The sequence below is a fragment of the Falco peregrinus genome, chromosome W, assembly GCF_023634155.1.
Source record: "Falco peregrinus isolate bFalPer1 chromosome W, bFalPer1.pri, whole genome shotgun sequence".
Classification (NCBI taxonomy): Eukaryota; Metazoa; Chordata; class Aves; order Falconiformes; family Falconidae; genus Falco; species Falco peregrinus.
Genome location: NC_073743.1, coordinates 12,730,016 through 12,874,194, shown reverse-complemented (window position 1 = coordinate 12,874,194; position 144,179 = coordinate 12,730,016). Strand labels below are relative to the sequence as shown.

At 40.7% G+C, this 144,179-nt stretch overlaps 1 protein-coding gene across 1 annotated transcript; it reads left to right on the top strand.

The window, feature by feature from the left end:
• Positions 1-26,309: 26,309 nt before the first annotated feature.
• On the top strand, positions 26,310-140,934 carry LOC129783124 (zinc finger SWIM domain-containing protein 6-like). Its single transcript, XM_055792872.1, is given in 16 exon segments — positions 26,310-26,454; positions 26,456-26,508; positions 26,510-26,847; positions 82,700-83,056; positions 96,032-96,180; positions 96,702-96,852; positions 116,514-116,693; positions 118,252-118,428; positions 118,706-118,852; positions 121,780-121,926; positions 124,108-124,368; positions 127,543-127,678; positions 131,624-131,781; positions 132,288-132,451; positions 136,210-136,291; positions 138,401-140,934. Coding segments are annotated over 16 exon segments (3,498 nt in total). The 5' UTR covers positions 26,310-26,319; the 3' UTR covers positions 139,264-140,934.
• The last annotated feature ends 3,245 nt before the right edge of the window (positions 140,935-144,179 follow it).

Sequence of the window (144,179 nt, the reverse complement as noted above, 5' to 3'; positions counted from 1 at the left end):
TCTGTGCAAATGTTTTTCAGTTCTGGCATCAAATAATAGTTAGCTAACCCTATTCAAATCAAGAGAAATCAGGAGCATTTCAAATAACTTAGGAAGTTATCGCAGATGGAGTGACATACCACTCGTAAGACAGAAGCAGCAACATACTTTATTGATATAAACCAGCAATCTAAAAAAATTAAATGGTAAACGCGACAGTGGTTTATCAAGATTCAATGGCAAGGTACACAGAGGACAGGGTCAGACAAAACTGTCAGGGAGACCCTCCCATTGAGTCATGAGGTTCAGAAAGGACCCCCTTGCGTTCTAAACTCTTTCTCAGTGCGAAAGGAGCAGTGTTGGTTCCATCTTAATCATATGGGATGTGAGATCCAACCTGTCTTTGCCTTTGCTGGACAGCTTGTGTAAATTCACACTACCCTAAGCATTTCTGCTCATGCTCTTCTTTCCCAGTGTGCTTGTTTCTCCTTGGTGCCCACCCTACTGCAGGGCCAGGGGTGGGTTATGTTGCAGTCGGCACTTTTTCCTCTACACTACATTTAGCTTTCTCATGTTTGTTGGGCAAGGCCCTTGACTAGTGCTTGGACTTTTCCCGCTTCTTTCTGTTAAAACTGAATGGATTCTTTAAATATTAATGCTGTGCTTTGGGTTTCCCAAGTTCTAAAAGGGACACTAAAATGTTGTTAAACTTGCCTTGCTGCTATTCCTAAACAATCTGCTGTGTCCTATCTCTGTCTGGTTTGAATAACAAGTGCAAACTGGTTTCACTTGCAGGTTCTCACTGATGAACACAGCATTATTCTTCTTTCCAGAACAGCAGTATTTTTTTAATCATTACAATTGTTAGATTTGCCTCATCTTCCTTCTTTCACCCTTTCTAACATTAAAAATAGCAATAAACCTGAAATGCATCAATGAAGCAGTCTGTTCCTATGTTGTCTCATTGGAGAACTGTGACACTGTTTAGTCCTTGATATCAAAAGTAAGGAAAAACACTAATTGATTTGATGCTTTAAATGATCTCCTGTTTTTAATAAATATTTTTCTCCATTCACTTATACAAGACAATTTTGATTTTTTTCATGTCTGTCACAGGTACTGTAACATCATTTTCCACACTTTTACATATTTACTGGGCCTTAAGGCTATTGCTTTATTAACATGACAGATACTGATGGAATAGAAATGTGGAACTTGTGCATGGTATAAAACCAGAAGTGGTAAACAAAACTGGCATAGAGATATTGTAGATTTATTTAATGATTTTTTGTTTTGATTCTGATAACATCTTGTAGAAATCAGGACTAATGCAGTTCTCATGAAATTTTCCACAAATTATCTTGAGGCAAGTATGGAGTAATTGGGTCTTGAAAACATGTACAGCAGAAAATATTTTAGACAAATACAGTCTGCATTACTGAGGAAGTTATAACATGTAAATACTTAAAGTGCATCTTTGAAATGTAATAATACATAAATTCTTAGTCTAAGTATTATCAGCACAAGGATTTATTGGAGTGGGTGGAAACATTTTTGGGGATAGGGAGCTTGTTTCTTTTTCTCTTTGATTTGTTAAAGTGAAATATACCACTAAAAATGTGATGGGAAGCTGGTCTCTGTCTTGGAGAATTCCAGAAAATCCTCAGCTTTGTCAATGGCCTGTCAATATTTTTGTCCTATTGAGTCTGGCTGGAAAACAACTTTGCCTAAATACATACCACTCCTGTGAAGAAAGTGGTGCATTATTTAGCCCTAAACGAATTAGACTATACTAAGCAGATTGGCAAGTGAGGAGACCATTAAAAGATGAAAAGGCTCAGCTGACCTGGCTGTGTCCCCTCCCAATTTCTTATGGGAGCCGAGTGGAAGACACTCACGTTTTGTTTTTATCAAAAGTAATCCAATCCTCTCCTAACCTTCATTTTAGGAGGCTAAACAAGCCAACTTAAGGAAATGTCTTTGATTTGCCACTTCTTCTCTGAGAGTAGTTTCTGTATGTCCCTGGGACACTCAGTGTCTGGAAGGCTTGTGTCCCCAAAGCACCCCAGCCTGCCTACTATCTCAAGTTCCTCCTGTGGTTCAGATACATCTGAGATGATCTGGAAAGCTTGTTCCAGTGAACATGATAGCTTTGTGGGAGACATCTGTGCTGCTTCAGACTAAACTAGATAAGCAGCAGCTGGAAAACAAAACCTGTTTTGGAAGTGTTAGGTGCGTTGGTGACAATGTAAAATAAAAATCAGAGAAGGATAATGTTCATTTATACTTAAATCGTGGCTGCATGCCTCCGCATGTCCCTGTGAATTTTAGGTTTACTTCAACTGAACGCTAAGTTTTTGAAAACTGGATTTATGTATGGTCATTGATAATTGCTCATATAAGCATTTGCCAGCAACTGCTAAAAGATATGCACTCTGCTTTTTGCTTTACTTATCTACGCTCAGGTTTTTAGACCTCTCAAGACAGCCAGGTCCTACATCCAGATATCTTTAGCAAAAATCATGTCTCACAGAAAAAAATATTTTTCCCCCTTCCTGAAATTTTGTCTTTCAGTTCAGTGGGGATGTGTATTGGGTTTATGTAGCAAGGTTCTGGTACTAGGGGGGGTACAGGGGTGGCTTCTGTGAGAAGATGCCAGAAGCTGCCCCCATGTCCAACAGAGCCAGTGCCAGCCAGGTCCAAGATGGACCTGCCGCTGGCCAAGGCTGAGCCAATCAGCAATGGTGGTAAAGCCTCTGTGATAATATATTTAAGAAGGAGGAAAAACTGCTGCACAATGGTAGCTGGAAGAGAGGAGTGAGACTACATGAGAGAAACAACTCTGGGGACACCAAGGCCAGTGAAAAAGGAGGGGGAGGAGGTGCTTTCAGGTGCTGTAGCAGAGATTCTCCTGCATCCCATGGAGGTCCACAGTGGAGGAGATATCTACCTGCAGCCCTTGGAGGACCCCATGTGAGAGCAGGTGGATGTACCCTGAAGGAATCTGTGACCCTGTGGAAAGACCGCACTGGACCCTGTGGGGGACCCACACTGGAGATCTGTTCCTGAAGGACTGCACCCATGGAAGGGACCCGTGCTGGAGCAGTTCATGAAGATCTGGAGCTCATGGGAAGTACTCATATTGGAGAAGTCTGTCTCCTGTGGGTGGGACCCCATTCTGGAGCAGGGGAAGAGTGTGAAGGAGGAAGGAGCAGCAGAAACAATGTGTTATGAGCTGACTGCAACTCTCATTCCCCCTCCCCCTGTGCCGCTTGAGGGGAGGAGGTAGAGAATTTGGGAGTGAAGTTGAGCCCAGAAAAAAGGGAGGGATGGGGGGAAGATTTGTTTTTTTTTCTCATTGTTGTACTCTGATTTGATAGGTAATAAATTAATTTCCCCAAGTTGAGTCTGTTTTGCCCATGACAGTAATTACTGAGTGATCTCTCCCTGTCCTTATCTTGACCCACGAGCCTTTTGCTATATTTTCTCTCCCCTGTCCAGTTGAGGAGGGGGAGTGATAGAGCAGCTTGGTGGGCACCTGGTGGCCAGCCAAGGTCAAGCCACCACTGGATGTTACCAGCTGGTGGTAGTACATTACATTTCTGTCACTACCACTGACTGCTCACAGGCTGTCGCCTTCTACCAGAGTCCCAGGGTATCATATCCTGAAATTTTAATTGTTTTTTTTTTAATGAAAGTGGATTTATAAATATGTTTAATAATATATTTTAATTCAGTTTGAAACCATGTGATTTTTTAATTATAGCTTTATTATCACAGGTTTATTAAAATAATTCTTAGCAAAATTTTCTTCCAAGGTACAGAACACTGAATTAAAAGAAAAGTAATTCTAAATCATGTGCTAAGATACCCTGTAGTGGTTAAATTTATCAGTAAGCACTGAATCTAATGAGTCCAGTTGCAGAGCTACCCAATTAATGTATCCTTGTTATGGTGGAGTTAGTCTGAAATAAATGCATACTACCAAGAAGGAACTACCTATTTAATCAGCTCTGTTAAGACACTAGGCTTTTTAACCTGTTACTACCTAAAGCTGCTACATAATGACTAAAATATATCTGTCAGTAAAGACAGGAACTTGATATCAAAGACTGAGACATTTGTTTTACTACAGGTAATTTCTCTTAAAAAATTACAAGGTAAATTTTCTTTGGTATTGATTTATCCTTACTATTTTTTTAAAAACAAAAAGGATGGAACAAAAGCTTGAATGAGTGACTGACAAACTAACACTGAAGATATCTTATTAATTTAATGTTGTTTAATGTGTTGAATAGCAAATCAGCTTGGAAACCAGAGTGAGAGAAACAGAAAATTTTAAAATGCTGTAAGCTTTAAATAAAACATAAAAACATTTTGTGTGTATGTGTGTGGGGAGAGTACCATTACAGATAAGTCAGTGTTTGATATGTAGCATATAAATACAGGAAGTTTGCAGAAGGTGCCATAATACCTGTCAATTATCAGCAGGCAAAAAATGCAGATAACATACATAATTCATCAGTATACTTCCCTTTGTTGTTGACTGATTTAGCTCCATAACATAACTGCTTATTCAAAACCAGGTGTTTAAATTCAAATTACCTCTTCAAAATGTGTTCAGTTATTATACTGTTCAGATGTATACATATGCATTGCTAAATGTTAGCAAGGAAGACTACAACTACGCAAATTTATACGTGCATACAAATTTGTTGTATTATGAGGAAGAAAAGAGGTGTTAGTAATATCAGTCAGTGCTTATATTCTTGTATGAGAGAATGTTAGCCAATTCTGACTTTTAAATAGTAAACATTTAACAATTAAAATTATGTGAATGTCCTTAATACATTTGTTATTTATTCTGCTAGTCTCACACAAATTTTTTTAATAATTGCAAATATACTTTAAAATTAATTTTAAAAATAGTGTAGAGGTAAATTCAGCTTGATTTCTCCTACCATAGCTTTTAAATGTGCCTGCTTGGAGTCAGATGGATATTAATAAAAAGCCATCTATCTAGATGAGGACTAGCATTAAGTGTGGAACAGATATTGTGTGGAGGGTTTTCATGCTTTTTTCTGAATAGGAGTGTCCTAGATTTAAAAAACCTAATAGAAATACAGAGGTTCTGGAAATGATTAATATCCATTGCTTGCATATGAAGAGAGAAAACAGTTCAGTGTTTGGAGGGTGACAGATCTGAGATACAATAGAAATTTGTGTACAGTATAAAAAACATAAAGTAGAAATAAATGAACTGCTTTAATTTACTATTTCAGAATACAAGAAGGAAAGGACACGTGAAAATAAAAGGATAACAAAAAGAAAACTCATCAAAGGAAATGCTTTCTACATAAAAGAAAGCTTTTCGCAGTTGGAGTTCACTCCCACAAGGTGAGTGGGAGCAAAAAGCTCTTTTGCATAAGTAGGATTTCTAAAAGGTTTGAACTTTTATAAGTGATGAGTGCATTCACACCCATATATAAAGGAAGCTGTGAATGTTCTCATTGTGTATGAAGGTCCATGTTACCAAAGCGGCTACTGTCCGATGAATGCATTTCCCTTATGAGGAGGTTGTTTGCATTTGCCTGTTCTGGGTCTGATTCTGGGTAGGTAGATGTATTATGCACTACATCCTGTGTAAATGCTTACTAAATAAGCATAAAAACCTTCCACAAAAATATTTTTTATTCAGAAAATTATTTTCTTGAAATATCAAATTCTCAATGAAACTTTGCTTCTTATTATAAGGTAGCTTTCATATCATGCCCTCTCCTTAAGTGTAGTAACATTTTGGGTCATACAGTATACAATATTGATGACAGCAGGACCTTAGGATGAGGAAGGCATTGGGTTGCTTGTTCTGCTGGATACACAGCAATAGGCCTGGACAGAGATATTACAGCTGCTATGGTCTTGTGAACCTAGGTTTGTTCTCTCTTTTTCTCTTCACTTACATGGCAGTGTCCAGCTCTTGCTTCCTGATGTTCATATGCCATTCAGGCTGATAGGATGTACACATTTTTTAAAAATGGCATTTCTACTTAAAGGAGAGAAGAAACAATCAATTTTCAGACCCTTTGAGTGTGAAACCTTTCACCAAAACAGTAGTGTGGTGACGCAAGTCGAGGCAGACTGAAAAACACTATGTCTGCATGGCTGGGTTTGGACAAAATGGCCTTTACTGTTTATAAAAATTGCTTATATATCTTAGATAGTACATGTGTCAGACACTGATAGGCTTTCTGTGTTCTTCTTCTTCCTTGCTATTTGCTGTTGCTGTAGGTGCCCGTATGCTGGGGTTCTAAGTTCTGGTTCTTCACACCCTGTTTACATACCTGACAATTTGTGGCTGTCTTAAAGGTACACGACTAAGTCTTTGAAGTCAACTAACTTGTCTGCAGACCTGCTGCAGACCCCAACTATATAAGGGCGGGTTTTAGACTAATAAAGGGTCTTCTGGTCGGATTCAGGAGTCTGTGTCTTCATCTCCTCAAATGGTGAACCCGATGGAGGAGTTCTGAGACCTTGGAAGGATAAGGATGGAACTAGGCAAAAGGTGACAGCTTGTGAAGAGGGCTGAGTTCCGGAGGAGACGTCTTGGCTGATCGATCATCCTGCCGGCTGGACCAGGTGGACAACCCAGACCCCCGGGGCTAAGGAAACTAAGAAAACAACGCCTGTACACATCGAGACAGGTGAGCAGCCAAGAAACTTTAGAAACTTCAAGAAATTTTAAGAAGCTTTAAAAATGGTTTCAAATATGTCTGCAGAAGAAAAAGGTATATTAAGAATGTTTCAGCATATTTTGCAAAAAATAGGAGTTGTATATGAAAAAAGTAATCTGGGACTGTTGCTGGCCTGGTTAAAGAGCCAAGGCACCCCAGCAACCTCTACACAAATATTTGATGTTAAAATGTGGGAGTCAGCAGAAGAGCAAATTTGGGAAAAGACATCTCGAGGAGACTTGAATGCTAGCCAAATTATGACTACTTGGAGATTAGACTTTGAAAGAGATGCGTGCAGGAATTGCTAAGGAGGCTTGGTCGGAGACTGAGAAGGGGCAGGAAGCTAATGTAACAACAAAACAAGATGCTGCTCAGCAGATGGAGCCGAATGAGAGCAAGGCTGAAACTGAGCATGTTATTGATGAACTAGAAGGAACAGAGTCGGAGGATTTGGATGAGGACGGACAAGGTGAAATTTTGTTAAATTTACGATTGGAGGATTTGTGGTTAAAAAAGGAACAGTCAAAAGTTAGGAAGAAGCGAGTGGTGCCACAGAGTGGCAATAAGGGAAGCAGTAGCGATGATGAAAATGACATCGGGAGACAGATTAAAGAAAGGTGGAGGAGAGTGCACTTGGAAAATATGAAAGAGGGAGTGCACGCATTTCCCGTGATATTACAAGAGATACCCAGGCCAATATCAGGTGTTTCACTGGGAAATGATTAAGGAACTACGGAAAACCATAATGCAAAATGGACTATATTCTCCTTTTACACAAACTTTATTAGAGAACGTGATGACGTCACAATTAATAACACTATATGATTCTATACAATTAGCAACATTGATTTTAACACTGACACAAAGGCTGTTCTGGAAGGACAGGTTTGCTGAGCTTTGTGAAATAGCCACAGTTAACAACTTTAGGCCAGATGCTGACCCCCTCTGGAGAGTTGGAACTTCACACTTGCTTGGAACAGGTCCCTTTGCCGCTCCTGAGATTCAAGCATGGATGGCTCTGGACATTTTGCGGGAATCCACAAGGCTGGCACTGCGAGCATTTGCAATGCTGCCAGAGTCAGGGAAGCAATTAGAGTCATTTACTTCTATTAAACAAGGAATTAATGAGCCCTACATGCAGTTTATCGATAGGCTGAGAGGCTATAGAGAAACAAATTGAGCACCTGGAAGCCTGGGAATCATTGCTATTGCGGTTGGCATTGGAAAATGTTAATCTGGATTGTTAAAAGATTTTAATAGACTTACCACGCAATACAACTTTAGTGGATGTGGTGGTGGTAGCAAACCGTGTAGGCTCATTAACAGACCATGAGCAAAGAATGACAGGAGCATTTACTGTGGCACTTCAAACCATGGCAGCTTGGAAAAAATGCTACAGCTGCGGACAGCCAGGTCACCTTAGCTTTCAGTGCACTAAGGGTAGAACTGGTGGTAGTGGTAAAACGAGGTGGACACCCAGGATATGCCCACGGTGTCGAAAGGGGAGACATTTTGTAAATCAATGCTGTTCACATTTTGACAAGAAGGGTAGGCCTCTGCAGCCTTTGCAGGAAAACTTGATGCGCAGCACAGGGCAGGGCCACGCCAAGACACAAATGCCCCTGAATGTGACAGGCAACATGAACAGCCTAGGCGGCACTCAGGGTGTTTGGACCAACTCATCACAAAAATTCGAGGGAGTGCTGGAATGGATGTAATTACCATAGAAGCATAACTCTGATAGACTCAAGGGTGTGTACGGTTGCGGTGAATGTGCGTGGACCTTTGGGCCATGGACTTAATGCTTTGTTATTAGGACAATTAGTGTAATGCTCCAAGGAGTATTTGTGTTGCCTGGTGTCATTGATGCGGATTTTGAGGGTCAAATCAAGGCTATGGTATGGACACCAAGCCCACAGGTGTCGATAGATAAAGGGACACGATTGGCACAGCTAATTCTTTGTCTCTCTCAACAAGGCATCTTCAATGCGCTGTACTACACCAACTACGTACAATGAGTCTGATACTATGTTTACAGGTGTGTTGTTCCAGCTTCCCAAAGCCCAACACACTGCTTTCAGTTCTAAGGTTTGAAGGTTGTCCCCTGGTTCACCGGTGATCACTTGTTTCTGCCACTGATTATCGGATTGCCAAACACACGCACCCTTCTTCATGTTTCGTCCTGCATCTGTAAACACCGTTGGCCCTTCATCTGGTCTTTTTGAGCATAGCAGTCTCGCAATCCACTGGTAATGCTCTAACGTCTTCCAGAGAGGTCCTTTTGGCCGGTTGGTGTGTACAACACTTGTATAGCCCATCAAGGCTCCCTGTATGGCTGTTGAATGTCTCAGGAGCCACTCATAATCATCACCACGGACTGGAATACTGATATCTGCTGGTTCAGTCCCATCAATTTCAACAATCCTGTCTCTTCCTTTTCTCACCAAGGCCGCTACTGCTTCAGGACGACTTAAAATACGATGTCTGGGTTGCAATGGCAAAAACAACCACTCTAAAACGATCGCCGTATTTTCCCCCTTTTTCTTTTGCCATTGCAAAATAAGGGCAAAAGGTGAAGTGGCAGTATGACAAATCAAAAAAGATAACGGATGATTTGCCATTCGGCGACCACGCCAGCCAGTCTGAATCTTGCGGGACACAACTTCTAGGGCAGCCTGCTGTTCTGGTGAACAAATTCGAGGGCTCTTGGCCTCTCTGCCGTGCAACCAGGATCGGAACGGTTGGAAATCATCGCTAGTGAGGCCAACTATATTACGAACCCACTGTAGATTTCCTAATAGCCTTTGAGCATCATGCAGATTAGTTATTTGTGTAGTAAGAGTTACCTTCTGGGGTGGATTTGAGCATCCGAGATAAGCCAGCCCAGATATTTCCATGGGGCCGAACGTTGAACCTTCTCAGGCGCCACAACCAAACCACATGATAGAAGGTTGTCAACAAGCCATTTAATTTGATCATCTGAAATCCCTTGTTCAGCGGACAATAAAATATCGTCCATATAATGATGGATCAGGACGTGAGGCCAACGTTGTTGTACTGGAACAAGTGCCAAATCTACAAAAGTCCGATACATCGTAGGGGAGTTCTTCATTCCTTGTGGTAAAACAACCCATTCATACCGTTTGTCCAGAGCTGCACGATTTATTAATGGCAGAGTGAATGCAAACCTTTGCGTGTCATCAGGATGTAAGGGAATCATGAAGAAACAGTCTTTCAAGTCTATCACAACAATTTGCCAGTACTGAGGGATCATCGTAGGAGTTTGAAGACCAGGTTGTAACGCTCCCATTGCTAACATCTGATCATTAACTTTCCGTAAATCATGTAAGAATCGCCTTTCCCAGTTTCCTTTTGTATCACAAAAATAGGAGTATTCCAAGGACTTGTAGAAGGTCGAATATGACCTACTCTCATTTGTTCCTGCACCAATTATTCAGTAATGCGCAGCTGTTCTTCTGTTATCGGCCACTGGTCTACCCAAATTGGATTTTCTGTTAACCATGTGATCTTCAGTATGGGTGGCTGCCGATCAGTGGCCGTGGTGCAGAATGTTGGTCAGTTGTCATAACTAGTCCCAATTGTGACAAAACGTCCCGTCTAATCAACCCTGATAATGTATGTGGGAGTTGTATTACATATGGCCAAACTACAATAGCTTGGCTGTCTTCAAACTGCAATGTAATCAAGTCTTTACTCTATTTTGGGACTTTTGCACCTCATACGTCTATCACTTGGGTGATCGGAGCTTCCAGTTCCCAACTCTGGGGCCATAGATGTTGATTAATGATGGTGACATCTGCCCCGGAGTCTAATAGAGGTTCCAGAGTAATTTGTTGACTGCCTTTCTTCAATTGAATCTTCTGATATGGTCTTTGATTGAGGTCTAATGTGAAACACACCTCAGGTCCGGTAAATCCAAAATCGTCTTCTCCTCTTATCTTAGATGTCTAGCCTTGTTGTCTGAGTTGCTTATAATATTGTCGATGCATAACAAAGCTTTCATAGGGAAGTATTTGAGGAATTTTACTTCCTTTTGGAATAGTAACAGGTGGTTGTAATGCATAGGCCATAACTTGTACATGTCCCGTAAAATCTGCATCAATTACTCCAGGTAAAACAATTACTCCTTGCCTTCCTGTCAAAGATCTCCCCAATAAAAGTCCTCCAATTGGAGAATTCATATTACACAAAGGTCCTTTTACTTCAGTTGGAATTAAAATCACTTCTTTATTATACAAAGTTACTTCTACTGTGGTTGCCACGTCCACCCTGAGGCTCCCCCAGGTGGCTGGGACATGCTGGTATAAGAAACCACATTTCTCATCTGTGTTGTTGGATCCTGTACTTGTGTCTTCGTGCGTAGACCCGTCGCGCTGTGCTGCATGTTTCCCAACCTGTTATGTCGACAAGCAGCAGTAGCATGTGAATCTGAATTACATGTGTGACACCAAACAGTCTTTGAACAAGTATGCTTCATGTGTCCAGATTCACCACATTGATAACAAATACCAAATCCTGATTTACCAGTGTTCCCCCTTCGATGTCCACCTATATGATTTGTTAAGGCTGCTGCAATTATATGCCCTTGCTCCTTCATCGCAGCAGTAAAGGCAGCCGCTTGGTTATTTTGTTCAGCTCGAGTAGCTCTAATCATTTCTTCTATGGGACTTCCTTGGGGTAATGTTGCTAAGATCGCCCTTGTTCTTGGATTAGCCCCTTCAAAGGCGAGGGTGAGGAACAAATGTTCCTGCAGGTCCACAGGTAAATCAGAATTGTCCTTTAATGCTGTAGACAAACGGTCTACAAATTGTCCATAGGGCTCCGTTGTGACCTGACGAATAGTGGTATAGGAAGCAGGTTTCTTCTTGTCTGGCACAGACAAAAGGGCTCAATGCACTAAAATTTGAGCAAGTTGATGCATTTGTGTAGGATGCTGCAACTGAACCTGCGTAGCAGAGTAAAGTCCCTGCCCAGTTAACATATCTGCCCGTAGACCATAAAGTGGATCTCCTATATCTGGATCTTGATGTCTATTTGCTTCCTCTACAGCTAGTCTCTTCCACTCCCTCTCAAACATTAGATATTGAGAAGGAGTCAATAACAGGGAAGCATGTCCAGCACAATCAGCAGGTGAAAGAACGTCTTCTGTGAAAATAAACTGGATGATCTGTCGTGTAGCCTCTGAACGCAGGCCATGAGTAGTAACCATTTGCTTTGCTTGTTGCAATATTTTCCAATCATGTGGCTCCCATTGTGCACCAAGGTTATTAACCAGTACTGGACAAGCTAATGAGCTGGTCACCTGCCAATCACCCTCCAAAATAGCATCACGAATAACACCAGACCAACGCTGTAGAATTGGATCTTTTCTCGAATTCAGCATCGGTGGGGTAGTTGGGCTAACTGGAGGAACTACAGGGATTGAAGTAGTAGGCAGGTTCTTTTCAACTCACTTTTCCAGGTTTCTTAATTTATCTATTACCTCCTGTAAGGATTTCTCTGTATCGTTATCACACGTTTTCTCCCCGCTTTCTTCCTCAAATTCGTCCGATGATGTTTCAGGAAAAGGAGGATACGATGTCGGATGGTGCTTTTGCCTGCCCTGATGAGACCTACGAGCTGTCACCACCCTCCGATTTGGTCTTGCTCCAACCACGGCTCCGATTGGTGCAGCATGACTCGCTGCCCCGCCCTCCTAGGGAGGCTCAGCATCCTCTTCTGGTTTCGGCTCAGTTACAGCAGGCTCCCGAGGAGGAACTTCCAGTTTGTCCACTGTCTTATCTAAAAGCTCATGCACTGTTGAACATGCAGGGGCAGACATACCCTTCATAGGATGAGTATGCCCAACTCCGAAAAGTGTAGCCAAGAGAGAAGGCTAAGGTGAATCACCCTTCTGCTCTATTGTCTGTTCTACCACATCTCTCCCCAATGCTTCTATAGCTGCTGCCGCTACTTTTTTTCCGCCTTCATAGTTTCCAGAGTGTTAACTATCGACCGCCACGTAGCTCCTAACGCTTTAGATTCTTTTCCTTCTTTACCTCCCTCGATCGTAGTATCCCAGAGGCAATATCCCACTTCTCTCCATTCCACAATACTAAACAATAACGCGGGCTCGGGGATCTTATTCTTTTTTCATGCCCAGGGAACTAAGGTCTCCACTTCCGTTTCTTTAACGCCCTCCGCTCTCTTAAGGAGGATGCCAGTTAACAGTTTAATTGCCGTGTCTAATTCCATCGCGGTCTTCTCAGAGCTCTCCCCTCTCACAGAAAGGATATCAGCGGAGAAGCCCCACCACACTCGTCACGGTCTTCCTTAGTGCCCCCCCCTCTCACAGAGAGGAATTTAGCGGAGAGCCCTGCCGCAATTTACTCTACGCGGTCTTACCACCGGCAAGGGTGCGATCCGCAGCTCTACACCGAACTCTGGACTCCGCTTTTCGCCTTCCAGGTTCCACCCGCCTCCGACCTCCAGTTCCCTAATCGGACAACTTCCTTTCGGGTCCAATGCACGGAGACTTCCGCATTTAAGCGAACAGCATTTAAGCTAAACCGCATTTAAGCAACTAAATGGGTCCCTGTTCAGGTGCCCGACAAAGATGGTCCCCTGTGGAGAGTCGGCCAAGTCACGACAATGACACTAATATGGCTACATGCCGTGCTCACTTTATTAAACAAACAGGTTATATTTATAACTTAAACCAACTGCTCACCCGACTTTACACACAGGTGATTCGATAAAAGTCTCTGGGCCACGTGGGGGTCTGTGTCGCTGATCGGTGAGCATGCTGCAGGTGCCTGATCAGAGTGTGCCGATGAGAGTGTGCTGATTTCGCGGTTTCCAGGACTTGCTCTGCACCTGGCTTCTTGTTTGTGCATAGCTTGTTTTCCTTCTCCCACTGCTTGTTCCCAGAACAATTTAAAGCTGCTCTGCAGCTTCAACTAACAGGCCTGGGTTGTCCAACCCAGACAATGGTAACATATGTCCTCGGTCCTTTAAAAATCCCTCTACAAAATAAACCCACATTCAATGGGAAAAATGAAACTTAGACCAATCCCCAAGTACTCTTAAAGTGGTTTCTCTTCATTTATGCTTCTTGAAATCATAGAATCATAGAATAGTTTGGGTTGGAAGGGACCTTTTAAGGTCATCTAGTCCGCCCCCCCTGCAATGAGCAGGGATATCTTCAACTAGATCAGGACAACCCCTACTCTCTCAGCCTGTCTTCATAGGGGAGGTGCTCCAGCCCTCTGATCATTTTTATGGCCCTCCTCTGGACCTGCTCCAACAGGTCCATGTCTTTCCTGTGCTGAGGGCTCCAGAGCTGGACACAGTACTCCAGGTGGGGTCTCATGAGAGCAGAGGGGCAGAATCACTTCCTTCTACCTGTTGGCCAGACTTCTTTTGATGCAGTCCTGGAAGCAATTGGCTTTCTGGGCTGTGAGTGCATATTGCTGGCTCACATCCAGTTTTTCATCCACCAGTACCCACAAGTCCTTCTCAGCAGGACTGCTCTCAATCCCTTCATCCCCCAGCCTGTATTGATAACCAGGGATTGCCCTGACCCAGATGCAGGACCTTGCACTTGACCTTGGACTTACTGAACCTCATGAGGATTACATGGGCCCACTTCTTGAGCTTGTCCAGGTCCCTGTGGATGGCATCCCATCTCTAAGGCGTGTCAACCACACCACTCAGCTTCGTGTCATCTTCAAACTTGCTGAGGGTGCACTCAATCCCACTGTCTATATCATTGATGAAGATATTAAACAGTACTGGTCTCAATACAGACCCCCGAGGGACACCACTCAGTACTGATCTCCATCTGGACATTGAGCCATTGACCACTACCCTCTGGATGCGATGATCCAACCAATTCCTCATCCACTGAACAGTCTACCCATCAAATCCATCTCTCTCCAATTTAGAGAGAATGATGTGGGGGACTGCATCTGTCATGGTTTAACCCTAGCTGGCAATTAAGCCCCACACAGCCACTTGCTCACTCTCCCCACAGTGGGATGGGGGAGACAATTGGAAGAGTAAAAGTAAGAAAACTCATGGGTTGAGATAAAGACAGTTTAATAGGTAAAGCAAAAGCTGTGCATGCAAACAAAGCAAAACAAGGCATTCATTCACCACTTCCCATGGGCAGACAGGTGTCCAGCCATCTCCAGGAAAGCAGGGCTTCACCATGCATAACGATTACTTTGGAAGACAAATGCCATCACTCTGAACATCCCTCCCTTCCTTCTGCTTCCCTCAACTTTATATACTCAGCATGACGTTCCATGGGATGGAATATCTCTTTGGCTAGGTCGGGTCAGCTGTCCTGGCTCTGCTCCCTCCCAGCTTCTTGTGCACCTCCTCACTGGCAGAGCATGGGAAATTGAAGCCAACAACAGCAGGCAATTCCCTCAGGACTCTGGGATGCATCTTGTCAGGTCCCATAGACTTATATATGGTCAGGTCCCTCGTGGTCACAAACCTGATCTTCTCCGATGGTGGGAGGGACTTTGCTCCCCCAGTCCCTGCCTTGCAGTCCATCCCTTCAAGATGTGTGGGAAGAGAGAATGCCAGTGAAGACTGAGGTCAAAAAGTTGTTGACTACCTCTGCCTTCTCCTTGTCCATTGTTACCAGTTTGCTAGTCTTGCTTATCAGGGGGGTATGCTTTCTTTGACCTTCCTTTTCTGGTTGACATACCTGTAGAAGCCCTTATTATTATTCTTTGTGCCCCTTGCCAAGTTCAGCTCCAGCCATGCCTTGGCCTTCCTTACCCCATCCCTCTTCCCCTTTTGAGAAAGGCGAATCCCATCTGATGCCAGCAAGCCTGGTGCTGTGTAGGCCATCCCATTATAAAAAACAAAACAAAATTGTGGCAGTGAAAACAGCCATAGAGCCATGTATTAATAGACTGGGTCTGTCTGTTTCTTCCAATGTTGCTTCCTACAACTGGAAAGATATAGGGAAAAAATAACCTGTGCTCCAGATTCCCTTACCAACTGCCCCAAGGCCCTGAAGTCTCTTTTGATCACCCTTGGATCGTGTTGTGGCTTCATTGCCACCCACATGGAAGAGCAATAATGGGTAATAGTCTGAGGGCCTTACCAATCTTGGAAGTTTTCTAGTTAAGTCCTTAACCCAGGCCCCAAAGAGGCAGTAGACTTCCCTAAGAGGAAGATCTGTCTGGCATACTGGACCCTCTTTCCCTCAGAAAAAGTCACCTACAACTATAACCCATCTTTTCTTCCTCATGGAGGTGGTCATGATATGGGGGATAGGCCTTTCTGACCTTAGCAACATGTCTGGTGTAGAAGGAGCATCGTCCACATCATCCATTGACTGGCCTTCCACATCCAGAGCCTCATACCTGTTGTACAGAGGCACCTGGGAAGGTGAGGTGGGCAAGGAGGGGGTTTACCTGCCACCTCGAGCATGGACTTGTCTCCATTCACTCCTTTCCTTCAAGCTATTGCCACCTTCAGCCTGGCGGGGGGAGGATAGAGGATCCCCTTATCTTGTGGTTTTTTTTCTGATGGCTGTTTCTATCTCAGGGAGGGCAGAGCATGGTTCCACCAGTCTTTCTCAGACTTATCAGAGTAAACAGATTGCAGTTTCATTTCCAAATTGCCAGTACAGTGGACACCATCCTTTTCAAGAAATGCTCAAAGTTATCAAACAATTTTTCACTCCTAGGACCATCACTGCAAACAAGGCAAGAGATTCTGAGCAAAGGGAAAAAGTTGCCTTCTTCCCCTTAGGAGATGTGGTATCTGCAACTAATGAGTATCAGATGGAGGTTGTCACCACAGCATCAATTATTGGGATAGGAAACTGCAACTTTTGTAAGGGCCAGAGCTATTTTAGGAGGATTTTCCTGATGCTAGAATCAGTCCAGGGTGGATCCAATTTCCCTGGCAGTAACTGCCATTTAGAGGGTAGAGTTGGCAAGGGACTGGATTTATAAACTCATCCTTCAAATCTTACTTGCATTAGTTCTGTCCTTCTCAGTTCTTCCACTCCTAACTCATATCCTAGTGATTTCTTATTTTCCTTTTAAAGAAGAGGCCTTTAGCTTTCCTGGAGAACTTCAAAAGCAGCCATTCAACTGTAGCCAATGAACTTTTGTTTTAAAAAATCAAAATCAAAGCCTTTATGTTTGCAGAGATAAATTGAAAGGTCAGAGTAGTGTGCAAACTGACTCAGTACTGGTTGTCCAAGTGTGCATACATAGAGCTTTGGTGCCTGTGCTGCTGCCCTGAGCACGGTGAAAACTGGACAGCATCTGCCAGGTTTTGCTGCTGCTGCTCAGAAGCACTGAAATCACAGAAGAACAAGGTGATTTTTGTGCTGGCTGTAACAAAGCTCTGAGAAGCACATATTAAAAGTACTAACTGGGAAGCAGTTCTGACTTAGGGTACTAAAGAGGTTCTTCCTTCTTCTCAGATTGAGAACACAGTAACATAGCATTAGATCTTCACTGCAACTAGATGAATTCAGAGGCTCCACTGAAACCTGTCCCTGCCCAGAGGCTCCATTTTTTGGAACAGCTTAAAAAATAAAAAATGTATTTTACATGAACATGCCAGAATAGTTTTCTCTCCCTCCTGCTCATGGATCACAACATCTGCAGGATGACTGATGGTGACATCTGCCTAAGCCCACAGTCAGCCTGACACAGTGTCTCCTAGAGCATTTGAACCACACCACACGGTGCCTTTATCTATTCCTTCTGAAGGACCCCAATACAGCCCAGCAGAGGACAGTGTCTAGCAAGAAGATAGCTATCCCATGAGTCCTGTCTAATTTATTGACGCAAAGAAGCATGGATATGTTATAAAGTATCAAGGGGTCCCTTTTCAGTAGTAAAACTGCCAACTTCTTGCAGCTCTTAATATCCCCTTGGAAGAAGCTCAAAGCACTAACTTTCCGGAAATATAAGAGTATATTGTGCCACTATTATTCTAAGTGGAGAAGTGCAGCAGAGGCATATCTCTCAGCTCATTTTAATCCCTGGAGCACAGAAGAGGAAAAAGAAGCATCTTCTCCCTTTCTATTCAGAACAATTTCAAAAGTTAGATGTTGTTTCGTGACAGACCAGTAGAAAAAAACAATTAAATCCCTGCTCTAAGAAAGGGATTCCAACAAAACCTTTGAAGCTACTGAAGTAGAAGGAAGTACTGGGTTCTCTGAAAAAAATTTACTGCAGAGCTCTAACTATAGCTTATCTCTATCTTCTGAATTTGATTACAAGGCTTACCTTGAGATATTATCTCTGGCACAATTTCCAAGACTGCAGGACAGGAAGAATAGGAAAAAGGAAGATAAGTGGATGGAATGTTTATGGGGCATTAGTTGGGACAGAGCAGTACAGTTTTACTGTAACTAAGTTTTATTTAGTTAAACCCAACCCACAAAAATACCATCACCTTTAAATGGCACTTTGCTTAAGGATGGAGTTATGGAGTTGACACCAAATACTGCTATACACATACAAATAGAAGATGAAATTGGGGGAAGGGGGAGAAATAAAAAATTAAAAACAACTCCCCAAAATGTTATACCCTCACACTGGGTCTTCATTAATTATTCCTCAGTGCATAGAGTGCATAGTCCTCTGACAGATGGCACAGCATCAATAGGATGTCTAAATTATACAGAATCCCTTACATTTAGAACACTACCTTATAAGTTTGTCTTTGATATAACCCAAGAAAGGAGTAGTCTGCAAATCCTGACTGCATGTTTCAGTCCCAGCAAAGTTAGAGGCAGGCTTGCAATATTGTTTGAATACTTGTCAATTAAGAATTTAAGGACCAGTAGGAATCAAAGTTTAAATGAACTGTTAAGAAAACAATCTTTAAGTCCAGCTCAGTTTCCCCAGCTTGCTAAATGAAATCACTGGTGATTAACTTAGAGGAAGCATACATTGTACCCAAGTATTTTAAAAGAACACCAGTCTTTTTAAACAGGAATGATTTAAGTGTTGTTTAGCTATCTCTGCCTTTTCTCTGCCTCCATATTTTCTGCAGGTCATCAGTTACAATTTATAAAGGCAGAGAAGTTCACAGAAGACTAGCAAATATCCAAAGCAATTGCTGGCCAGTTAGCTTTACTTTCCTCTTCCTTGCACTACTGTCTTGGCTGCACTGGTGGAGACAAGAATGCACCAGAACAAGAAGGTATCCTACAGATGCACACCACATCTCTACTGCATAGGCAGGAACTTCAGTTTTTGGAGTATTTAAGCTGTTCCCTTGTAAGTACAGCTCCCTCACCATCACAAATGAATTTGGACTCAAACTTCTTGAAATGGGAGGAAGAGGGTTGTTGTTTTGGGGTTTTTTTGGTTGGGTTTGCTGGTTTGCTTTTTTCCTTTGAAACCATTCTACCAGCACTTAACATCCTGGAAAAAAACACTTCTGAGAATTTTTAGTATATGATGTTTCTATTTCTTTGCCATAGGTGAAAATCTGGGTAAGCAATGCCTTTTGTTCCTTTTATTAGTGGATTGAGGTTTGTATGTCTCTCTTCACACAGAGTTTCTGCCCAAGAATTATTATATCACCTTCTGCTTGCCATGGCAAAGTAACTATTTGGACTAATGCAAGGAAATCTAGACTAAAATGCAGTTTAAAGGGAGGAAGCCAGTTGTCATGGTTTAACCCTGGCTGGTAATTAAGTACCATGCAGCTGCTCACTCACTCCCCCCTCACCCAGAGGGATGGGGAGAAGAGTTGGAAAGGAATGTAAAATTTGAGGGTTGAGATAAGAACAATATAATAATTGAAACAGAATAGAAATGAAAGAACAATAACGAGTACAACAGTTATAATGAAAAGAGGGAGAGAAAGAGTAACATCCAGAGGGAAAGGAAGAAAGAAACACATGGTACACAATGCAACTGCTCACTGACCAATACTCAGCCAGTCTCCGAGCAATAATCTACCCACCCTGGCCAACCCCCCAGGTATATATACCAAGCATGACATCCCATGGTATGGAATACCCCTTTGGCTAGTTTGGGTCAGCTGACCTGGCTGCACCCCCTCCCAATTCCTTGTGCCCCTCCAGCCTTCTCTCTGGCAAGGCCTGAGGAACTGAAAAGTCCTTGACTGAGTATAAACATTACCTAGCAGCAACTGAAACCATCAGTGCCTTATCAACATTTTTCTCACATCAAAGCCAAAACACAGCACCTTAGTAGCTCCTAAGAAGATAATTAACTCCATTCTGGCTGAAATCAGGACACCAATGAAGATAAAAAAGGAGAATTGTTAGTGTAGGATGCTTATCCATAAGAAGGCTGTTCAATGATGTTTTCATTTAGACCACCAGTCTACCTCACTTTCTGTACATTATATGTGCTGAGGTGTTCCTATACATGATGGTAGATCAATTGATGGCATTTTATAACCGATTAACTTCTGAAACTGGCCTATCACATTTTTGGCAGAGGACTTCTGACTAGAAGAGGATAAAGCTTTGAGTAATCTTTTTTAATTATTTTTATTACACAGCTACTTTACCACAATTAAGAGTATGTTCTTGCAGTAAAGAAAAAATACCTAGAAGAAAGTTATTTTAAAACCTGAAGTTTTCATCAAATTTTATTTTGATATTTAAAAAAAATATAAAGCTTTTCTAAACTTTAAAGGATATGAGAGTAATAACACTAGTTTTACTTTGAGTGTTCATGAATCCTGCAACTCAGATCTATAGAAGGGATGTTAAATCTAGTTTCCTCTCAGAGACAGGATTTTCCACTTTTGACTTTTTGCAAATGGTAAGCGAATAAGTTAAAACTTCAAAGAAAGGTGAGATATTCTTGTTCCTGTATTCCAAGACTTTGAAATTCTAAATATTCTAAATCAGTTCAACATGTTTAATTTTAAGAAGTCACTTTCACAGTATCATTTTACTTGCAACAGTGATGTTTTTATCCCTAGTAACTTAGTAGTGAGCTAAATTGTCCCAACAGATATCCCAACACAAGGCTCCTTATATGGAAGAAAGAATTAATTCCCAGGGTCTATTTTCAATAAATGTAAATTGAATGTGCTCATTCCTTGAGGAAATACAGAGCAGCATTAATTCACACAGCTCTGGGACTGGCACACACAACGTCCTCCCCTTCAGTCCATCCAAGAATTACTTGATACATCAAGTATCAAGCCACAAAAAGGCAGAGGACACAGAAATTAATGTCAAGAGGATTTAGGTCAAATTAGGATGCTTGCATCTTTTCATTATTGTATAATACTGTTAACACACACATAGTATTTTAAGTAAATTTTCCTAAATGCTTTTAGATTCTAGCCTCTGACTCCAGTTTTGGAATCATCATGGAATTTAATTAGAATGAAAAGCTGCACTTTGAAAGGGCTCATTCAGTGCTGCTGGTTTATTTTCACTTTAATAGAGAGACTCTAAAGAGTTAGAAATATTTAACCTAGAGTATTTGATTTAAAAGGCAAATGTTCCATTTTAAACTCCTTAAATTAAAAATAGTTTCTGAACATAATGAATGAAACTATTTAAGAAACCATTGTAAAACCAAAGACACATTATTTTCTTCATTGGCCAATCTTAAGACAATAATTTCATCGACACTCATTGCTATTATCCATTTTTCCTGTATTTGAATTTCCAGTGTCACTACACTGCAAAGTGTAGTGATATTCACTACTTTTACCTACAGCAGTGTTTTTCAAGCTTTCAAATGATCAAATACATTTTGAATCCATAAAATCTGTAGCTTTCTTATAAGAACTGAAGTGTTTAGTTGTCTTAAAAAGCTTAAAGAAACAGGTTAAAAAGGACTTGTTTTAGCATTTTAAATTCAGCTGTTTCAGTAGACCCATCACTCATTTTTTATTTATTTTAGTGCCATCAGCTCGAGTAATTTTTCTTTTGTTTTTTTCTTAAAGCTCTAGCCCCGAAAGCCTTCTAGCCTCCCTCACTGAATTTCTTCATCTCTGACCCCCTACTCTCCCAGCGCTTCAAAACATGTTATGTGGCACATGAATCTGGACTCTTGTTTATCTTAAATGCCATATCTTCTCTTTAATGGCTGTTGTTCTTCTCATCTTTCCAGATAAGTTTTAACCACCAGGGTGACTAGTGATGGCCAGCATTAGGTTGTCTACAACCCATTTTTCTACATTTAGACCATTGTTTGCTTCTGTTCTGGTTTCAACTGTGATAGAGTTAGTTTCCTTCTTAGTAGCTAGTGCAGTGCTGTGTTTCGGATTTGATGTGAGAACAATGTTGATAGGACACTGACATTTTCAGTTGTTGCTGGGTGATGTTTATACTAAGTCAAGGACCTTCCAGTTTCTTGGGCCCTGCCAGCCAGAGGGCTGGAGGGGCATGGGACATTGGGAGGGGACACAGCCAGGACAGGTGACCCCAACTAGCCAAAGAGGTATTCCATACCACATGATGTCATGCTGAGTATATAATCTGGGGGAAGAAGGAGGAAGGGGGGGACATCCAGCATTATGGCATTTGTCTTCCCAAGTAACTGTTACACATGATGGAGCCCTGCTTTCCTGGGGATGGCTGAACACCTGCCTGCCCATGGGAAGCGGTGAATGAATTCCTTGCTTTGCTTTCCTTGCATGTGCAGCTTTTGCTTTCCCTATTAAATTGCTCTTATCTCAACCCTCGAGTTTTACATTCTCTTCTGATTCTCCTCCCTGTCCCTCTGGGTGAGGGGGAGTGAGTGAGTGGCTGCATGGTAGTTACTGGCCAGGGTTAAACTTCCACAGCTTCATACAAACAAAACTGTGCAGCTCTAAGTGATGTTTCTTTTAAATTACCACAACTAGTAGAATGCTCAAGCCCTGTATGTATTACTGGAATGAGCAAAAATGACTGCAAGTGGCCTAATGTTTGAAACATTATTAAGAATGAATTTCACCAAATTATAGCCAAGAGTATTTTTCCAAGTAGCTCATAGAATAGGCTTTGATTACATGCAGGAAGTTAACCAAGTCAAGGCTGCTGTTTTGCAGACATTCCTTCTTCTCTGCGTGGCCTCTCAAAACTCTGAGGCAGAAAAAGAAGAAATGAATGCTCAACTCAGTGAGGTCTTTCCACAAGAGCATCCACTGAAAAAAAAAACCCTAACTATAAATTTAAATACAGTTCAAGTATGGCTTTAAAACATTTCAGTTTCTTCCCTGGAATTAACACATCCTTCCTGCTTGCTTTCAGAAAGTTAAAGGAACTCAAGGGGCAATACTAGTGGGACAAAGGAACTTCAGACTCAGATTATAATTTGCAAGCCATTATGGAGCTACACCAATGCAGAGGGAGCCAAAGGAGAAGCATACCTAGTGCTTATGGCAGAATTTCAAGAGCAAAGATGCCATTGATCTCTTCATGTACTCCCTAGCCCAGAAATGAAAAAAGCTTCAACAGCATCCTATATAGCTATTAATATAAATATACTTAATGGGAAGTAGCTATGGACTTTTCTACCTGCTTTTCTCTGGGATTTCTTAAGTGAATTTGATAACGGTCATTCTGTCATTTCAGATCTGGGCAGAAATTAACTGACACATGGGCTATTTCTGCTTATTATGGAAGTTCTATTTTCCATTGGCATATCTCTCTTCTTATTTCTCAATTTTTACTGTAGAGATTCTTTACTATGACAGAAAGAATTTTTCCAGTGGCATTAGTGTGTTATTTTTATTGCACCAGGTGGCTAAGACCTGGTAAAGAACAGCCATTACCCAATTTAGAAGAGCATTTTTACTGACTTGCTAGACACTTGTTTTAAACAGAAATAGTGCTAGAAGAACACAGAAGAAAAATTGCTTCAGAGTGAACAGTTATTAACAAAGAGTAAGTGATGAAGTGAAAATTAAATATAATTTTCCTCTGCTCTCATACATATGCAATCATGAAGTTCTTTTTTTTTTTTACCTTCTACATATTCCATTTCTCTGCTCTCAGAAATACTGAAATCAATAACATATTCATAATAAAAGAAAGTACTACATCCTCATCTCTTGCCTGTAGTATTCAGGCTCTCAAATACCTCCAAAATTTAGTTGGAGCTAAGTATATGAATAGACCACTTGTGAAATATATGCCTAAAATGATGAAGATGCCAGTTAACATCCCAGCAAGGTATCTGTGAATTTATGAAACCAGCACCTCAGGAGTAACTGTTTTGTGTGGTCTATACCCAGAAGCACAAGCATCAGTTTATACTCATTTTCTATCCAGGAGGTAGCTCTCATGATCCCAAAGAAAAAACACCTTGTAGTATATACAGAAAATAAACTCTGCAGAAAAGTTTAGTACCTGTCTGTAGTCTGCAGTTTAAACTCTTTGGTTAAAAATCATTAGCCATTTTCTTAGTATAAGCAACTGACAACAGAAAAAGAAAAAAATTCTATACCTAGATGTAAAAAAAAAATTCTACCTGTGAAATTAACAAGTCAATGCTACACTCTAAGAGCTTACTAGCATATAAAAAAGCCAATACTTGCATATTCTAAACCGTCTTCAGGTTTTCTGCTGATCTTTCTTTATAAATCAAAGTCAGCAAGTCTGATACAGTTCATGGAATTTCCCGTCCATTTTCAATGGAAAATGCAGTTTCCGCAAAGCTCTTCAACCACCTGTCTAGAAAATAAACTATTGCTGTAATTTCAGGTTTTGGTGGAAACAAAGAGTAGATGTTAAGTTTCAAGTCAACTTGATGTTATTTGTACTTCTTAGATCTTATGCCTGACACACATTCTTTCACTGCATTCCCTGATGAAGCCATCTCCCCACTGCACACCTCCCAGCTGAACACTTGCATTACATCATGGAAAATGTAGTCTAGCTGGGTAAACTAGCCTACATGAATGATGCAACTAAGCACTAAAATTATGGCTTCTGCATCGTATGCTATCAAGTGCGGCTCACTGTTAAATCCAAGCAAGATGAATGAGTGCTTTCAACTGTAAGTCACCAAACATGCCATTTTCAAGCTAAAGATCAAAAATATTTAACTAATTAAAAATATTGGTTGTTCAAAAATGATACACCAAAATCTCTGCATAAGAAAGATGGTATCAGCTTTATTTGCTAGCTCTGATCTTTACTGCATATTATTTTCATAATATTTTACATTAGCAATGTAGCTGTAATTAGGGACAGAATTCCCTGCTACAAGCAGAGGTAGCATTTGGTATTTACCCGGTGCTATGCAGGAGTCATATCCTCAGCCTGACACTGTAGCTCATCAGCATTTTCTTTTTTTTTTTTTTTTTTTTCGGGAAGGTCATTTAATTTGAGGAATCTGTACAATCCCGAATGGAGACAGAAAAACAGAAAGAATCCTTCTCACTTTATGCTCTGCAACAACTGCGAACATTACACACCACACCGCTTGCTAAAAATTAACCGGGACAGATGGCCAACACCAGCCTTCTTGCAGACCTTTTCGACACCAAACACAACACGTTAATTGCATTCAATATACTCACCGCGGGTCGTAGCACGGAGCCCTTCGCCTTGGGCTACCAGAGCGATTCCAAGCCGGACCATCTGCGAAGCGAGTCGGCCGCGTGGAGCTCGCACCGGACTACAACCAGCGCTTCCAGGAACCAGCCCGCCCCAACGCGCCCACAGCACGCGCGCGACCAGCGAGCCAGCACACGCCGGGCATCCTACGGGGCGGGGACTCACCACGCGGCCCAACGGCCGTAGCTACCATAATACTTATAATAGAAGGGAAATATTTGGGGCGCGCCTCACCGGCTTGTTGCGGGCACGCGTGGAGTCAGGCACCCCAGCTCCTGTCCCAGAGAAGCAGCATCCTGACAACGACACCCCAGCTTTACCCATTTCAGCCCACCTCTGAGGCAGGAGCCCAGGCCAGGCCACCTCACCCCATGTGAGTCCCCCTGTGGGCGCTTCCTAGCTGCCCTCCGAGGCGCCACAGCCGCCTCCCAGCAGCTCTCAACTTTCGTGGAGCTCCGGCGAAAGGCGAGCGTTGCTCTAGAGGCTGGACAGCCCCCGTCTTTCTGCAGGCGAGGGTGGCTGCCTCAGCCACTACCATATTTTCCGGCTACAGGGCGCGGTTCTCCTCATCCGCCCCCTCGCCGGCTTTCCTAGTAGAGGTGACCGAGTTGAGGCCAAAGCGGTCCCACCTCTCTATTCCATTCCCTATATGGTGTCAGAGAGGGGCGCTGCTAGCCACACCCCCTTTTTTCCCCACCAGGCGCTCGAGGCGCTCTCAGGCTTGCGCACATGACATCAGCGGGGGGGAGGGGGGGGGAAGGGGGAGAGGAAAAAGGCAACATATCAGCAAGACATCCCTGTACCAGGAACGCGCGCATCATCCTCCACCAGCACACAGAACGAGCCTTTCTCGGGCCGTTCTATTTATGTTTGTGACGCCGATTTGCACTAGGCTACGCCCCCCGTCATGGGCGAGGCGGCCGGCACCGCCCCCCGCGACCATGTAAGGGAAGAGGGGGGGTGTGACGTAGGGGCGGTTCTCAGCCACTCGCTGCCTTCCGGGTGCCATTTATAGGGTACAGTCACTTCCGCTATCCGCTTAGAAGCAGCGCGATCATGGCGGAGCGTGGTCAGCTCCCTTCTCCTAGCAAGCGCCTCTGCTGTAGACCTGGCTATGGCTTGGGGTGCAGGTTGGGCTACCGGGTGGGCGGTACTGGACTTAGCAGCGGGATGCTCTGTGCCGGATCCCCCCCCCCCCCCCGCCGCCGTCGCCGCCGCCGCCCCCCCCCCCTCCACCGCTGGGGGGGCTGCTACTCGGCAAGACCCAGAGCCCTGAGTCCCTACTGGACATCGCGGCTCGCAAGGTGGCAGAGAAGTGGCCCTTCCAGCGGGTGGAGGAGCGGTTCGAGCGGATCCCGGAGCCGGTACAGCGCAGGATCGTCTACTGGTCCTTCCCCCGCAGTGAGAGGGAGATCTGCATGTACTCCTCTTTTAACCCCGGCGCCGAGGACGCCGCCCCTGGGGGGTCCACCGTCGGCACCGCACCCAGTGGGGGCGCGGACACTACCGCCGAGAATCGCCTGCCCTTCCGTAGGGGCATAGCTCTGCTAGACGGCGGCTGTGTCGATAACGTCCTGCAAGTCGGTGAGTCATGGGCTGAGATAACGCTTTGGAGCCGGGCTGCGGCCACACGGGCAGGGTGCCGCCGGCCTCCTCAGCCGCGGGTCTTCTGCGTGTCAGCTGCCTGTCATCCAGGAAGCCGCCTCCCTTCCTGCGCGGCACCGGCGGCTGGAGCCACCCCGCTTCCTTGGCGCGCCTCGGCAGCCTTTTGGGGGGGCCGAGCAGCGCGGCCGAGGAGCTGACCCCCACGGCCCGGCCTGCACGAACCCTTCATTCTCAGGCAGTAATTTGGGCTGGGCAATTTACTCTGCCAGTCTCCTCTTTGCTTCCAGAACGTGAAGTAACTTTATCGCCCCGCACCGTAATATATCCACGGTACTCGCCGCCAGTGGCCAGCCCGGTCTCCAGCAGGGGGACCGGGCACGCTGCTCCCCGCCTGGCCCATAAACTCTCCCGACGGGTCGTGTCTGCTCCCTGTAATCAGGAGCGTGTAATCCTGTATGGCTCTACTTACTCTCGGCGCCCACCCTCGGTAATCCGGGTTATCGTCGTATCCCGGGCCACAATAGCGAGGAGATGCCTCGCCCACCCCTAGGACTGCTGGTGGAAATGAATCAGCAGAAGGCGGCCGGCGGGGGAAGAGGGCGGGATGCGCCGCAGTCCAAAATACAGAAATAAGAGGGTGCGAGACCTCAGGAACGGGGGGGAGGGGAAACCACAAACAAAGGCATTTCTGCGGCGGAGGCGAGACAGAGGGTAGGGGGTGTGATCCGCCAAAACGCGCCGCCGGGGGGGGGAGGGGAGGGGGGAGGGGAGGGGGCTGCGTTGGGAAAGGCCCCTAGATCAGGGTGATGGTGAGGAGCTGCCGCAGCTCGGGTGTGGAGGGGCTGCGAGTTACTTGGGGATGAGCCCCTGCGTGACAACGGCGAGGTGAGGGGGAAAACGCTGCTCTTCCTCCTCCTGGAACAATACTTCCCGCTTTCTCCCCTGCCCCCGGCGGCGGCCGCCGCCTGCTGTTACTCTTCACCCGCTACTGGCTGGCGCCCCTGGCTAACTTCTCCCTGCCTCCTTTTAACGGGCACTGGAGGTTGGCCGCCTCCACCGCCCGCTAGCAGCCCCCCCGTCGGGGCGGTGGTGGCCTTGCGGGGAAGGGGTTTATAGCTTCCTTGGAAACTTCGGCGCGGCGGGGGGGGGGGGGGGGGGGGGGGGGGGGGGGCGGGCGGGCGGCGGCGGTGCGTTGCGTTTGCGCTTTCGCTTTGTAGGGCCCGGGCGTGCTGGCCAGTAGTGCGGTGATTCCTCGTGTAGGCGGCGGCGACTGGGCACTTTGTTCTCATTTTCACGTTTACTTGTGTTCTCTTCGGTTTTCTGTTCCCCCCACACCCCGAAAGAGGAAGCCAGACAAAAGAAACTATTGCTTCTCGCCGCCTGCTCGACAATCGGGAGGCAGGGCGGGACGGTGGCTCTGCGGGGCTGGTCTTTCTGTCCCGCCCTGTGCTGGGTTGGACCGTCCTCCGGCGGTGGTTCAGCTGTGGCTGCTGCTCGCCTTTTGTTTGCTGAGCCGCGCCGAGCTGTGGCGGCGCCTCGGTGCGGCGGCTCATGGTCGGACGCTGCTGGGCTCCCCCTCGGCCTTGTCCACAGCGGATTTCGCTTTGCGGGCAGCCTGCAAATGTGCCTTCTACTTTACGAAGGGAAACTGTTGCTGTTCCTGGGCTAAGCGCCCTTCTCTTCTGCTTTGGAGTTCGGTTTTAGACACTTCTTAAAATTATTAATTTTTTAACTTTTTGTTTTAAAAAAGGGGTTTACAGTTTTATTAACTTTTTCTTATATGTATAATCTTCTGGCTTTCTCTTTCCGAAGGTCTGAGGCACATCTGTGGTTCCTCAAGACTGACAAAACCAGAAGTAAAGCTTTTTTAGTTTGGTTGATGGTGCTGATACTTTCTCCCCTTCTGCTTGCACTTGATCTTGTTTGCAAGCAATGAGGAATGACAGGAGTGCACATAGGGTTTCTTGGCTGATTACATTTAAGCTAGGAATTCACTGAAAATAAAGCCAAGTGGTGATAAATAAAAGATGTAATCTTTTCTAGGTCACCCAGCATGGGCTTGGCTCTGCTTGTTTTCAGCAGTGGAATAGGCCTCAATGAGTAGTTGTGAAAGAAAAACAGCAACTTTTTGCATAGCTTCAAAAGGGGAGTAATGTTGGCAAGGGTCAATAAAGAAGGAAAATATGCATAAATACAACAGGTGTTGACTGCTGCTTCTGGACCCCTTAACTGCATTCCAAACAAATGCTATATTTACTGCTGAAAATAGCTTGGCTTGGGTTGTTTTTTTAACCTTATGTGAGCCTCCTTTGGAAGGTTGTGCAAAAATAGTAGTGGAAGCTGGTGATATGAAACATGTCAATTGTATTAAGGACATTGTCTAAATGCCTCTTAAACAATGACAGGCATGGGACATTGTTCCTACTGTATTTAACGTTGGTGCAGCTCCACCTTGAGTACTGTGTGCAGTTCTGGGCCCTACAGTTTAAGAAGGATGTTAAGGGACTCAAATGCATCTAGAGGAGGGCAACAAAGCTGGTGAAAGGGCTGGAAGGAATGTCCTATGAGCAGTGGTTAAGGACTCTGGGGTTATCTAGTTTGGAGAAAAAATCTGAGGGTAATCCCATTGCTCTCTACAGCTTTCTGAGGAGGGGAAGTGGAGAGGGAGGTGCTGATCTCTTCTACCTGGGGTCCAGTGACAGGATGCATGGGAATGGTTCAAAGCTGTGTTAAAGGAGGTTCAGACTGGCTATTAGGAAGCATTTCTTTATTGAGAGGATGGTCAAACACTGGAACAGACTTCCTAGAGAGGTGGTCGATGCCCCATGCCTGTCAGTGTTTAAGAGGAATTTAGACAATGCCCTTAAAGTGCTTTAACTTCTGGTCAGCCCTGAAGTGGTCAGACAGTTGGACTAATTTTTTTTAAGGAAACAATTAATTGTAAATAACTTTCCATCAGTTATACAAACAGGGAATCTTATCTTATAGAAAGCTTTTATATTGGGTTGACCTAACAAAATTTTTCATTGTTTGTTTTTGGGTCAGTTTTCATGTTTTCCACACTTCATTTTTCCTCTAATTTCAAGGCTTTCCTTGCTCCCAAGAAGTAAATTTCCATTTTCAAAGCTTGCTTTCAGTTTAGGAAAGCAATTGCATATCTGTCAGATGTTTCAGTATATAGCAATTCTTGAATTTGAGCTAGTTGTCATGCCAGCAACTGATGCTTGTGTATGTGTTCTTTCTGCACTCTGAGATGAACAATTAATTAAAAGCAAAATCTGTGAGGGTAGGCTGAAATGATTTGTCAACATTGGGCAAACTGGTTTCCTAAAAAATCAGTAGCTAGTTGCAGTGTTTTGCTATATCACTTTTTAATTAACCTGTTGAATATATGAGCCAGGGTTCAATTTTAAATAAGACTCTGGTAAAGTTTTAATTAAAAAACAACACCAAAAAACCACTTAAAGTGAGAATCTCAAGGGTAGGAAGGATCTATAAAGGGATCTGGATAGGCTGAACTGATGGGCCAAGGACAGTTGTATGAGATCAAACAAGAAGTGCTGGGTGCTGCATTTGGATCACAACAACCCCATGCAATGCTACAGGCTTGGGGAAGAGTGGCTGGAAAGCTGCCTGGTGGAAAAGGGTCTGGGGGTGCTGGTTGACAGCATGACAGAACATGAGCTGGCACTGTGCCCAGGTGGCCAAGAAGGCCAATAGCATCCTAGCTTGTATCAGAAATGTGTGACTAGCAGGACTAGGGAAGTGATCGGTCCCCCTGTATTTGGCACTGGTGAAGCCACACCTTGAGTACTGTGTTCAGTTTTGGGCCCCTTGCTGCAAGAAAGATATTGAGGTGCTGGAGTGTGTGTATAGGGCAATGAAGTTGGTGAAGGGTCTTGAGCACAAGTCTTATGAGGAGCAGCTGAAGGAACTGGGGTGGTTTAGTCTGGAGAGCAGGCAGTGGCTCAGGGGAGACCTTATTGCTCTCTACAACTACCTGAAAGGAGTTTGTAGGCAGGTGAGTGGGGATAGGTCTCTTCTCCCAGATTATAAATGATAGGACAAGGGGAAACAGCCTCAAGTTGTGCTGGGGAGGTTTAGATTAGATATTAGGAAAAATTTCTTCACTGAAAGGGTGGTCAAGCATTGGAACAGGCTGCCCAGGGATGTGGTAGAATTGCCATCCCCGGAGGTTTTTTAAAAAAAAAGACAAACCTGTAGATGTGGTGCTTGGGGATATGGTTTAGTGATGGACTTGGCAGTCCTGGGTTAACAGTTGGACTTGATGATCTTAAAGGTCGTCAACATAAATGATTCTAGTATATTATTATGTACAGCAGTTTTTACTGGTGAAGGATAAAGTATATTCTGTGGCAGGCTAAGATATATCTGTATGGTTTAGATCTTAATGTCACTTGCTATCCAGGTAATCTAGATATGTCAAAACAAATCCTTAAGTTTTGTAGTAGTTAACCAAGTATGAGTGCAAAGTCATGGTAGTATAGGAATGCAGCTGACACCTCTTAACTTACTTTCTCTTTAGCTGGCTTTCTTTAGGGATTAGGTAGGAGAATTTACTGCATTGTTTTTTTTTTTTTTAAAAAAAAAAGCCCATGCTATTTTAACTGACAAAAGCTATCCTAATTTATGAATATGCTGTGACGGGAACCAACTTGAAATTTTTAAAAACCTTCATGTGTAGCAAGGGTACAGATTTAATGCAAATTCTGATTGCCTGGAATGCAGTCAACCTGAGAGCATGTGAATACTTGAGTACTTGTCCAACAACTGCACATGTTGTTCTGGGAGACCTGTCTCCTTAAACTTCCATATCTTTTTCCTTTTGGTTTACTATCTAAAGCTATCTATGTAAAAAGCTTCTCTCAGCTGGATGTGTATGCAGTTCTTGATGTGGCTTCATAACTTTGTGACCTGGATCACTAGAGATGTTGGCTGGTACTGTATGCTGGTTTACATTCTCCTTCTAGCTAATACCAATTATCATGATTTATGTGATGCCCATGCAACGCATTACCATGCTGTCCTCTGATGAGGTAGTAACGTGCATTCAATCTTTTTTGCCTTGGCCTCAGTGTTGAAGACCAGGATGTCTAGAAAACTTCTGATGTAAGTCACTATCTTAAAATAGGTTTTTTTCTGACTTAATTCTGTAAGTGTGTAAACAGACCAGAGAAGTGTAGAGAATTCCATTGTGGTTAAGTCAGAACTGATAAAAGGCCCGCTGTAGGAGCAGAGCAGTTGTACAAAATACTTTATTAAATTGTGTCAAATCAGGAATACACTGAAGTGTCTCCTAATGTGGGTTTTTTTACTAATGCTTTATTAAACATTCCCCTCTTGTACTTTATTCTTCATTTTTCAGGAGGGTTTAACTGCATTTAAAGTATATTTTAAGATAATTGTGTACCATCACATGCTTTAAAAAGGAGAGCTTAATCTTTTTATTTATGTATTTTTACCTGACCCTCTACTCCAGGGGTCCTCAAACTTTTTAAACAGGGGGCCGGTTCACTGTCCCTCAGGCACTGTTGGGGGCCGGACTATAGTTTGGAAAAAATGAATGAATTCCTATGCATGCTGCACATAATTTATTTGTAGTAGTGCACAAAAAACAGGAAAAAGAATGCAATACTTAAAATGAAGAACAATTGTAATCAACAAAACCAAATAATATTTCAATGTGAACTATGGGCCTGCTTTTGGCTAATGAGATGGTTGATGTTAGGTTTCGTATTTGTCACTGCTAGTCGTAGCAAGTGATGCAAGTGTTCATCAGTTAGTCTGGATCTGATTGGAGATTTCAGATGTTTCATTCGGGGAAAAAGTCTGCTCACAGACATAGGTGCTGCCAAAGATGGTTGCAATTTTGAGTGCGTGGTTCCCAAGATTATGATATGTCTCTGAGGGGAGAGATGCATAGAAATTAGTAAGGCTGCTTGATTTGAATGCATCTTTCAGCGAGTCACAAGTCTGTAGTTTGGCCAATTCCATTTGGTAAATCGGATCAACAGTTTCAATGTCAACAGAAAATGGGTTCCGGAAAAGCTGTATGTCCTGTTCATGGAGATGAAGCTCTTTAATTTGAAACTCCTTTTGCAACATTTCCAGTACATCCATACATGTTTTGTTTGGGAATGCAGCTGCTGGCTTTTCTGCAGACAGGTTTTGAGTTGTGGGGAGATGGCAGAAGTTTTCCTCCTTTACTTGGTTAATGAGCAGTTCTAATTTGACTTGCAGTGCTTTCACATGTGAATACATATCACAGATGAGCTTCCCCTTTCCTTGAAGTTGGACACTGAAATTGTTGAGTAGCTCTGTTACATCTGTCAGAAACACAAGGTGTCATTTCCATTCTGCATCTTTGAGCTCTGGTGCTTTGTTTTTAGAAAGCACAAAATCATAAACCTGTGGAAGTAAGTCATAAAATCATTTCAAAACTCTCCCTTGACTCAGCCAACGGACTTGTGTGGTACAGAATATCTTCATAGACAACATTTAGCTCAGACAGAAATTCCTGACACTCTGTGGTTTAGTGCATGAGCTCTAATGAAGTTAACACAAGAAACCACAATTTTCATGCCAGAGTCCAGCTTCAGTGATTTACAACACAGTGCTTGTTGGTGGATGATGCGGTGTATGGCTATTGGATGTGAATGGTTGCGTTTGTCCATCTCTTTGTTAATGCGTGCAACCACTCCTTTCATGGACCCCACCATGCTAGGAGCACCATCAGTTGTCACACTGAATAGTTTACCCCAGTCCAGCTCCAAATCATTCATAGTTTGGCAAACTTTCTCATGGATATCCTCTCCTGTAGTTGTTCCTTTGGTGCTTTTCAGTGCAGCAAGCTCCTCTGTGACTTCAAAAGAATCATTTGTCCCACAAATGAAAATTAGAAGTTGTGCAGAATCACAAACATCATTGCTTTTGTCGAGTGCCAATGAGAAATAGCAAAGGTTTTTTTTGAGGAGTTCTGCAACTACAGATTCAAATTTTCCCCCATTTCTTCAATCCTTCGTGTAATTGTAGGTCCTGAAAGACTCACTGTACTAAATAAATGCGCCTTCTCTGGACACATCTCTTTGGCCACAGAAAGAAGGCATTCTTTAACAAATTCTCCCTCTGTGAATGCTCTGCCAGTGTGTGCTATGAGCTTGGCAACTTGATAGCTTGCTTGAAGTGATGACATATTGAGCTGCTTTTGCTTCACAAAAGTATTTTGCTGAGTTGTCAATCCATGTTTCAGTCTTAATATTTTATCTTTTCTCACTTGTCCAACCAAAGAATCACATTTATCTTTATGTTGAGTTTCATAGTGTTGATGCAAATTGTATTGCTTGAACACAGACACTGAATTCTGTTCTGGCATATTGGACAGCTCTTTCTTTGTACTCTGTGGAAAAAATAATCAAAGTCCACTTTTCTTGGAATACCCCACACTCGGAGTCAATTTTTTTTTTTACATGATGGTGCGCGCACTTCCCACTGGTGCTGGCTTGCTTGTCCTGCCCGGGAGCTGGAGGGAGGGAGGGAGAGAGACGGGGGAGCCGCCCCCCTCCTCAGCCCGGCCGTGCAGTCCGGACAGGGTGGCCAGAAGGGACTGAAGGGAATTTGCCGCGCCGGAGCTCTGGCGATTCGCCCGAGTTGGCTGGACCTCGCAGTGCAGAGGCTGCCGGCTGAGCTTGCCCGGCAGAGGAGATGCCCGCGCCTCTCGCCCGCCGCGCACCGCAGAGGAGGACGACTGGGTGGCGGCGGCGCGGTTTGTAGCCGAGAGGCGCCCCCTGGAGGGGGCAGGTCGAGGACGAGGCGCTGGTTCCAGCCCAGTCCCGGCGGGTGCGTGGGGGCTGCGGAGGCCGGCGCGCGGATTAAGTGGCAGGCAGTCATCTGCCGGCTGCTTGTTGTCTCTACCTGCTGGTTGTTTAAATGTTCCTCAGTGGCCCAACTTTTGGGTACATGAGCGTCTACATGATGTACCTTTACAACTAGGTTCTCTACCTGGGCAGTGGTATCTTGCCATAATGCGGCAGCCCAGATGGGTTTAGCTTTGTGTTAACAATTACTGTTTTGATTGCTGCAACCACCCCCGCAGGACATTTGCCACCATCTGTAGAGGTAAAGTATTGGCCATCTTTCTCCTTCATCGATGTCTAAAGCTGGATAGCTTTCACTTCTGCAAACTGACTCGATTCACCTTCTCCTTCAGCAGTTTCTGCAACTTGTCATAGGGGACTCCATACAGCCACCTTCCACCTCCGATGCTTTCCTACAATACGGCAGGACCCATCAGTAAACAAGGCATATTGCTTACCATGTTCTGGCAGTTCATTATACAGTGGGGCTTTTTCAGCACATCACCTCTTCCTCTGGTGACATCCCAAAATCTTTTCCTTCTGGCCAGTCCATGATCACTTCAAAGATTCCTGGATGACTGGGATTCCCTATGTGAGCTCATGTGATCAGTGTGACCCACTTATTCCATGTAGCGTCCTTTAAACATCCTGCCCAGCACTGGCAACGAGGGTGCCAGGAGGAGCTATGCCTCAATATCAGTCACTTCCAAAGCAGCTCAAAACCCCTACATAGGCTGCCAGTATCATTTTCAGTTGCAGTCAGGCCTCAGATCCTCCATATACCCAACTCCAAAACCCTAGGTGTTCAGGTAGGGCTATTCTCTCCCCAGCTGCAGTGTAGAGCACGTTCTTTACATCTTGCCCTATCCAGACTGGCCCAAGGGCTAATATGTGAAATCTCTTGCTTAATTTATTGAAAGGCTTATTGTTGCTCAGGGCCCTGTTTGAAATCATTCTTCTTCTGGGTCACCTGATACGAGAGGTCTGACAATCATACTATAATTTGGAATGTGCATTCTCCTAAAATGGATGACACCTAAAAAAAGCCTGTGCTTCTTTCTTATTAGTTGGTGGAGACATTGCTGTTGTTTTGTTGATCATATCCATTGGGATCTGATGACATTCATCTTGCTATTTTGCTCCCTGCAACTGGATCTCCTGTGCAGGTCCCTTGACTTTGTTTTATGATAAAACCAGCTTTCAGAAGGATTTGGATAACTTTCTTCCCTTTCTCAAAAACTTCTGCTATATTGCCATGTATGATGATGTTAGCAATCTATTGCAGATGTTTTGGAGCTCCACCCTGTTCTAGTATGGTCTGGATCAGTCCATGGCAGATGGTAGGTCTGTGTTTCTACCCCTGGGGCAGTCTATTCCATGTGTATTGGACACCCCTCCAAGTGAAGGCAAGCTGTGGCCTGCACTCTGCTGCCAAAGGGATTGAGAAAATGCATTTGCAGTATCAGTAGTGGCATATTGCTTGGCTGCCTTGGATTCCAGTTCATATTGAAGTTCTAGCATGTCTGGTATGGCAGCACTCCATGGCGGTGTGACTTCATTCAGGCTGTGATAGCCCACTGTTAGTCTCCATTTTCCCTTAGACTTTCACACTGGCCATATTAAAGGGTGAATGGGTCCTACTGATTGCTCCTTGGCTCTCTAGTTGGCTAATCAGCTTATGGATGGGAATCGGAGAGTCTCAGTTGGAGTGGTATTGCTACCGGTGCACCATGGTAAGTAGCAATAGGCACCTGCTGTTCCTTGACTTTCAGTAATGCCACCACAGATGGAACTTCTAAAAGATCAGACAAAGTAGACAGCTACTCTAATTTCCTGCATCTCCAAAGCAGCTATACTGAAAGCCCACTGATACCCTCTCCTAAGATAGTCTGTGCCAAGGATACATGGAGCCTCTGGGCCAGTCACAATGGGGTGGGTGCTTCTGCCACTCATTCCCAGTCAAGCTTCTTTCAGCCTCAAATACAGTTAGCTGTTGCAATCCCCCTGTTGCTCCAGAAATACTAATGGGTTCTGCCCCTTTCATAGCTTGATGGCATTAGGGTACACTGTGCACCTGTATCTACTAAGCTTTATATTCCTGTGTGTCTGATATGCCAGGCCATCAGATCCACACAGTCTAATAAACCCAGTTATCCCTGGCCTCTACCTGAATGGAGGCATGGTCAGTCTAATCCTGGTCTAGGGATTCAGCACTAGGATGGCTAGTGGTGCAAAACGGATGTAGTGTGGAGTAGATCCGCTCACTTATGTCTTGCCAGAATGGGTTAGAATTCCTTTTCACAGGATCAAGAGTAAAGTCAGCCCTATCACTCTGTCTGGGAAACTGTCCTCTGGAAAGTGGAGCAGCAACCTTCCTGGAAGACTCCTTATTTGTGACTGTTTTTCCTTGTTCTTCATGCACTCGTGCCTCTAGAACTGGGTAGGTTTTCCATCCCACCTCCTCATGTCCTCTCTCTGGTCTCACAGATAAAACCAGAGTACCTCATGGTGTGTATTTTCTGTTCTCCCCTCCAAACAGAAGGGCATCTACAGTTGATAGCTGAGATGCGGGTCTGTATTAGTGGAGAGTAGGACATATTCTTGTTAAGCTGCTGGACCAGTCTCTCTACAGCAGAGATGATGGAGGTAGAGACACTATCTTCATAGTCTTGGAGCTGATGAATTGCTTCATCCACTGTTGGTGGTGCAGTGTCTGACCAATCCATTACTGGCAATGATTTGGTACATGCTGATGATGTGTTCTATACCAATTTCTGCCATGTGGGTAGTGTGTACTGGACTTCCATCAGGATCTGTGGATTGTCCAGGTCATAATAGATCATCTGTTTCACAGTTAATTCCCTCAAGTACTGGATACCCTTCTCTATTGCAGTCCACTTGCTTGGGTGACATGTAATATCATCCTTGTAGGGATACCTTTCCTTCACGCTTGACAGGAGTAGCTTCCAGAGGCTGATGGCTTGTGCTCCTTTTCCAGTTGCCTTGTCAATGCCCCCTTCTTTAGAAAGTGATCTCAGCTGCTTGGCTTCTGTACCCTCCAAGTCTATACTATTAGCCCCATTATCCCAGCATCAAAGCAATAATGTCTAAATGATAATGTGTTCACCTGATTGATGGGCATAATATTTCCACGTATCCCACAGTTCACTCAGAGAGAGAGATCAAGAGGTTACCTCTTGTTTGCTTTCTTCATCTTGGTCCTGTGATGGGCCTGCTCCTTCATCCTCCTTTACCAAATAAGATGCTTTCCATTTCCTTTTATCTACAGGGGCCACTAACACTGACACCAGTTGGTCTTCTGCATCTCTTGTTTCAGGGGCTGAGGTAGCCTGTGATGCCCACTGCAGGGGCTAGAATAGCTGCAGTGCCTGCCGTGGGGGTTGGAGCAGCTGTTGTTTCTGCCTTGGAGACTAGAGTAGTCTCCAAGTTGCTTAAAATTCCACCAGATCCAGGAGATGAAAACCACGTTCAGTGTTCCTAGCAGTAGTGTCAGGACCTGCACTATGGTGTTTCCAGCAGACCAAAGATACTTAGGATCTCCTAAAACCCTGTTTCACTAATTAGCCTTAAGGGGAAAGGGGGAGGTGTGGACCCCACCCATAGGCCAACTCTCTAGGAAAACAAAGCCAAAAGTGCAGTTGTTGGCATTATCCCCCCAGGGGCCACCTGACACACAGGGGTGACAACACCACAGAGTACACAGACTGGATTAGTTTCATAACCAGCGAGTCCATCATATCACCAACCAGTACTATATAGTACAACACTATAGTAACTTTAGCCCAGGTCCAAAAGTAAACAAGCAACACAATAGGGAACACATGCTGTAAGTAAATTAACCAATGCAACCCTGGGACTATGAGCAGCAACTTCAACAGCAGAGAAATCAGCATTGTAGTCAATGATTATTAATATAATACAGTGAGCACTGACAACAATTTTTGTTCCAACCCAGTCTGATTAGACCTGTTATGTCAACCCTTTTTGCCCCACATTGGGTGCCTGAAAAGGACTGTTGTGGTTTAACCCTGGCTGGTAATTAAGTACCACACAGCCACTTGCTCACTCCCCCTTCACCCAGAGGGATGAGGAGAATTGGTAAAGGAATGTAAAACTTGAGGGTTGAGATAAGAACAACTTAATAATTGAAATAGAATAAAAATTAAAGAATAATAACAGCTATAAGGGGGGTTGGGAGGATGGAATCCAAAGGGAAGGGAGACAAGAAAACTAGTGATGTACAATACCACTACTCGCTGCCTGCTAACTGATGTCCAGCCTCTGAGCAAGAGTTGGCAGCCCTGGCCAAGTCCCCCCAGTTTATATACTGAGCATGATGATCTGTGGTATGGAATATCCCTTTGGCTAGTTTGGGTCAGTTGACCTGGCTGTGTCCTCTCCCAATTTCTTGTGCAACTGCAGCCTTCCTGCCAGTAAGGCCTGAGAAACCAAAAAGTCCCTGACCACACTTTCCCATGACAAATCTAAAACAGCACTGCGCTAGCCACCAAGAAAAAAATTAACTCTATCCTAGCTGAAACCAGGACAATGACATAGACCAGGGGTTCTCAAACTTTTTAACCAGGGGGCCGGTGTGCAGATGAAGTGGCAGGCAGTCATCTGCAGCTGCTTGGTTCCCCCCCAACCCCTGGCGGGGGGGTTCTGTAAATACTGGGGGCTGGATTGAGAACCCTGGGGGGCTGTATCTGGCCTGTGGGCCGTAGTTTGAGGCCCCCTGACATAGACTTTTAAGACACATTTTCCACTGCTTATACAGTATTTAATGATCAAGTAATATGTTCTATGTTTTATTTTCATTCATAGCTGTTGACTTCAGTTGCTAAATAAGCATTCACAGCTTTTTGCCTGGTTAGGCCTGCTGAGCCAATATAGTTAAGAATGAGCTGGAATCTCCTCTTTGTTTCTTGGGCTTTGATCAGTTGCCCCTCAACAGTCTTACCGGAGGCTGCAGGGTCATGATGGTATAGCAGAGACTTCAGTTGGCTTGCATGGTCTTCATTACTGGTAGGAATGCCTGAGAAGGAAATGATAGAGCATGACTTCTAGATCTCAAGCTTAATTTGTAGGACTGACGGGGGGGGGGACGGGGACCCCAACCTTTAATGCTTGTAAACCCAGTACTTTTTATATGGATCGTACTTGAAGTCTAAAATAGCTTTATGGGGTTCCAGTAACATTACTACTTCCCCAGGTAGAACAGTAGTTGAGTAGAATTTTGGTGCTTTTGTATAACTTGTATAGTGTGGAAGTTAAATGACAGACAGTTGCTTTAGTGAGGTGCATTTATTGGTCTGTATTCAGGACTATGATAAAGCAGATGTGTGATCTATTCCAGATTGACCAAACTAAAACAGCACTTAACTTGCCCATAATTGGTGGAGGGAAGAAGTGCATTGGAAAGCCCTGTTGCACACTTCACAGTTGCAAATGAGTCCATTTTCAGGGCAGAGATGGCTTCCCTTTACCATAGAGATTTTATGGGGCTTTATGCAGGCCTGTCTGGGTGTCATGGATTAACTGTGGCGGGCAATTAAGCCCCACACAGCCACTTGTTCGCTCTGCCCTGGTGGGATGGGGGAGAGAATCGGAAGAGTAAAAGTAAGAAAACTTGTGGCTTGAGGTAAAGACAGTTTAATGGGTCAGGCAGAAGCTGTGCACACAAACAAAGCAAAACAAGGCATTCATTCACCACTTCCCATGGGCAGGCAGGTGTTCAGCCATCTCCAGGAAGGCAGGGCTCCATCATGCTTAATGATTACTTTGGAAGACAAATGCCAGAACTATGAATGTCTCGTTCTGTCTCTTGTCATTCCCCCAGCTTTATATACTGAGCATGACCTTACATAGTATGGAATATCCTTTTGGCTAATTTGTATCAGCTGTCCCAGCTGTGTTCCAGCTTCTTGTGTACCCCCAGCCTACTTGCTGGTGTGAGAAGCAGGAAAGGCCTTTACTCTGTGTAAGCACTGCTCAGCAATAACTATAACAGCCCTGTATTATCAACACTTTTCAGCACAAATCCAAAATATAGTCCTATACAAGCTACTAAGAAGAAAATTAACTCTATCCCAGCCAAAACCAACACATTCTCCACCTCTTATTCCATACCATTTACATCATGCTCGAGTCCCACGCTATCCAATGCTTCCTTGTTAACCACCAGCCCCCTTCCCATCCTTTGATATAATATGCAGATATCATTCCCATAGTCTATAGACCACCCCTGTAAAATGTCTGTGCAATGTCCACAAAATGTCCATTTAATTCATTTAGTCTATGACTTTGGGCTCCATCTGTTATGGTGGTCACTCAGGACAGGAGAGGTGGTGTGTTGTGTGGAGTTAACTGGGCACCAAAGGCAGCTCAGGTCAGGTCACTGCTGCACTTGCACTGCTTCTTGTAAGGCTTGTCCTCCAACAGTTCAGGTGGTTGCTGCTATAGTCATTCCCATAACATGCAACTCAAATCCCAGGTTACAACAATTTAAAGGTATTTCCATTGCAGTCTCTACCCCTGGTCCCTTTGGGCCAGATTATAGGGTTTAACGTTGCAATGAACTCCTCCCCTTGCCCCTGCTCTGGCTTGGACTTATCCACAGACTGCAGTCCCTTAGGGGTATATCTGCTTCAAGTGGAGTCTTATGATGAACCATTGTCTCTCCAGGGGTATACCTGCTCCAGCATGGACTTATCCACAGCCACAGTTGCTTTGAGGTACACCTATTCCAGTGTGGCCTTCTCCATGGGCCACAATGCCTTCAGAGATATACGTGCTTCAGTGTGGCCTTACTCACAGCCACAGTCCCTTCAGAAGTCAAACTGCTCCAGCATGGCCTTTACCCTTGGCTGCAGTCCCTCCAGGGGTGTACCTGCTCTGTCGTGGGCTTATCCGTGGCCACACGCTTTGAGGTGCTCCAGCATGACCTCATGCACAGCCACTGATGCTTCAAGGCGTACCTTCTCCAGCGTGGACTTGTCCTTGGGCCGCAATCCCTTCAGAGGTATACCTGCTGCAGCACAGACACATCCCAAAGCAACTGTAGCCATGGTTATACTTGCTCTGACGTGGGCTTATCCACGGCCACAGACGCTTTGGGGTGTCCTGCTCCCACATGGACTCATCCACAGGTCACAGTCCCTTTGACTCGAGTTCACACTGGAGTTCCAGCCTGTCCAGTACAGCAGCACAGAAACAGCAGTGATACCTTGGCCATCTACCAGCCCTGGTGCATCACCATTGCTGTTATCAGAATGTTCCTGGGCCCAGCACAGTGAGATGATAAGCAGTGCAGCAAGCAGCAGTCACTAATGAGCAATATACAATATACAGCAAGGCAAGCAAGCACAGGAGCCTGCCCTTTAATACGTAAACAGCAATAACAGCTATAAATTTGATCTACTGCATTCCAATCAGATCTGCTTTTATTTCAAACCCTTTGAGCTCCACATTGGGCCTCAAAAAGGACTGTTGTGGTTTAACTCCAGCTGGCAACTAAACCCCACACAGCCACTCACTCACTCCCCCCACAGTGCGATGGGGGATAGAATCAGAAGAGTAAAAGTGAGAAAACTTGAAGCTTAAGATAAAGACAGTTTAATAGGTAAAGCAAAAGCCATGCACACATGGAAAGCAAAACAAGGAATTCGTTCACCGCTTCTCATCGGCAGGCAGGTGTTCAGCCATCTCCAGGAAAGCAGGGCTCTATCATGCATAATGGTTGCTTGGGAAGACAAAGCATCACTCTGAATGTCCCCTTCCTCCTTCTTCCTCCAGCTATTTATTGCTGAGCATGATGTCATGTAGTATGGAATATCCCTTTGGTCAGTTGGGGTCAGCGCTGTCCCAGCTATGTCTCCTCCCAACTTTTTGCGACCCCCCAGCCTACTTGCTGGTGTGGTGGTGTGAGAAGCAGAAAAGGCCTTCACTCTGTGTAAGCACTGCTCAGCAATAACTAAAACATCTCTGCATTATCAACACTGTTTGCAGCACAAATCCAGTATATAGCCCTATACCAGCTACTGAGAGGAAATTAAGTATCCTAAGCATAACCAGCACAGTGGGATAGGATCCTTTGGCTTTCTCAACTGCTTGCACTGGAGGAGATTAAAGCTTATCAACAAGGCTTGTTTTCAAGCGTAGCCTGTTTCAATGTGGAAGGATTGATCTGGGTTGCTCACTTACTAGAGCCTTCCTGCAGTTCTACCTAGAGGTTTTTAGCTGTTAGACTGGGAGTCCTTAAGTTGTACAGAGCTTAATCGAGGTACTTTACCTCTCTTGGTTGTCTCCTGCTGGAAAGGAGTCTGTATGACCTCCAACCCTAATTGAAGCGTCTAGTTTCCTTCCTGATCTCTGCCAGTGGTGTTTATTGTACATGTTTGTTTATCCAGGCTTCTAAACTAAACATTTTCTCATTTGAGGAAGGTGAAGTTACTCTTTTATCTTTCCTGCTCCGTTGCTGCACTAAGAGTCTTCTAAAATTAGATGGCTCATTTCTGTCAAATCATGTTTTAGGATGATCACAGTTGTTTAATGTGATAGTTTTGTGAGCTGACCATGATTTCTGCGAGCCAGGTTTGTTAAAGTACCACCAGCTTGAACTCTTAGTGAATGAAGAGCAGTCAGGTATATCAGTCCTTCAGTTTTTGTACCAATTAGTTTGGTTTCATGGCTGTCTTCCTTTTAACACCTCCACTTCTACCTTTACTTCCTCTTTGCTAGTTTGAAGACATACAATTGGGGATACTGGCTGTTCAGAACAGCGTACTGAGCTATATGCAGTTCTGTTGCTCACATGAAGCTAACTAGGAAAAAGAACCATCTCCACGAGTAATGCAAAATGTTCTTTAAACACAGTCAAATAAACCAAAAGCATTCAGTTTTGAAGCTCGGCTAAGCTATATTCAGCGTAAGAAGTACTATCTCAGGAAGGATTAAGGCTTACAGGACCTGAGCAGAGGAAGAGGAGAGAGGAGAGGAGCAGTGCTTGTAGGCTTCCTTTATCTTCCAGAAATTCTTAAACTATTTCATCTGCTATGGGTCGATGTTTGTAGTTTCATTATTATATTTACACAAATCCAACATCATGACACAGATTCAGATTAGTCTAGAAAAAGTATTTTTAGTCATATTTTTATTCATAGCAGAGTATGTTTTGTCTTTAATCTGGTGAAAACATTTTTTTTGCCTCAGTAAAAAAGCATTATTTTATTGGAAAGGCATTTAAGAGGGTTAAAAGCCTGACATTTTTGTGCCTTACAGTTGAGTGAGCCTCCTCAAACCTGCCAAACTTAAAACTCGGTGGGATTGATGCTTCTTAAGGGAACAGACAGCTCACAGTGGATGTTCTCATCGCAACTCTGGGGTTGAGTGAAAAACTGTCTATCACCAAAAAACAGAAGAACTTACCTAGTTCTTTGCATACAGATTTGCTCACAAGTTCAGAATTTTGCAGAACTGGTTTAGGAATCCTGACTTGCACTTGCCACCCTTGCCAAAGCCGTCCAGAAACATTACGTAAATAACTTCACACCAACTGAAGGTGAGAATGCTGCCTGTGGGTGCATGGCCAGAAGCTGCTTGCTGTAATTTCCTCTCTTTGGACCTTTATCTTGCACCTTCCCAAAAGACAGCTGACTGCTTTCCACCAAGGAGTAAAGTCCTGTGGATTATTTTCCAGTCACTGTTGGGACACTGTCCATGGGGCAATTTCTGTAGAGTGATGAATGTGCCATGAGCCATACCTTTGCATAGTTTTTGTTGCTGCAGTAGATGTGAAGTTTAAGGTTCTTTGACCTAGTAGAGAAGTTGAAGACAATTCTCAGGATTTTAATTTTGAAGATATAAGGAAGAGGTCATACTGGGTACAGATAACTACTACTATTCAAATTGTTTGTTTGATTTTATCCACTGTGGTGCTATTTGAATTCAGGCCAGAGAGTTCCTGTTGGTTTGTGGTGGCTTGACCTTCACTGGATGCCAGGTGCCTGCCAAGCTGCTCTATAAGTCCCCCTCCTCAGCTGGACAGGGGAGAGAAAATATAACAAAAGGCTCAAGATAAGGACAGGGAGAGATCACTTACCAATTACCATCACAAGCAAAACAGACTCAACTTGGGGAAATTAATTTATTGCCAATCAAATCAGAGTAGGATAATGAGAAATAAAAACAAATCTAAAAATACTTTACCCCCACCCCTCCCTTCTTCCTGGGCTCAACTTCACTCCCAATTTCTCTACCTCCTCCCCACAAGTAGTGCAGGGGGAGGAGGAATGGGGGTTCTGGTCAGTTCATCACACATTGTTTCTGCTGCTCCTTCCTCCTCACGCTCTTCCCCTGCTCCAGTGTGGGGTCCCTCCCACAGGAGGCAGTTCTCCATGAACTTCTCCAACATGAGTCATTCCCATGGGCTACAGTTCTTCACACACTGCTCCAGCATGGATCCTTTCCACAGGGTGCAGTCCTTCAGGAACAGACTGCTCCAGTGTGGGCTTTTCTCTTCACAGGTCCTGCCAAGAGCCTGCTCCAGCACAGGCTCTCCACAGAGTCACAGACTCCTTCAGGCACATCCACCTGCTCTGGCGTGTGGTCCTCCACGGGCTACTGCTCCACCATAGACCTCCATGGGTTTAGGGGGGCAGCCTGCCTCACCGTGGTTTTCACCATGGGCTGTTGTGGAATCTCTGCTCTGGTGCCTGGAGGACCTCCTTTTTCACTGTCCTTGCTGTCTGCAGAGTTGTTTCTCTCATGTATTCTCACTCCTCTCTCCTGGCTGCTGTTGCACAGCAGTTTTTTCCCCTTCTTAAATATGTTATCACAGAGGAGCTACCATAGTTGCTGCTCAGTCTTGGCTAGCAGCCGGTCTGTCTTGGAGCCAGCTTGCCACACAAACCCAATACACAGTTATGCTGTGTATATGGCAGGTTTAGTTCATCCAGCAGTCTCTTTAAATGTATCCATCTTTATAGATAAAATTGTGTGCAAACTAGGAGCTGGGAATCATGAAATTACTTTCACCACACATTTTCTGCTAAATGCATCCCAGAAGAGCTCAGAGTAAATAAAAAGTTTTTTTGTGAATAATGATTGAAACCATGGCTGTTAGGAGGCCTCAGAACATTCTTCACTGGAATCACCTATATGAAACTCATTTTCAGGTAGGAGTGCCTATTGACTTAAAACATTGTCTGGATTTACTAAGCATTCGCATTAAAAATAGTGCATCAGTTTTGGAAATAGCAGCTTCCTTAAAAGAAGGAAAAATCTATTTTGATTTATGAAATATGGTGAATATACAGGTTCACACTGTATTTCTCATTGATCTTCATGATGGTTTCAGTTAATTTCCTTCTCCCCCCCCCATGTAGTAGTGATAAGAAGAGAAAGGCAAAAGCAAAACTGAACCCTGTGCTGTTTATTATGAAGATGCCACAAAGACAGTTGAGATTTAGACCTTCTATTTGTAAGCAAAATGTGACATTCACCTCATTAGATGCAGTGGTTGTGAATCTTTTGAAATCCTTCAACTCTTAATTGCTAAAAACTTTAAAAACATTCCTGATGATTGCAAAATTTTTAATATTTTTTTGCATTCTGGTTATTCTGAATACAATTTGGCACATCTTGATTAAGCCTGCTTTAATTTGATGTATGTGGAGAGAGTGAATGGAACACAAAGGAGAAACCTCAGCTAAAAGTTGGAATAGTTTCAATCAACCTGGTCATTTAGGAAAAAAATTATTTCCTCAGAAAATGGGATAAAGTATGCATGTGCTATATCTTGGTTTGAAATTTGCTATGCCTGAAATAAAGTATCAAGCATGGAACTGTACCATAATTGGCAGGTTGTTTTAGAGTGAAAAACATAGCAGGTGAAGGGAATCTGTGGCTTTTAATCAGTTCAGTGAAAGTTATGCAATTCTTGAGCATGCCTGGAGAGGTACAAAAGCTTTTTTATTCTCTTGACAGCATTCAGAGTTGATATACATTTACCCTGTTAGACTTTTATTTGTCTACCTAGAGTTTCACTTAAAGCAGGAACAGGATCTATAAGAAAACCTTCATTAACCCTATGTGCCAATGACGACTGCTGCTCCTCTTGGCTAATGCTCTTGCATTTCACATTAGCACTTAGCAGGAGGATAGCCTGTTTTTGGCACTCTGAGATTAATTACATTTATCATGCTGTTTACACGCACTAATTTTGAAGGCTATCACCAAATAGGTGTGGGAGGGAGGGAAAAAATATCCCTCAGAATATATTGAATTGCTTATTTGCTTTGGAAACTTTCTTCCATTTTAAACACAGAACTACTTGCCAGCTTTCATTTTCTGCCAGTAGTAATAGGTTTTCCATACATTCACAGCTGTTTATTGTGTGAACAGCTGACAAAAGCTCAGGCTTTCTGAGGTAAGTTAAGCTGGCCTCTGGGTAGAACAAAGATATTCGGTGGGGGGAGAAAGGCTTTTTTTTTTCTCCAGAAGCACAAGTGTAAAGGCAGCTGGCAGCATGCAAGTCAGAAACACATCTGGAAACTTAATTCCCCCAATTGTGGTATTACTGAAGTGCAAGGATTTATTTTTACCTTATTGTCTTTAAGGATGTTAATATTTAGAAAATTAAACTGTATGATGCTGCTTTTTGGGTTGTAAAAAAATGCTGTAATGCACAGAGAATACTGTAAAAATAGAGGGAAGGAAGTGCTTGCACAAATGATGTCATCTGTCTTGTGAGGAATGGGGGTCACTAGGGTTAAACTACATTAAATAAACCCTGTAGGTCTTGGAGCTCTTGGGTTTTCCTGAATTCGGTGTTATGTGGCAGTGTTATGGAAATATTCAAACAAGCAACCCTTGCTGTTTGTAAACCAGTATCTTGATGTGCTTGCTTTTGTAATACTCCTTCCACAGCCATAGTGCCTCTTATTTTGCATATGTGTTATTACTTAGATAACCTTAAAGGAATGCTACTCATCTCCCCCTCCCCCCCCCCCCCCCCTTTTTTTTTTAATCTAAACCATTACCACAAACCCTTGATCTGGTTGTTTGTTTACTCTGCTGTTTAACCCTATAACTCAGCAGCAATACTCTGAGAACTTTCTTAAGGAGAAATGCATGTTCTGCTTGGAAGGGTAGCAGCTGCTAAAGTGTGACTGGGTTGGGGGAGGGCTGTGCTGGCAGAAACCAAATCAGTTCTCCAGGCACAAAGAACAACAACTTGAGTGCAACAGCATGATAATGAGAAAGCAGCCCAATTGCATTGTACAAGCTAAATGACGTATAGAAAGTAAACTCTTGCACAAATGGAGCAAGGCAATGTTGCTAAATTCAGCTTGTTCATATGTTGAGAGTAAATTTATTTGTCTTGATGAGCAAAACAAAAGGTTTTATTACAACCTTCATAATTGGCAACCATGGTTTTGTACTTCAGTTTATAAACTGTCATGAATCTACCAGACTAAAACCAACAGTAGAAACTACTTTCTTCTTTAATTTAAAGAGCATTTATAATGTGATATACTACTTCTTTTAAAGTGTGTACTATTGAACACTTTGGGAGGCTTCCTGGAGAAAAGAGGTATTGATCTAGCTGAGTTACATGATCTCAAGCAAAATAACATTTCCTTGTTGAACACTTCATTTGGAGCTTTAACTGATATTGAATATTGAAAATAAAAATAATTAAATTCACTTATTATAATGAATTATTATACTCATCAAAGTACATATTTTATTTTATCTTGTTCAGTTCTGTGCCAGTCATAAAATCTTACAAAATAATGCAGTTCTAAGTTTCATGTCTTGCATGTAGTAGACATTGAGCTTAGTTACAGCAGAGTTGAACATTTAGGCTGCTTTTACAGAGGATAAGATGCATTGTGTTCATTGAACAATAGAAAGCAATTTAAAATCCGTTATTGCCACCTTTTTTCCTTAAGCTCTTTACACTATTTTTAAATTACTCGTCTTTGCAGTTATTCAACTATATTTTTCCATAAAGAGCAAGAGATTGTCAGATTTTAGGATTCTTTTCTTAAAGGGTGTATTGCATATTTGAAAACTGTTGTTAGACCAGTTCACTGACTTACTATGTATAGGGCTATCAAAACGCAGTGCACTCAACGCTAAAATATACAGTGGATTATACCATTCAAAATGTTCTTCTGTATTAGAGATAAAGTTGATCTGACTCTGACATAGAAAGCTCATGGATGGTAATCATTCTGTTCACCCCACCAAGCCAAAATAACCTATCTCTATTGTAGACTTGACACTTTTTTTTATCTTGCATATCATATTGTGGCAAGCTCTTTGTCAGCTATTGAAGATACCTAGATTATGGAGAGCAGTGTTACTGGAGCTAAGCAAGTCATTTTGGGTTCCCTTTGGCTAGATACTGGTATCAACACATTCCCTTTCCTGCTCTTCTGCCCCTCTCTCCCAATTTTTATTCTATACTGTGTTCTTCACCTCTTGCCCACGACCCTCTTGCACATGACCCTCGTTGGGGCTTGGTTGGGTTCTTTGTAGTTTGTGATACTTAAATACAGTAAGAAAAAGAACTGATCTATTATGGATTGTATTTTTGAAACTGTATAATAAAATCGTAAACCTTTTTCAGTGGGCACCTGCAGTTCTTGAAACATGGTTCATCCTGTGAAGAACTGCATGCAATAAGCCTAACTAAAAGTTATAGCTTGCTTTTCCTTTGCGGTTTTAGAACCTGATTGCCATTGTAGAAAGATGGGGCTGGGTTATTCTAAGATATTGTTGTGGTTTAACCCCGGCTGGCAACCAAGCACCACGCAGCCACTTGCTCACTCTCCCTCACCCAGAGGGATGGGGAGGAGAATCAGAAAGGAATGTAAAACTCAAGGGTTGAGATAAGAACAATTTAATAAGTAGAGCAAAAGCCATGCATGCAAGCAAAGCAAGGAATTCATTCACTACTTCCCATGGGCAGGCAGGCGTTCAGCCATCCCCAGGAAAGCAGGGCTCCATCACATGTAATGGTTACTCAGGAAGACAAATGCCATAATGCCAGATGTCCCCCCCTTCCTCCTTCTTCCCCCAGTTTATATACTCAGCATGATGTCATATGGCATGGAATACCTCTTTGGCTAGCTTGGGTCACCTGTCCTGGCCATGTCCCCTCCCAGTGTCCCATGCCCCTCCAGCCTTCTCACTGGCAGGGCCCAAGGAACTGGAAGGTCCTTGACTTAGTATAAACATTACCCAGCAACAACTAAAAACATCAGTGTGCTATCAACATTGTTCTCACATCAGAGCCAAAACACAGCACTGTACTACTAAGAAGAAAATTAACTATCGCAGCTGAAATCAGGACAGATATGTAGCTGCACAGTATGTCATTGGACATTCCTGGTGCTAATATATCTTTGGCTACATCTGCAGTTGAAGAACATGTACTCTGGCAGTGTTGATGGGCCTTAAATTGAGCTTACGTGAATTACATGTGCTGTGAAGCATATACTGCTAATGTGGGGGACCTACTGAAAGTTGATAAGTGATTGCAGAACTTAAACCTAATTTTCACCAAAACCAGAAATGATCTGAGTCAGATTTGAATAGTATTTAATACGTAAGTCTGTGGACAAATGTATAGCTCAACAGTAGTTATGCAGCTAATCACTTGGTGCATGTTTGTATTTGTTGGCACTAAAATGTCTTTTAAAAAAACAACAGATCCTCACTGTTTTTTTTTCAATAAATAACTGCTCCATGAAGAATGAGCTTTAACAAGAGTTTTTTAAATGAAAACAGCTCTGCCCCTTTTCTTTTGAGCTTTTCAAATCTTTTGGCAAGCATTAACCACTTCTGATTGTGTGTTTGCTGGCAGCTGAATTTAACCTTAAAAATTTTGGACAGTTACCAGTATAGTTTAGGCCTATTGTCTCCTTGGTTTTGTTTGGTGGTGGTGTTTTGTGTGGTGTGGTATTTTGTGGGTGGGTGGTTGTGTGTGGTGTTTGGGGTTTTTTTTGGTCCATGTTGTGTCTGCGCACGCCTCCCTCCCCCCTGTCCCGAGTTAATCCAGGGAGAAAACTAGTTCTGTTTCTGGGATTTTGACCTCTCAGTCAAGATTATAGAATATTGATGGACATACTTCTCAAACTGATAGGGTAATACATATAAACTCTTTAGGAATCAGATATTTTATCTAACTCCTTCCAGAGATTTCTGTCAAGTTTAAAGCCATGGCCTGGAAGACTGGTGAGGATTTCACTCTTAACAGGAAAAAAGTGTTTCCTGTTCAAGAGGAACCTCCTGTGTTTCACTTTGTCCTGTCACTGGGCACCACTGGAAAGAGCCTGGCTCCGTCCTCTTTGCACTGTCCCTTCTGATATTTGCACATTGATGAGATTCTCCTGAGCCTTCTCTTCTCCAGGATAAACAGTCCCAGATCTCTCAGCCTTTTCTGTGTGAGGTGCTTCAGTCCCTTCATCACCTTCATGGCCCTTTACTGAACTCTCTCCTGTATGTCCATGTCTCTCTTGTACTGGGGAGCCCAGCACTGTACACAGGACTCCAGGTGTGGCCTCAGCAACAATGAGCAGAGGAGGAGGATCACCTCCCTTGACCTGCTGGCGATGCTTCTCCTAATGCAGCCCAGGATGCCACTAGCCACCTTTGCCGCAAGGGCTCCTGTTGAACTTATTGTCTATGAAGACGTCCAGGTCCTTTTCTACAAAGCTGCTTTCCAGTTGGTTGGCCCATGGCACAATGCAAATACCTGGCCACTGTGGTGAAAATGTATTAAATTGATTACTGCTTATGAAAAAGCCTTTGTCTTTAATTAGGAATCGCTTAACTTGGACAGGGAGCTCAGAGAGCTCCAGGACAACTTTAATGAGCAGGTGATGTTTGTCCTGAGCCCCCTGAACAAGCAAGATATGAGCAGGACCACCCAGACAATAAATATTGTGTGCAGCTGTGTCATGACAGTAACTCCACCACGCTCGGGCACCTGGCCAATGTCCCTGGCATGTGTGAACCTTACAAATCTGCACTTAGCCTAAACTTAAAAGTTTGCATATACTAGGCGTGTAAACTGGTTTTGTTTTTCACTGAGTATAAAGGCAGGCAAGCTCCGGGACTGGGCCAGAAGCCTCACCTACGAGTGGACGCATCATGTAGGAATTTTCCCAGTTATCGACAGACTCCTGGCACCGGCTGCAAGGGGGCTTCCCAGCCAAAGCGTGGGCCTGGATGATGTTAGGGTAGAAATTGGTGATGTATCCTTTTCTTAGTCTCTGTAACACTTTGCAGTAATGATTTGATGCTTCGCTTCTATTACTCTTTTATCATATTGTGCATAATAACTAGTACTGTTTCCTTTTATCATATTGCATGCTATTTTCCTTTATTATAGTGTAATATAATAAACTGCATTTATTTTTATATTTGATTTGGAATTCATTTTTGCTTGGTATCCAGTTAATCAGCAAAACAGCCACATAAACAAAAATTGGTTTATAGGCTACTGATGGAAGAGAATCTTAAATTTTCTGTGCAGTAGTACAGATACAACTTGCATTACTGCAGAGCTGAACATCAGTGACCAGAGGCTTGCACAGCAGGTAATGCATCAGAATTTGATTTATCCTTGGGCATGAAAAGCTTCATCCAAAGTAGTTCTGACCAAGACAGTGGATTGCTTTGATCTGAGCCTGTGGTAACTGCCTTTCTGCTGCCCGTGGGATGCACTGGTAAATCAGTGTTTGGGTCTTTTCAGTGTGCTCAGTGATATAGGTGCAGTTTAGCCTATAGCAAATGTCTGCTGGGGCTGAGAAGTCTTGTGCTCAGTCCCAGGGTTCTTTTAAGAAACACAAGGATTAGCACATTTAAAAAACGTGTTTACTTCCTAAAGCTTACATACAGGGTTCACTATTGATTTTGTTGTCATTATAATAAACAACTTTAACTTTTTTTTTCTCTTTGTTTTTTGAATTATAGTTGAGAAATACAGGTAGGCTATGGTTTAGATAGAAGACTGGTGTATGGATGGAAAGTGGGAAAGTAGGTTGATAAAATAGATGTAGATACAGATACCACCTTGCAGTCAGTTTTAGCCCTTGTTCTCAGAGGAAAATTTGAAGTGCAGTAATGATGCAGCTTTATGCATGTTTGCAGGTAATTCCTCCCAAATAAAACAAAAAGAAGGAAACAAGGAAATATTCTGGAAACAAGCAAGCAATGTTTTTTGACTTTTAGCTCTAGTTTGTTTGACCCCTGTTTCAGTAGAATTCTAATATATTGTTTCCTTTGCAAATTCTCATGTTCTAAAATGGTCTCCCTTTGGGGGAGTTTAGGCAAAATCGCACACACACACCAACTGCAAAGATCTACTCATGTCTTTGAATGCTTGGTGGGTGGGAAAACTTCAAGCATTTTCAGCTATTACCTCTGGATGTGTAAGGATGAAGTCATAGCCACAACCTAATTGTCAAATACTTGCTTCTTGTTGGGTGTATTAATTTAGGTGGACCTAAGTTGACTTGGAATCTGTTAAGCTGTAGCCTTCCTACGTACTCTTGCAGCAGTTGGAGATAAACATGCAGGAAAAGTTCATGGTAGAGATTATATGGGTGACTCAGTGTTTTGTTTAGAATACATTGCAGAAATGCTACTGTTGCTTTTAAGAGGATGTTAAAAAATTAAGTTATGGAAAAAGACATATCTTGAAAGTAGTACAGAAGATTTCATGGTAATTAAAGATAAGTTCGTATATTGTAATGGATCATTGAAGATGTATGTCTAGGTAAACATTTAAAATGTTTAGAAACATGCCAGACACAGGAAAGTATTCATTTCACCAATCCCATCCCCACTAAAATTTTGTCTTGTATCTTACCTAACATTATTTCAATCTAGTCACTGAAATTGGTAAGAAAATGTCTGTTTGAATACAAGGAAGCTACTGTAAATTAGATTCTTCCAAGTAAGACTTAATTAGGGGAAAATTCAGTTTTACAAGTCCACAGCAAAGTGACATAATAATGGAATTTAGGTACTAAAGAGCATGTTAATGGGCTTGAATTTAAATAAATACTAAAGGAGGCAAATGGATCATTTCAATCTAAAAGGCAAAGTTATTTGGATCTAAGTAACTTGGTTTGGCAGGAATGTTGGTGCAAACACATGGGTAGGTGTTCTGTTGGTTTTTCTTGACAGAGAAATCTACAATTAAAACTCATCCTGACTCCTGTTCATATTCTCTGCCTCTACAGTTTCACTGTCAATGGTCACTGGAGAGCAGTATGACTGAGATGACATTGGCATGTTTGGGAACTTATTTAGAATTTCTGTACACTATTAGTTTTTTTCAACTGTTTTGTCAAGATGTTGGAGACAGAAGATTTATAATCAGCAGAGGATGTAAGCAGACAAACCACAGTCTGTTGGCTCTGGCTGACCATGCTTCAGATCCTTTTCTCAGTAATTAAGAGTGGCAGGTTGGGCTAACCTAAAATTTGTGGAACACAAAATAGAGCTGTGTGAAGTTCAAGCTTTGAGCAGATGTGGTTTTGTTTTGCTGGAGCAGAGACCCTGTTTTTTCAGTGTCTTCAGGTTAAGAAATTATTATTTTGTCCCAAGAGTAGACTATGTCTTTGGGCAACTAGAATGAAGCCATATTTCCCTCCCAGTTCTCTTATTCCATTCAAAGCCAGTGTAGCAACAGAAGAAACATGCCTGCCAATACATCAGTAGAGCCTAGCCCATTTCATTTGACAGAAAGGGAAGTGACGCTCTTGTTCTGGCCAGCACCATCCTGGATGGAGAAGATAATGTAACTTAGAGAAGTGTTTTCTAGCTCAGAAGTAGATGTTGCTGCAAACAAATGTGTGACAGCAGTAAGTTAAATACTTTGGTATCATCTGTAAACCATTCATGTCTTCACCTTCTGCAGTAATCACTAAGGTTGTCCCTTCCATCAAAAGCCAGTGTTTCCTTGGAACATGAGACATGGAGTAAATTCTCAGTAGGAGTTTTGGCATAGCTTTGGCTCACATGTTATAATTTATGCCCTTGCATGATGACTAAGTATGGGTTTAGGTTTTCAGATAAAATCCAAGGTAACCACCACCACCTAATTAAAAGACTTGAAAGGCTGTTATTTTTAAAGATATTTTTTAAAAGTTGCATTCCCTGAAATAACAGCAATGAAATAAAAGGGTTTGAAGTAGAGAATTTTGATTATGACTTAATCCTTGAGAAATAATGTAGTTTAAGAGCAACAAGAAGGAATTTTTGTGTAAATATTGTTTGTATTTCATTGTTGCTAAGTTCTTAAAACTTTAGAAGAATTTTCTCCAACAAAGTTGGCTATCCTGAGGGAATAGGTACTCCCTAGGGACCATTCTCTTCCCTAAAGATCTTTGGAGAAGATGAGTTACACAGGGTTGCACTGGTTTCTACATCTCAGTTTTGCAAGGCCAGTTTCTATTGTTTTGTCTGTTGGGAAGTTTCCAGGAAACTACTAAGAGGTTAGATGGCTGCTAATTTGCTTTGACTTTCACCCTTATCTTCTCAGAGAGGCTGCCCCTTTACAAAGGCAAACTCCCTGGGACCTCAGTACTGTTGTCATTAGCTAGAACAGTCCTTCCCGTTTTTTACATCCAATCCTTATCTTGGGGACAAAATCTTTTAATGCAGGGGTCCTCAAACTTTTTAAACAGGGGGCTGGTGTGCAGATGAAGTGGCAGGCAGTCATCTGCAGCTGCTTGGTTTCCCCCCCAACTCCCGGCGGGGGTGTTCTGTAAATACCAGGGGCTGGATTGAGGACCCTGGGGGGCCGTATCCGGCCCAGGGGCAGTAGTTTGAGGACCCCTGTTTTAATGCATCAGGATAAAAAAGAACACACATGCTCCCCCAGCATTCTATAAATAGAATTAGAGCCTGGAGGCTTTGTTACCAATTGTGAACATTACTGCTCTAGGTGGTGGTGTTACTATGTTAAACATCCTGCAAGTTTGGCATTTTACTAGTGTCTTAGCTTTATTTCTGTAGTGGTAGCTTTTCTTGGCTGTGAAGTATTATGGGGGATTTTTTAGCAGTTGTTGAGGTAGTTTTGAGTCACTAATACCTCTTAATTTTGCCCTGTATAGCAGTAACACTGCAATGTTTCAATGCACTTGGCAGTCCTGTTCATTTTATTTTGTTTTGCCTCGACAATACCACAGTTTTAACAGTTGGCTTTTCTCTTTTGATGCAAGGCAGGATTTTTTCCATTTTTTTTAGATCCATTAAAATAATAAGATGTAATTACTCAGAAGAATCTGTTTTGAACAGATAGTTGGTTAGCAGGTTATGAACTATGTTTATTTTAAGTGTCTGGATTTCCTTCTTTGTATGATGATTTATATTGTCCAATACACAACTCTAATGACTATACTGCTGGAACATCCTAATATACTGCCATTGTATTTTTACTTTTTGTTTGAACCCTGCAATAACACTCCTTCAGTTGCTAGAGTTGTGGTTCTAATTAGCTGATGATGCTTCCTTGCTGTCCTGGTTTCAGCTGGGATGGAGTTAATTATCTTCTTAGGAGCTAGTACAGTGCTGTATTTTGGCTTTGATGTGAGAACAATGTTGATAGGACACTGATGGGTTTAGTTGTTGGGTAACATTTATACTAAGTCAAGGACTTTTCAGTTTCTCAGGCCTTGTTAAAAAGGCTGGAGGGGCACAAGGAGTTGGGAGAGGACATAGTCAGGTCAGCTGGCCTGAACTAGCCAAAGAGGCATTCCATACCATGGGATGTCATGCCTGGTATATAAACCTGAGGGGGTGGGCAGGGCAGGTGGATTGTTGCTGGGAGACTGGCTGGGCATTGGTCCACAGGTGGTGAGTAGTTGCATTGTGCACCATGAGTTCCTTCCTTTCACTCTGGATGTTATTCTTTCCATTCCCCTTTTCATTATAACTGTTATTGTCATTATTGTTCTTTCATTTTTATTGTATTTCAATTATTAAATTGTTCTTATCTCAACTCTTGAGTTTTATGTTCCTTTCCAACTCTCCTCCCCATCCCTCTGGGTGAGGGGGGAGTGAGCGAGCGGCTGCGTGGTACTTAATTAGCAGCTAGGGTTAAACCATAACACTTGCAGATTAATATTTTTTATTATGACTGCTATATTGTAGGTAGAAAATACAAGAAAGGTTGTAGTTAGAACTAGAACAGCTCTCTGTGAGGGCTGGAAGATACCATAATAAACTCCAGCATGTTATACAAGCAAGGTTTGTGCCTCTCCTTGTAGGGACTTAACATTCCAAGAAAACAGGTTTAACCCTTGCTAGAGGTTTGCAAAACTGTTCTGAAAGAGAGAAAATAGCAATATATCCCCTGAATCATGTCATAATGAAACACAGAGGTTGGAACTTAATGTCTTTTACTTAAAATTGCATGAGATAGTTATGTGTACTGGTACCGGTTAAAGATTTGCAAGTGTGTTTTACCATGTGTTGTGGCCAGTGGGGAAACTCAGTGCATACTTAAGTAGGATTTAGGCTGTGGTTTCACATACATTTCTTGCAGTGTCAGTATGAGCTGAAGTTGCTCTTAGCTGTTTCTTTTCTGGTTTTGCACTGTTCCTTTAGTTGTGCCAGTAGAAGTAGGGGGTTTGTTTTGTGTGGCCTGGTGTGGTGATGTGGGTCAGGGAACTTACCCAGTGAAAGATGGTTTAGGTTGGGTTTTTTTTCCTCCTAGCTGAGTCCATTCTTTGACTCATTTCAGGATGTAAGACCACAGAGGGGGAGCTTTGGTGAAACAAGAGGTTAGAGTAGGGAGTAAGAATGAGTGTCAGTGGCTGGTGAAGTTCTCAGTAGCTCCTGCTGCTTCCCTAATGCTGAAAGTAATGCAGATGAGACCATGCCTGTAGGTGTATTGATTTCCCAGGTGATGATGTGGTGCTATGGATTTCCCAGTTTTAATCATAAGCAATTAATGGAATACTTTATTACCTTCTAATCTGTGCTTATGCTAAGGCAGCAAATATCTCTTTGAGGAGGTGGGTTGAGTCCCCTTTGTATCTGACTCATCTGGTTTCTGCTAGCCAGCTCTTGCATTTTAGACCTGGCTGCTGAAGAAGTTTTTCCAAAAAACAAGATGGAAGGAGGAAGCAATCCCTGCCATCCAAAACTAAGAGGAAGAAAGAAGAAAATTGCCTGACAACAGTGTCCCTTCCCCCAGGTAGTTCTTCCAAGGGTTTGGTTTATCTGATGTAGTTCTGCATGTAAAAAAAAATAATTACAAAAATCCATTTAATTTAGCCTTGGTGGGCAAGCTTCTTACTACTTCTGTCTTTGTTGGCTGAAAAAAAAGGAATGTATGATTGTCTGCTTCCTGAAATGTATTCAGGTTGGCTGAGAAAATGGAGAGAGCTTCCCTCTGCAGCATCCATCTTTTCCTTAGGTCTTTGCTGTAGAGTTCATGAAGTAGCCTGATGCTCAACACTTCATCTTTAGCCATAGGAAAGCAGGCGATACACTACAGTGCAACATGGTAACTGTACACTTAACTGTCTGTTGCAGTACAAACTGTAAAGTTAGGTAAAGGACAAGTCAAGGTCATTTGAAGCTTCCTTTTTTTAGGCCTCTTATGAATGAAATATGAGTTTGTAGAGATGACCAAGAATAAGATCTTTTGAAAGTGCAGAGCTCACATGAGAAAACAGTGTCTTAGCCTGCATAAATGAAATGGAAGAGTTCAGTTTGTTCTTAAATAGAACTTGTGAAGAGTTGCCAACTTTAAAAAGGGCATTGGAGTTTGCCTTTAAGAATAGTTGCAAGGCTAGTAATTTATTTTTAACTGCAATAAAAATAGAGATGCTTATTGGTTATAAGAGCTGCCTTAGCTTTTTCTCTTGAAATAGAAAATTTAACTGTATGATCTTTATGCTGAATTGTCCTTTTGATTCCCTTCACTCACTTCTCCAACACATGAACAAGGATTTCCTCTCTGGATTTTCTGTTTTGTACTAGTCATGTTTAGACGCTTTTCATAACTGTATTTATGCACCTTACAAAGTCAGAATTATTTGTTTAGAGTTTATAAAGTCATCTTGTTAGATTGACTTGATAGAGATATCCATAGATGAATGAAGGATTTCTTCAGAGCTTGTGTATACTGTCACTCCAGTACTTCCCCATCACCTCTGCCCTTATCCACCTGTACTCATTTATTATTCTGTTTGTGCTAGATCCTGTGCAAACTCACATTACCAGTCAGTCCTTGCTCTGAAAAGTTTATTCTTAAAATTATGATGCAAAATGATATGGCAAAAAAAGCTGAAGAGGAAGAGTAAATGAGAACAAAGATGTGAACGTGTGGTTTCACAGACTAAATAGGTACATATTTACACAGTGTTGTGTAATTGTCAACTGAAGTGTTCAGAAATCATGATTAACTTCTCCTGAAATTAAAAGTCTTAAAAAATAGTAATTAAACTCTCTGGTAGATATTTTTGAAATGCCATGGTTATTTGCCTCTTCTAATGCTTTAGGGGTTTGCAGTTTTGAAACTGTCCTCTGCAGCTAAAAAAAAGAGAAGTTCAAAAACAATCCAAACCCTGAGAAATTTAAGAATGAGATTATTCTAGGAAGACAGCAGCTGCCTGTCCTAGAATTGAAGTGTTCAGCTTTCAGTTAGTAGTGAAACACAAACCTAGTAATACCAAATGTTGCCAGGATTGGAACAGCCTGTAGACCATCAGTCACTTTCCTGTTTTCAGATCTCCCAGAGGAGCCAGAAACAGCATGTGATGTGGTTAGCTTCTGTACTAATGATTAATTTTTTTTTCTTTTGAGGATTACTGAAATAATTGCAATGGTGATAAGGTAAAAACCATCCAAATGATATTGTTCTCAATGGGAGCGCTACCTGGAAGCATCTCGAGGAAGCGTTATAAACATAATGTAAAGCTAAATCCAAATTCAAAATGTCTGTCCACTTTGCATCCGAAAGTAACTGTTAATTTGAATTTTATAACACTGTAGTGTCTAAAAAGGAGATGTACTAAATGTTTCTCAACTAGTGTTTTATCAGCAAAGGTGATTTAGAGGCATTACTGGAACAAAAGCAACAGGGGGGGCATGTGGGGAGCTATTTTTTAATAGTTCATGGAAGCATACCAAATTAAAACCTAAAACTAAGAAAGTGAAATCTCAGTAATTGTGAAATCCCTTTAACACTGCTGTCAGTTACCCAGTGGAACATTTTAGTCTGTTTGTGGAATTGGCATTGTTAGGAATATTTCAGGAAGGTAAATGTCTATAAATCTGTGAATTGTACACTGAGTGATAGATCAGATAAAGCAACAGATCCTTTTCAACTCGATTAACTAGTACATGTAAAAGAAATACAGAGCTTGCATGTTTAAAGCAGAGACCAAATTTGTAAATGTCAAGAAAACTAAAAGTTATGGCCCCCACAGCAAATATTAAGTCATCCCCTAGTGTGCTTGATTTTTTTTTTTTTGTGTTGCTGTATATGCTGATAAAATCTTGCCTTAAAATATGTATGTTGTGGTGGTTGTAGTAGCTGTAGGGAACTTATATTCAAAAAGTGCCTTAGTGCTTTGAAAGCATTGAACTTGATTCATTCCATGCATTTAGATACTGGTGTCAGTTATGCAGTCATATAAAATGTTTTTACTTATAGTTAACTCTTCAATTTGTCCAGCTTGCCACCACATGCAATCTGTGCAGGATTTATAAAACTTAACATGAAAGGAGTTGTAGAACTGTTAGATATTTGTTAATATTTGAAATCCTTTTTGCTGTAAGTTAAAATAATGTGCCAAGTGTTGTAGTTTTATAACGTTGTAAAGCTTCAGTTCTGGAGAGTCTTGACAACTAGAGCTCCTATACTTTGTAATGGTGGTGGTTATAGAAAAGTGGAAAAGGGACTTTCCTTGAAATCATGTTTTAGATTGCATAGGTGGCATGGAGGGAATGTGAGGGAAGAGACATCCTTTTATTTTCCCCACCCTACTTGCTCATACATTTTAGGAGCACAGGCTGTACTGTATCTCCTTCAAATTAAAATGTAGTATGAAAAATTATGGTTCAGAAGTCAAAGCTTTTGTTTTGCTTTAACTGTCTCTGAGCAATGCCCTGTTCTGAAGAATGCTAGATGAGATGGCTATTTTTCTGGGGTTTTTTGTTTTTAAGTGAGGAACTTTAGGGTTTTTTCTGATTAAAAACGTGAAAATCCATTTTGGGAAATCTAGTTTGTAATTTATAAAAAAGGTAATTGTAAACTTATGAATCCTTGTCAACACTGTACTTTGCCCCTCTTCAGGAAGTACTAGATGTGTTTTGTGTTTGTTTTTTTTTTCTTTGGACTTGGGCCATCTGACCTGGTTACAGGAATATGATTACTTGTGTTGTAAATGTTAGTGGGGATCTGGAAACATCTGATCAAAATTAAACATCTATAAAATGCTTTCATGCTTTTTGTAAAGAATTTTCTGTGGCAGTTTCACATTGTCAGCAATTTATTTGCTAGCTGAATTAAAACTTATCTCTAGTTTTGCTATGACATTTCTCAGATTGATTCTGGTTTGTAGTATCTGTAATGTTATGGTACTGAGGTGATGCTGACAGTCAAAATCAAAGAATCTTATACAAGTATTTCTTAGAGTTATCGCTATTTTAAAATGAGTGTCCCTTGCTGGGTGAGGCAGCACGTACTGGATAGATGTTCACCCAATTGGGCAAAAATGCTGTGTGCGCTAGAAATTTATTTTTGTATGGCATGTGCTCAGAAAAATAGAGCTAAACTTGATGGTTTAGAATAGGAATCTGTGATTAGATAACATTACAAAATGGAAGACTTTGAGGAAGGAATTTGCTACACTATACTGTCTAAACAGCTTTAAAATAGGTCTCAAAAAGTAATAGGGCTATATGAATGAAATGTGGAAACTAAGGTAATATGACCTTCAGAAAACTTCATTTTTTGAGATTTGTAGAGATTATTGGAATCACTTGCATAGTGTATATAGCAGCCACAGCTATTCTTAGCCTCCTCCCCACCTCTGGTTTCAGATCTGCTTGTTTTGAGTCTTTTCTTAAATTAGATGGCCAGCTCAGTGTGACAAGAATCACATCTTCCTGTGTTTACCCTGAGCCCGGCCCCCGGTGCAGCACAAATGGCAATCTGCTGGTTTCTCTGGTTTGTATGGATGAATCTGTGACCAGTGGCACTTTCAGGATTAATGTTTAAATATCATATATAAAAATCTGATTAAAATCAGAGCAGCTGTAAATGCAGTATCAGCATCCAACTGTCTCTGTCAACATGCAGTCATGCAGAACCAGAGGAAATTAAGGTAATCTTTTGGCTGTGAATGTTACTGCTGAATTTGTATCTACTTTGCAGTACTTTGGGTTAGTTCCTCTTTTTCCTTTTTCTGACACACAGTTTTGAATAAATGTGACAGTAACTCCCCTGGTTGCTGCAGCCTCTCAGTTTTTCTGGTATTTTTAATGGAGGGTTGCCAGCCCAGCATTGTGGGAGTGGATGACAAGGAAGCACTGCAGCTGTAAACCCGATTTCAAGGTGCATGGGTGTGTGTGGGTGAATAAAGGGCTAAAGGTGGAAGGGACCAAGGCATCATGCAAGCTGCTAAATAAAAAGGAAGTGCATTACAAAATGCAGAGCTCAGTCTGGCTCCTGACCAAGCCTTTGCTTTCTTCACTACAGCTGAGGACTTTCTAAGTTTCTCACCAGTGGGTTTGTCTGAACTGTTAGGGAATGCTGCCTCAGCTGCTAGCTGATGTCAGGGTGGGTGGTTCAGCTGAGGGCCAGGCAGGCAGGCTGCCTTGAAATATACCCCCCACCCCACCCCCTGGTGCCAAGGTCCTGTGGCCTCCATGCTGCTTCCATCCTCTTCTTCATCTTGCTCTGCCGTACTGCAGCCTACAGTATAAAGGCAAAGTTGTCATTTAACTGAAAAATAATGTTTCCCCCAATGGTGCAAGTTCTGCTTTTGTATTTTGTTTTCAGTGCCATGGATGAGCTGGTGAAGAGGCTTTAGCTTTTGCAGTTTTGGGGTAGAGGATTTTGGGAGGTGGTATGTATCTTCCACCATTGGCGCTCCTTCCCCTGCCTATCCAGTCTATCTTCAGCCCAGCCAGGTTCTGAAGCAGAAGCTTGTGAGTTGTCTGCCCTATATGGAAGTGATTTGTTGGGTATCAGCTACAGCCAGAAGCACCAGAGTGATAAAAATGCCATGGTACCATCACAGCTGCTTTTTTTTAAAAAAAAAATAATTAGGGAAAACCTTCATAGAAAAGTATTTTGAGGGTTGCAAGGTGTTAAGGTTTTGGTACAAAATTAATAAAAACAGCCTTTTGGGGGATTTGATTGCTTTCTGGGTTATATTCTCTTCAGGTCTATAATCAGATCCAGTGTGGATTTATGGTTCTGGATTATAATGAAACAAATACAATCATATTTTGTATCTGGAAAATATGCAAGATGTGGAATAGTGACAAAGCATGTTTCAATATGACCTTTACTGGCAATATAGGTAAATGGAGCATTACTTAAATGTTTCTTTTTTAAGGATTTTGGGAGAACTGTTGATTGCAGAGGCTTCTGGGCTGTCTGGACACTTGCTAAGCAGTTCCAGGCAGCTGCTTTAAAGCTGCTCTTTTGGCTTTTCTAATTCGGGTTTTGTGGGGTTTTTTTGGACTACCTTTCCTCCTATAATCAGTCTTACTGCTTCTAGTCTTCATGACATCTGCAAAACTTCTGGGGCGGTGTTTCTCATCACAGGTGTCTCTGGTCAGTGTGTGCTTGTCACTAAGTCTTGTATAAAACAGTCTAATCCTGTTGTAATTTAGAGATACAAGGTTGCAAGACTTCGTTTGGCATTTAAATATACATACATGATGGAACTGATTTTCTAAGAGTTTTATGAAGGAGAGGGGAGATGGAAAAAAATTCAAGATAAGCCCATTTCTCTTTGTTCCCCCACTTCCTATCTTGAGAATGATTTTGTAGATGTGTGTGGCATCAGTATAGTTACCTGTTCCTAATAATAAATACAAATGAGAGAACAATCAGCAGACTGGAGATAAATTATGAAACTGTTAAAAAGAAACTTGTTTGTGCAAGACAACACTAGTTCATGAAATTCATTATCAGATGGTATTGGGGCCAAGTCTTAAGAGGAGCTAAAAAAGACCAGATTTACTAGTATGGAAAATACCTTTTAAAATTTGAGATATGATCTAGTCAGTGGTCGGGGCTTTAGGAGTCAGAAGAGGTGAATATCTTCTGTACTACTGAGGTGCTGCATTCCTTGGGGTGAGTCACTCTGCTTCTGTGTGTTGCTTTCTCCAGTCTTGTCTGTTGGAGATTATTATTAAATTTCATGACTACTGCTGGACAGTGCATACCATGGTGCCTCAAGTTCTATCTGGGGCATCCAGGCAGTAGTAATACAGTAGCATGATTATAAGGAAGCCTCTGAATGGTTGCCTCTGTGAATCAGACTAGTTTTACACCTCTCATTCCAGTGAGCACAATCTGGGATTTCCTCTTGAGCTATAAAATTACTAACTCTACTTAAATGTGGCACAGACCATAATGAAACAGGACTTTGGAGCTTTCAAGCTACCTGAATATTGTTGCGTATTGAATAGAAATTGGGTATGTTGGGTTTGAGCCATGAGAGACTCATTGAAGTTCTGCATTTCCACAAAGAATAGGCACCACATAAAGCTAAATGCATTGCCTGCTTCTGAAATTCACTGTCGGAGGTTTAATTTGGTGTGGAGGTAGATATTTTAGTAAAATCCATGTAAGCATGCGTTTCTTTTTTTCTTTGTTGATTAAATCTCTGAATTAATATGGCAGAAACAGTCTTGTGTACTTGATTTTCATTGGTATTATGGTAGAGTTTCTCATATTCGCTTTCACTTTTTTGGAGCCTGGTTTTTCAAAGTGTAGTGCTCTTTAGTACCTCAAAGTCCCTCATCATGGTGACTCATAATGAAAGAAACCTAGAAGCAGTTTAGAGAGAGGCCCTTCCCCTGTAAACTGAAGGGAAACATACCCAGTAATGTATCCACTAAGAAATCCTGTGCAGCATAGTGTTTATTGTAACTTTAAAAAGAATTATGGAGCAGTGCTTCAGTGCTGATACCGAAATGGCCTGTTGTTTTCCCTTTGTGCTCTACCAGCTGATGGTCCTGTCTTGTAGAGGACTTGTTCATCTGTACTAATGCAGTATTAGCAATTCAGTACAAGTATGCAGGAACAAAATATCAGAGGGCTTCTGAAAAGGTAATAATAGAATAATAGGCACAGAGATCAAACTCCTAATGAATACTGTGTGGGTAATAACGACTTTCCCTGGGTGATCCTCCTTTCCCTGACAGGGTATTAAGTGACATGTTGGGGTTTTTCTCTTGTATTGACTATTCTGGTAAAGGGGTACTGGTGCAAAATTTGCATTCTTGTCTTGAGTTTTAATAACTAAAGAAGTTTGAAACACAACATGGCCTTGCCTCACTTCTTTTCTAGAGGCATTAACTAAAAGGCAACTTCACATACAGCTTGTACAGAAAGTACTTTAGCAAGGACTCTGATTAAGACTACTTTTTCTTCCCCTGCTAGGTCTATCTTTGGGGATTGTCCATCTGGTGAACTCTTACAGCCAGAGAACTGAGAGCAGAGTGCTCTCACAGCTGGTGGATAAGTTAGGAATAATAAATTAGGCAGCTATTTGAATAGGTAAGAAAATAACACTCAACAGAACTAGTTTCCTGAGTAGTATTAGTAGCTAAAAAAAATTTGTTTTTAAGTGCAGCAAAAGGCATTTCTAGTGATTCTGAGTAGAACTTTTTGCAGATGAATGTGAAAGTTTACCAAGTGTCTCTTCCCACCCCCCCTTTTTTTTTTTAATGTGCCATGGCAAATAAATGCCTTTGTTTTGCAGCTGTTTCTTAATTTTCATGGGGTGGGGATGGAGATACCCCTCTAGCCTTAAAAAGGCAGGGTTTTGTTGGCTTTTTTTTTCTTCTTCTCTTTCTCTTCTCTGGTTTGGTGAATCAAGAGAATGAAAATCTCTTGCTTGATGCTTGCCTTGATGGGATTTGGACACAGTAGGGGTGACAAACAACTTTTCTGTCCCATCCTATTTGCTGCATATCACTTCTCCATCTCTTCTTCCCCAGACACTTAGCAGCTTTTGCTGCAAGTCTGTCTGCCCAGTATCACATATTGTCCCTACATCAGTACGTGAGCCATAGTGACAGTGTAATTGGTGCCCTTTATCAGGAGATCTTGTGGGACTGCAGGAGTCTCAGCTGAGCAGCAGCAAGGAGGAACTGGATGTTAATGTCTCTGGGAACCCCACACCAAATGTGGTGTGTGGCTCAGAGCTCTTCTGCATGACATAGACTTGACTGCAGGTGGCTGGCTTGACCACTGTAACAATTATTTAAATTTTTCTCTTAATACTTCTAATAAAAGTAAAATAATTGTATCCACAGGGGACTGTAGCTAAACAAGTGAGTGGAGCATTTTCTTAAACTTTTGCTAAAATGACTTTTCAGTCTCTGGAAAACTTAGAACTGTTGTGTCTTTTTTTATATTTGAATCTTTGATGCCAACTGTATTTCCACTCTTACCTTATTCTGCAAAATATAAACTGTTTTATTAATTTTAGAATGTAAATGGCACAGCTCATTGTGCTGAGTATATAATTTGTCTGCATCCTGAAAGCAAGACACCAGTTGGCATGATTTGGATGTCTCTGTCTGTGCTAGTAGGAGGCCCAGAGTTATGGAAAAAATGGATCCCACTCAGTTAAAATTTGGTTAAAGAGATTTTGCATCCTCTTTGTTGTTAACTGCTTGTGATGGCTCAAGTATGCAAGATTATTTTTTGTGAAACGTGATGTACACTTGTTCTTAGCCTTGAAATGTATTACAGAGCTCTTTTGTACTAGCTGACTAATACTCATATCACAGTTTGGTACTTAGGCTACAGAGATACTGTAATAGTACATTGAGATACAGTGTTGTATTGGGTCTGGCTGGGAAGGAGCTAATTTTCCCCATAGCAGCCTTCACAGTGCTGTGCTTTGTATTCATGGCTAGAAAAGTGGTGATAACACACCAGTGTTTTGGCTACTGCTGAGCAGTGCTCCCACAGCATCAAGGCTGTCTCTAACCTTCCCACCACCAGTAGGCTGGGGGTGGGCAAGCTCTTGGGAGGGGACATAGCCAGGACAGCTGACCCAAAGTGACCAAAGGACTATTCCATACCATATGATGTCTGCTCACATATAAAAGCTAAGGGGGGGGGGGGGGCGCACTGGTTATGATGCTTGTATTCTGGAGCAACCACTATGCATACTGAAGCCCTACTTCCTGAGAAGTGGCTGGATATTGCCTGCTGATGGGAAGTAGAGAATAAATCTTTTTTTTTTTTCCTTTGCTTCCATGCACGACCTTTGCTTTTTCTTTATTAAACTCCCTTTATCTTGACTCACAAGTTTTTTTCCATCTTATTTTCTCCCCAACCCCCCATCCCATTCTGCTGAGGGAGGGGAGTGATAGAACTGCTTAGTGGGCAGCTGGCATCCAGCCAAGGTCAACCCACTACAAGTGCCATCCGCATTTCTCTAGTGCTGATTTGTAGTATCTGTAAGAGCAGACTAAAAGAGTACAGACTTGATTTTGGCCGACAATGAAATTTTTGGAAACTTTTTCTCTTGAGGCTATTTCAACATATGCTCTTTGAAGTGATAGTTGCTGCATAGATTCTTGTAATCAACGTGTTATTTTTTTTCAAGGTGTTAGCATTATAATAAGGAAAAGGATTCACAGGTTTTGACATACTTGCTCCTACCTGGCTGGAATTATATGGTGGTTTTAATAACAGTTTATCACTTTTGCAGCTAATAAAATTGTAATAATGTAAAAGTACAGTATTTGACTTTCCATGCTGATAACTGCACACACTAAAAGAATAATTCCTTTGAGTTCAGAAGTAACTGCTGTGGGTAACTCTGTACTAATACTTTTTCTGTGCATTGATGCTTCAACAAATAACACAATAATTATATGAAAGTAACAAAGGAGCTTTTTCATAAGCAGATTTCTGCAGGTGGGTGTTCTTTGCTTACTGCTCTCTTCCTTGTTTTGGCATAAAGCAGTGAGATACTTCTTATATTGACAGGTGGAAATACAAAGAAAACTTTGACCTCACTTGCCTGCATAAAGATCTGTTGTCTGAATGTTTTTGCTGCCTTCAAAATAACAGCTGGTTTTGTACTAGCAAGTTACAATTGTATTTACTATGAACTAGTACCTAGCAACATCTAGGCAGTGCTTTTGTTGCTACAGATTGTCACAGAGTATATACTGAGTAATCTAGTTGATTTTTAGGTGAGCAGTGTCTTTTTAAGATACCATGGAGTATCTGAGTTTGTGAGTCTTGCCCTGGCTGAAAGGGAATGGTTACATTTGGTATGATATTTGAGCTCTTGTGGATGCTGAGTCTGAAACGTTTTTGACTGTGAAAGAGCATAGAAGTGGTTCTTTTTGGCTGAAAGTTTTGGATAATTCTGAAGTTTTTACAGTTAATGTGGCTTGTTCCCTATAAATACAAACTTTCCATTTGAATGGAGCACAACAAAATAACCCCTGGTGAGTTCTTGGTGATTCTTTTTGGTAGGTGAGGACATTTCCCAGGGAGGTGTGTGTGCTACCTTGGGCTTCTCCCACTACCCAACCTCTTTGAAACAATTTAGCTGGCACTAGCTTTGCTAGCTGCTGTTCTGCAGGCTGCTGGAGCTGAGCTAGTGGTGTTATTGTTTGGCTATTTCTACCTAAAATTAGAGTCCTTTTAACTAGTAGGTCCTTCGTGTGGCAGGAATGTTATCTGCAGTTTGTTTTCCTGCCTCTATCTACTGGGAGGAGGAAATGAATGCAAAACAACCAAACAGATTTGAGAAAGCAAATGACCAGGTATGAACTTTTGCTCAAACTGTATCTGTTTGGAATAATTTGACTGCAACTTGATTGTTTTTGAAGAATATTTGCGGGTTTGAGAATGTTTTGTAAGGTTTTCATTGAAATGCAATTTTTAGTTTAGATGATGTTTGTGAGGGGCAGACAAAAACCACAAGTGGTTTCAGAGATTGGGAATGGAAAGCCTAATGTCTAGAGAACTTGTCCCAAATACTTATCGCTACCTAGTTTAAAAGCACATAGGCTTTATTTCTTTTAAAAACTCCAACACTTATAAATAATTCTATTTGTGTTATGAGTTGACATGTAGTTTATTAAAATCAGGATTAACAAGACAAGCAGTATTGTGTTAATGATTGCAAGTCGGTGCAAAGTATGCTTGGAAGCTGTTGCTGTTAGTGGGGATTTCATATTGTGAGTGTTGGAGCTTGTCTGTGTGGAGGGGAGGGAGAAAGTTGTGTATGATATGCCAAAAAGTATTTCTTCGGTAATTAAGCAATATTTTCAATATTTTTGTTTGACACCATTTCAGCTACCTAATTAATTTATTAAGTTTAATTAAGATATAGTCAGCTTGTGCTGACATGGACATAAAATCAATGCCTAATTTGCTTGAGGTGAAGGCCCTTTTTCCTTTTGGGGACTGGCTATGTGTGTTTTGTGGTTTGTTTTGGGTTGGGTTTTTTTTTTTCCTTTTTCTCTTTTAAATAAAAAAATCATTAGCAATTCAGAAAGCATAAGCAAATAGCCATTTTTAAAATGCATGTCCTCAAAGGTTAATTCGATGCTTTGAGGCATAAATGAACTCTTTAACTAGCCCAAACTTGTCGGACAAAGGAATGATAGAAACAAACTGCTTTATTCTAATAAACAGGCTGCTTTTCAGGGAGAACTTCAAAACAATTCTGCCTCCCTCTTCTCAACAACATTAATTTAAACTTTGGCCCGTGCTACATTTCAATTTAGATGTATATGCATCATTGGAGAGATGGTGATGGAATCTAGACAACCTGTGCAAATTGAACTGTAGACTTCAGCTCCTGAAGCCCAGGGCAAGTGAATAATGCTTTCATCCATAGCTACCCCAGCTAGTATTAGCAATGGAAAAGCAGTTAGGTGTGGGTCAGAAGCAGGGGGAGAATTAAAGGGGATTTCTTGTTCTTGCAAAGCTGAAGAGTGGAGAGGGAGGAGAGAAACAAAACCATCACCACTTCTTGAAGCATTTCATTTATGTGTTTAGATTGCAGTATATTCCTTGGAGGCTATGTTTTAAAACTAAATATAAATTCATTTTGGTAGCTTCTAGAGGTTTCATTGAGACTGGAACTGTGTATAAGTATATGCTGTACAAACAGGAAAAACACTTAGTGTATCAGTGCCAACTCTCTGTCATTATAAGATTTACCAGATAAGCCACACATAAAAGGTTGGGGTGGAAGATATAAGGCAATATAAAAAAATAATATGTTTTCATACAAGGTAATGCATTTAATTTTTTTCCTATCTCTTTTGAAAAAAAAGTTAAACTAAATCTGGTACTTGAATACCATTCTTCCCTGCCAGCTGTGTTTTGAAGGATCTCAAATCCATCTCTTGGAGGGACATGTTTTCGAAGTAAGCACCACAGTAGTAAACTTCTCTAGGAGATAAGTAGAGTTAAGGAGTAATAATCTGGTGTTGCAGTTCTTGTATCTTGTCTATTTTTTCCTATCTATGTTTTTTGTCTTGCTTAGTGCTTACTCATTGATTCACACCAATTCCTGAATTTGTTCAAACTTGAGAAATTTGAAAATCCTTTAATCGTTCAATATTTTTTCCACTACTTATCTGTTCAGAGATTTACCTACTATGTTCTGCTGTATAACCTGTATTGGCTTTCTTTATCTAAAGCACAATACTTCCATAAATTTCCTAGGTAGATGGGTGGAGACAGCACTGGTCATGCTCAAATATCCAGCAGCTGAGCAGTATCATAAAACATCAGGATCATGTTATTACTGTCCACTAATATTTAGTTACTTGAATCTTTTATATTAGGGCTTATTTTATCTTGGGGATGAAATATGCAGTATGTTATGAAAATATTTGAGGAAAGCTAATATGTGGCTCCTTAGCTTTTCTTTTTAGATGACCTTCTCAAAGCTATTTTGTATAAAACAGGAAGAAGAGAAAAAACTTATGTTAATTTATCTTTTTGGCCCAGTAGATGGTTCATATAGAACTTCTAATGGTAATTTTTCTGACACTTTAGGATCTATTAATGAAGGTATCTTACTTTAATAGACTTGCTGACTTCCATGTGTATTGGGTGATTTTTCTCACAATTATGTTCTGGTGGGGGCTTTTTGGATTGCTTATGAATCAAAAGTGTATATGTTTTGTTTTTAAAAAAACTTTTTGTTTGCTAACAAGGGGAAACTGCTCTGATGGCCTGAAATCTTATATAAAGCATTCAAGTCAGTTCAGGCTAAAACTTGGCTAGATGATGTACCTGTGTCGGTCATGGTGGGCTTGAACATATCACTTCTCACAGGGACTGGGGTTATCTGACTCCAGAGAGAAGAGAAACAAAAGTAAAAGCCTAATTATTGCTTCCAAAAATACAGAGTTCTTTCTAAAACACCAACACATGCAAACAAACTGTAGGACAGAAAATTCTGCTCTCTGGATGAGAACAAAGAAACCCTTTTTTCTACTATAATGTCTGCAAAATCAGCCTGCAAAGCTATTCCGGACTGTAAAGCGCTTTATCAGTCTACAGTCTTCATTCAGATCTAGGAACAAGCTGTGACTGTCATGAGGAATGTGTATGCATGTACAGAGTTGCTGGTAGAAAACTTGAGCCAACAGCATATAGCTCAACATATTCACATAAGTATGAACAATGCTTGTTAGTTATCCCTTAGCTTATTAAGTGTGCAGTTGATTCTGGTAGTTGATCCAAATTGCCATCAGACTATTTTCTTGCACACAAACACATGCATTTTTTCTTTAAATTGGTACAACTGTAATCTAGTTGAGCATGTTTTAACCAGATATAAACAAATTAGTAGTTGCTTATTTGAGTATTGAAATGAATAGGTATCTGGATGGAGCTTTAGGCAAGGTTTTAAGGACAGCAGAACTTAAAAAAACCCTCTGCTGTAATTACATTATCACTGGCTTTTATCCAGCCAAGGATATCTATTCTCTGAGGCCACAGTCTTTTTTTTTTAAAGATCAGAATTCCTCTGTGCTGTATACCTATAAGATATCCACACAATAAGTTGCCTCAAGTGTGTTTTGTGCTGCCATGACAACTTGATCATAAAGAGCTTTGAGTTTGTGGTTTCCAGCCCAAATAGGAAAAATCCCTGCAGGCTCTTTCCAATTTAAATATTCCCACTGCTCCCAAGACTTCCCCAGCTTTCATTGTGCATTGTTTCAGATTAGTCAAAATTGAAATACTTGTTTTTAGTGTGGCTTAGACACTGGGAAGAGTCCCTGGAATTTATCAGAGCTTTCAGTTTGGTTTTGGGGTGTCTCTGAGAGGGTTGTATGGCTTGCTATGTACCCTAAGAACTGAGGTCCTAGCATAACAGCATTTCAGCGTCCTACATTTATAGTGGTAGTGCTCATCCAGAAAGGAATTGCAGATAATACAAGACTACTTATTTAGCTCTTGACAAATTTTTCTGTTGCTGTTATTTCTTTCCTGTGCCAGTGTAGATGGGAAATGAGTTGAAGAACATGAAAGCACTGAAATGAGAAAGCAAGCAAAACACAAAGCTGCATATATTTAATTTTTCTAGGTACAGTGGTAACTGATTTGATAAAATAGTTTTTCTGTTATGTTTTTGTTTGTTTTTTTTTTTTTTAAGTGAATTGTAACTTAACCACTTAACCAAACAGTATATTTATTTAATTTTTTTTACTACAGCTGCTGTAGAAATGTGTACACAGCTACTGCTTTGGTAAACAAAGCCTAGTAGCCAGATGGCAATAATATTTTAAAAATTGAGTGATACGACTTGGGAAGCATCCAACTGGAATATGCTGTGCTTTGCCTAGGTACCTTAGATTTAGTACACAGTAGAAGACTTTAAATGTGTTATCATTGCAGTGGCTTGAAAGAACAAATAGACTACTATGTAGTATACAAATAATGCTTATTAAACTTGCAGTTGATTTTTTCTGATAGATGATCTAAATTGATGTCAAAGAGTATTTACTTTACACATAAACGTGCTCCTGCTCTAAATCAGAATAATGATTCCAAACCTAGTTATGCATATTTTAAACAACTGTTAAATACTGTGCTTCAGATAATTTCTGGCTTCATGAAGGCTTAACTTCTTTAATAGGTCCTTTCCTCACCCTTATCCCATTCTGTCTTCCTACTTGAAAGGTTAAAACTTGGTACATTTTGCTAACTGTTGTATGACTGAAGAACTACTGTTGAGTGAAGAAGGAAAATAGGGTTTTTTTGCAGGGTATGGATGCCCAGCATACTCTGCTACTGTTAGTATATTTTTAATCAGTTGGGTAATTGTTTACCGTGATGCATTAAAATAGTCAGCTTAGTGGTTTTTCATAGTTTCTAAAAGTAGATTATAGACTAGGCTGAAAAATTCTTAGCATCAACTTAGCCACCATCAAATTGGTGGAGATAACAAGATCAGATTCTGTTCTTGGTGACACAGCTATGAGAAAATATGATCCTTCAGCTGTTAAGTGGCAAAATAACCTTTTCTAAGACTTGAGGTAAGAAACATCAATAAATGGTGGCAGACTTTTTTATCTATTTATTTTAAAATGGGGTGAGTCTTCCTGCAAGGCTGCCTGCCTCTTCCCCTCCTTCCCCTGGCAGGAATTTTTTTAAAACATATTACATTTGCAAAACAAGAATATAACAGTTCTATTTTTCTACTTCATTAATTGTATGTAGATTAATTTTAAAAAATTAACCATTTTAAAAAGAATCTTTGTTCTGCTTCATGATTTTGGTATTTGGGTTGTTTCTCTTCGTATGGGCTACAAGGGGGTTGTCTTTATTAAATATGTCTATGATGGAAGAAATAGAATTTTGGGGGATTTTGTTTGGTGATTTTTTTTTATGTTTGGTTGGGGGGGGGGTTTGTTCTGAATCTGACATGATTCATTTGAAAAAAGGCTCCACTCACCCTCATATGCTTAACAGATTTCAATAGTTGTGACTGTCCTTCCTCACTGATAACATCAGCGTTGCCCGACCTTGATAGGTATTGATGTGTTGTTTGAATAGCTTCTTTAAAAAAAAACCACCTTTGTATATTCCTGTAATAGCACACACACAGAGAAAAAAATCAAAGTATCTTTCTTGTTGCTTTATAGAATGTCTTAAGCAGACCCAAAATGGAAAAGACTAACTGACAACGTTCTTATTGTTCTGATTGCATGTGAACTGTGTGTGTGCACCACATGTAACAGCGGGGAGGGTGGAAATATGTTGGTCTTCCCTTCTGCAGTACCTCCTTGGTACAGTCTTCTCGGTATCTGCAGCCCATACTCTGATCAGCAATGCATAGCAGGCAGCAACCTACTTCAGCTTACTGATTTCTCTAAGTTGTCAGGCAATGTGGTGATGCTCTGCTTTACAAAATTCTCAGGACAGTGTTTGGGTCGCACATCAGAGCGGCCTGTGTGTGTGTTGAATGAGCAGAAAGGCCCAGTCCATTGGAGTCTCTTGGTCTTCAGGAATGAGGCTTGTCTGCTGCGTAAATAAAAAAAGGAGGGATAGGAAAGCCTTGGGCATATCCTTTCATATCAAAAAAGTGGGCTGTTTGGCTATCTGTACTCATAGCAGTTAAGAGAAGACTATGTTGAAGTTCTGTCTGGCCAGCAAGGGGGTGTCTATTGCTTTTTTTCATGTTTAGATCTATTTGCAGTTTGAAACAAGGAAAATGTTCAAGTTGGAAATTTGTTCCTAACATCCTAAAGCAGCCTGTAGGGGTACTTCTGTGTTGTCATAGCCCCCAAATCTTCCTAACATCAAAATTTATCTGAAAACTAATTTTAGAGCAAATGTTTGCCTGCATAATCCTGAGCATCTAGTTGAGATAAAGCTTATTTTATCCAAGTATATTGGAATCTTGCCTTGCATTGCAATTGCCCTCTAACAGAGAGCAGATTGTTTGCTCCAAAGCAAGTTTAAAATAATACTTCCCAGAGGGCTTCGCTTTAGTAATGCAGAGATTTATTACCTTTTACTTGGGCTGCTTTGGAAGTATGTAATTAAAGTCGAAATCTGAGCTGGGAACCACACGTGCTAGTACTCACTGCCTTCTAGACTAAATGGCCAGTCATTTTGTCACTTGGAATAACCATATTCATAATCTGTTTTCCCCCAGTTAGGTGTAGGGAGGATTGGTTTTAAGACTGTCTGGTGTAGGAGCACACTGAAGTATTTTCTGAAGGACGTGAAATGTCTTACATATGTTGCTCCAACACTTGACTCCAAAAACACTTGTTTCTCTGGTTTAAAGCTTTTATTTCTCCTCTCTGAAGTAATTTTCTACTGTGAAAAAAATTTTTAATAACTGTATGTAGTATAACTTTAATACTTAGTGTCCTCTAGTAGAAAGAATAAAACTTGTTGCAAAGGCCACTTCTCTAATTACAAGTATTCATATTTCCAGTGGCAAGAATAACCTGAAATAGGTTTCTCACCAGTTGTCCGGATATTATTCCCTTTCCACTTCCTTTCATATCAAAACAATATAAAACTTTAAGACTGGGGAGTGAAACACAGGAAATAAACTAAATTATGTTAGTAGTTGCAGGCCAGAAGCTTGTCACATTTGGTTACCTCACCCTGAGTCCTGAGGGTTTTTTGGTCTAGAATAGTCTGAGCCATTTGTTTGGGGCTCTGTTACAAAGAACACCAGGGAGAAGACATAATAAAAAGTACAATGTTTTTCAAAGGGAAGACTACATAATATCTGGATAAGCAGGCCATGAACAGCATATAATTCTGTACATTATGCAGCGGTATTAAATATACATAAGGTAGCAGATGCTGTAGTTCTGAAATTGCTATGTAAAGTAGTAGTCTCTCACAGCAAGGTGCTGCACTATGTGAGACTCCTTCACATGTAATGAATAGCTAATTTCAGCTCTCTAGTCCAGGAGAGACCAGAGGGGATCAGGGGAGGGGGTAAGAGTTTTCCCGTGATCAAAACCAGCAGGATGTGCTGAGATGTGCTTTTAATGGAGCAACATTTCAGAGCTCTTGGGGGTAAATTCATAAAGAGGAATGTTCATCTGTTATTTTGTATTCAAACTGAGGAATTATTGCTGCAAACAGACAAGCAGGCATACGAAATTCACATTGCAGGCATACGAAATTCACGTTGCAGGGATGAGACGACAATAGGTTTCAGTGCCTCTTCTGAGGTGGTAGATGTATTTTATTTTTTTGTGTAACCAAAAGATGAAATAAAAACAAGTGAAAGCATACATGGGAATTGGCAGTGAAAAGGTGAGCAATGTTTTCCCTCATCCCTCTTTTAGAGCATGTGAGGATGTTTGTTGATCCAATTAATGTATGAATCTCGCTCTTGAACATCTCATGGGCTTGCAAGTCCTGTGGGAGGTAAGAAATAGAATTTTCTTGCTGAGTAAGCAGGGGTCAAAAAGCTTTGGATATTTTGGGTTCATTACTGATATTTTTCTGTGTTTTCAAAGTAATTTGAAAATAGTTGGTCTAATGTTCAAATATTTATGTAGGAAACCGATCCTATTTAATCTTAAACATCATCATTGCTTGTTAGGACCAAGCTAGGTCTATGAATCTGGACTTCTAAGACTTGCTTGGAGAATTTAAGAAGGACAGCAGGCATCGTATAGACATTTGTCACAATCCAGAAATTCAGACTGCAGAAAAGACAGATTTCTAGGGAAATGGTTTATAATGTTTGTAGCTCCTGATATCTGTCTGTCTCCTTATCAGAGGAGGAAGCCTCCTGTTTGGCTAAGTAAACAGGAAAAAAAACAGATGTAGGGAAAAGTAATCCTTGCTACATAGTTTAATCTACCTTGCTATAATGAATGATCTATTTAAACCCTTTCTCAACAGATACAAATAACCAAATCATGGAGTAGTCAACCTTCTGGAAGCATTCCTTCCCATTTGACTGAAGAGGGTATTGATGGCTTTTGTTAATTTTTTTTTTTTTTTTTTTTTTTTTTTTTTAGTTATTTTGATCTAAAGAGTAGACAACTCTGGTAATAGCACCCAGCCTCTTCCTTTGAATTATTCTGCCAAGTGAGAGAGCGGGGGAAATTAGTGAAAAGGGATGGGGATGTTGTTGCAGGGGATAAGACCAAAGGCATTTTTTTTATATAATTTTAAATTTCTTTTGAACCATTTAAAGTATAAAGAAAATAAATCAATAGCCCTCTACATAAGGGCCCTGACTGAAGTATTTCAATTTATTTTGATGAGAGATGGGATATTGACAGTGTTAAAGGCCCAGTTTTCAGTTTAAGATCTTTATCATCATAACAGGCTAGATAATAGAATTTAACTCTGTTCTGTTTATGCCTTTCTTATTGTGATACAGAGAATTCCTTCAAATACTAGCAAGTTTCTCAATTTGAGTATCTTGAGCAATGCTGAAAACTATATATAATCTTGTCTCTCTCTTGCCATTTAAGTGCACTGTGATAATGCAACATTAGGCAGGTAACAATGGTATGATGTAATAATCCAGTATGTTGCTGAATTTCATTTTAAGTTAATCTGATCCAGAAAACAATTTTTAACCATTAGTAATAATATCCAGAACTGTAGTGATAGAGGAATGGTTCCTGTTCAACTTTTCTTCCAGCAAAGGGCAAGCACCCTTTCTTTTCTATCTTTACCTGCATCTGTTTCAGAGTTCATATAAAACCTGGGGTTTTTTCTTCAAAGAACTTGGAATGGTCGTCTTTTTTTTTTTTCCCTCCCAGTTTTATGTAAGTTATGATAAAAGTTAAAAGAGCATAGAAAGAGAACCTTCCCTTATCATAAAAGGTAGACCTGTAGGCATGAGACCCGCATCAAAAAAAGAGATTTACTACCATTATAAAACCAATGTGTAGTTTGAGATAAGTAAAATCAACAAACAATCTTGAGTCATAAAATTAGTCAGCAATGTACATAGTCTTGTGGGTTTGGTTTCATGTTCATCAACAAGTATAATCCTTGACTATTTTAGTAGGCAATCAAAGCTAACAAAACCAAAGCATTAAGCATGCTTCCACAAGTACAACACCTACTAGCTTATCACAAATGCTAATAGTTGTAGTATAGGTAGGTTATCAGAAGCTGAAGCCCAAAAATAAATGGTGAGAGAATGCAGGGATCTGGAAGGGAAGAGTTACTTCATCATTGCATGAAAGCAGCATGTTGCTTGGCTCACTGGCCGCTAGAGAGACTTGCCATCCCTGAGGCTTATGTCTTCTCTCCCCTTGTGTTTTTTTGTCTGCCTGCAGACACTATATTTCACTGTAAAAGTGAAATAAATGGTGGTGGTTTTGTAATTGTTTCCTTTCCCTCTGTCAATAGTTGTAAAGTGTTTCTTGGCTTGTCAGTGAAAGTTAGAAATGTTATATGTTACCAGAAGTGCTTTGGTTTTTTTTTTTTTTTTTGTTGGGGTCCTCAGTCTACCCTTAGTGTAAAGCCTGGTCTTGGAGGCCAAACCACAGCATGTTGAATTCCAGTAACTTGTTTAATAAATCTAAATGACAAATTAAATTGTGTTTAGTTTTATAATTTGTCCCCCTTTCTTAGATTGTTTTTCTTTAACAGATTGAGATAGTGAAAAGTTTTTATTTTCTGGGTGTGAGACATGAATTTCAAAAGAAAAATATATTGCATTTTATTGTTCAAACCTATGAATGTTAATAAAGGCTTAGATAATGTTACATACTAAAATGCTATCTAGAATCTGATGAATAGTCAGTATAACTATAGCTTGTTAAAGTTCTGGGTGCTGCAGGTTAGAGGTAAACGTTCGTAAGTATTTTAACTTTTAATTGTTAGAGTGCAATCTTAAATTACTCAATCAGTTAAACGATTAATGTTGTTGGAATGGCCTAAATACCTTTTACTGCAGGATGCCTGTTTCAGACATCCTGTGCTGTGTTTTCCCAAACTGTAAGTATGGCTATGGAAATCCAGACACACTCTTTTCAGGAAGTAGTTATTTTCTAATCTTCTTTTTTTTTTTTTTTTTTTTTAATCTCTTACCAAGTTTATATTGGTGATTGTTTTCTTCCTTTATAGGATTTTATCCACTTCCCATTTAATGGGAAAAGTGCATGCACTGAGCCAGTTGAAGGTGAAAGAAGCAGAGATGAATGAGGTTGGATTGGGGGAGGGAACTTTCCCTCCCTTAAAAATTAGCAGGTCTTGCTGGAGGTTTTCTTCAGTCTCAGATGGTTTAATTTCTGTTATTTCCTTTTGGTGCAGATGGATGATTCTTAGTTGAGGCTAAGCCTTTAACTGTAGAAATGTAATATGGAAAATTTCACCTCTTGGCAATAAGAATGTAAATAGCAACTTTAACAAATGACCATATTTTATATGTTTGACAGGCAAGGCATATTCCAAGTTGCTTAAAACAACTGATAGTCTCTAAATATTTGATTTCATGAATGTAAGAGCAGCCTATTTCTTGTATTGCTTTAAGGATACTTTAATGAAAGCAGGAGGTTTAATCTGAATTTGTTTTTGTTGCTCTTCTTAATTTGCAGTCACTTTCCCATTTTTTATATTTATACTTGTGCTGTAGCAACTAAGCATAATTCCTCCCTGCAAATGTTATGATGTGAAAACTAAGTAAAAGTAAAAGCTAAAACTGTATTGCCTTGGGAGATAGATACCCTGGGCCAGGGGTCCTCAAACTTTTTAACCAGGGGGCCGGCGCGCGGATGAAGTGGCAGGCAGTCATCTGCAGCTGCTTGGTTTCCCAACCCCCGGCGGGGGGGGTGTGTGTGTAAATAATGCGGACCGGATTGAGGACCCTGGGGGCCTGTATCTGGCCTGTGGGCTATGGCATGAATCTGCTGCCTGCTTCCTGCAGAGGGGGTGCCAGCTTCTGCCCACTGTAGTAAAGTAAATTCCACCTCAAAAGCTAGCAACAGATATCTTCATACTGATCACTCTGAAAAGACTGATAGTGATCAATCCTTGTTCTTGGGCTCCCTCAGCGTATTGCTGGGATGCAGATCCTTGCAGACTGCACATCCTGCTGTCTCAGCCTGTTTGTTCCTTTCAGTCCCAGGTAGCAGGGAATGGCACAGTACTCCTTGTACCATGCAGTTCTCCTTCCCAGGGTCTTTGTGTCTTGGGTGTCCATCAGGACCATGTTCCATCCCCAGGTCTCTGTTGGCAATGGTGAGACAATATCGGTCTCTTTGGACCGTCTCTTACAACTTCTTATTATCCTACTCTGATTTGAATGGTAATAAATTAATTTCCCCCAGTCAAGTCTATTTTGCCCATGACTGTAATTGCTGAGTGATCTCTCCTTGTCCATGTCTCGACCCATGAACCTTTCATTATATTTTCTCTCCCCTGTTCTGCTGAGGAGGGGAGCGATAGGGCAGCTTGGCAGGCACCTGGCATCCAGCCATGATCAACCCACCACGTTGGGTTAGGTAACTTGACTGTGTTAGTGCTGTCATTGTTTAGATCAGGATCTATGTTTATATATGTTGCTGCTTGTAATGTGAATTCTCAAAAAATCTCAATGGAGGGGGATCTGGGAGCTGTTTATGTCTGAATGGGAGTAGGAACTTAAAGGCAGGTCTGCTGTTAACTCTAAATATTTCTAGAGATGCTTATCTGTCCAAGAAATTTTTATTTAGCCTTTTGAATGCTTGAATTATATACTGACAAATTAAAAGTAAGAATATTGTTGGAGTAGCTGGTTGGGCACTTCTTAAAAAAATAATAGAAAATCTTTCATTGGGTCTTTTTCTATTGGAATTAATAGGAGTTTAGGTACTTAGAGCAGGAAGGAGTGGGATCAGGCCCTTTTGGTGTTCAGGTGTTAGGCTCATAGATGAGAGAGTTTTATGTATGCTTCATAGGAAAGTGATATTAAAAAAAAAACCCTACTATTCATTTTCTTTGGGAACACCAATCCAACTCTCATTTACTGGGAATCAACCTGAAATAGAGCTGGCTATGTTTTTTAACAAAGCCTCTTTTTTTGAGAGAATACTCATGGGTGCATGTTGTGACTACTTTAAAACCAAAGGGAAAGGCAGAGTGAGGAGCTCATGATTCAAGGGGCAATTCCCCTCCTGTATGTGTTGAGTGGAGTTGAGAGCGAGAATACCACTTACACCTGGGCTTCTTTCTCCTCCTCCCCCCCCCCCCCCCCCTTCCTCTTTGTGCACTTTACAGCTTACTGCCTCTTCAGCTTTAACTCTAACTGGTAAACATCCTCTTGCAAAGTCGAGGTTAGTGTATGTATGACCTTCTTCAGGGGTAAAGTATCAGAGTGCTGCAGTTGAATGTAATCCAAAAAGTGATACTGACTGTACAACCTGCTCTGAAACATACAGTGTAAACAAATGGAAAAAATGAGGGATTTTCCTTTTTGTTTACTGTAGCTTGGAGAGCTTTCTAAAAACAATGGGAGATGCAACATTTTGGACTAGAGCTATGTATATATTTCTTTTTTTCCACCTGATTTTCATGTGATACTGCTTCCTATGACACACCTTTCTTGTATTTCAAAAGTACTGAATCAGTTTTGGACTTTGAGGGAGTGTGGTTTTATATTATCTCCGTTATAAATAGTTAACATATAACACCTTACTTGTAGTATTCATTCCAGATTTTATATGCACAGTCTGTTCAAGTTTAATACTGATACAGCATATGAAATTTGTTTGTATTGCTTTGTATCTATACCTCTGACTTAATGTTTGAGCCAAGAATCAATGTCATGTTTACATAAAATCCAAAAGAAACACCCAAATTCTGCAGTGATTAAGTATTGAGAGCCAAACCTGGGTCTTCATGTTGGGGAAAAGAGATGGGTTTAGGTCTAATCTTCAGAGAATAGAGTTTGAGACCTTTGTTCTACAGGGTGTTTTGTCTAGTAATGGCTGAAGTGAACATCTTATGGTATACCATACCTTCTTACAATATAAGAAAACACAGCTCTTTTGCCTTGTGCTTTATTGTGCAAAGTGGAAATGCAGACTCGTGAAACAGTGCATGCATGTCTCATTCAGTATTATAAATCTGATATCTTGTGTATTGGTAACTGCAGCAGTTTCCATCTCCAAAGAGCTACACAAACCCTACCAGATTGTTTGGGTTTGAAGGTGAGCTTTAGCATCAGCTCAGTGATAGAAGAGGTGAAAGCAGAGAGGTTAAGTGATTTGTGGCAGAGTGGAGATTAGAACCTGGGTTTGTGCCACTAGAGTGCATAACTTCCCTCTTACTTATTGAGAGAATGGTTAAATTTGCCGATAGGTGCAAGCTCCCTGGTGTGGGGTTTAGAAAATTGCTGCCAACTTGCTGAGCTATTGGGAGTTTCACATTTGTCTTAATTGGATACAGCTCTGCTTCTGCAGTTATCATTTACCAAATAAATTATTTTCTTACTATCAAACTTTTATGAATGTTGTGATGGAATGGCGAAGAGGGCTTGTAAATGAGCTCCTTTTTGATTTTATGATTTTATTGGAGATGAAAAGGGTACATATGAAAGAAAGGGTTTGTCATATTTGTAAAGCAGGTTCTTTAAGGTATATAATTTCTCAGAAATAGATGATGACTTGTACTTGATTAATGAAAGGTTATTGATAATGAGATATGGTCTTTTACTTAATAATGTAAGTTCTCTCTCCCCCCCCCCCTCCCCCCCCAGGTTTCCACTTGAGTGGCACAGTGACAGAACCTGCAATGCAATCGGAGCCAGAAACTGTTTGCAATGTAGCTATCAGCTTTGATCGTTGCAAGATTACCTCAGTGACCTGTAGCTGTGGAAACAAGGACATATTTTACTGTGCTCATGTTGTGGCACTCTCTTTATACCGGATCCGCAAGCCAGATCAGGTCAAACTACATCTTCCCATTTCAGAGACACTCTTTCAAATGAACAGAGACCAGCTACAAAAATTTGTACAGTATTTGATCACAGTGCACCACACAGAAGTTTTGCCAACTGCTCAAAAATTAGCAGATGAAATTCTTTCTCAGAATTCAGAAATCAATCAAGTCCATGGTAAGTCTGATACTTGTTCTTTTGTTTCATTCCCTCTTTGGTTTTGAGCACCTTTTTTGTGTGGCATTCAGGAGTGTGACCTCCTGAGGTCCCTTCCAGCTTGAATTATTTTGTGATTTTTATGGTGTTTATTAAAGGAGATTCTCTTCACTTTAAGATGTTTAGGAAGTAATACTTTTTGGGAAAGAGAAAAGACATGTTTGTTAGATACAGATTAGGTGGAACAAAAGAAGGGAGTCTTTCTGATAATGGGACTCAGCAGCCTAGCCCCTCTCCTTAGGGTTCAGTGACCCTGGCAGGCCCAGGCAGGTGGTGCTACAATAAGTTGAATCTCTGGAGCAGTTCTCTTCTTTGGCTTTAAGGGCTATGGGGACATGGCCAGAGGCAAGGCAGTTGCTCTAGTTGTTGTGGGACATAATGAGAAAGGGAGTTTGCAGAGCTGCCTGGTGGCAGTGAAAAGGGAAGCTAAAGCAGATGCAGGATGTTAGGCAACAGAGGAAGATGCTCAGATGTTGTAAGCTGAAGGCATGTATCGCATGAGAGTTGGTAACAGCCTGAATGTAAGGAATTAAGGGGAAGGAGAATTATGGTGAGTATGCAAGTGGTGCAGAGAAGGCTAAAACAGTCAAGGGTGATTAGAAAAGGGGAAGGCAAGGGTGAGAAAGGAAGGACATATGATGGCTACAATGGCTATATTAGCTATACTATGGCTAATCTAAGAGGAGAAATGACAGAAGGGGTGTTGCAGAGAGTGCTTAAACTTCATCATCATTGTTTGTAATTATACTAATCACAGGCATATTGATCTTTGTCAGTTATTTCCTTATTGTCAAAATATCTCTTTACTCATTACTATTTAAAGTATTTTTAGAGAGAGATTTAATGTTTATATCACAGCCCAAATGACAAGAATAGGGAGAAAAAACCCCCAAAGTTGTTGATCAATTACAAAATTTCACAATGAGTTTTGAGTAGGGTAGTTTTAAAAATATCCACAAAACTAATTTTTTTTCTTTTCACATGTTGCTCTTTTCCTAGTAAATGAGATTGTAGTATGTCTTTATTGACTGTTGATATTTCTTAATAAAATAACAAAAACTGAAGTACAAAATCCAGGCAGCACAAGAAAATAAACTGCTATGGCCAAAGAAAGCTGGGTTAAAAAAGAGGATCTATAGTCTCCTGATTTTCCTCTTGGACTCCCATGAAACCATGGTCTGGTGTTTTGGGTTTTTTTATTACTTTTTTTTTTTTAAAAATGTGTTTAAAAAGTTAAATCCAGGATTTTTTTAAGGAAAAAGTTAGTTCCTCTGATTATATAGCAAGTGAGCAGTGTTCTGGGATTTATACTGTAATTCTTTTATTTTGATCTTTAATTAAATTCCTTAAATTAGAAATAAAAAAAAAAACTAACCAGAAGAAATCTGCCCCTGGTTCTAATAGCATAGATGGCTGAACATAAGATCACCATTCACTGTCATATCTCCTGTGCTACAGGTGTTCAGTTTGTAATACAAAACTGTCTTATAGACCTCTCTTGCTTTGAAACATTTAACCTCACTAAACCAATGTTTGAAGAGGAATCATATTGAACACTGCTTTAAAGGCACAGGTAAGTAAGAGGAAAAACTTACAAAAACTTGCTTATAAAAGTAAAAGGAGACCTGGCACAGAAACACCAGAAAGCTTTGACTAAAGGAAAGTCTGGAATCTGGAGTTGGATGAAGAAATTCTCTTCAGTGTTACCTAGAGGTGTTTTATATAAACCACCCTGGAATTAAAACTTCTAATTCTTTTTTTCTCTTGTGATAGCTGTACTAGTTCTGGTTTTCATATATTTCTAGCAATAGGCAAAAGAAATCAGCTCTTGAATACTACTTATTGTTACGTAAGAATGATCCAGGGCTTTGAAGATCTCTGGACCACATCAGTCTTGTTGACTTGCTTATGAGTTGGCTAGGGAGATGGAATAACTGCAGTATTTTCCTTTCACAACGGGTGAATTGGACAATTGTTTATTTGCTCAAAATTATGTCTTATGCAGCATTTGATGACTGTCATTGGACACCTTCCTTGTGAAGGAGGTTACTGGAGGAACTAGTGAAGTGACCACTGATGATACGGGTTTTGAAATGGCAAATACTTTTAAGTTCCTCAGTGGATACTAGTGATTCAATATCTTTCTTGCTTCATGACTGAGCCTCACTGCAGGAAAAAAATAAGGGGATGCTGTTAGAAGTGCAGGAATGTGTTGGCTATTCATTAACTTCTTCAGGAGATCAGAGTGATTTATTGGAAATACTCTCTGTATTTACCATGCTAATTTTTCACTTGGTGGTGATTACATTACAAGAGGGTTTTCTATGTTTTTAAGGCACAAAAGCACCTCTTTACGTTTGAGATTTGTTGTGTTCTGATTTTTCTCATGTGACTGTGCTGCAGCTGTACATGTTCCTGATGACTTTGAAACTGGAGATCTGTCTAATCTGTGGGGTCTAATCTTCTGTACTGAAGACAACAGTAGGTATTCATAGTGATACCCTGAAGTCTGTGCTGAATAACTCTTGGCTTCACATTGGGTTTCAATTTGGGGATGGTGACTCGGAAAGCTGGATGTAGGTTTGGATCCTGCTTAGCTGAGGCTTTTTTCCCCCCTGTTAACTTTTGTACCATCATAGTGGAGGAAGCTGGCAGGTGTGTAATGCTAGGAATATAACAGTCAGGGTTGTTGGATCTGTCTTGTCTTAGATATGAAACTTCAACTTAAATAAATTGGTCACAAGCTCAAACTATGTTCCTGAGAATTGGAGTGGAAATGGGAAAGTAACTGCAAGGTTAGGGGGAGGTCTTTTTGCATTTTAATCTCATGGTAGCATTGACTTGTCGTTACATACATATTGAAAAAGGGTCAGCCTTTTACTGGTATAAGGACAGCCTAGCAAACCAATTTAATTTTTTCCTTTTAAGGTGTAATGTTTCTTTCCTGAGTGTTCAGTTCTGCTGTTATCTCTCTTTTTAGAAAACCATATGGATGTCTCCACAATTTCTTCCATTCTCTGATTAGATACAAATCTACATGCAGGTGAATTCGAATTTAATAGGAAAGAACTGGGAGAAAAGGGTCTATGTACATTTTGTCCTCTCAGAAGCAGAGGTGTCTGTGTAGTTGTTTCTCTATTTTTCCAGGCAGATCTAGACACATCATCTGCAAACATGAACCGGTAAATGTATATTAGGAGCACTGGTGGAAGCATTTGAAAAGAAAACATTTATAAAAAAAATATTCAGATTTACTTTAAAAGAAAGTTTCATAATATCTAGTGCTGTTTCTATATTGTAAGTTCCAAAGGGCAATCTGGAGATACCGATGAATGTGTGTTAATCTGGACCTAGTGCATTTAGCTCAAATGATGGGATTTTTAGTGGGAAATTGTAGGGTGGGGTAGGGCTGAACAATAGAATACAATGTATTGCCAACCTACTAGAAAAGGGAACATCTAACATTAAAGAATCACAGAATGGTCAGGGTTAGAAGGGACCTCTGGAGATCATTTAGTCCAACCCCCTGCTAAAGCAAGTTCACCTAGAGCAAGTTGCACAGAATCACATCCAGACCAGTTTTGAATGTCTCCAGAGGAGACATCACAGCCTCTCTGGGCAGCCTGTTCCAGTGCTCTGACACCCTCAAAGTAAAGAAGCTTTTCCTCATATTCAGATGGAACTTCTTGTGCTACAGCTTGTGCCTGTTGCCCCTTGTCCTGTCTTTGGGCACCACTGAAGAGCCTGGTCTCATCCTCTTGACACTCACCCTTAAGATATTTGTAGACATTGGTAAGATCCCCTCTCAGTCTTCTCCAGGCGAAACAGGCCCAGCTCCCTCAGCTTTTCCTCACCCGGGAGATGTTCCAGTCCCCTAATCATCTTTGCAGCCCTCCACTGGACCCTCCTCCAGTAGTTCCTTGTCTCTTGAACTGGGGAGCCCAGAACTGGACACAGTACTCCAGATGTGGCCTCACCAGGGCAGAGTAGAGGGGGAAAGATAACCTCCCTCGACCTGCTGGCCACGCTTCTTCTAATGCACTCCAGGATCCCATTGGCTGCCTCGGCCACAAGGGCACACTGCTGGCCCATATGGTCAACATGCTGTCTACCAGAACTCCCAGGGCCTTCTCTACAAAGCTGCTTTCCAGCAGGTCAACCCCTGGCCTGTACTGGTGCATGGGGTTGTTCCTCCCTAGGTGCAGGACCTTCTACTTTCCTTTGTTAAACTTCAAAAGGTTCCTCTCCACCCAACCCTCTAGCCTGTCCAAGTCTTGCTCAATGGCAGTACAGCCTTCTGGTGTATCAGCGACTCCCAGTTTTGTATCATCAGCAAACTTGCTGAGGGTACACTCTGTCCCTTTATCCAGGTCACTTATGAACAAATTGAACAGGACTGGACCCAGTGCTGACCCCTGGGGAACACCAGTAGCTACAGGCCTCCAGCTGGACTCTGTGCCACTGATCACAACCCTCTGAGCTCTGCCATTCAGCCAGTTCTCAATCCACCTCACCATCCACTCATCTAACCCACACATCTAAGTTGTGTGGAGTTAACTGGGCACCAAAGGCAGCTCAGGTCAGGTCACTGCTGCACTTGCACTGCTTCTTGTAAGGCTTGTCCTCCAACAGTTCAGGTGGTTGCTGCTATAGTCATTCCCATAACATGCAACTCAAATCCCAGGTTACAACAATTTAAAGGTATTTCCATTGCAGTCTCTACCCCTGGTCCCTTTGGGCCAGATTATAGGGTTTAACGTTGCAATGAACTCCTCCCCTTGCCCCTGCTCTGGCTTGGACTTATCCACAGACTGCAGTCCCTTAGGGGTATATCTGCTTCAAGTGGAGTCTTATGATGAACCATTGTCTCTCCAGGGGTATACCTGCTCCAGCATGGACTTATCCACAGCCACAGTTGCTTTGAGGTACACCTATTCCAGTGTGGCCTTCTCCATGGGCCACAATGCCTTCAGAGATATACGTGCTTCAGTGTGGCCTTACTCACAGCCACAGTCCCTTCAGAAGTCAAACTGCTCCAGCATGGCCTTTACCCTTGGCTGCAGTCCCTCCAGGGGTGTACCTGCTCTGTCGTGGGCTTATCCGTGGCCACACGCTTTGAGGTGCTCCAGCATGACCTCATGCACAGCCACTGATGCTTCAAGGCGTACCTTCTCCAGCGTGGACTTGTCCTTGGGCCGCAATCCCTTCAGAGGTATACCTGCTGCAGCACAGACACATCCCAAAGCAACTGTAGCCATGGTTATACTTGCTCTGACGTGGGCTTATCCACGGCCACAGACGCTTTGGGGTGTCCTGCTCCCACATGGACTCATCCACAGGTCACAGTCCCTTTGACTCGAGTTCACACTGGAGTTCCAGCCTGTCCAGTACAGCAGCACAGAAACAGCAGTGATACCTTGGCCATCTACCAGCCCTGGTGCATCACCATTGCTGTTATCAGAATGTTCCTGGGCCCAGCACAGTGAGATGATAAGCAGTGCAGCAAGCAGCAGTCACTAATGAGCAATATACAATATACAGCAAGGCAAGCAAGCACAGGAGCCTGCCCTTTAATACGTAAACAGCAATAACAGCTATAAATTTGATCTACTGCATTCCAATCAGATCTGCTTTTATTTCAAACCCTTTGAGCTCCACATTGGGCCTCAAAAAGGACTGTTGTGGTTTAACTCCAGCTGGCAACTAAACCCCACACAGCCACTCACTCACTCCCCCCACAGTGCGATGGGGGATAGAATCAGAAGAGTAAAAGTGAGAAAACTTGAAGCTTAAGATAAAGACAGTTTAATAGGTAAAGCAAAAGCCATGCACACATGGAAAGCAAAACAAGGAATTCGTTCACCGCTTCTCATCGGCAGGCAGGTGTTCAGCCATCTCCAGGAAAGCAGGGCTCTATCATGCATAATGGTTGCTTGGGAAGACAAAGCATCACTCTGAATGTCCCCTTCCTCCTTCTTCCTCCAGCTATTTATTGCTGAGCATGATGTCATGTAGTATGGAATATCCCTTTGGTCAGTTGGGGTCAGCGCTGTCCCAGCTATGTCTCCTCCCAACTTTTTGCGACCCCCCAGCCTACTTGCTGGTGTGGTGGTGTGAGAAGCAGAAAAGGCCTTCACTCTGTGTAAGCACTGCTCAGCAATAACTAAAACATCTCTGCATTATCAACACTGTTTGCAGCACAAATCCAAAACAGTCCTATACAAGCTACCATGGAAAAAATTAACTGTCCTAATGAAAAGCAGCATACCTGTCCTGTCTTTACATTTTCTCTCATTAATATTGGCTGCTTCACAGCAGTTGCTGTTTTGCTTTGATGCTGTGTGCTGCTGAACAGGTGTTGTATTCCACCCTAGAGTTCGTAAATTAAATAGAAGATGAAGTGACTTATGTCTAACCTTTGAATCATTTGGGGAATCAAAGGCATAATATTTTTAAATTGTTAAGTTTATGATCTTTTTTCTGTATGTCCTGGGTTTGGCTGGGATGGAGTTAATTTTCTTCCTAGTAGCTGATACAGTGCTGTGTTTTGGATTTAGTGTGAGAACAATGTTGATAGGGCACTGATGTTTTTGGTTGCTGCTAGGTAATGTTTATACTATGTCAAGGACTTTTCAGTTTCTCAGGCCCTGCCAGTGAGAGGGCTGGAGGGGCACTGGAAATTGGGAGGGGACACAGCCAGGACAGGTGACCCGAACTGGCCAAAGGGTTGTTCCATACTATATGACGTCATGCTGAGTATATAAACTTTGGGGAGTTAGCTGGGGGGCTGGTATCACTGCTCGGAGACTGGCTCTGGGCATCTGTCAGTGGGTGGTATTGTGCATCACTTGTTTTGGGGTTTTTTACTTGAATTTTATTTCTCTTTCTCTTCTTGTTTTTCATTACAATCATTAGTGTTAGTATAATGTTTTACTTCATTTTAATTGTAAAACTGTTCTTATCTCAACCCACAGGTTTAAGCTTGTTTGTTTTTTTTTTTTCCTCCTAATACTTTTTCCCATGCAGCAGGGGGAGGAGTGAGTGAGCAGCTGCATGGTACTTAGTTGCCGGCTGGGGTTAAACCATGACAGTCCTTTCTGGCACCCAGTGTGGGGCTCAAAGTGTTGAGATAACAGATCTGTCCAGAGCATGTTAAAACAAAGTTTATTGTAAACATTCAATGTATTGCTTTAATAGTTGCTGGTCACAATGTTATAACACTATATAATTATTGTTTAGAATAATTTGGAGTACACCAAGTTTATAAAATCAGTTGCTGTTCTGCTGTGAATAAGCGTGCATCAGTATTGGTTTCTAGCTGGGATCATTCAATCTTTGCATAGTACTTATGCTTTTTACTTGTAATCATTTTTTATATGACATTTAATAAGTACTAACTGATCTAAAGTTCATTTGATAATTAAGTTTATAAGACTTTTATAAATTTAATTTCAAAGCGTTCTGTATGGCTGAGTGAGTAATTCGGCATGGTTTACTTTGAAGGTTAAACCAACTTTTGTGATACTTCAGAAATAAGGACCAAGGAAGAAGTTTACCTTGAATATGCTACATTCTGTTGTTATTTTAACTAAGATTTACTGTAGATCCTTCTCCTGAATAGCTTGCAATATAAGCTATTCTTAGCCTATTTTCGTCAAGGGCCCTTGCTTTGCTTCTATTTACTTTTTGAGGTTAAGTTCTCCATATATGATACCAATTTTTGAATACGGTTGCTCGTTTTTAAAGCAGTTGCTCTTAAAATTGCTATGTAAATGATCTAAGTTTAATTTTCGTATAATGCTGCTGCTTCTTATAACTTGGGAGTTGATTATATTTAACATGTAACCTGTTATGAACATAAATATAAAAGGTTTTCAAATACTCTGTTTTCAAATTTTATTTTGGTGTTTAGTGTTACAAACAACTGTGTACAGTATTTCTGCTCTGATTGCGAAGATTGCAATTTTGTAATTTTAGTAAAAGAATATGAGTATGTATGGCCATATCCATATGCCTGAGTATAAATATTTACTGTATTTAACTGTAAGTACATGACTTAAAACCTATTTCAAAGATCAGTCATGACAGAAGTTAAAGCCAGAGATTATAAAATGACACAGTTTATTTAAAGGTTTTAATATTTAGTATTAACTATACAGTGCTTTTCACTTTCATAGTTCAAATGGGAACTAATTTGTCCCCATGACACCCCTCTAAAGCGCATAAGTAATACTTATCCCCAGTTTACAAGTGGGGAAAGGGATTTGGTCTTGGTACCAAACTGTGTTACAGAGATAAAATTCAGGGCTGCCCATGTTCCTCTTCACAGCCAAATTGTCCATCTACCAAAGCCTTGTGGTGCCTGTTTGGGGCCACACTGTACCCTGTCGTGGTTTAACCCTGGCCAACAACCAAGCACCACGCAGCCGCTCACTCACTCCTCCCTCACCCAGAGGGATGGGGAGGAGAATCGGAATGTAAAACCCTAGCACTGAGATAAAAACAATTTAATAGGTAAAGCAAAAGCCACGCACACAAGCAAAGCAAGGAATTCTTTCACCACTTCCCATGGGCAGGCAGGTGTTCAGCCATCCCCAGGAGAGCAGGGCTCCATCACGCATAACAGTTACTTAGGAAGACAAATGCCATAATGCTGGATGTCCCCACCTTCCTTCTGCCCTCAGCTTATATACTCAGCATGATGTCACATGGTATGGAATACGTCTTAGGCTAGTTCAGGTCAGCTGTCCTGGCTGTGTCCCCTCCCAATTTCCAGTGCCCCTCCAGCCTTCTTACTGGCAGGGCCTGAGAAACTGAAAAGTCCTTGACATAGTATAAACATTACGTAGCAGCAACCAAAACCATCAGTGTCCTATCAACATTGTTCTCACACCAAATCCAAAACACAGCACTGTACTAGCTACTAAGAAGAAAACTAACTCTATCCCAGCTGAAACCAGGACAACCCCAAGCAAAGCTGCCACCTCTGGGTTGACCCTTCAGATCTAAGTAGTGTTGAGCCTACTTGCCAGCTATTGCTAGGGCTTCATTTCGCAGCTCCCTCATTGCAGTCATGTTGCTTGTTCAGATAGTTTCTTGTTAGCTCACCTGATCCCATGTATTCAGAAGAAAAGTGGCAGTGTAGAAAATCCTGTCTGTTGCTTAAGTCTGTGTGCACGCTAGTGGGAGAGGAAGCAGACTAGATCAATCAGTGTACACCTGACTATAAGTGGATTTAGTGATCTTGAAAAGTGGCAGGTGTAGAGATGTGGAGATGGTTGTGTCTCGACCCCAAAACAAGAGTGACATGGGCAGTGGGAGCTGAGGCTTCCTTGGCAGCACCACCAGGAGGCCCTGCTGCTGCCAGGGCTGCAAAAGGGGTTTGAACTTGTGCCCAATCAGACGCACTGTCTCTATGACATTTTAGTCCTTGGTTATTGCTGAAGACTGCCAATGGCATTGAAAGATCAGTGAATTACAACTGTAGCTGGTGCCAGTTACATGTATACTGGAAATTCTTTATGCATACCAATTAAAAATTTTGATCATACTGAGTGTAGCCTATATACGATCTTGCGAGGAAATACTGCTTTGAGTCAGAAGTTATCAGTAGTACTGTGCTGAATAGCATTGTAGAGGTCAGACCCTCAGCTTGGTGTCTTCAGCTTTTATAGTCTTCTAACCCAGTGGCATGAAAATAATGCTGGTGTAAGTATAGCTATGCTGAGCCCCTGGGGAAGGCATATTTGTGAATGTGCTGGGAGAAGAGGCCTTTGGGGGGGGGGGCAGTGCTGCTGGCATGGAGCAGCAGGCACCCTTGTTCCTGTAAAGGAACCCTGTTTAAAGAATCTGCAGTAGCTGGCTGAAATTTAACCTTCTAGCACAAACTGACCTATGAGTTTTGATAAAATGTAAACAGTTATGGAAGGAATTTTGTTTTTGCTAAATAGGGAAGTTTAGCTGAGGAGTCTTAGGCTATTTTTAATATGACTTAAAAGTAGCTATACCAAGATTAAATAATGATAAATCTCCATTGAAGTGAGGGATAAATATGTGTGTGTTGTAGATTCGTGCTTTTATACAGTAGCTTTTCACAGGTCTTTTCTCTGTGTTTTAGAGCAATGAAATTTAAACTACTGTAAACCTGAGTCCATTCAACAGCTGCACTGCTTGTTCTCAAGTGGCTTGATTTCCCTTTTTATCTCATTCTTTGCAGCTGAAGACTTATCAGCATGTGTTTCATGTAGCTGACTGAATTGAAAGCCCCTTAAAACTAACATAGTAAAGATGGAAGCACTCACAGAAGAGGAAGTTTTTCATTCCTTGGGTTTTGTACTGTCTTGGGCTTGATTCCTGTCTTCTGAGACACTCTTATGGTTCCCGTGGAAGGCAGAGGAGTTCTTTTACATCTTCAAAGATGTAATTTCTTATTGATCTAAAAAAAAAAAAATATGTATATGGGCAGCAGTGCAATGTTCAGAGATGTAGGCTCTGAAGTTGGAGGCAGTTTAGGAAGTTGCTGAGCTGGAAAACTTTTTAACTCTATCAGCAACTAGTAGACAAGACATCCCTCTGACCCTTTAAATCTTCTGGTTGTATTTTCATTGTATAAAGATTCTAGCATTCCCTGCAACTGCTTAAAAGATTTGCTTGCATGGCAAAGCTGCAATTGTGAAATAAAGGCTTAAATCAATAGGATCAATGTTTCTATACATCTTTCGATTCCTATACATCTGAAGAGTTGTAGCTATCTTTGCTTTTCGTGTTCTCAGGACTTCTTTAAAAGCAAATTTTTACAAATCTGACCAAGTAATTTTCCTTCCCTGACAGTATCTTTCTTTTAGTAACAACATGTTCTGGGGTTTAAAAGTGATATATTGTGTTATGCAATTCAATTTCTAACATCTCAAAACCTTACAGACACGGAGATTACACAGTTGTGTCAAGTTAATTTGAGTCTTGGGCATGCTAAAAATATCTTACATCTGGTATGGTGATGCACTACCTTGAGTTGTTTCCCTGACAGTCTAGATAAGTGTTTTTCAACCTTTTCAGTTTGAATATCTTTTAAAAAATATCCAGTGAAGCTGCAGGCTTCTTCAGAAATATGTAGATTGTTAGATGCTGCAAGAACTTGTTTTAGTTTTGTCAACCTTTAGAAGAGGCCACAAGTGAAAAATCACTGATCTCAACTGCAAAATCTGAGTTAGAGCAACCTGTGGCAAAAGCACTGCCTGATGGTAAATCCAGTCACTTCAGTTGGCACTAGGCAAATTTAGGTAGAATTGCTCTGAATTGACTCTGTGCTGAAGACATTGCCTATATAAAAAATACTCCTTCAGAAGCACCATGGTCTTACACAGCTGTATTTATGATGGAAATGCCTTTAGTGCTTAAAGACTTTAGATTTGTTTGGGGATTATTATTTTTTTGTACTCTTTGTTTAGCTTTGCAGGGCCATTGCAGTTCAGAGGCACTGAGGTGATGATTTTTCTCATGTTCATCAATAGCAGTGCTCACTAGCAGTCACTTAAACCTGAGCAAGATTGCTGAAGGTACAAAAGTTACACGGGTGTTTTGGTGAGATTGGTTTTTGTTGGGGTCTGCAGCAGATCTGCAGACGAATTAGTTGACTTCAAAGACTTAGTCGTGTTCCTTTAAGACAGCCACAAAAATATCAGGCATGTAAACAGGATGTGAAGAATCGGAACTTGGAACCGCAGCATACGGGCACCTACAGCAACAGCAAATAGCAAGCAAGAAGAAGACAAAGCCTATCAGCATTTGACACATATACTTTCTAAGACATATAAGCAATATGTAAAAACAATAAACGCCATTTTGGCCATTTTGTCAGAACCCAGTCACGTAGATATAGTGTTTTTATGTCCGTCTCGACTTGCATCGCCACAGGTTTTAACATTGCAGTTGTGATACTGTAAAGTCAGTCTCGGAGAAAAACCCTCTAAGACTTGATTTGAAGTTTTAGAAGGCAGGCATTCTTTATTACAGCGCTGGAAGCATGGGAGAATGTTTCCTCTGAGCATGCTCACCAAGTTACTCAAGGGTACACATTATATACAGTATAGTACTTGCACATTCATAGTACATTACATATTCATTTTCATTTATGTACAGGATTGGTTACAAGTTTCTCGCTTCTAATGCAAACTAGTACGCATCCTCAGATAGCGCTACTGAAGTTTTTTACCAGCTATGCATGCTCCCCAAGTGGGCATTTGTCCTCTCTTGGGGGGGCTATTTGAGTTGGAGGTCACAATCTCCCACTACCACAATTACCTTTGTCCTACTTTCAACTAATTTTCTGTGGGTTGCAACACCTTATCAGCTTGTCTCCTCTTGTGGCCAGAACTTTCTTACTTGGAGGCTTCTTTCTGCATAATTTAGATAACAGTGTTCTTATTATCTGTTCTTTGTTTCCCAAGGTTGACTCCCTTGATTAGAAGTCCTTTCAGTCATCAATTTTGACCACTTGAGAGTCAGCTTGACCTTAACTTTGTGCACAGATTTGTTTAACTCCAGCAACCTTCCCTTAACAGAATACTTTGACATAAATGTATATACAGTGATATCTATACAGTAGCATCAGTTGTTGAAATACTATGTAAAGTATAATTTTCTTTGCAAAAGCATTCTACACTAGCTGCTGAGATGGGAGGAAAAATCTCACTTTGATTTTAATGGTTTATTATAAAATATAGTTTATTTAAATATCTTTTCATAAGCTGTCATTTCTAAGTGCTTAAGACTACTGAGGATAAATTTAGGTCTATTTTAAAGAACCTTTAGATGAAAGTCAAGACATCTAAAACAGGACAATACACAAATCCAAAAACCTGCAGTACTCCTTTCTCCTGGACAAACAAACCTCTTCTTTATATAGAACATAATGATTTCTCTTATTGCTGTTTGCAGGTGCTCCTGACCCAACAGCAGGTGCTAGCACAGATGATGAAAACTGCTGGCATTTGGATGAGGAACAGGTCCAAGAACAGGTTAAACTCTTCCTCTCCCAGGGTGGATATCATGGATCAGGGAAGCAGCTCAATTTGCTTTTTGCAAAGGTATGTTGAGTGCCCTAAACCTTCCCTCTTTTCTCTCCCCCCAGCCAGTCTGTACTTGTTCACATCTTACTCAAAGTCCTGTTCTAAAACAAGATAAAGTCTTGGGAACATGATGGCAAGTTAATAATGCAGTGGAACACAGTCTGGTCTGTCTTGAGATCAGTTTAAAGATATGAAGTAACATTTCAACTGTCTGTAGCTTTGCTGTTCTCTTCCTTCCTACCCCCAAAAATGCTGGAGAAACCTGTAGAAATGATGGTCTTGAGGCAGCTTGCATAATACGCCTGGGGATTACTTGTGGAAGAAGTGTGTTTGCAGAATTACAGTGGGATACTGAAACTAAAAAATTGTTGTTAAAATTGGGAAGGCAGACTATTTTTTTTTCTACTTAAAAATTTCACATCAGAGATATAAATTATATTTCTTATTTAACAGATTAAATGTTTAATACTATAACATATTGTCTGTACTGCAGTTTAGTTTGTTTTTTTCAAGTTTGTATTAAAAGATTCATTTCCTAGGTGCGAGAGATGCTAAAGATGAGAGATTCAAATGGAGCTCGCATGTTGACATTGATAACAGAACAGTTCATGGCTGACCCTCGTCTGTTACTTTGGAGACAACAAGGAACTGCAATGACTGACAAGTATAGGCAGCTCTGGGATGAACTGGGTAAATGCATAGACTTCAAAATCATTTAGGTGTTCATGTGTATAATGAAGAAACAATTACATATTTAGGATGGGGAGAAACTTTATTGTGATACTAGGTAAAATACATAAGAGTTTTCTGCAGGTTTGCATGTTCAGTTAAGGTTGGATGAAATTGAATTTCTGATCTACTACATGAGACAATTACAGTTGAAGGAGAGGAAGCGTGGTATGAAACAAGTATGTTTGCAACAGGTTGTTAGTACCTGAGGATCTAAAAAGAATAAAGCAAAAAGTGGAAACGTAGGTACACAACTGAGGGTAAGTATATAAGCCACTAGCACTAAAATGGAAAGATTTAAGGAAGAAATCAATTCACAACTAGAGAGAAATAGAAGGCAAAAACAGAAGATTCATTAAGAGTATGAGAAGATAGCAACGAAGGAAAGTAGAAGTTCATTACTGAGCAGGAAAGGAGATCAAATAACAGAGAGCTATAACAATTAACACTGCTTTACAGGAAAGGTCAGTTGTGACCAGGTACATGACTTGTACAACAGAGGAACACAGGCTGAAATGGGAAAGGAATATTTAAACTGGTAAAGTCTGAAGACACTTGCTCTAAAGTGTTCCAGAAACTAACTGACAGTTTTGAACTGCTGCTTCAGAAGCTCTCAAAATCTAGGAATTTGTGGTAGGGATGTGAAATTAAAAACAACTTGAAGGTAAATGGCACCAATATTTTAAAGGTGGGTAGGTGAGTGGAAAATATAATATTAAGTAACCACCAGCATTGCTTTCCTAGATGTAAGGTACTGAAACAAACTACTAACCGGTTGGTATATAAGCATATAGAAGATAAAAACGATAAAATACAAACTGAATTATTTAAAATACAGTGGTAATACTAATTTGTTTCTCTAAAAGATAATTTACTGAGTGTATGAGTGAAAGAATTAATGTGTATATCTTAGCTGTAGTAAGGTTTTGGATGCTGCCTTGGAGGCTCTCTCAAAGCGAGTTGAAGACACACAGCTGAATTGGAATTGCCTTGTGATTCATAGAACTTGGAGTAGTTACCTGTGCTCTCACTCAATCTGGAAAGATACTTCAAATCTAGACTTACAGAAGTCTGTCTTGAGGTGTGTTCTGGTCAATATTGCTATTTCTGACTTATGTGGTGTGGAATATTTATATATATATAAAAAACAAAACAAAAAAACCCCAACAAAACAACAACCCAAAACCTACTGATGAAGCCTCTTGGGACAATATGGAAACATTGCAAAGAACAAAGCTATAATGCTCTTGGTACATTTTAAAGGTCCAAAATCAATCTAAATGAAATTAAATCCAAGCAAGAACAACATGCTTCATTTAGAAAGAAGTCAAATCCAAAACTTAAGTTTCACACTGTTACAGGTTAAAGATGACCATGATTGATTGCATGTTGTCTGGTGGGGCTAAGATAGGATATAACCTGTTTAGCATAAATTATGTTCATTCTAAATGAGGCATTAGGCTAATAAAGCACTGGCTGTCTATAGTTGATATTATAGATTTCTGTGGTGAAAAGCCTTAATATCAGAGCAGGCAAAGCTCTGTCAGAGAGTGTAGATGTAACTACTGTGCCTTCAAGTATACCAACCCTCTTAGTATGTAATTTTTATGATGCCTTGGCTTGCTGGGGAATAATGCTTTTTGCCAAGCTGGACATGTACGCAGCAAAATTGTATCCCATCATACTGAAAACCAGAGGGTCTCATGCTTTGTTGCTTATGTGGGTTGAGCTGGTAGGTGCTGGGAGAAGCAGAAATGTGTTCTCCATCTGTTAACCTGTAGCAGTCTTACCATGTGCTGCCAATAAACATAAAGGTTTTGTTAAATTTTCTTAGTGACTCCTCTTCTTGTTTCATCAGTTCCATATTAATGTCATCTTCTTGACAGCATCTATCTGAAGGTGGAATCTCTCTGCCTGCAGCATCAAATAAGCGATATTTTAGATTAATTGAATTGATTAGTTTAGCTCTGTTTAACCAGAGCTGTAGTTGCCACTCCCAAAAAGCCACAGTGCAGCCTCCAGCCTCACTGCTACCTCAGCTGCTGTATTTGCAATCTGAGGCAGACCCTGTCGTTTCAGTCCTGAACTGCTCTGCCTTCTCTAACAGTATCAAAATATGTTTATTGTGTACCACAGTTTTAATTGTAAATACATTTCAATCACTTGAGTGTGCAGTAGGCTAAGGGTAGAACTTAACTTGGATCTTCCACCTCTAGCTTGTGTTTATGTTGTGAACCTGTCCATTTTTTCCCCATACCAGTAGGACTCCTTCAACTGGAGCTTAGCAAGTTCCCTGAAAATTTCTGTTAATTGGATGAATCTCCAATTTGAGTCATACCTTGTGTGAAAATTAGAAGCTGCTGCTATGTTTTTGCTAGGATTTCACCTTGAGTTTTGCTCTAGTTAAACACATTCCTTTTTCCAGGTGAAACATGCATGTGAATGTACAAAAGTTGAAGGTGGTTTTAAGGGAGACCAGAGTTACGATAGCAAACTACAGAAGGAAGAGCAGGATGTCCCTGGTGACACTTGATCTGTGCCAGTAGTGTCAGAGAACTCAGATATTGGGTTAAAGGGGGCGATGGTATTATGTTCTCAAATAATGTTTGTTTTCCTATCTTGTCATCTTCTAGGATGTCAGAGAACTAAAATATCAATAAAGGGAGTGGGACGGGCCTTTGCATACTTTTTGTATTTTATCTGTTCAGAGTAATCTGGAACTGGCATATATGTATGTCTTTTTTTAAAAAAATATTTATCTATGATTTCATTTCACAGATAGGTAGCAACATTGTAGTTATGGAGATTTTAGGACATGTAAAGTATGTAAATATAGACTCTGGTTAAGAAATGCTAGCTTGCTTGCACCGGTATGCTGTCTGCCAACCACTAGGCATATGGCCACTTTGTCAGTTCCATTTTGGCATAGGTTTTTAAGCATACTTAAATAACTTCAGCTTTGCTCCTTGACTGGGTCACTTGGACCTTTCATTAGAACTTAACTGATTCTTCCTGCATGGCATTGATCAAGGATACTAGAAAGACACATTGGGCTCTGATCAGAGTTCCTGCTGAAGTTTATGGTAAATTATGTTGACTTCAGTAGAAATCAGATTGGGTTTGTATGTTTGAAGATGCTGATTTAAAAAACAAAATTAAATACTTCACATCTAAGTATGAACCTGGCGATTTTCTAATGCAAAGTCCTAATTCTGTAAACAATTTATGATTCAATGGCCTCAAGTTAACTACCTAGTTATGTGGAAGGCTTTTTTGTTGTGTTTTAAAGACTCTAGATCAGGAGAGATCAGATATAATTATGCTCAGCAGATTCCCCTATTGTACATCAAAGAATAGGTTGAGCTAAACGCTCCAAAGGTGTAGTATTGGAAAGATTAAGTTACAGGTCAAAGCTATAAGACTTGCTCATATACTTCTCATGCTAGAAGAATTTAGATGCAGCTTCAGTGATGCACTGGTGAACACTTCCAACTTGCCACAATAATACATGAATACACTTTCCAGACTTTAGAGTGCAGCTGGAATTCTTCATGTTGTTGCTGTTTAAATAGTGTCTAGGTAGGTAAATTTCACATGCTGATCTTAATGTGTTTAACTATCGATGACTATGGTTGAAGACTTCAGTATATCAGACTGATTAACTGTTTGGAGCCCCTTGGTTTGTCTTTTTAATTAAATTGCATTGGTAAAATGGAGGAATATGGAAATGCACAGTAAATATCTGCTGATGCCTGTTGAACTAAGATCTCAGATTTGAAGAAAAGGTCAGTTAACCTTCTTTGTACTATAGAGGGGAAAAAATGGTCCATGCAGTCTTATTAAAGCAGTAATTTGTTAATATTCATCCATCAAAAATTAAGTTTCTTGTTCTCTACGAAAGTGAAAAAATTTCCTTAATAAAAGGGGAAAATTTGACTTTGTGCCCCAGCCCAGGGATCATGATGGCTGCAAGGCTCTGCTTTGGAGTTAAATGTTGAGCACTGCCAGATGCCAGACATTGAGAAGAGGCTGAATTTTGTTGGCAAATGGGTTCTGCAAGTCAATTGGTGTTTTCTGCAGGCTTCTGGCTGTGAAATGAAATTGGAAGTCCTTTAGCCACATGGATAATACAGGACCTGAATACAAATGTCACGTCACCATCAGGGCCCATTGTGAAACAACAGTGTTCCCACTGGAACACTGTGCCATTACAGATCATTTAAATATGGGGATTACATTTAAACTAAAAGCCCCATTTCCCTTTAATTGCAATTAAAATGTCCTCTTAGCAAAAGCTAAGTGACAAATTAAATTTAAAAAGTGCCCACATTTTTAAAGCTGTAATGCAAAACAGCCTTTCATTGCTTCTCATGTGCCACGAATGAGTTATACTTGTCAACCCTAAACCAAGCCATAACTGGAGCATCTAGTTATCAAAATGGGGCTGCTCTTGTGACAACTTGATAAAGCTTAAACTGTTAAACTAAATCCCAAATGCTTAACCTGATGAAAACAGTCAAGTAGAAGAATCTAAGACAAGTATCTACTACTTGGTGAAGCGAGGGAACCCAACAGTTTGTCAACATGTAGATTACAGGATCTGATATTTTTTTTTTTTGTGAACAACCATTTTCAGTATCTTTATATGTTCTTGCTTGCCTTTTGGGTGAAGAAACTTCACATAATTTGCATGTTGCAAAACAAACATTTATAGTAGATTTCTTCCATTTTTATATTTAAGAACAATTTAAGGGGGGAGAGAGCTGTTTTGTGAGTCAGGAATTAATTTCTTATGGAACAAAAATATGATGGCAGTGTCATGGTATGGTGGGTTGATGTTGGCTGGATGCCAGGTGTTCACCAAGCTGCTCTATCACTCCCCCTCCTCAGCAAAACAGGGGGGGTAGAAAATAAAGTGGAGAAGGACTCGTGGGTTAAGGTAAAGGCAGTTTAATAAAGCAAAAGCAAAGGAAAGCAAAAGATTTATGTTCTACTTCCTATCAGCAGGTGATGTCCAGTCACTTCCTGGGAAGCAGGGCTTGAGTATGCATATCAGTTGCTACAGAAGACAAATGTCATAATAACCAGTGCGCCCCCCCTTCCCCCCCTTTCTCTTAGCTTTTACATCTGAGCAGACATCATATGGTATGGAATATCCCTTTGGTCACTTTGGGTCAGCTGTCCTGGCTATGTCCCCTCCCGAGACCTTGCCCACCCCCAGCCTACTGGCCTTTGGGGGTGAGGTGGGGAATGTTGGAGAGACAGCCTTGATGCTGTGTGAGCACTGCTCAGCAGTAGCCAAAACACTGGTGTGGTATCAGCACCTTTCTGGCTACCAATACAAAGCACAGCACTGTGAGGGCTGCTGTGGGGAGAATTAGCTCCATCTCAGCCAGAGCCAATACACATGGGGAAGAGGGTATATCCAGAGAGCTCTTGCAAGGCAGGACAGTGGATAAAATTGGCAAATTTGTTCTCAGTTTTTCTCATGCTGATCCTGATCTCTGTTGGTTCTCATATTTCATGAAGTTGAGGAAAACCTAAAAGATATTCTATAATTCCAGCTGGGTACTCTCCACATTTTAATGCATAAGCTTCTCCTGTCTATCTCAACCACTTGTTGTTATCTAAAGTTTTTAAGTGTAGGAACCTCTCATGATATTGCCAAGAGCTTCATTTGTGGGATAAAGCATTTCTGGGTGATGTCCTTACGTTCCTTTCTGTTAATGCATACTAAATGGCTTGTTCTCAAAGGTATTTCCTGAGTGGAGTAATATGTCTTTGCCTTAGTAGTTGTAATAGTCTTACTAGTTTTTTACTACCACTTTGCCCTACTGTGGGCTGCTTTTTATCTGTTGGAATAGCCTGACAATCTACTTTGAGTTCACATTTGCTGATATTTTGGACATTTTCTGGATTAGTGATATATTTTTGTGTTAAAATTTAAAACTTAAATGTCATTTTACAAGGTCATGTCATGGAGAGAAATAGTACAACATATTTCCTGAAGGATCATGCCTAAATTTTTATTAGTAACACTTTGCTTCTCATCTAAAACAATTCTAAATGTTGAGTTTAGGCAAGGAATCATTATAGATCAATTAAGAGAGATTTAATTACCATTTTGCCATGAGCAAACTAATGATTGAGTGAAAATACCAAGCTAGATTATTTTAACCTTAACTAAAGAAGCTATTCTCCATCTATATTTCTATTTCGGGCATTCCTTACCTTTGCAATTAGAGAGACAAACTTGTATGAATAGGACATGCTAGCTGTTTTAAACAGATTTTCTCTGCTTAGTACTTAAGGGAGGGGAAAAAAAGAGAAAAGCAGCTAGGATTTTTGCCAGTATGTCCCTAGAAAAATTCCTTCCTGATGCCAGATTTAGTGACTACTTCAGGGCTGCCATGAAAAAGAATCGCTAAAGTTAAGTATTCATTACAGTTTTTGTGTTATAATACCATGGAGCTGCATACTTCATGCAATACCTTTTTAGGATCCACTATGCAGTAGAAACAGTCAATTTTCTCCATATTTTATGGTTTTTCAAAAATGGTACAGCGAGGCTATTAATTTTGAAATTTGAGTGCCAAGCTTATATCCATATTTACAGGATTTCTTTGGGTATCTGAAGTTCTAACTGAATCACGTTCTGCCTTAAAGCTAAGGAGAGTACAAATGCCCTGCACCTTCATATTTCATGGTTTAGATTAATCAATTGCACAGATTACATTTCTGGCCTTGAAGTGAAAGCTGTAGGAATGCCCGTGTTTCAAAGGAGATGGGATGCACCATGCTTTGCACCATTTCCCTTGGTCTTTCATTTTGGGATGTATGGGTGGAGTGTTATCTTACACATATTTGTGTCTACAACTATGTCATATCCAGTAGACTTTCTTTGCTTAATTGGTAATCCTTTTCTTACTGTCAGTTTGCTTAGTCTTAGCTGCCATGGTGTGGTTGCTGTACAGTTACAAAATACGTGTGCTTTCAGTTTGTGCACTTAAGTTTAGATCTCTTTCACAGAATAAGCTGTTAATATATGTCAGTGTATTTAAATGATTTATGCTATTGGAGGCACTAAATTAACAGGACTTCTGAGTTAGCATCACAAGACAGTTTTGCTGCTTTAAGGACTGAGTTATGGATGACAACTTAAAGAAATTGCTGTCATGGCCCTGGAGTGTCTCATTTGTTGCTGTCAAGTTCATTTCCCTGGTGAATGAAGCCAGACTGCTGTTGTGCAAAGATGGGTTCTGTCCATCTTTTTTGAGGATTATTTCCTTCCTCCTTCATTACAAACAGTAGATGATTATTGTCATGTGCCATAATGGTATTTGGAATTGAGGGCATATATGAGGCAGGAGTATGACAGTATGTGGGAGCTATTTTCAAAGAGGATATTCTTTCCTGTGGTTAAACTACATTTATGAGATTTGATGAATAATGGTGAAAGTAATTAACTTTAGTCTATAAGCATAGCTTGAGGAGTTTATTTTTAATGCCATACAGAAAGTTTGGGTTTCTATTTAGTTCAATTGGACGTAAAGTACTTTTACAATAGGAGCCAAATTTCTTCAAGTATCCCCATTAAAACAGTTTTTGAAGTCTTTATTCCTGAGCTGTTGAACTGATTTACTTATAAATGTTCTAAAATGTTCTAAAAAATTGTTCTGTATTGAAGCTGGTACAAAATTCATTGTGGCCTTAACTATTTTTTTCCTTCCTCTATTTTTAATACTTCAGTAATGTTAAGCTGCCATTTCATTTTCTGATACCACTTCTAGTAAATGCCAGAGCTAAAGAGAAGTAATAGAACTATGTAGAGGAATTACTGAATCTTCACTAATTTCTGTGGTCCAGCAATCTGGCCTTGTGATATTTTCTAGTTTTCTTCTTTGAATGGATACTGTAAAAATAACTGAAAAATTGGAAAAGTAATCTAAAGTGAGAGATGCAAGAATCTCGGTCTGCTCAGGTCTGTCATGCAAGACAAAGGAGGATGGTTTCCTTCATGATTTAAGAGGCCTACATAGACTAAAAAGTTGATAGTGAAGACACTTCTACAAATCAAACAAAAGGTAGTTGAATATTGTAATTGGAGCTGGACAAATTTAACTAGAAAACTTGAAATAAGCTTAGAATTTTCAGTCATGGTAGCCAGGCAGTAGATCAGCTAACCAGGAGCTGTGCTAGATTCTCATATTGGAAATCTTAAAAATTGAAGTATGCTGGTTTTTGTAAAAACTCAACTATCACTTTTGGACTTGAAGTAACTCATAAAATCTTAGAGTATGAAGGAATTCAGACTAGATAATCAGAATGTGTTCTTCCGGCCATTTATAGTGGGTTATTTACCTTCTGTGAACATAGTTGTGCAATCATACTTTTTTTTCCTTATCTTTCTCACCACACAAGGGAGTGTTTGCACTTGTTCCACTCTTAAAAAATGAGATGTATTTTCATATCTTTCTTTCATTAATATCTTGTTTTGTTTGACAAACCTCTCAAACTTTCCAGTTTTGCATTAAGAAAATTAACTGAGAGGAATTCCTTCATCACTACGATAGATTTAAATGGAGGTAGGGTAGTGTATTTATAGTTAGTAGTCACATTAACTTTTATTCTGAAAATTGTCAATGTCTCTCAAAATAGACTGTGACTGCTGAGAGTGTATTACCAGTTAAAATATTTGATGAAATGTCTCTCTTTTGGGCAGGGAATACTTTGTGCTCACAGCTGTAAATGCTGGCAACTACTTAAAAGTGTGAAGAATCACATTACATATCTTATTCATAAGGGAGTATTTTTGTACTATTTTGCTAGTATTGGCAATGTTTTTACCTTCAATTGATTGTTATTAAACAAATGAATGGTTTTGTGGATATTACGGAACTTAATTGGTGAGATTAATTTGCAGGTGCTTTATACTTTCCCCTAGCTTTGTAGACTAATAGTCCATGCCTTGCTATGGTGAATAGGTTATAGGATACTATAAGTGCATAGAGGGACATTTAATGGACATGTGACAGATCCCTAAATGCTCTCTTAGGGAGACTGTATTCTCAGGCGATGATACTGTAGGAGGCTGCACCTTTCAAGCAAATTTCTCTTCTATGAAACCCTTTGGTCAAATGGCAGTGTCTGCAAAGTTGCAGCAGTTTTTAAAACAAACTGAAAAAGGCATAGCCTACAACAATGGGCTCATGCAAAAAGACAGAAGTGCTTGGTTACTTTCTTTATCTATTGTGCTAAAAGTTTAAAATGTAGGAAGATGGGAGCAGGAGTTTTTCATTACTTGACACACACAGATCACAGCATGTAGTTGATGATAGCTTAGAATAGAATCTTGTCCCAGTTTCAGCTCGATTAGAGTTAATTTTCTTCTTATTAGGTGGTGCAGTGCTGTGTTCTGGATTTGGTGTGAGAATAGTGTTGATAACACACTGATGTTTTTAGTTGTTGCTGGGTAATGTTTATAATAAATCAAGGACTTTTCAGTTTCTCAGGCCTTGCCAGCAAGGCGGCAGCTGGAGGGGCACAAGGAACCAGGAGAGGACACAGCCAGGTCAGCTGACCCAAACTAGCCAAAGGGATATTCCATACCATAGAACATCATGCTGAGTATATAAACTGGGGGGAGTTGGCCAGGGCCTGCCAATTGCTGCTCAGGGACTGGCTGGGCATCAGGTGGTGAGCGATTGTATTGGGCATCACTTGTTTTCTTTTCTTCCTTTCCTTTGGATTTTGTTCATAGAATCATTTAGGTTGGAAAAGACCTTTAAGATCATCAAGTCCAACTGTTAACCGAGGACTGCCAAGTCCATCACTAAACCATGTTGCTAAGCACCGCATCTAGGTGTTTTTTAAATACCTCCAGGGATGGCAACTCAACCACTTCTCTGGGCAGCCTGTTCCAATGCTTGATAACCCTTTCAGTGAAAATTTTTTTCCTAATATCCAATCTAAACCTCCCCTAGTACAACTTGAGGCCATTTCTTCTTGTCCTGTTGCTAGTTATCTGGGAGAAGAGACCCACCCCCATCTGCCTACAGCCTCCTTTCAGGTAGTTGTAGAGAGCAATAAGATCCCCCCCAAGTCTCCTCCACACTAAACAACCCCAGTTCCTTCAGCTGCTCCTCATAAGACTTGTTCTTTAGACCCTTCACCAGCTGCATTGCCTTTCTCTGGACATGCTCCAGCACCTCTACATCCCTCTTGAAGTGAGGGGCCCAAAACTGAACACAGTATTCAAGGTGCAGCCTCACCAGTGCAGAGTATAGGGGGAAAATCACTTCCCTTGTCCTGAAATCACTTCCTTTGTCGTGAATCCTCTCCCCTTCTCCCTCCTTCCCATTATAATTGTTATAATTATTATTTTTGTTCTTGTATTTATTGTATTTTATTTCAAATACTAAATTGTTCTTATCTCAACCATCGAGTTTTACATTCCTTCCTGATTCTCCTCTCCATCCCTCTGGCCCTAGGTAGTATACTCATATATCCTTTATATACTGAGCATGATGTTCTATGGTATGGAATACCTCTTTGGTTAGTTTGAGTCAACTGACCTGGTGGTGTCCCCTCCCGGTTCCTTGTGCCCCTCCAGCCACCGCCTTACTGGCAAGGCCTGAGAAACTGAAAAGTCCTTGACTGAGTATAAACATTACCCAGCAACAACTAAAAACATCAGTGTGTTATCAACACTATTCTCACACTAAATCCAAAACACAGCACTGCACCAGCTACTAAGAAGAAAATTAACTCCAACCCAACCAAAACCAGGACAGTATCCACCCCTTATTCCATACCATTTACGTCATGCTACATTTTCCAATACATCATCGCCTTTCCTGTCTTTTCATGTAAACACACAGATATCATTCCCTTAGTCTATGGACCATCCCTGTAAAAGTTTGTTGACTTCATTTAGTCCATGATGTTGTGCTCCATCTGTTATGACAGTCTTTTAAGGTGGGGAAAATGGTAAAAGGTGTTAGATTGTTGCATCTTGAAGGCAGTTCTGTTTCTATTACAGCTACGCTGGTCTGGTTTCACCACAGTCATTCTTCATTGGTGAGGCAATTGGAGGGGAGTCAGGTTCAGATCTCCAAATCCAAAGCGGTAGAGATGGGTGCCACAAGGCACCCAGTGCACTAATAGGCACATAGAAGTGACAGTATACAATATTATATAACAATCAATATCACACAACTCAATTCATTGGCTATTCTCACCCAAAATCAAATCGCCTTGAGGCACGCGTTGAACTTCCCCATCCTCCCACATTACCCATCAAGTGCTCCCAGGCCCTTGAGCAAAAACAATCCCATGAATGGGTTTGCCTTTGCCTGAGGCAGGAATGACCCAGACTGTTTTCCCAAGCATATTTTTAAGGTGCACTGCAGGAACTTTATCCCCCTCTACAGTACGCAAAATCTTTGATTGGACAGGGACAGCTCAGCTGGTAGATCCTCTGGTCTTGACTAACCAGGTAGCCTTTGCTAAATGTGTATCCCAATGTTCGAAGGCCCCACCACCCATTGCTTTCAGCATAGTCTTTAACAGTCTGTTACATCCTTCAATTTTCCCAGAGGTTGGTGCATGATAGGGGATGTGATATACATACTCAACACCATGCTCTTTGGCCCAATTGTCTATGAGATTGTTTCACAAATGAGTTCCACTGTCTGATTCAATTCCTTCTGGGGTGCCATGTCACCACAAGACCTGTCTTTTAAAGCCTAGGATAGTGTTCTGGGCAGTGGCATGGGGCACAGGGTATGCTTCCAGCCATCCAGTGGTTGTTTCCACCATTGTAAGCACATGGCACTTGCCTTGGTGGGTCTGTGGGAGTGTGATACAATCAGTCTGCCAGGCCTCACCATATTTATTTTTTAGCCATTTTCCTCCATACCAGAGAGGCTTTAACTGCTTGACTTGCTTAATTGCAGCACGTTTCACATTTATGGATTACCTGTGCTATAGTGTCCATGGTTAAGTCCACCCCTCAATCTCGAGCCCATCTATATGTTGCATCTCTTCCTTGATAGCCTGAAGTGTCATGGGCCCACTGAGTTATAAATAATTCACCTTTATGTTGCCAATCCAAATCTACTTGAGCCACTTCAATCTTGGTTGCTTGATCTACCTGCTGGTTATTTAGATGTTCCTCAGTGGCCCAATTCGTGGGACCACGAGCATCTACGTGATGTACCTTTACAACCAAGTTCTCTACCCAGGCAGCGATATCTTGCCATAATGCGGCACCCCAGATGGGTTTACCTCTGCGTTACCGATTACTCTGTTTCATTGCTGCAGACAACTCTACAGGGCATTTGCCACCACCCATGAATCAGTCTAGAGGTAAAGTTTTGGCCATCTTTCTCTTTCAGCAATGTCTAAAGCCAGCTGGATAGCTTTCACTTCTGCAAACTGGCTCAATTCACCTTCTCCTTCAGCAGTTTCTGCAACTTGTCATAGGGGACTCCATACAGCCGCCTTCCACCTCTGATGCTTTCCTACAAAACGGCAGGACCCATCAGTAAACAAGGCATATTGCTTCTCATGTTCTCACAATTTATTATACAGTGGGGCCTCTTCAGCATGTCACTTCTTCCTCTGGTGATATTCTGAAATCTTTTCCTTCTGGCCAGTCCATGATCACTTCCAAGATTTCTGGATGACTGGGATTTCCTATTCAAGCTCATTGTGTGGTCAGTGTGACCCACTTACTCCATGTGGCATCAGTTGCATGATGTGTAGAGACCCTCCCTTTAAACATCCAGCCCAGCACTATTAACCAAGGCACCAGAAGATGCTGTGCCTCAATATCAATCACTTCCAAAGCAGCTTGAATCCTTTCATAAGCTGCCAGTATCTTTTTTTCAGTTGGAGTATAGGGGGCCTCCAGTCCTCTATATCCCCAACTCCAAAAGCCCAAGGGTCTACCTGAAGTCTCCCCTGGTGCTTTCTGCCAGAGGTTCCAGGTAGGGCCATTCTCCCTGGCTGTGGTGTAGAGCACAGATTTTACATCTTACCCAGTCCAAAATGGCTCAAGGGCTGCTGAATGAACTGTCTCCTGTTTAATTTGTTCAAAGGCTTGTCGTTGCTCAGGGCCCCATTTGAAATCATTCTTCTTCTGGGTCACCTGATAGAGAGGTCCAAAAATTGGACTGTAATTTGGAATGTGCATTCTCCAGAAACCCACAACACCTAAGAAAGCCTGTGCTTCTTTCTTATTAGTTGGTGGAGACATTGCTGTTATTTTGTTGATCATAACCATTGGGATCTCACGATATCCATCTTGCCATTTTATTCCCAAAACCTGGATTTCACGTGCAGGTCCCTTGATCTTACTTTGTTTAATGGCAAAACCGTATTTCAGAGGGATTTGGTCTATTTTCTTCCCTTTCTCAAAAATTTCTACTGTATTACCCCATACAATGATGTCATCAATGTATTGCAGGTGTTCTGGAGCCTCATCCTATTCCAGTGCAGCCTGGATCAGTCCATGGCAGATGGTAGGACTGTGTTTCCACCCCTGGGGCAGTCAATTCCAGGTGTTATTATTATTATTATTGATTTTATATTATTTCAGTTATTAAATTGTTCTTATCTCAGCCCTTGAGTTTTACATTCCTTCCCAGTTCCCTTCCCCATCCCTCTGGGGAGGTAAGGGTAGTGAGCTAGTGGCTGTGTGGTACTTTAGTTACCAGCTGGGGTTAAATCACAACAAATCTTAAAAATGTAAATACCTGTTTCCTTTCAGCTGACTACAGGTGTGCCTTCATCCCTTGGAGCAGAGGTATGCAGTAAGAGAGAAAGGGAAACTTAAGGAATTAGACACTTTTTTTGTCCCTGGGTTACACCTCCACCCCCTCTAATTCATATTCATCGTTTAATGTGCAGAAGGGCAATGATTCCCTCTTGCCATCAGTGCTGCATGTAATCTGTTGCATTAATCAGCCAGCTAGTGTTAAATGCATGGGAAGTGATTATACTATCATACACAATACAATCAGCATGAAGCACTTGACAAGATCAATACATCAAAGTTTAATTCAGTAATAGAATGAATTAAAGCAAAATTAAACATTCTGTTCTGCAAGAAGCACAGCACCCATAGCAAGCCTTTTTTTCCTGAAGGCTGCATAGAGAAACCAGAGTGCATTAGGGAATTCTTTTTATGAATAAAATTGCAACTTGGATCCAACTGAATGCCAAGAGTACTTTTCTTTGGGGTTCTTATCAAGGAGAGAACAGCACTGAAGTGCTTTACCTATCTTAACTGTTCCATAAAATCAGCTGTTTAATTGGATCATTCTCCAGTGGGACTTCTGATTATGCTTTGTTCTAATGGAGATCTCTCCATTCCTGGAGGAGTGAGGTAGCTTTGCCAGTCATTCTGAAGGCACTTGTCTTTCTTATTGAGAAACAATAAATATGCACTACCTTCTTTGAGGTTTCCAAGTGACTGTCCCTGTGAAAGTGTGTATGTGTTTAAAAACCAGATGTAAACCACTTTAAAATCCTTTGCTGACACTTCTATTTTAAAGGGGTCATAGGTTTCATCTCCTATTATTGTTACTATTCTGGCACTTCCAGTGCTGGAAAATGATGCTTTTGTAATAGAATTGATTATGCTCAAATGGGGCACAGTGGCAAGTGTGCAGCAAGTGCTGAAGCTGATTTGTCTGTTGCACAAAGGGATTACTTGATTCCACTTTCTTTGAAATAATCAGATGTTACTAATCTGGTAGCTTTTGGGGGTTTTGGGTTTTTTTTAAGAGACATGCATTAATGGGAAGAGCAAAGACATATCAAACATATGGATTTCTTGCAAATTTTAATTTTGTAAATGAATGGAATGATCTTAAGTATATTAAATGTAAAATTCCATGGCAAAGACCAAGTTTCAGCCACCAAGTACATAGATATTCTAAATGAGGAAACACTGGCCCAAACTAGTGCTGCTGTGTAGCAGCCCTGACAAGATAGCATAATATTTCTAGGAAAAGCAAATTTCTTGGGAAGACTGTAATCAGACAATCTAACAGAATCATACACTGGATCTTCAGTCATGCCCGGTGTCCTAGCCCCCACTAAAGCTGTTTCCACCACCTCCCTCCTATTTACTGGGACAAGAATAAAATATAATGGGATTTATGAAAACCAAGCAATGCTTAATCTCTTGGGAGAGTCTGTATACATTTCTTGCACTTTCTTTGGCTTCATGAATACATACATACACAAAATGTGTAATTATTACAACACCTACTTTTACAGTGAGTGAATACTTAATGTTTTTCAATTTGCATGTTTAAATCCTAATCAGTATAAAGGCATGCTGTTCCTTTCTCCCTCATGAATTCAGAGATACGGATGTTTACTGAGAAATAGAAAAGTACTGATGTTCCATTTGTATGTACCAGGTATGCATGCATTGTTTAAAGCAATAACGTAACCTATTTCTTTGTGATGTGAGGCACACTAAAGATGAATGACAACCATGCATTTTCAAAAAGAGGGCTATTTGAACCAAAGGTCTATTTTGGCAAAGTTGACTTTATCCACGTCAAAAGGACTAGTGTTAAACCAAATTAGACAATTCCTCACTGCAATATGACAGTTCTAAAATTCAATCCCTTTATCAAATTGCAGTCAGAGCACGACTTGTCTTCCAGTTATCTTGGGGGGGAGGGGGGAATTTGCATATTGGTTTGTGATATTTTGCCACTGTGCTGTGAGGAGCTTCATATTGGAAAGACATGGGTCACAATCAAGGGATCCAAATAAGAACTTTACTTTTAGTTTAGTTTGGAGGGGGGAATGTGTCAGCCTTCTGAGATCCAGTATGAAAAGATATCTGGTGCCTGGAGAAAGGGAGACAGGAAAAAGCGATCTGTGTTAGAAAAACAGAATACATGAACACAAACACATTCTCTGGGTTTTTTCGTGGGTTTTTTTCCATTTTATGAGACATTTGTTCATATTGCAGGTGGCATTGGTGACATCATTAAATCTAGTCAAACAGGTAAACTTACTTGAGAATGCCAGGAATGTATTTTGGAAACTTTTTTTGAATATAAGCTGTTGTGAACAGCAGTTTCCAGGCTAAAGTCACTAGAAATGGGTTTAGATATGTTCCCCACAAATTAATTACAAGTAGATGCCCTTTATTTTTCCGTAAGCCTTATCTAAAGTAAGGATTAAGTGTGATCAGCAGTTTCCCCATATAGGAGCCATTAGGCAGAAAACAGAGAATCTCTTGAGGCAGTTGTAAGCTTTCAGGTTGGTGGTGACATTTGAGGGCCAGCTCATAAGGGCTTCCACTGAGCAGCATCAGAGTGAAATAGGAAGAATATCCTCCAGGCTCCTTCTAGTTGGCATGTGGTAAAATCTGGGCACAAAATGAACGTTTTCCACAGACTTTTCAGTGTTAAGAGCAGAACAGAAACCAGTGAATTGAAAGAGCCAGAATGGAGCAGATATTAGGGGAGAGGGAAGGTGCTTGGGGAGAAGGAGGAGGAAGAAAGGAATACAGTTAAACGCACACACTCGGGGGGGAGATCATACACATATACACAAAAACTTGAAACTCAAATAGGCTAAGGAGTGTGAGGTCATTGGCATTATGCTTCCTTCTCCCAGATGGTAGCCTTTGTAGCTCTACAAGAGCTGAGCCTGAGGCTTTTTCTGTTCCCTTCCCTTCTCTTCTCAGTGGGGGAGTTTTGTCTTTCACTCCTCTTTCTGCAGGGAATCCAGCGGCAATGAAAGCTGGGCGAGATTGCACACAGCCCACCCTGAAGTCACCCAGAGCAGGGTGCAGTTGATCTATTGAAATTTTAAGTAGTTTGTGTATGGTTTATTAGAAATACACTTGTCCTTGTGCTTCATTTGCATAAAATTAGCATGGATTTCTGAGACAATTGCTGCTAACACTGTAATTATGCTTGACATAGTTTCCCTCATTAAACCAAAGAAGTTTTAAAAGGATTTTGGTACTTTGGGGTATCTCTTCCCTTTCCTGCCTCTTAGGTGTACTGCATGCATAGTGGAGCTTCTGAAGAAGGCAAGTGAATTCCTTTGCTTCCAGTGGTGTTTCTGAGATGCAAGGGGGGAAAAAAAGCCACTCATTTTGTTAGGGGCATGGTGTAATCAGTAGTGTGCATTCTGCCTTGCTGGATGATTGAAATACCACTTGTGGATAAGATTCCACTTTGCTTTTGCTTCAGTCTGAAAACACTGGAAGTCTGGTTACAAAGTATTAAACGGGCTTTTTTTGTCTTTTTTTTTTTTTTTTTTTTCAGAAGCTGAGAGGTACCAGTGTCTCCTCAGTACCCTAAAGTAATGCTTGATTTTGAAAATAAACAAGCCCCAGATAACCATTCTACAAGGCTTTCCAATATGCCCCATCTTCTGTTTTGTTTTGTACATTGCAAGAAATATAGTCCTTTTGTCTTGGGCAGTGCTGAATGCATTGATGCTTAATAATAAGAACCAGTTGTAATGCCATTCAGAGGGACCTAGACAGGCTCTAGAAGTGGGCCCATGTGAACCTCATGAGGTTCAGCAAGGCCAAGTGCAAGGTCCTGCACCTGGGCCGGGGCAGCCCAGTATCAATACAGGCTGAGAGATGGAAGGGATTTAGAGCAGCCCTGCTGAGAAGGACTTGGGGGTACTGGGTGGGTGAAAAGCTGGACATAAGCCAGTAGTGTGTACTCACAGCCCAGAAAGCCAACCGTATCCTGGGCTGCATCAAAAGAAGCTTGACCAGCAGGTCGAGGGATGTGATTCTGCCCCTCTACTCTGCTCTCATGAGACCCCACCTGGGGGACTGTGTACATCCAGCTCTGGAGCCCTCAGCATGGGAAAGACACGGACCTGTTAGAGCAGGTCCAGAGGAGGGCCACAAAAATGATCAGAGGGCTGGAGCACCTCCCCTATGAAGACAGGCTGAGAGAGTAGGGGTTGTCCTGATCTAGTTGAAGATGTCCCTGCTCATTGCAGGGGGGTTGGACTATATGACCTTTAAAGGTCCCTTCCAACCTAAACCATTCTATGATTCTATTCTATAATTTGACTCTTTTTGCAGAGTGAAGCGTGTTGAAGAGCATGTCTAACGAAAGTCATATGATTTGATTTTTTAAAAAGTTTTTAAAAACAGTATTGGCTTTATTCATTCCCATGGCAAGTTTTGGACACGTAAACAAACAGCAACAAAACCAAAACACAATCAACAAAACCTCAAAAACCTCACAAACAAAAACCCAACAAAACGATGTGCTCTACTGTATGTAACTACTGTGCAGTAATAATTTGCATTAGTGTAGTGTCTCTCTGGTGTTCTGCACTTTACCATATCTTATTTTGTTATGGTTTTCAGATTTCTTTGATATTACTCTTCCCCATTCCATGTTGGTCTGAATAGCAGTGGACTTGCAACCTTAACGGTCAAGCTCTGTTTCCACTGGCTCCTGTGCTGTGGCATACGGACATACTGAGTTACTTTAGGAATGAATGTAATGTGATGGCCTGTGCTCTCAGTATCCATTTTGCATTCTTAGTTAGCAAAAGAATATTTGAATATGAGAATTCTATTATCTTGGAAGAACCAGCTGCATTTTTTTTCTTTATTTTTATTTTTTTTCAGCCTGTCATGAAGATTGCATAATTTAATCATATCCTTTAAATTTGTTCTAGTGTATAAGGCATGTTCTTAATGAGCAAATGAACTGTTGCTAAACAATATTTTGAGATGTCTTCATGCTTCTGTCAAAGTTCATGCTGATGAAGAGACAGGTGTTTTAAAGGAAAACCTTTCCATTTGAAAATTGTTGCTAGAGACCCTGATGTATTTATGCCTGCCCTGTTATATAATGTCAGGGAGCAGGTTCTAAGGTGACGATATATGTGAAATGTCAGTGCAAATTAGCTTTCCCTTCAAGCTCCATAAACAGAAAATGTAAAACAAATTTTCTACTGTAACCAAATAACTGAAGTAGTAACAGTAAAAATATGTTTTTCCTTTTAGACTGCACAAAACCAGTGTTTGCAGGATCTCTGAGGTCCAAATGTGTTTGGGAATGAGTTATATGATCAGCAGTACTTCTGCTGGGTTTTGTGTGTGGGAGTATATGTTTACAAAATACATGTCTTACTAATGCACTTGTTTGGTTCCTGTAATGTGAAGCTGGAAGATACATAGTTCTTGTTTGTAGAAAACAACATTTGCTTCTGGTACAAAATTTCGAAGAAAAACTTGGGTAATTTCCTGCTGTAACTTTTTGTGAATTCTTGTTTGCTTTTGACTGATGTTCCTGTCTGATGGGCCATACATTGTGAACTATGGATTTTCTAATACAAAAGACCCACTTAATGCCTTTTAATTGAGAAGGTTGGCTTGATATAGTCTTTCAACTGCTTCAGATGGGCCACACCAGCTCTAAGATTCTGCATCAGGAATTCAGTCTGCCTGGTGTTAGGCATAGCTGGGAAACAAGCAGTGTGTAGCCTTCAAGGGGAGAAAAAGTGTTACCGTACAAAGTTTCAAATTAGTCATTGGTTGCTGCATGTTAAATAGAAAACCTAATTTAGCAATGTTTTTTTTAAATCAGGTGCTCTGTGGATGTGTATAGTTTTAAATCCCCACTGCAAGCTGGAGCAGAAGGCCAGTTGGCTAAAACAGCTGAAAAAATGGAACAGTGTGGATGTTTGTCCCTGGGAAGATGGAAACCATGGAAACGAGCTGCCTAATTTAACCAATGCTTTGCCTCAGGGTGCAAATGCTAACCAAGGTGAGCCTAAATATATATACCGACTGCAATATATAATATAGCCTCTATCTTATATACTCTAGCCTTGCAGAGTTCAGCACTCTTTCCTGGGATGAGCAACTTTCTTGTTGAGGACTGACCATCCAAATTTATTTTCACTAATACTATTCTTGCAGAGAGGATAAATAGTGGGGCTTTTTGTGCTGGGGCTGCAATGTTTTCAAAGCAAGTATTTTTGTTTAGTTAGGTCTTAGTCCTTCTAAATACTTGTTGCATGAAAATTGGATGTATCTGAAGTATGTCATGTAAAAGCTTGTTGTTTCTTTGCTTGACTATAATCTTATATCCCTTCTGGCTTTGGATTTTTTATTTTGTTTGCAGTTACAAAGCCTTTGATACTTACTTAAAGGGAGATCTGTTGTAACTACATTAAACTGTGTGTGTGAGAAACTAAAGCAGCTATCTGTGGGATGTGCTCTGTGTTGTGCAGTCTGCATTGACAGGTGGGGGGGTGCAGAGGCAACACTGCCTTCTTGGAGGAGGTGTCTCTTCTTACTCAATATTATGTTTTCTAATCTAAAATGTGATTATCAAATCTGACAAGCCTTCTCCAGTCATCTTCAAGCAAAGGTTGCTACTTTGCTAATAACTGAAGAAGATGCAGGATATTAACTGGGGGAAAAAAACATAATCTTCAAAACCCTCAATATTTTGATACATATTTTATATAATCATGATAATATTAAATGCTTGTGAGTGATGGTACATTCGGGCTTAGATGGGTTTTTCCTTGGTTTTTTTTCTTGGAAGGTTACCTCTGAAGGTAATAGACTTGATTCATTTTTAAATCTTGCAGCTATCTGGGGACAGAAGTTCATTCAACATATAACTTTCTGCAAAAGTGTTTTGGTTTCTGGATCTCATGATGTTCAGCCCAACCTGGGCAGGCTAGTGGCAACTCTGGCATGGCATTTTAACATTCATATACACAGTGCCATGCTGACAGAGTGCTTTTGCCATAGGAGGATGTCCAGTAAGGATTATGTCAGTCCCTTGGCCTCAGTACCTCACTTTCTTTGCAGTATTTGTATATGTTTATGACAAAAAATTATGCGAGTGTTGAAAGTTAATGTCACTTCTCAAAAAGAACAACTAAAATCTTTCATGCGGTGTTTATCTGTCCCTCATCCTAGTAGCTTGGGGTCTGAGAAGGAGAGAAGCTGGGGATGCTTGAGTAGCTGTGTGCCATATACTTTCTAGATTTTTAGGGGAGTTCTGTACATGCTGTTTAACGTCCTTCATCTCTCACTGTTCCCTTTGCAAAGTCCTATTTAGCATTAGCTGTGCTGGTTTGTAGATCTCTCTGAATGCAAAGTGAATGGCACACACTTCATCTGAGCTGTTGGCTAATAGAATGTGAAATGTCATCTGCAGTCTGCTCCTTGCAGAGGAGGGGCAAGGCAGGATGCTGTCAGTTGGGAGTTGGTGAATAGGCAGAAGACAAGAATACTGTGAATGACTAATTCACATATGAATGAGTAAAAGCTGATGCAGCTTTCTGAACTTGTGAAAATGACAGATTCATCAAACAGGCCACATCGGACGGTGTTCACTCGAGCCATAGAGGCGTGCGATCTGCACTGGCAGGACAGCCACTTACAGCACATTATCTGCAGTGACCTATATACAAATTACTGTTACCATGACAACACTGAAAACTCAGTCTTTGACTCTCATGGGTGGCCCCTCTGGCATGGTAAGTGGCTAAACTGGGAGGACATTTCCATGACTTGCTGCTTTGTTCAGTTTCTATGGCATTATTTGAGGGGGATGGTGGGGAGATGAATGAAAAGCCTGGCAAAAAGAACAGAGGCTCCCTTGAAATGCCGGCTCAGTAGTAGTCATTTAAGTCTCTCTTGCATAGTTATAAAAACAAAACAAAGAAACAAAAAAGCCCTTTTGAGTAACCTAGCAAAACAGGCCATTGCAGACATGGAAGCATTGCTATTCCTCAATTATTTTCTCCATTTTAGAACATGTTCCTACAGCCTGTGCGAGGGTGGACGCATTACGATCTCATGGATACTCACGAGAAGCACTGAGGCTAGCAATAGCTATTGTTAATACACTAAGGAGGCAGCAGCAGAAACAGCTGGAAATGTTCCAGGCTCAGAAGAAAGGTAAATGTGGGGAAGAGAGAAGGGCAAAAGACATGACAAGGTGACAATACAGCAGACTGGAACTTTGCATAAGAAAACTGCTTTTGAAACTAAAGCAAAAAAGATGACATTAACTCTTCAGTCCAAATGATCATAGTGGTAATGTCACATTCTGGATGTTGGAGAGTTTTTTTAAGCTGGGTTGTGAGCTCTGCAGGGCAAGGGCTCTGTTCTGCCTTCTGCAATACATCTGACACGATGGGGCCTTTATCCCAATCAGGGGTTTTGGTTACACAGTGTAAACACTCATCCTGTGTAATTTATAGGCTTCTAAACAGAGCTTTGCATTTGGCACATCAGATATTTAAAATATTTTTTTCCTCTGACATATAATTTAGCAGAGCTATATATTTCTGAGATGGAAGCCTAAAGTTGACATTGAAGGTAACAACAAGGCAAAGTCTGCACTACAGAAATGTGGCAGTTTGTTCCAAAAGTCTCTTATGATGCTTAAAACATCACTGGAAATGAGATTTTTGAAACATTGGCTTTATAAAATGTTCTGTGGTGTTCCTCTGAGAACTACCCCTATTTTTTGAAGGAACATTCTACCAAAAATAATCCTGTGCTGAACTTTGTCATAAGTTTGAAGAGGTAGTGGAAGAAGAAAAGGATGACTTTGTGGTTAAAGAATGCACATGGAAAACCTGGAATTACATTCTTGGCTACTACAAGAACACCTTTCATTCAAATTTTATTTTAGTTCTTTGTTGCTACACTTAACTATGTGTATCCCATGCATTGTAAGCAAAAATACTAGTGTGAAGTCATGTGTGTAAATTTGTCAAGTGTATGTGCAGGTGTCTTCCCAGAAATGATCATTTAGAAATTGAAGACAAGGTAGACACCTGACTGAAAAAAAAAATTAGCTAGTAGTTCCTATGTACCTCCATTTCACAGTACCCAAGGAGGAAGTTTTGAGCACTACTGTGGATCCTAGATCTTAACAAAACTTAAAAGCACTTTGTATTATTACTTAGGAGAATTTTTCTGAATCTTTTTATTGTGTAATATATCTTTCCTTAACATATGCTCCTTTAAAAGCTTTGCATGTTTTCCAGCTTCTCATACCGGGGAGGTAAGAAGGGAGGGGGCTATGTCAGTGTGTGTATGTGTGTACGTACTGCTGATAGGTGTGAAGGGTAAGGGTCTGCTGCAAGCGTGCTGGTCATGGTACTGCTCCTTTTCATTCACAGTTGCTAATGCAGTATCTAGACATTCAATACTTCTGTTAAGTTCCTTTCCCTGTGAGCAGCTTCTATAGTTGTCAACTAATATTATGCTAAAAATGGAGTGTATGAAATGCAATTCATCCTACCCCAAAACAAAGGAGTTTGTAATTTCTGTGTTGCTACTCACTGCTTTTGGGTTTTTTTTTCTCTTATGTTTGGAATTTAAAAAACATTCTTTTAATACTGCAAAATACACTGGTCTTCTCTATAAGCAGATTAACTCTGCAGCTACAGTTTCAGTTCAGCAACCACCACATGCTTCTACTTAGCTTTCATTCGTGTGACTGATCTGACATCCGTGGAACCACTTGTGTGATTTAAAGTAAAATGTCTATATGAATGGAAGACTGAAGCCTTTCTTTGGCATGACACCAGTGAAGCTCATAAGGAGACACAATAGATGAAATGGAATATGAGTGAGTCAGTAAGAAGTCTCTGATATTAATCCTTTTTGGTAATATTACATGCTTCTGCCTGTCATCTTTAACACATGCTATTTGTTAGTAAGACAATTATTTACTTGTTTGTTTTTCGTATTACATATCAGTTGATTCTTAAAAAAAAGCCACCCTCCTGAACACTCAGTTCAGCAGTGTGGCTGAGTTTCACTTTGTAGCCCCACACATTTAAATAGGAATAAGAAGCAAGCTTTTAAAGCTTTGTGATAATATATATGGTTACTCATAAAGTTGGCACTTTCTGAACGAGAGCGAGCAGAGGCAGGTACAAGTTAGTGTTTTATAGGCAGAGAAACAGCATCTGTAATGGCTTGTATACAATTTTTAAATGGTCACCCATAATGCATCTGATCTCTCAAAGTTCAGTCGTGTGTATGTGTCTAGAAGAAAAAAGTTGGGAGTTGGAGTCAAAAGGGAGCTACTGCCATAAGACTCTCAGTAAAAAAAGGGATTTGGGGAATCTCTAACCTCTGTTACCACAGCCACACTTCCTTCAATTCATTGTGCTGAACAGTTTTTTCATGTTGTAACTGATTGATGGATGAGGGCTACAGAAAAAAGTATCCATGAAGGTATTTGTTGACTGAAACTTTAGAATGAAGAAAAAATCACTTAAAGAACAATTTTTTCTTGTATACCTCATTTAAACACTTTATCCTTTTTTTTCTTCTTTTTTAGGAGCTGTCATCCTGAGTTTATTACTTCAATAAATATTTAGATGCAAGATAAGCTCATATTTTATTTATTAAAATGGAATGATTTAGAATATTTTAATTTATTTAAGTCCCATCAGATTCACTTAAAATGTAAAAATGGTACTGCATCTTTTGAGTGAAGAAACGGTTGTGAATATTTTACAAAAAATAGTTGCTATAATTTTTCAGCAGACATTTTCAGAAGAGTTGCTAGTATCAAGTAAGATTTCAAAAGATACTGCAGTTTCAATTTTTTACCCATAATGCACTTTGCCAGTGCTCAAAATGTTTGACTTCTGTTCATTTTCTTTTTTTCCTCTTTTAACATATTCACAAAGGGCAATGAATTCACCCTGAAAGATATTATTTTCTCCTTCTAAGCAGAAGCTACTGGAAATACTTTGAATTCTGTACTGAGAGCATTTTAATCAGTTTTACTTCTATAATTGTTTTGAGGAGCTAACGTGTGCTCTCTTTCCCTCCCTCCATCTTTTCTGTCACAGAACTTCTCCACAAAGGAGTAACCTCAATAACAAATCTTGAAGGTTGGGTGGGACACCCTTTGGATCCAATTGGCACCCTCTTCATTAGCCTGATGGAAGCCTGCAGAGTGGATGATGAGAGCTTCCATGGATTCTCAGACTTCACAGGTAAGGCCATGCAAAAGGAGAAATCTTCTCTAAGTCTTCAGTAACTGGAGGTGGTTTTCTATCTTGCCCTTCTGAATTAGCTGTGAAGCCAGTGTCTTTATAGTATAAGAATTCACATTTGCATTCCCTAAGAAAACACAAGGGAGAGAAAATGTTTAAAATAAAATTTTGTTATAAGTTATATGAAAGCACTTCAAAAATTACCAGTTACTCATTCTTGAAGACAATTCCATTCCATATTTCATGCTTGAAATAAAAATGAACAAGACTTTATAGCAGCAACCCTCTCTACATACGTTGCTCTGTCCTCTTTGAGAAATTACAGGAAATCACAGAATTGTTGAAGTTGGAAGGCTCCTCTGGAGATCGTCTAGTCCACCTGCTCTGCTCAGAGCAAGGCCACCTAGGTTGCCCAGGACTGTGTCCAGTTGGGTTTTGAATAACCCCAAGAATTAACACTGTACAACCTCTCTGAGCAGCCTCTTGCAGTTTTTGATCATCCTCACAGTAAAAAAAGTGTTTTCTTATGCTCAGATGGAATTTCCTGTATTTCAGTTTGTGCCCATTGCCTCTTGTCCTGTATCACAGGATACAACTGAGAAGAGTCTGGCTCTCTCTTTTTTACATTCTCCAATCAGATATTTATACATTTTGGTAAGATCCTCCCAAGCCTTTTCTTTTCCAGGCTAAACAATCCCAGTTGTCTCAGTTTCTTATATGGGATATGCTCCAGTCCTTTAATCATCTTTGTGGCTCCTCACTGGATCTGTTCCAGTATGTCTATGAGGAGCCCAGTACTAGACATGGCACTCCAGGTGTGGGCTCACCAGTGCTGAGCAGAGGGGAAGGATCACCTCCTTCATTCTGGCAACGCTCCTCCTATGCAGTCCAGGATATTATTTGACTTCTTAGCTACAAGTGTACATAATACTTCAAATTGATGACAAAACACTTAAAATTTATAATATACAGGATCTATAAAGGTTATGAATTGGAAAATAGTGTTGCAGTATTGATACGTGTTTTAGGATAGGATGTGTATGCCCATTTTAACTTCAGTATTTTCTTCCCAGGAGCTTAACTGATTTATTCCTTATTCTCAGTCTCTTTCCACCTCTGTGGTAGTTTCTTATCACATTCTGTGTGGTCAGAAACTTGATTCATCCCTCTACCTATGGCTCTTTTATATGCACATCCCAAATCTTCTTGGGGCTTTGCCTCAAAACACATTTTATTCAATTAGATTTTCTTCAATAAACTTCTAATCTCATATCCACCAATTCTGGAAGAACTTTAATTAAAAGAAATCAGATTCTTTGCAATTAGAAAAAAACAAAACAACCCCATGAAATAACAGTAGTGTGTGTTGAAAAGTAAATTCCCCCTACACAAGCATATGCAGTCTACCAAATGCATTCTGCCTTCTCATTTGCTGCAGCTGTCCATCTCCTTACATCTGTACATTACAACATTTTGTTCCCAAACTAGACTGTAAACTGCTAGAGGTTGAAATAGCATTTTGTCATATGGTGTATCTGTGAAGTGCCAAATGAATCAATAGTATTCTTTAAAGCAATTTATGGCTTGGTCTGTGTGGAATTTACAATAATCTTTACTAAAAGTAACATTTCTAATGTTAATAAAAGCCAGAAACATTATATATGTTTATCATAAATACAAGTGTAACAAATAAAAAAGCATGAAAAGAGCTCTAGCAAACAGGATGCTTTAAAGTTGTAGAGTTCCCAGGCCTACTGTATTTGCACAATCCTAATAGCTAAAATCTATGCAGGTGTATAAGCACCTTCCCTTTCCACTTATACAACATCAAAGCTTTAAGGAGATATGGAAATGGGTGGGGAAAAAATTGAAATAGATCTTCCAGTTTTGGCCTTATTAACACAAAGCTGGAGAAACTGCCTTTCTCCAGATCATGCAGTTTAAAATGAAAACTTTTATTTTTACTTGAGTGGGTTTTTTAAAGCCTAATTGTCCTGTGTATTTCTGCCATGTGGAATTGGATCAGGTAGTTTAGATTGGATCTTGAGATTGTGCTAGTAATTTAAATATTTTTTAAAAAATGAATACTGATAGAGGAAGCATTTGTAAATGTGGCATTATAGGCAGATTATGGATTAGAATGATTTCCTGATGTATTGTTCTTTGTGTCACCCTTTACAGAGAACATGGGGCAATGCAAATCTCTGGAGTACCAGCACCTGCCAGCACACAAGTTCTTAGAAGAAGGGGAATCTTATTTAATGCTGGCTGTGGAAGTAGCATTGATAGGGCTGGGACAGCAACGAATAATGCCAGATGGCTTGTATGCACAAGAGAAGGTTTGTCGAAATGAGGAGCAGCTCATTTCTAAGCTACAGGAAATTGAATTGGATGATACTCTGGTGAAGATTTTTCGAAAACAAGCAGTCTTCCTATTAGAAGGTAGCTCAATGTAGATATTAACTGTCTTCACTTATATAAGTGCACTGAATTAGTATTCCAGTGGAAACTGCCTTACATACTTAAGATGTATTTTAATGCAGAACTCCAGCAAAATTTTATTTCCAGTCTCTTATGAAAATTAAACATACATCAGATATCACATGACTATAGAGATAAGACATCTACTGACCTATAAGCTTTTCATTTTAATTTTTATTGCATTTTTTTCTTTAGATTTGTTGCTTGGCATAATCTCGGTATCCTAATTATACAACCCAGGCTCACAATTAAATAATACAGACATCAGTTATCATCAACAGTTCTCGGGTAGCAAATTTCTAAATCTGGCAGCTTTGTAAATGTATGAAGATTTTTACCACTGTTCCCAAGGAAAAGCTCAGAAAATTCACTTAGAATTGCTGGGGCAGAAATATAACACTTTTCTCTGTAGCAATTAGGAAAATTACTTGCCTCTGAAATTTGTATCATACATGAAAATTGAAATATATGGTCAAATACTGGGGCTTAAGGCCTGGCTTTGTGACTAAATTTTGATTAAGACAAATAACTTGTGTTTGGGAATTAGCTGGTGTATTGCAATAAAATGTGTACAAAAAAGTGCATGGTTTTGCCTTAGCTTTTAAAAAGGCTCAACACATAGCACTTAGGCCTCTTGTTCAGAAAGTAGTCTTGTGGGTTCAAAGGTTGTCTTTCTAGTTTTGGGAGTTTTTAATGGAAGAAAAATCTTTAAAGGAACCAATTAGCTAAAGGCATGATCCAAGTTTTGAGTGCTTGCTCAAGGGATAGTGGGGAGTGAGATACTGCTCTAGGTAAGTTGTGAAGACTGTTACACAGCAGTCAGGTTTTGCTTTCTTTCCGTAAGACATTTGTCTTTTAAAACTACTTCTTTAATTGAACAGATGCAGTATGTTGTTTAGGGTTCTCAGCTTTGATTCACTATTGCCCAGGTCCTTAAGCACTTTGGTACCTACTGATTTGAAACTGCAGAGAAGCTGCACCATAGGGAGAGTTTCCATTATGGTGTGGCTGTAACTGCTGCTTTATGGCCTTTGGACAAGAACAGCTGCTTGTTGGATCCAGCTATTAACCACCATAGAGGGGTTCTATGGATTATAAAATCAGTTTGCTTCATCTATTTACTGGTAAAGATGCTTTATGAGGAAAAGACAGGATTTCTCTCAAGTATTCTCTGATACTTCTAGTTTGCTACTTTGATCACTGATATTTTTGGTTTTTTAGAGTAGTAAACAAGTGATCATAGCAGGAAGTCTGCTAAAATAACTACCTACAAAATTGCTGTGGTGAGCAGCGTGCTACGATGGTCTTTCATTACTGTGTGCTGAGAAATCTGGCTTTTCTGCAATAGCTTCAGTTTACTCCAGGTTAGGCAGAAACTGCCAGCTCACATAGAGGAAAAACTGTGCAGTGATTTAAGATCCTAATCATATCAATTCTGGTTTTATAGTTAAAAGTCCTGTAGTTATAATAAAGAAAGCTTAATCCAATATGAAGATGATTTCTATGCTATTAATGCATGCTGTATGTAGCTACCAATTGAATGTGTGGGAAAGCAGAACATAAGACTGTGTTTTAAGAACCGTTCTAATTTTTCTGTTTGACTGCTAAGTTAATAGCAGAATATATTTTCATATAAACGCTTTGTCATGTATTCTTCATGTCCTAACTGAGTTTCTGGCTGGACCACCAACTGGCAAACATACACAAAATGGCTTCTTTCATTGAAGCAATGCTGTCTAGTTTTGAATAGCTTTCAACTTCATTTTAAATGATTGAGAGACATGCTGTCACCTAATTAATCTTCATTGATGTTTCCTTTGTGATCAGCCCCAGTCTTCAAAAATGCCCACCTATGGAGCTCAGAATTTTTTTCATGCCTAGTGATTATTATCTTTGCATTTTGTGCTAAGGCACCAGTCAGAAAAACATTGCTGAAACAGCTGTGCTGGTCCAAGTTGTTACCATGTCTCTCTCATGGAGTTCATCATCTTCTGCAGCAGAAGTGGTTGAATACATTTTGTGAGTATTCCTCATCTACTTCAGTGTAGGGTCAGCCATGTTAGTTTGAACCACTGCTGGAAGCTATGACATGTGTGACTGCAGTGAAGAAGTGTGCTCACACAGTCATTCATCCATCCAAGTATGGTAGGATGGAATTTCTAGTAGAAGAGGAAGTAGTAACTTCTAGGACTGGTGGCTGCTATTTGTGCAATAATTATCCAATTATACTTAATGTAAGATTCTTATTCTGTATCTTGCAATATTTAATGCCTGGACCTCTAGCTGCTGAAGTAAAAAACTGCTTGACACAGTTTTCCTATTAATAGGAATAACAGTCTTAAGGTTATAGGAAAAAATGTAAAAATGGGATTCATATGCACCATGAACATTCAGAACTTGGCAAGCAAATAGTTTCATTTATTTTTTTTAAATCATCAAAGTCAAAGTACTGCACTGAGTGTGAGCAAAATCCATTGCCCCAACAACAGGAATAGTTTCCCCACAATAAATACAGTTTTTAAGATTGTGTAGCTATAATGGACTAACAAAAAAGCAGCCTTGGTGCAAGATCTGACCTAGTCATCTGGAGACCAAGTCCAGACCAAAGGGTTATTTAAATGCCTAATGTCAGGTGAGACATTAATAGGGATCAGGTGCTGCTGTTGTGATTTGTCATGTACTTTAATTGAAGATGCATGTTTTTCTACTGTAACTACTAATTTTTTTTTCTGGTGGATTTGTGATAAAGCAATTATGCACCAACAGAGGGTGTATAGGGATTCATGTGCACAATATAACTATGCAGAGGCAAAGGTAGGATTATTATCCTCTACTTTTGCATACCATAAACTTGTTGAATGAGCCCCATGGAGCCCTGGAACCATTCTGTCATTTGTATGTGCACTGGTAGTGTGCTTAGTACTCTACAATTTGCAGTCTGTCTTGTTGGCTCAAAGAATAAATAGCATTTAATATACTTGTAATATATTTCCCAAAACTATCAATGTAACTTTACCTTTTGTATAGCAAACTGTCTCTGAATACCAATTCTAACTCAAGGTATAATGAATGTTTTTTAAGGCCCAAAAGTTGGGTTTTAACAGTCTGTAAAAAACAACATTCTCTTTCCCACAGCTGGACCATATAGTGGTTTAGGCGAACTCATCCATCGAGAGAGTGTTCCAATGCACACATTTGCCAAGTATCTTTTCACCTCTCTCCTACCTCATGATGCTGAATTGGCATACAAAACTGCACTGAGAGCCATGCGGTATGTATTCACAAGTCATCTAGAAAGAGCACAAGTAGCTGTTTGGAAAAAGGGATAAAGCTTTGTAATCAAGACCTAGTCTTTTTTTCTAAAAGAAGTATTGTTCCCTTTAAGGAGAAATTACTTTGGTTCTGTCATCTGTAAAAGCAATTGATGTCTGTAGTAACTACAGTAGAATCATTTATAAATGTACAATTAATGTTTATCTGCAACTGTAAAAACAGTGTTCTATGTTACAAATCCTTTTAGAATTCCACTCTTGGGGCATGTGGTTTTGTGTTAAACAACAGCTTTAGCACATGTGTTCTCTTACTGATGTGGTTGTGTGTGTGTGTGTGATGGTAGTGGTGAGGAAATGAGAAAAGAGGCATCTCACCAGCGGTCTCAGGATCATGTGCTGCTTAGCAGATGATAGAACTATATGTTCCACCAGCTGCCTTTATAAATTAATTTCAATGATAGATTTGAAACCATATGGTTTGGTCTGAGCCAGTACTTTTTTCTTGTGCTTCATAACTAAGCAGTCTTACACGCTTCTGGGTAAATGTTGGGATTTAAATGGAGTAGTATGTCATATGACAACAAATTGTCTAAATTGCAGGGAAAAAGATGTTTCTCAGGGAGTGCTCAGTGTGTGTTGGCTTTATCTCAGATCAGGCCAGATTGTTAATGGTGGCTAAGAAGGGCCTTCTGATGAAAGTTCCAAGGACCTAAATGATCAGTGATAAATCTATGTAGTCCACATATGGTGCAGGGAAGAAACTGGTCCCATCCGGATTGTCTGGTCACTGTCAAGAACTTATAGTAAATGATGGTTGATAAAGAATAGCCGCAACTGAATACAAAGAGCAATAAAGTCCTAGACTTTAAAAAAAAAAAAAAAAAGCATTGAGTTTTTGTGGTCATTTTTATCAAGAATGATTGCAGTGATTGAAGGACACACTATGCACATAAGTAGCATTTAGCTTCATCAGACAGGTTGTGTCCTAGTGGTTTGGAGGTATGTATTCTAGAGTTAGTTTCTCCAGAAAGCTAAATAGGGAGAAAATAATTTTGTGTTCAAAGAACTGAATGGGAGGGCATGCATAAGAATAAAACATAGCTACTATCAGGTGAGGCCAAAGGTCTGCTTAGCCTGTTGGGGGGGGGGGGCCTCCAAGAGTGTCTAATAGTGGATGTTAGAGAAAGAGTCTAAGAAATATGAAGAGTGACCTTGCATACATGCTGCTTATGATTAGAATTTTAGGAAATAGATTGAGAAGACAAAAGTGCATTACTGATGAACTGTCAAGAACATTCAAACATATGATCAGAAGCTGTCCGGGCCATCTAGATACACCTCTTTTTCATTGCAAATTAAGTGCATCAATAACCCTGGTCATACCAGATCAGCAAGATAGTACAAAATGTGTGTTGTATGGTTGTGTGTGGTGGGGTTTTTTTGTTTTGTGGTGGATGTTTTGAAAATTTATAAAGTAGACTTATGTCCCTATATTTAATTCCAGTCACTACCTTAAAGTATTTCTCAGAGACTGTGGGGAGTTTTCCTCCTTAAACTAAACTACTGAAACCATATTGAAAGTCTGGAATAGACATCTATCAGCAGCTTTACACAGTGCACTGAATGCTTCAGTGAATGTGATGGCAGCATGCCATTCCTCTTGAAGAACGATTTATGCTTTCCCCAGAAACAAATTGTAACTGAAAACTTCTTTTCTGGAAGTTTCCTTTCTCAACCAGAAAAACAAGCAAGGCACTGAAAGACCTAAATGATGAAATCTCTAGTTAATCATGGGGAGCTCCAGCCACCTTTTGTCATGAAGCTGCCATCTCAGCCAAAGTAGTTACTTCTCAAACAGACCAGTATAAGAAAGAGTTGTCTGTTTGTTTCCATATGGTAAAATCACAAGAGACATCCGCATAATCAGGGCTGTTCTCCATAGCTCTCTTGGCATCACTTTATAAGGCAGATGAGAGTTCAGCTTTTTTATATTTTTTATATTTTTTATATTTTTATATATATTTGGCACTCTTAAGAAATATGGACCACTATCTTGAACTGTGGTGATGGCAGATGCAGACACTTTCTATTCCATGTCTATCTGCATTCCTCGGCACTTCTCAAAAATTCTCATAAAGAATTTGGTTACTCTTTCCATTCACACCAAAGTGATAGTTCAGTGTACAAAGCACTCCTAATGCAAACCAAAGGAAAAACTAACTAAAACTAAATGTTGCTTTGAGGGGGGGGGGAAGAAGAAAGCAAACATGAAGATTGGATGTCTGTCTCATGTTTGTGAGGTGAAATGGATCAGAAGAGGGAAATTTGAGCATCCCTTCCTCCATGGTATGGGTAAAATATTTCTACACAGAAATCTGCAGTTGCTCATGCTTTTAGAAGTGGAGCATATTTCTTTCTTCACTTGAACATTTATCAAAGTTAATTTCCTAAGACTACAGATAGTTGCTCTCCAGACATAAGTGTTTAGTGTTAGTCTACACACAAGTCTACACAGGTCATTGACACATGATGGCAACTCTGGAGTATTTTACCTCTCTGTATGCAAAATCATCTGTTGCTGTTTCATTTTTTTTTAATCCTCTTTCAGTGTGTGGAACACTCAGTGTGAAATTAATGGAAGATGAGACTATAAAGCCTTTCATGCATACACCTCAGGTCTGCAAGGACAGGGTGTGCTATCCTTGATGGTCACTTCTGCCTACAGTTCTCTGCTTGCAGCACTGAAACATATGGAGTAGAGCCTTGGAGAATGTGGATCAGTGGTGACCTAGTTGACTGCTCACTTGGAATCTGAACTTGGATGGCTTAGTTTGGCTGATCCCTTGTTAAGCCTGAATTTCAACCCAGGCTCTGGGAGTCAGACTTTAATAGTGATGCTTAATCACAAAGTAGCTTTGCTAAAACCTATAATTGATGTTTGAAAAGGAAAAAAAGTGAAGAATGCTATATCTGCTTGTGCTTGTTATGATGTTCCCTAATCTTGCCAGAATTGCACAAAAGCCACCAATTCACAACAGCATTTCTTTTCACAGCAAAGGAACATAAAAGCTGGCAATGAAATTCAAAGTGACAAAAGATTTTCCCAAAACAGCCTCTTTCATGCTCTTTGTCTATTTACTGTTATTCATAACCTAATAATCCTTTTTGCATTATGTAGTCGGAATTTTTCCTGTTTGTTGAAACTATTTAATAATGCATCTTTTTTTCTTCTCCCTCTCTCTGTGCTTGGAAAAAATCAGCTGAAGAGTTTATATGTATTTTCTTTTTATGTATATAAAGCTATATAAAGAGGTGTTTCAGTGGTACTAGGGAAGAGATTTGACTCTTGATACAAATCAAAAGCAAAGTCTTTTTTTTCATATTAGCATGCACATTATCAAATGTTGGTAGGCTAGAGTTTAAGGACTTTAAAAAGTAGTTCATATTTGAACAGTAAAATGTCCTTTTTGGTATGTCTGAATTTATTGCAAGGTCAAAATCCAAATTACTTGTTGAATATCCCTCTCCCTTACTTTGAGCATTTTCAAGTAAAGAAAGTATATTCCAAATATTGGAAAATATTTACATGTTCTCACTATGATGGAGAGCTACTCCACTTTCCTTACTGAGGGCTGTGGTTCAAAGACTGAAACAAGGCAGGGGAAAAAAGCTTCAGCTCTATGGATGATGCAGAAAGTCTCTGCTGCCATGGCTAATGGATGGCTTAAATGTCCTGTGAATTCCTGCAGATGCCCACTGATGTAGACAAGTTTGGAAAATGGACTTTTAAGTTTCCCCAAGAAGAGAAGTGATTTTCCAAGATCTTTATACCCAAAACTGCACATTTCATAAACAAGGTCAAGTGTTCTTGCAGCTTTAGTTTTGCTTATGAGTAACCTAATATAATAATTATTTAATGAAAGAGGATTTCTTCCTTATTTCAGGTTGCTAGTATTGGAATCTACAGCTCCTTCAGGAGACATGCCCCGCCCACACCATATTGCATCAGTTGTTCCAAACCGGTATCCCCGCTGGTTCACCCTAAGTCACATTGAATCCCAGCAGTGTGAGCTGGCATCGACCATGCTAACAGCAGCCAAAGGTACATCACTGTCAGTTACGTACTCAACTACATGTATGCTTTTAATATTGGATGGAATAAATAGATTATAAAACTTGTGTTTAGGAATCCAAATTGCAGTCTGACAGAAGCTTGAAATAGGAACAACAAACTGAACTGACTTAAAGTGGTTAAGCTAACTAGATGGTAGCCAGATGGGCTTGGTTTGAGGCTGATGAGGCAGCTTTTTGTTCTTCTGACACATGATATAGGCTTTGAAACCCAGGAGTGGACAAATCACTTCTAAAATTCACAAATCAGGATGACTTTTGGCCATGTACTACACTAACACCATCAGGCACTAGACGAGTTTGAGCTGTCTTGTATCTTTAATTCATGTGATTTAATTATGGAAGTTTTATAAAAAAACAAAATGTGTATAACTGAAACATCATACTATTGCATAGCAATGGCACACTCAATTATAATGCATCTCTGGATGTTTTGGGAGCTTGTTCTGTTTTGGTGATTCTGTTTGCATCTTGCAGGTGATGTTCGGAGACTGGAAACAGTGTTAGAATCCATCCAGAAAAATATCCACTCCTCATCACACATCTTCAAACTTGCCCAAGATGCATTTAAAATAGCAACACTCATGGACAGCTTGCCAGACATCACTCTTCTGAAAGTTTCTCTGGAGTTGGGCCTTCAGGTATTTCCCTTGTTCATTATTACTACAGTAGAAGACAGGAATTTGACCCTGTGTTGGTGGGTACAGCTCTTTAAGTCACTGAGGACCATACCCTCTTTGGGGCTCTGTCTAGAATTTTTAGATTCTCTTTTCTGATGTAAAGCACAGTTGACTGGTAAACACAGAGCAAGGATCTGTGTAGCCCCTTTGTGCCATTCAAGTGGAAGAGAGAGCTGGGAGCAGCTGGCTGCAGGGCACTCCTCTGTTCAGGGGTGAGAGAGGACCAATGCAATGGGTTCAGGAGTATATGTAGGGATGGCTAGAGAGCAAAATTATTCTGCTTGCCAGAAATGCACTTTTGCAGATCTTTTGCATGGCCTTGAGGGGTTTCTTATCATTCCTCCCATCCTTCCCTTCCTTTGCTTCAAATGAGATTTGGTAGGTGCTTGTTGAATTACTAGAGAAAGCCAAGGTTAACCATAATGACCTGTTTCTAAGGCAGACTGTGCTAACAGCAGCCCTTGCTTCCTTCATCAAATCCTGCACTCCACAAGCTGTGGGATGTTCATTTGCATCAGACTCAGCTTGACATGTGCAAGAACCTCAGATCAGTTTTCAGGCTCTTAGGAGAGACTTTACAAGCTAAAAGGAGACAGCTAAGTTTTAGGGGTTTTTTTCCTGTAAAAGCCTTACAGTGTCAGCACTGTCTTCAGTGGCCTACAGATGCTTTCCCCTCTCCTGCCCACCAACCTAATGGCAATTACATTGTCTATATTTGCAATCTAGTAATTGACTGCTTATGATGTGCCCTATAAAACTCTGTTTCTCCCCTCACCTGGCAAACTGAACAGCAATGTCCTTGCAGGTATACTGTTCTGTTTCTCAGCTATAACAATGACAAGTTGGACTGGTTAGGCTGAGGAGATGATACCAACAATTTCACAACTCTGTCACTGGGATTTCTGTTGATAGAAAAGCCTTTAATATTGTTCTAGATTTGGGAGTAACATATGGACTCCTGTGTTCTTTCTCCCTATTTCCAATGGCAGCATGTGTTATGTGACTCAGCAGAGGGAAGACATTTAAACTAGCTGTGGCCAAATGGGCATGGAGCATCTCAGGTGTGTTCTGTCCTTCAGAACCTTACTGGCACAGAGACTGTAAGATCTACAGGTACAGGAAGGGCTTCTATTCTATGCTACATCAATGCAAGTATTACCACACACGTGCAGACAGGTACTGCTGGCAGAACTGCTGAGCAAGTTAGTGCAAGTAATCACTTGATACTTATTTGGCAAGTTGTGTCCTTTCTCTGAAAGCCTGTAAATAAACCTTCTTCCAATGTTCATGACAAAGAGGTTTCACATTGGTGCGGGAACTAATGGTTGGTTGGCCATTTCTTGCATCTCTTATGGGTAGTAAGATCTTCTGTTCTTCTAGAATAAGAAATTCTTATTTAAAAAAAATTCATCAAGACAAAGTCAAGGTTATTCTCTGTGGAAGAGAGCTTGGCTTTCAGATAAGCTATGTAATTCCCAGGGGCGCTTTTTTTCATTTTCAGACTTACTAACCTGTTGAGAAGCTCTCTTCAATTGATAGCACAGATCTTGGATAGAACTTAGACATATCTGGAACTCCCTTTTAGGAAGAGGTGGCTCAAGAATGTATTGAGCAGAAGTGAAATAGTTCTTTGGCTACATGGGCTACAGTATAAATTAATTTCAGCTCCTCTTTGGTCAAGATATCAGTATATGCTTTATTTGAAATCCTTGGGAATTTTTTATCATCAGTAAAGGGCTCCTCTCTTAGTGCTCTCAGCTTGTCACTTCAATCAAATGAAAGGAACCTAATTCCAGAATAGTTCAAGTCAAGAAACATTTCCAGGTCAAGAAACTAGATATAGCATTGGGGTTTTGCTTTCAAGTTAGGACTGTCTACACTGGAGCTGCTATTATGTCCACTACGCATGCTGAAGGCTCTTGTGACCAATGATCCTTTTATAGACCATCACAGCGAGGGAAGTCATCAGAGAAGTAGTCATTCATGCCTCTTTTTTTTTTTTTTTTTTTTTTTTTAACCTCCTTCCCTCCCTCACCAGTAGCAGAATTCAGTCCATAACCCTGTATTTTCTCTTGGATTCACTCTACTTGGGGAAAGATGAAAATTAATCTTGGATATTGGAAGAGTGTTAGCCTTCAATTTGTGTGTGCATTTTGATACAGGAAGTCACCTAGACTCTTTCTCTTTGATGGAGAGAATATGACAGATATTTGTACTCCAAAGCATTTTGACTTGGGGATGCCTGTTTGTCTTCCAAAAAGACTTCAAGCAAAGGCTGGTTCCATAATTTGTTAGCTATATTTTCATACTTTAAAATGTGTTGGGTTGCTCCTCACATATCAAATTAGTTTCTCTCAAAATGCTGTTCTCCAATCTAGCACTTAAATTACTGTTTAGTCGAAATGATACCATGACGTCTGAGGCCAACCAAGCTGGCCTTATGCTGTAACTTTGAGTGATGTACAACCAGTCACCAAGCTTCCAAGGTGTGAAATGTTTGGAGGCTAGCATGGAATCACTGATGGTTGTTTATAACCAGACTTCTTAAAAATCATCTGTGCATTTGTGCTTCTCGGCAGTCTTTCCATCTTCTTAATTATCCTATCTACAGCTTAGGACTTAAAGGAGGTGGCAAGAATAACAAATATAACAGAGGGCTACGTGCCATTTTGAAGTCACCTTAGGATGGGGGGGGGGGGGGGGAAATATGGGTTGAGAACCCTCTTACAAATGCTGCTGACTCCAAGCTGTTTTGTGAGTGCATTTTATGAGTTAACATGTAAAGATCATCGCTGAAAGCTCTGATTGACCTATTATGCTCTTTGCTTAATTGCTACAAGTAGTAATACCATAGTATGATCAGTGATATTGTAAGGGGAAAACTACTTGCTTTCTTCATCTAGATGTCTGATGTCTGTAGGGTCTGTCCAGTTAGATGAAACAATCTTTCCATGCAATTTCCATGCAGTGTTTGTTTTACTGCATAAACATATTTGCCCACATTTTGAGAAACAACATAGGCAATAACTGCAACTGATGTAAAATATGGGCACTGCAATCAGAGCTTATAGTCCTTTTTCTGTGATTCTGATGGTTTTACAATGGAACTTCTTTGCAGAGTCTCCTTGTTCAAAGACAGAAATCATCACTATGACTTAATAAAAATATCTGGATATATCTGGAAGTATGTGTGTATATTTGTCTTTGCAGCATAAGCAGTCTGTCAAATCACAGTACACACTAACTCCTGTCTGTATTGTTGAAGTCAATGAAAAAAAATGCAGATGGGAGAAAAATTAGATGGGTTAGTTTGCCCAACAAGAGTTGACATGTTTCTACTTTAAAGACTAACATACATAGAGGGAGGAGACACAATACAGTTTCATTTGAATAATTGGTAATTGGTTGTGCTGGGGGGGGGGGGGGGGCTTTTTTGTGGGGTTTTTTTTTGGGGGGGGGGTTCTTCTCCCCAAATAAAACAATTTCTCCTCTAGCCTTGAAGGACCTGCAGCTAGAATTACTCTCTGTATGCTCTTCTAAGATAGCTGAGCAGTATTTGTCAAGCCTTTTGACATATCAGCTAAAAAGAGAGTGGAAAGGGCAAGAGGCTGCCATTTTGAACCTCAATGTATTTGAGTAACTTAAATCCCTAATTGCTGGTATATTGTCTTGGTTTTGCAATAGGATTAATTTGTATTTTGTTTGTGTTGTTTTAATAGGTGATGCGGATGACGCTGTCAACACTGAATTGGCGACGGCGGGAAATGGTGAGGTGGTTGGTAACATGTGCAACAGAAATAGGTATGTTCTGAGATGCTTCTCAAGGGATCTTGCCTTTTTGTCAGCTAATCTTAGAGGGCTTGATCTTGTTTGTCAACACCCAGGCTCTGCAAATGTCTCCCACTTTCTGTTCATCTATAAAATTCCTTTGGTTACAAGACATTAATTATGGCAATGATGAGTGGATTTTTTGAGCATGTGATAGAATAGGCACAGGCCAAGTGAGACAGTAGTTGAGTAATGCAGTGTGACTTCTTTCCCCTGCAAGGTAGGGACATGCATAACCTCATGGGAAATACCCCAGACTAAGTCCCTGGATAAATCCGAACTTAGAGTGTAATGCATCTTTGTTATGTGGCTATGACACCATGCAGGCCTCTCATCTGCACTGGAAAGCAAACCAAACAGTAATGCACCCATCTTTAACCATGTAAGGTGAAAATAAGGTGGGAGCAGAACTAGCCTCATACTTAGAGGATAGTAGTGGGAGAATAAATAGCGCACTCAGCAGGACATTATGTTCATTTCTGAGCTTTGCCATAAATTTCTTGTGTCTTGATGAGGTGTCCTTTAGCTTTTGTATTCCAGTTTACCATCTGCAAGATGAGTATACAGAATCTGAAAGTGAAGATGAGGGTATTAAAAACTGTGTAGCTGTAAAAAAAACCAAAAGATCAGCAGCTGTGGTAGTGAGGACAATATAAGTACTATAAGGAAGCAACTTTAATTGTCACTAAAGTATTTTTGGAAAGTATGCTTCTCTACTGTATTTACTGTATTATTCTGTTACTGTATTATTTTTCATATATCTGAGTTGGATTGTATCACATAGATGCTTCTTGAGTTTCAGAACTTCACAGGATTGCTGCTGCTTATTCTCTGGATTAGTTTATTCTTTGCTTTATGCTTAACTGGTAAATTAATGTTGTCAGTAGCATGGGAAAGTACAACTTGCCTTTGTATGTCCTCAGGCAGAAAATGGTTTGTGTCTGCAAATTTTCATGCAATGCTCTTGTTTTATTGCTTTTATATCTTTGCTAAGGTAATTATTACTAAGGCTGTCTTGCAAATATTAGTGCCCAAGTATTATTTTGTGTAGTTACATATTGGCAAATAAAATGCTGGGTTTAATACTGCTTTAAATTAGTTTACATATTCTAATAGAATCGGCCCATAAAGAAACTTTAATGTCACACAAAGTACTCTTGAGACTTAATCAAGTTGATAAAACAAGAAATCTGTTTATTTAAATGAAGATCTGATATTTTCTGGTGATGCTGAATTTTTGCACAAGTGAAGGGGTGCACAGGAGATGGCAGAGCCCTACAGAGAACAGGACCTCTGGGTGTGGTTTAGGTGGGCTCACAGATGTGTGTAAGCTGCCTCTAGCAATAATAAGACACTCTAGTTGGCTATAAGATCCAATTTATGGAACTCATTAGTCACTGTTTCTCCTTTCCCCCCCTCCCCAGGAATAAAGTGATACTAAGGAAAACAGATATTTTAGATAATATCCAGTAGTGCATACTGCTCAGAGTATTTCCCTAATAAGGATCTTGATGTTCAGTTGCATATGTATTTGATACAAGATGTATCTGAAAAGCCTATTTGGAGGGGGTTAGGATTTTTTTTTTTTTTTTTTAAGGTGTGCTTAGTATTAAATGCCATGGTGTTCTATTAAATGAGACATTTACCATGCTTTCATATTCTTTTATGCATGCGCTGTACCTTGAAATGCACATTGAGAAAAGACATTAAAATTGCCTTTTCAGTGTTCAGTGTGAGGGCTGCTTTTAAGTGATGGGATGAGACCAAATGAGCCAGAACTTGTTATCCAAATTGTCTTAGATAACAAGTAAAACAGCTCAGTTGTCACACTAGGAGATTAAAGCTTATCTTGCAGGCTTTTCTGTTATTATCTGCATTTTGGTGATTGCTACAGAGTTTGCACAGTAGCCTTTGTTTTAATGTCCTTTTTCAGCTGTGTTATCTGATTTAGCCCTTCTTGCTGAAGCACGTCTCCCTGGATGTACTGGCAAAGTCTTAGACTTGGAAAATGTAATCTTTTGCTGAACATCTGTATCTGCTAGGTGTTATCAGTTGTGGCTAATCCTTTCTTTCTCTCTCCAGGTGTTTATGCACTGGATAGTATCATGCAAAACTGGTTTACACTTTTCACTCCAACAGAAGCCACTAGTATTGTTGCTACAACAGTGATGTCCAACAGTACCATTGTCCGTCTGCATCTGGACTGCCATCAGCAGGAGAAGCTGGCCAGCAGTGCTAGGACGCTTGCTCTACAGTGCGCCATGAAGGATCCTCAAAACTGTGCCCTCTCTGCACTGACCTTATGTGAAAAGGATCACATAGCTTTTGAGACTGCTTACCAAATTGTTCTAGATGCTGCTACAACCGGCATGAACTACTCACAGCTTTTTACTATAGCACGATACATGGAACACCGTGGGTACCCCATGCGGGCCTACAAGCTGGCCACTTTGGCCATGACACATCTCAACCTGAGTTACAATCAGGACACGCACCCTGCCATTAATGATGTTCTGTGGGCATGTGCACTCAGCCACTCCCTTGGGAAAAATGAGCTAGCAGCTATAATACCTCTGGTGGTCAAGAGTGTCAAATGTGCAACAGTACTGTCAGATATTTTGCGTAGGTGTACTTTGACCACTCCTGGCATAGTGGGACTTCATGGAAAGAGGAACTCTAGTAAGCTCATGTCACTGGAGAAAGCCCCTTTAAGACAACTCTTGGATGCCACAATTGGAGCCTACATTAATACAACTCATTCACGTCTCACTCACATCAGCCCACGACACTATAGTGAGTTTATAGAGTTCCTCAGCAAGGCCCGAGAGACCTTCTTAATGGCTCATGATGGACACATCCAGTTTACACAGTTTATTGACAACCTAAAACAAATCTACAAAGGCAAAAAGAAACTGATGATGTTGGTTCGTGAGCGATTTGGTTGATGAAAATGGGGGGGGGGGGGGGGGGAAGGTGGTTTGTTTTTACTTGAGCCTGCCTTTGTATCCTTTTGAACTTAAAGAAACAGCCACACCGGTATTATATGTGTATAGTTATATTGAGTTTGCAAACTAAACTGTCATGTTGTGAAAGTTTGTGTATTTACATTTTTTTTTCCTTTTTTCTGTTTTGAGTGTGAGAGAGGTTAAAAAAAGGTTTGGTTTACACTGAGTATATGTTGTCAAGTGGCAAAAGCCCACATTGCTCTCCTGTCCTTTCTGTATATGTTCACAGCCTCAAAAACAAACACATATTGCAATGGCTTTAAAAACCAAACAAAAACACCTCCATCCTGTGATAAGTACCTCAAATGGATTCAGCTTTACTACTTTGTAATTCATCCTTACATTTCAGCATATTTAAACAAACCAACAAATGAAATACTAATAGTTAAAAGGCTGACCATGTGGCTTTGCAGTGCTGTTCATCCAGAAGCATGGCACACAATGCTTGTGCATGTGGAAACTTAGCGACTGTCAACATACATTCTCAGGGATTTCTCAGAAAAAAATTTAAAAAGAATGAGAGCATTTATCATACTGTATATATATTATAGTATATGTCTGAATATTGAAAAAATATAACTTTAATTTATATTTTAAAAAAATCTATGTAATGTAAAATACTTGAAGCTGCAGTAGCTTGGTTTTAAACAAAAAAGAAAACCTATTTGAAGGACTGTAGTGCTCCTTACTTCAGGGTTGGCTCAGGTAGTGAACTATATGCTGGGCATCTATGCAGAGCCACCTTTTGGATTGCATGGTTGGACTGATACCTATTGGGGGAAATTTTATATATATTTATACAACCCATGTACACATATGTGTACACATGCTTGTAACAGGCACTATAATAAAGAGAGACAACAAAAAATATACAGCCAGAGCAACAAGCCTATAGCATTAAGAATACAGTATGCTAGAATTGAGGTTTGTGCCTCCTAGCCTAGGAAACTTAAAGAAATATCCTTTTTCACACAAAATGCAAAATTATTAACATGATACATTACACATTTTCAGTAAGCTAATAATAAGCTAACCTTTGTGCACAAATATATTTATTATATATATTCTGCATAAGTATTTTGACTTTGTGCAGGACAAAGTTGTGTAGATATGACTGTTCTACTTCTCAGTTTGTTTTTTTTAAATATTTTCTGTAGATTTACTCAAAGGCAGCCTTCTATCTTTCCTTGTCTTAATGCTTTAAGGTAACCAAACTGGAGATCTAACTACCAAACCATTCATTATATTATTAAATACCAACTTCGGTTACAGTATAGTGTTTTTACTTTAGCTGATTGTTCTGTGTGCTTTTTAAAGCAGTTTTTATGTTTTGGTGCAAAAGTTGTCCAGTGTCTCTTGTTCCCTTCATTAGAGAACATGCTAGAAGTATGTTTGTAGGAGTTTTTGTTCAGAAAAACTATTTTATGCTCTCCATTTTATTTATTATAATAAGTAAAAAGGTTGTATTTCATCACCCATGTAAACATGCTCATGAAGTTGAAAGTAATTGAGATTTGATATGCTGATACCAATTTAACTAAATCACTGTTTTATAAACTTGTTAATGATCAACAACTTTGTTTTGATTAAAATTAGTTTTTTGAAAGTTGATTCTGCCTCCTTTATGGTGTCTGTTACTGGAGCTGAATTGTGTATTGATAGTTCATAGGTCTTACATGCCCAGCAACTACGGCATATTATGGTGATAAGCAATATGACCACCAAGACCCAGAAAGAAATGTTTTGTTCCTCAAAAATATGCTGAGGAATTGTCACAGCACTATCCAAACTAGCCAGCTGCAACAAGGCTTTTACCATCCCATACCAGGTTAACTTCAATAAGTAGTTCCCGCACCTTGCCCTGGCACAGCCACCAATGCCCCACAAGGTTTCAAAAGTTCATCTACAGTCAGTGCTGTTTCTTCAGCCTCTCCAGGCAAATCCACCTTGCTTCTTGCCTCTGCTGCATCCAGAGTCTTTCTCTTCCAGGCTCTTCTTCCAGCCAGCCTCTCCTCATCCAGGCCCCCTTCTCCCAGGGCCTCCCCTTGTCCCTCCTACATTCAGGGTACTCTCCCTTCTCCCAGGTCTCTCTTCATCCAGTGCTCCTCTCCTATACCCCTTAGAGCTATTTAACTACTTAACAGGAACCAGCCACAGCTGCACCTTATCCACATCAGCCAACCCACCACCCCTGAATCCAGCCCACAGCTGTATATTATCAATATTAACCTGCATTAATTACTCTATAATTCTCCTACAATTCCCCTCCTTTTTTTCCTTTTCCTTCTTAGCATTTCATGCCTTATGTTTTTAACAATCATCACAACCTTTTCACAAAAGGTTTTAATACAGTCCAGACAACTTGTCCCTGAACTCGCACACATATCCCTTCTTCACTTTTATCTTGGGCTTTTCAGCTTCTGGGGGCTGATCACCTTTCTTCTCATCTGCTTTCTTGATATCTGGGATTTTGTTTCCTTCAGAGGGGGGTTCTGATGAGCTTATAGTACCTCACCTCATCCTTTCACCTCTTGGGTCATGCTAGACAGTAACCCAAGTGAGCTTGCAGCAGCAGCTCTAGAATACAGCACTAACATTATTCCATGTCCTGAAAAACTTCTTAACATCCTTGTAGAAGAAATGGGCGACCACAAGTGGAGACACCTTTAATGAGCACATAAACACCGGCAAGAATACCACCAGGCCAAGCAACAGCGGGAGCCACCTGTGGCACTGCACCTGGCATAGCCATCACCACTGTCTAGCCAGACCCCCTCTGGACCTGCCACTACAGGCCACTGCCATGTCTGGTCATGTACTCCGCTACTACTGCCCATTACCTTCAGTCTCTTTGCCCCACAGTGGTCAGGCTTCCTTCTCTGATCCCAACAGCTTACCTTTACCGGTGTCTGACCCAGATCCCAAATTCTCCCCACCTATCTCACCGTGATCCAGGTCACAGGCTACCCCCACCTGTCTCTGCTACATTGGGTGCCACCATCACTGTTCAAAACTTCAAACATCCCCCAGCACAGCCATTACTGCTGTCACCACTCATTACACTCAGTTTCATAACCTGAAGGTCCTGAGTTCAAGCCTTACACAGGGTACTAATTGTTGCAGCACTCACAAAACTAACCAACTGCAACAAGGCTTTTACCATCCCGTACCAGGTTAACTTCAATAAGTAGTTCCCACACCTTGCCCCGGCACAGCCACCAATCCCCCACAAGGTTTCAAAAGTTCATCTACAGTCAGTGCTGTTTCTTCAGCCTCTTCAGGCCAGTCCACCCTGCTTCTTGCCTCTGCTGCATCCAGAGTTTTTCTTCTCCAGGCTCCTCTTCCAGCCAGCCTCTCCTCATCCAGGCCCCCTTCTTCTCCCCGGGTGCCTCTCCTTGTTTCTCCTACATTCAGGGCACTTTCTCTTCTCCCTTTACTTCTTTTAGGTCTCTCTTCATCCAGTTCACCTCTTCCATACCCCTTAGACCAGGGGTCCTCAAACTTTTAAAGAGGGGGCCAGCATGCAGATGAAGTGGCAGGCAGTCATCTGCAGCTGCTTGGTGTCCCTGACAGGGGGTGGGGGTGTTTGTAAATACCAGAGGCTGGATTGAGGACCTTAAGGGACTATATCCAGCCCACAGGCCATAGTTTGAGGATCCCTGCCTTAGACCTATTTAACTACTTAGTAGGAACCAGCCACAGCTGCACATTATCCACATCAGCCAACCCACCACCCATGAAGCAATCCCACAGCTGTATATTATCAATGTTAATTAAACTGCCTTCATTCCTCTATAATTCTTCTACAAGGAATGATAGTGTTCATAACTGCAGCAGCTCCTTTGATGGTAGAAGAAGATCTACTGTGTCAGAGGGACTAAATGCTGCCTGTGATTGAAGATGTGTGGTCTATACAAAGAAAAGTAAGTCTTAGCATACTGACCTAGTAGGATGGTAGGTTGAGAAATGAAGTTTAATAATTGAAATAGAGTAAAATATAATACTACTAGTAAATGTAATGAAAAGGGAGATTAAAAAAATGGGAAATAAATAAAACTCAAAGAAAGAGAAAAAAAAACAACCAAGTGATGCACAATACAATTGCTCACCACAATAATGTTATCAACATTATTCTCATACTAAACCCAAAACACAGCACCGTACCAGCTACTGAAAAAAAAATTAGCTCCGTCCCAGCTAAAACTAGGACACCAGTAAAAGTATAGCATTATATGTTCTGAGAAAAAGAACCTGCCTTAAAAAGAAAATGTTATTAGCTGCTGTATTTGCAAACATCTACAAGGTCACAGGATCAAAGATGTCTTTTAACATGTATTGGCTACAAAGTACAAGTTATTTCTAAGACCAATCTGGACATTTCTATTGCTTCTAGTTGCAGAGAGCAATTATGACTAGAAAGTACCACAATCATGAACTGCTTCTTTTTTATAATATTGCACTTTCTTACCTGCAGAATGTGAAAAGCTGCATCAGATTGGTTTCTTTCCTTAATTATCTAATGGAAATATTTAATGTTTTCATGCTTTCTTTTGTTGTTTGCTGTTAAACCTGGTATTTTGAAGACTAGAAAGCAAAACTTACCTGCTGTATTGGGTTTATGTGGCAAGGTTTTGGTAGTGGGGAGGCTATAAGGGTGGCTTTTGTGAGAAACTGCCTAAAGCTTCCCCTATATCTGATAGAACCAATGCCAGCTGGCTCCAAGACAGACCCACCACTGGCCACGGTCAAGCCAATCAGCAATGGTGGTAGCACCTCTGTGATAACACATTTAAGAAGGGGGGAAAAAAAAACTGTGCAACAGCAGCTGGGAGAGAGGAGTGAAAATATGTGAGAGA